This window comes from Hypanus sabinus, chromosome 4, assembly GCF_030144855.1.
Source record: "Hypanus sabinus isolate sHypSab1 chromosome 4, sHypSab1.hap1, whole genome shotgun sequence".
NCBI classification, from domain to species: domain Eukaryota; kingdom Metazoa; phylum Chordata; class Chondrichthyes; order Myliobatiformes; family Dasyatidae; genus Hypanus; species Hypanus sabinus.
The window spans coordinates 175759583-175876736 of NC_082709.1; the positions used below are offsets into that span (position 1 = coordinate 175759583).

Here is a 117154-nt window from a genome sequence, read left to right on the forward strand (position 1 = left end):
AATTCAAAATAGACTTATTCCTTTTACAATGGATAATCAACTTTTATATAACTGGTTTCAAAAAGGGATCAGACATATAGGTGACTGTTTTGAAGGAGGTATATTGATATTGTTTGATCAATTAAAAATAAATATAAAATATCAAATAATACTCTTTTCTGTTATTTTCAATTAAAGGCCTATTTAAGAGATAAACTGGGTCAAACAATGCTAATGCCAAAACCTAATGAAATAGAACCTTTAATTCAAAAAGGAAAAATTAAAAAATTTTCATCTTGTATGTATAGTTTGATTCAAAAACAATTAAACCAAGAATTCATAAGTCAAGACAAAAATGGGAAACTGATTTGAATATTAAAATTGATGAAAAAAATTGTTTAAGACTATGTCTTGATAATACAACAAATACAATAACTGTCCGACTTAGATTAGTACAATACAATTTTTTACATCAATTGTATATAACACCACAAAAAATAGATTAAACCCAAATTTACCTGGCCAATGTTTCCGATGTAATCAAGAAATTGGTACTTTTTTACACTCTACTTGGTCTTGTTTTAAAATTCAACCTTTTTGGATAAATCTAAGACTTTTACTGGAACAAATTATTGGAATACAAGTTCCACATAGCCCAATATTATTTTTATTAGGCAATATTGATGGGATAATACTGAAACCTAAATTGAATAAATATCAGAAAAAATTTATAAAAATTGCATTGGCAGTAGCCAAAAAAGCTATTGTAGTTACTTGGAAATCAGATTCATACTTAACTATGGACCGTTGGAATAATGAAATATATAGCTGCATTCCACTTGAAAAAATTACGTATAATTTAAGAAATGAATATGATATATTTTTGAAAATTTGGCACCCCTATCTACAAAAGATAGGATTAAATATATAGGTCCTTTGAAGATAAAATTATTAGTTATTTGGGGAAAAAATAAAGATATGTACTAAAGTTATTTTGAACTCCATGGTGCATGTGGGGATCCTCCGATATCCAGGCAATTCTTCTTTCTTTCTTTTTTTTAGACAGGGATGTTAAGGGGGAAGGGTTAAGGGGAGGGGGAGGGCTAACAATAATTTTCATTACTCTATTATTCTATTCATTTTATGTAATTCTCTTAAAAATTTAATAAAAGATATATTTTAAAAAAACCTGATAGAGGAGGGGGGAAAAAGCTGTTTCTGAAACATTGAGTGTACATCTTCTGGCTCGTCTACCTCCTCCCTGATGGCGAGACATGAAAAGAGGGCATGTCCTGGGTGGCGAGGGTCTTTAATAATGGGTGCAGCCTTCTTGAGGCTTTGCCTTTTGAAGATATCCTTACAACCCTCTGCAGTGACCCTTCCAGATCAGTGATAAACCCAGTTAGAAAGCTGTTCATGGTCCACCTATATAACTTTGCTGGCATCTTCAGTGACGTACAAGATGTCCTCAAACTCAAATGTAATGAAATACAGCCATTGTGTGCCTTCTTTGTAATTGCATCAATATGTTGGGCCCAAGAACCCAGGAACTTGAAGTCATACTTTCTCATTGCAAACCCCAGGATCAGAATTTCTTCTTCTTGACATCCACAATCAATTTCTCAGTATACACTCATCTCACTTTATTCCCTGATCATTCCCATCAACTCCTTAGTATTCTGCCACTCACTCACACATGGGCAATTTACAGGTGGTCAGATATCTGACCAACCCTTTTGTCTTTTGGGATTTGGGAAGACTGTGCAGGCACAGTGAGAAGGTGCAAACTCCATACAAGGAACACTGGAGGTCAGGATTGAAGCAAAGTTGCCAGAGATGAGAGGCAGCAGCTCTACGATTGGTTCTGTTGTGGCACCCACAGCTTCGCGGTAAAACTCCACGTTCTATGTACGAGCTGCTTTAGGGAAGCAGAGATTCATTCCCTTGGGCAAACCCAGTTACACGTGCAGATTAATCTAATTCTGTCCCTGGCCGAAATGTTTGACTTCTTCAGATTTCCCAGCCCATTCAATTATCTGAAACCTGTGAACTAGGTTCATGTCTGGCAGGGTAATTCACAAAATGTCCTTCGACTGTGTTCCCACCCAGACTTACTACCATCACCTTTTAGGTTTTCTTCTTCACCCTCCACCCCACTTCTTATTCTGGTTTCTTCCCCCCTTCCTTTCCAGTCCTGATGGAGGGCATTGGCCCGAAATGTCGACTCTTTATTCTATTACACTGACATATTTAAAGGGGCCAGTGAAGTGTTTCAAAGTTCAAAGTACAAAGTATGTATACATTATACAAACTGGAGTAGTCTCCTTACAGGCAGCCACAAAACAAAGAAACCCTAAAGACCAATTTAAAAAAAACCTTCAAACACCCAACATGCAGAAAGGAAAATCGTGCAAACAATAAAAGTAAGCAAATAGCATTCAGAACAAAACAGAAACAAAAGCTTGCAGAGGGATCTGGACCACTTGGAAAAATGGCAGATGGGAGTTTAATACAGACAAGTGTGATGTATTGCACTTTGGAAGGAAAAACCAAGGTAGAACATACAATGTAAATGGTAGGGCACTGAGTGCAGAAGAACAGAGGAATCTGGGAATACAGATACACAATTCCCTAAAAGTAGCGTCACAGGTGGATGGGGTTGTAAAGAGAACTTTTGGTACATTGGCCTTTATAAATCAAAGTATTGAGTATAAGAGTTGTAATGTTATAATGAGGTTGTATAAAGCATTGGTGAGGCCGAATTTGGAGTATTGTGTGTAGTTTTGGTCACCGAATTACAGGAAGGATATTAATAAGGTTGAAAGAGTGTAGAGGAGGATTACAAGGATGTTGCTGGGACTTGATAAACTGAGTTACAGAGAACAGTTGAATAGGTTAGGACTTTATTCCCTGGAGTGTAGAAGAATGAGGGGAGACTTGATAGAGGTATATAAAATTATGATGGATATAGATAGAGTGAATGCAAGCAGGCTTTTCCCACTGAGGCTAGGGGAGAAAAAAAACTCAGAGGACATGGGTTAAGGGGGAAAAGTTTAAAGGGGACATTGGGGGGCTTCTTCACACAGAGAGTGTTGGGAGTGTGGAATGAGCTGCTAGATGAAGTGGTAAATGCGGGCTCACTTTTACATTTAAGAAACACTTGTACAGGTACATGGATGAGAGGTGTATGGAGAGATATGGGCCAGGTGCAGGTCAGTGGGACTAGGCAGAAAAATGGTTTGGTACAGCCAAGAAGGGCCAAAAGGCCTGTTTCTGTGCTGTAATGTTCTGTGGTTCTATGGAATCCACAGAAACGTAGCCATAGCTCAATGCAGGGCCAAGTAAACTTCATGGAGCAGTGAGCAGAACTGACCTGACCCTTGCCTCTGGTCCTGGTGCTTAAATTAATCAAACCTTGGTTGAGGTGGACTGTCCTCTATTCTGCCTCCCACCCACTCACTTTGACCCTTGACTCAACCTCACCTCTCCATTGTCTGCAGTGATCGTTTGCCATAAATGGTACCAGTAAAAAAAAGTGTTTATTAATAAAGTATTTAGCTAAATTGTTTGCTGCTGATAAGTAGTTGCTGGGCTTCACCACACCATCTTAAACCGGATGCTACAATAACTATGCAGAGCACCTTCCTATTTCTCTCTGCAACTAAACACTTTCAGATTGATGGGCTTCCTGTAGGCAAAACAAAAACTCAACTGGTTGTCAAATGCAACTTTGGTTTAAAAGCCTACAAAAATATAGCACAAAAGGTTAAACACAGAAAATCTACAGCACAGAACAGGCCATTCAGCTCACAAAGCTGCGCTGTACAGGTCCTTACCTTAGAAATTACCTAGAGTTACCCATAGCCCTCTCTTTTTCTAAGCTCCATGTACCTTTCCAGGTGTTAGGGAAAGTAATACAATTCAGTTGTGACTATGTAGAGATTTCAACACACTTATGCAATCATTGTGGGCACCTTCTTTCTGTCTGCTGACTGATAACAGGGCAAGGAAAGATTAATAAAACTTGAGATTCTGCAGATGTTGCAAATCCAGAGCAACACACACAAAATGCTGGAAGAACTCAGCAGGTCAGGCAGCATCTATGGAGAGGAATCAAGAATAGTTTCACGCTGTGACCCTTTATTGGGACTTGAAGGGCCCAGGTCTAAAATGTCACCACTTTGTTTTAAAAAAATAAGGTGGGATACTTTCTTAACTACCATGCTGACGAGGACTCACAATGGGTTTGACACAGTTCAATCTGTTTGACACAGTTCAATCTATTTTATAAAAACAAAACACTTTGTACTTAAAGCAAATGTATTTATTTGTAAACATCCCATCTGCCCAATTATTCCAATCTGTACAAATATGAACAATATGTACAGCAGACAGATAATAATTTAATTTTACTGATATTACACTTCTAGAGAAACAGCTCAAAATGTTCTAACATTACATAGGATGAATACACTCCGACGAGACATCATAAATCAGAAATTTGGTACTTTCACATCAACATAAATAATCTACGTTTAGCTCAAGTAACCAGTATTTCAGGCCAGGAAGCAAAGTTATATGGAATCAGACTGACTGTAACTTACATTTTACTCCTGCAATCAACAAAATGACTGGTCTTATACTTCTGAATACACAATTATTGATTTGACAATATAGCCACGTGTCTTTTATTCACAAACAAATGTCCACTCCAAAAGTCAAATTGATAGGCAGGAGTATTTGGGCACAAACAATACTATATTCAGACTTGATTTTTATACCATTCTATCTAATAGTTGTCTCTGAGAGTTGATCTTCATTCTGTATTATGAAGTGCAATAACCATTCTCATAATCAACAGCTCTTCATGAGGTGATGGCACTTTGCAGTGCACTCCCTTACTGCACAAGTAAACCAGCCAGAAAGAGAAACATACCACTGGTATCCAAATCTAACTCTGACATTAGAAGGATAAACTTAAGTGGAATTGGTCATGCCTGATTAATAATGAAATAAACGAAGAGTCAGTTAACTTAGAAAACATAAATGCACTTCTAAGAATTGCCATACAATATTATGTGTTTTACGACATATGATTAGTGCATGGGTATAGGTAGCTACGTTGCGGAAGATATGCAGAAAGATAAAGTGCAAGCAAGACTGTTGCTAATTATCTTTATAACCATTGTGATGCAGTTTGTTAAGAGAATGCTTACAGTATGTCACGAAGCAGATAAAAGTTTCAAAGTTAAAAAAAAACTGATCCTGGTAAGTGGTTGAATTAACTTGAGAAACAGCTACTGTTTGCAATTCAGTTTCCCTGCTTAAGTCTTGAATATGTCACAATTCACACGCTGGGCTCTGCTAGAAGGGACTATTTTAAATATTGTAGCAGGCCACTCTAATAACACCACAAATAACTACAATTTTGCAACAATATGCAAATAAAGTATAACAGCAAGAACATGGTAGACACCAAGATGACAAGATAGACGACGAAAAAAAAATCAGTGCCAACTGCTGGCGCTACATTGTCGTGTGTGCCATTACCACTGCTGCTTACTCAGCTGATCTACCTGTCCTCATTCAATACCTTTGCAGTTTAAAGTAAACGGTTACAGCAGAAAATAATGCAAAAGCATTGATACAGTACAAATTTCCCATAGTCTTTCTGCCTATCAACACACATACGGTTATGCATTTGGGAATTTTATCTTTTCCACAAGTTATACTGCAGTCCAGTATCCCCATTATAACTCAGTAGTGTGGTCATTCTCTGTATGAGGAATCCAAATGCAAAGAAATGTATAAAGTTCAAAATTTCACTTCGAATGGCTGGCAGTATAGTCTGGCCGTCTAGTTTGAATGATTTTTGGTTTGGGTCGATTCTTCCCATCTTCCTCCTCCTGTTCTTGCTCCAGCTCAGGGTCACTTTCACAGACATGAACAACAACACTTGGCGTGGTATCAGTGCCAGCATGCAATTCATATTTCTCCCCTGTAAGGAATACATAAAGAGCAGATCTTAAAAGACAAAGTGCCTTATTTCTTTTCAACTTGAATTTAGATTATACCTATAGTATATCCCAATGTGTTTTAACAGGTCTAACTTGAATTAAATTCTGCTTGAATTAAAACTTGGAACTTCGTTCTCCTGCCCTTTGCAAGACATAGGTTCCAAAATTGAAAATATTTGGTGGTCACCAACTATTTTTAAATTTAAACTGATCTTCCTCTTCTTTTCAATCTTCACACATTTTGCATTATAGTACTAAGTAATTTCGGCTTTATCCAGCAGTTTTGAGTATTCTTTATACATTTGTATTCTAATCTACACCTGGGAAATTAAGACCAGAAGAGAAGGGAACAAAATTAGGCTGCTCAGCCCTTCAAGTCTGCCCTGCCATTTGATCATGCCCGATTTATTCTCTCTCACACAACCTCATTCACATACCTTTGACACCCTTACGAAACAAGAATCTTTCAACTTCTGTTTTATTAATACCTAATGACTCACAATACTCCAAGTGCAGTCTGACCAATGCCTTATACCTTTGTTTTTACATTCCAGTCCTGCAGAAATGAAATGTCCACATTGCACTTGCCTTCCTTGCCACTGGCTCAACCGACAAGTTAATCCTTAGGGAACCCTGCAGAAGGACTCTCAATTCCCTTTGCACCTCATTTCTGTATTTACCCTGTTTGGAAAATAGTCTACACCGTTATTCCTTCTACCAAAGTGCATGACCGTACACTTCCCTACACTGTATTCCATCTGCCGCTACTGGACATGTTTCCTCATCATGCTTCTTGTGAATAAATAGGGAAAGAGACTTGGGACTGGTTAGTAATTGATGAGGGCTCACCAGAGCTTGTTGTCTGGGAGGGGAAATCAGATAATCCAAGCAGCAGTATGAATTTTTATTCCATCAATCTCGACTCATCTCCTTTCTACTTTTAAGGTTCTCTTAAATCTCTCTCCATTTCCCCTTAACTGTTTCCAGACCAGAACCAATTGTATCCTGTCTGGATCAACTAGAACCTCAAATATTACTAATGATCTAGCCCAGCCATCTCACCTTGTAAGAATGTTCCTCTGTGACAAAGCATTCCCCTTTGCACAAGCACAGGAAACTGGCTCTACTGAAAAAGTCCTATATATTTGCATTTTACACAAAGGAAACACTTGCAAAAAAATTCAGACTATAAATAGAAATATTTGATATACTGTACACCTGCTTATTACAAGCCAATTTAAAACACCATCATGATTGTAGAAAATCTTTAAATTGGAACATCACAATAGAAAATACTTAATGAGAGAAGGAAGCTTCATTTTTGACAATCACTACAATGTTTCATTGAAATTACCTGGTCCGAGTTTGGAAATTGCATACAACAAGTCATAGTTTATAACTGGAGTGGCATCTTCTGCTTGCTTCCATCCAACGGGTGGAGACGCTGGTGGGGAAATGAGGAACTGCTTTTCTGGATGAGGTGGAGCTAGGTGTGGGCTACCTTTACTGAAAGCTTTGTTCTGGATCTGAAAAACAAACTACCTGTTTAAAAATGCAGCCTTTATACATAAAAATAAATTATACTGTATTTATCTTAAAAAGTGTAGAGCTCCAACTTAATATATTGAAAAATGTACCCAAGGGCTCAAAGTGCCTTAAATAAACTGAAGTAAAATGGGTGTTTATTAATTACAGAGGTTTAGGTTAAAATTTCTATTCCATCGCCATGCTGGTTGTCAGACAGTCTGGTCTGCATAATAAGATGCAAACAGCAGAACATTGATGTGATGTATAAAAGACCCCGTTAACCATAATGCTGGCATTTTCTCAGATGGAAATGTATCGCTAAGTCATGATAGAAAAACAGCGGATTCCGGTTAATTGGGACACATTGGGACCAGAGCATTTAGGTCCAATTAAGCAGCTGCCCTATTAGCTGATGTTTCATGGAAATAGTTAAAAAGGTATATTACAAAATACGCTATCAATTATCTGAGTAACAAATTATGTATTTAAATGAAATACATAACAAATTAGAGCACAACAAATACTACTGCAGTACTATAAAACTGTATTAGTTCCTAATAGTTATCGATGGAGGAATTCATCCAGTGTATGCTGCTGTGTTCTTTTGATTGACTATAAATGAATAAAGTTAGCACAGGTAATGGATAATGGACCACAATGCTTTTGATGATTGCAACCCCCAAATCTTCACTTTCATTGCAGCATTCAAAATGATTGTCGATACCATCAAATTATTTGCAGTCCCTAACTTAAAGTGGTTTCATTTTCACTCCTGGCCATTTCTCCGAGCCTGAATGCTTAAAACCACAGTGAGCAAAACAGTTCTGAATTGTCTTACTGCTTATTTCTCCCTAACTATCAGTGACAAAATCACTGCTTTTTGAACACAAACACACAAATGACACTATTTGAAAACTGCCCATTCCAAACACGGTGTAGTGTCTAACAGCCACACAAGTGCCCATGACTGACGCCAACTGGAAACTGCTTGGCAACAGTCTCCTGTCCTAATTATGCAACATAGTGTCCCAAATAAGCAGCTGTGCCGATTAACTGATGGCCCAAATAACCAGGGTCCACGGTACATTGTCAATCCTTCACCAATCACTGGGTCCACCTCCCTGATAGCAATGTGGGTCTACCCACATCTCAGAGACAGCAGTGGTTCAAGAAGGCAGCTGACCAACTACTTTCTCCAGGGCAATTTGCAATGGGCAGTTAAATGCTGGTTCAGCCTGCAAAGGCCAGATCCCTTGAATGAAAAAAGAAAGCCGAGTGGCACGTTCGTTGATACTGAATAATCCATTGCTGCTTCAAATATCATTACGTTCAATCACTAGGCAGGAAATCTATCCATTTACTTGCAGGCTCCATGCCTTTCATGTCTATTTACCACTCACTTCACTCTGACCGATCTTCCTCACTGCTCTTTCGCTGCAGTTCTACTTGAAGTGCCTCATAATCTGTCCAAAGAAGTTCATTGTATTTCTCTTTAATTCCACAACTTCCTTGGCTCTACACCCAAAAAGACTGTCTCCTTCCCCAAGGCTAAAGATACACATGTACCAAAGAGTAATTGTGCAGAAAATTGTGCGCAATAAGCATGCTTTAGTGCTGACTTGACAGTAATTAACAGTTAGCCACTCTAGCTAGTCTATAAAATTCATTATAAGGGTCTCAGAAATCCTTCTAAACTCTACCAACTCTAGGAAGGCTCATTATCATCATTAGGTGCTGTGTTATATGACACAGCAATCATTATTTTTGACCATGATTGTTCTTGGCAAGTTTTCTACAGAAGTGATTTGCCATTGCCTTCTTCTGGGGTAGTCTTTACAAGATGGGTGACCCCAGCCATTGTCAATACTCTTCGAGACTGTCTGCCTGGTGTCAGTTGCATAACCAGCACTTGTGATAGGCATCAGCTACTTATACAACCATCTACCACCTGCTCCCATGACTTCACGTGACCCTGATCAGGGTGCTACACCTTGCCCAAGGGTGACCTGCAGGCTAAGCGTGCCTTATACCCCCGTTTGGTAGAGACACATCTCTACCTCACCACCCAAACAGGAAAGCAATTGTAACCAAAAACTGCACCTCCATTTCAGTTAACCTCCAAATGCAACTTAATTGCAACCTAAATATAGCTTAATTTAGAACAGTGCCCTCAATAAAGTACAAGGGAATGGAGGTTCGTCTGATGAATTTTATCAATTACATTGTTAAAAAATCATGACTGCAGAAAGGAGTACCTGTGCAAAGTACAGTTTCATTTTCTTCCCATTAAATTCAGTTTCGTGAAGTTGAATTCTGGCCTCTGTTGCAGCAATGGGATTGCTGAAGTTGATTCGAACTCGCCTGAAGCTCTTAAAAAACTGGAAAGTCACATTCTTGTCATAGACCCTGAATAACGTCTCAAAGTCATCCTGCAGAAAGATATAGTCAAAGATCAGTTTGCAAGAACTTGATGGAAAACTGTGCAACTTGAAATTTACTTTTAAAACTACTGGGTCCATTTTGGTACTAAGTTCCTCTCACAGAAATCTGAAGGTGAAGTAGGTTTTTAAACAAAAGTGTTGCACAATTGCAAGACCGACTCAATCATTCCACAGATGCTGGAAATCCAGAAAAAAACACACACACAGACACAAAATGTTAGAGGACTTAGCAGGTCAGGCAGCATCCATGAAGAATAAACACATTGACATTTTGTGCCAAGACCCTTCATTAGGACTCAGTTGTGTGCATGTTACTCTGATTTATTCAAATAGAGATTGAATCTTCTTACTGCCCTGCTTGCTCCCGCCTATGTTTGGTGCAGTTTTTGCTGGCTGTTTCCAAAAAGACCATATAAATCTTATAGGGAAAGGGGGAGAACAAGGTTGCATTGATAGATCCATTTAATGTCATTCTGTACCATTGTTCTAATTGTGTCCAATATAGAAGTACACAGAAATCAGAGACACTTCAAGATTTGGCTAGGACAGAACTCCATTTGAGCAGATATAGCTGGCATTCCCCTCTGTGGGGGTGGAGAGACTGGCCCATGGCCAGGGACTCTAATGACACCCAATGATCAACTCCCAAGCTCAACTGGTGGCTTTGGCTATTGATGAAAGCAGCACCATGACGAGGGTGAAAATTGAGGAAGTGAGGCCGGGAGTCAAAACACTGATTGTCAAGAGACTGTGCCATCAAAGAAGTTCATTAAAAAGGCAATGACCCAAGTATTTTCAGGGTAAAATATTTAGCATCTGTATCAATTGTTAGTATCAAGTCTTAGTACCTTGAAGGCAAAAATAGAACAATGTGATGCATACACAAGTGCTGTTCCCTTCCTGGATTATGATGTATTACATCTCCAGGAGGGGGAAAAATTAAATTCATCTAATTAAAACACTGTTAAGGATAATATTCAAAAAGTGTCATTAAAGTTTATTAAAACAAGTAATTCTACTTTATCAGGCAAAAGTTGATAACAATTGTATTGGGATTCATGACTAAGATCTTGATCAAAGCAGTAGGTCTCAAATAATGTTTTTAGAAACTTTTAGAGGGAATATTAAACCCTAGAAGTCAAGAGACTTGAGGCATTGTTGCTGTAGTAAACCTAATGGGGATGTCTCAAGAAGTTTATGGAATTAAAGGGGAGTGGATGTGAAGGGATTCAAACACAATGTCGATAATTTTATTGAAAAGGGGAACGTGAAAGGAGACAATGCATTTTGGTAAATATCTGGATTAACATAAGCTGTGGTCTGGGCAAGAACTCAGGGTGGACTGTGGAGGGACACCAAGGAGGGTGGTGGATTAACTGGGGAAGGGGATGCACAAATACAATACAAAAGTAGCCAGAGTAGGAGTGGCCCAATATTCTGATGCTTACTATTTTTTTAAAAAAAAGTTGCTGGCCAGAACATCTTCAGTAAATATCAGAGATTCATGTCAATTCTGGATCATCTCTTTTTGCAAGGGATATTAACCAATTGTGAATGCCATAATTGGGGCCAACTCAACCCAAATTAAACCTTTGTTTGCTGCCATTAAACCTGTTAGTGCAGTGGTTAGCACATTACAGTGTCAGTGACTGACCATAAGGAGTTTGTATGTTCTCCCTATGACCAAGCAGATTTCCTCCCACATCCCAGACCTTCCTGTTAGGTAGGTTAGTTGGTCATTGTAAATTGTCCTGTGTTAAATAGGTAGGTTGCTGGGCACTGCAGCTCATTGGACTGGAAGGGTAGCATCTCTGATAAATAAAAATTAATCTGCTGTGTCTTGAAAGTACTGATTTAGCAAATTTTTTTTAAAATTAGAGATAAAATATAACAGAAATATAAGCTACTAAGTCGCAATTCAGTCTATTCTGCCCATTCATTTTATAAGCAATCACGGAGGTCTCAAAACTCAGCATCCAAGACTCATGGAGTTAAATACTTCCTCACTAAACCAACCCTAAGCTTCAATGGCAACAACAATTAAGCCACATTTCTGACCCTGTATCCTGCATTACATCAACACAGTGACCAGACACCTCCCTACTACAACAAACACAAGACCATAAGATATAGGAGCAGAAATCGGCCATTTGGCCCATTGAGTCTGCTCCATCATTTCATCATTGCTGATCCGTTTTCCCTCTCCGCTCCCATCTCCTGCCCTCCCCCACATATCCCTCCAGGCCCTGACTATCAGGAATCTATCGACCTCTGCTTTAAATATGTAAATACTTGGCCTCCACAGCAACCTATGACAACAAATTCGGGATAAGGAAATTCCTCATCACTATTCTGAAAGGGCACTGCTTTGTTCTGAGGCTGTGCCCTCTGGTTAAAGACTCCCCCCACTATACAAAATGTCCTATAGGGAAAAAAATAACATTTTTTTTTAAATTTAGAGATATAGCATGGGGCAGGCCCTTCCAGTCCAACATGCAACGATGCTCATTGACTCATCTATTTAACACTAACCTAACCACAGGAGACTTTACAATGACCTGTGACCTACAATGACCTACTAACAGGTATATCTTTGGAATGTGTGAGGAATCCCACATACTTACAGACAGCACTGGAGTTGAACACCCAGAGTTGTAATAGGATTGTGCTAACTACTGTGGTGTCCTCTTCTTCTTACATTACCAAATGGGATCTGCAGGAATATATAGTTGGGTCAATGGTTTGAAGAGAAGACAAAACAAAAAATCATTTGTGCATCCAAACTGCAAATCCACTCCCAGGCAAAATGGTGAATGGAACTTTTCTCTTTGGCTCAGAATCCAAATTTAGATGACTTCCTTTAAGTACTGTTTTATCCCCCCAAAAATCTGTAGTTTGTTAAAAGCTTGGCTGTAAACGAGCAGCAGCAGCAGCAACATTGTGCCAAAAAAAATTTAAACCACATACTTCCCTGTAACTGGTATGACATTAGCAAAATTGTGCATGTACTGCAGCTCAGTTTATACAGTACAATAGCTGACAGCGTTAGCTGTTAATATCGCCAGTTCCTATTTGGGAAACTTATCTAAAAGATGTGGTGGCACTGGGAGGGGGCCCAGAAAAGGTTTACTAGAATGATTTTGGAAATGAAAGGGTTAATGTATGAGGAGCATTTTATGGGCTTGTTTTGGTTGGAGTTTAGAAGAATAAGGTGAGATCTCAATGAGACCTGTCAAATATTGGAAGGCCTAGATACAGTGGATGTGCAGACGATGTTTTCTGTAGTGGGAGGGTCTCATATTAGACAGCAAAGCCTAAGAACAAAGGGACGTTCATTTAAAACGGAGATGAGGAGGAATTTCATCAGCCAGAGGGTTGGGAATCTGTGGAATTCACTGCTGCAGAAGGCTGCAGAGGCAAAGTCATTGGGTATATTTAAAGCAGTGGTTGATAAATTTTGGATTAATCAGGGCATCAAAATTTACAGGATAGCAGGAGAATGGGGTTGAGAGGGATGATAAATCAGCTATGATAGAACGGCAGAGCAGACTCAATGGCTGAATGGCCTAATTCTTTTCCCACCTGTATGTATTATGGTCTGAATGCTCCTGCTCCAATTTATCCCATGTCCATTGTGGCACAGATTCAAAGGCAAATAGCAAAACAACTTCAGGAAATGTGCACACACACAAGTTTTTGCCATGACTTCAGATCTCTCATCTCATTAGAGATCAGAACACTGGAAGATAATCATCAAATAGCATTGATTAGTCTTGCTGCCAGCACTGGTTTGCATCACAAACCGGAATGGATTAATGGAACCTGGTGTGGTTTTTTGCTGCTGCAGCCCACCCACTTCAAGGTTTAACATATTGTGTGGTCAGAGATGGTCTTCTCCACACCAACGTTATAACATGTGACTGTCCGAGTTACTGTCACCTTGTCAGCTTAAACCAGTGTGGCCATTCTCCTCTGACCCCTTTCATTAACAAGGCATTTTCACCCACAGAACTGCCACTTTCTGGCCATTTTTTTGTTTACCGCCCATTCTCTGTAAACTCTTTCTTTTTACAATATTTTTATTCAGAAGAAAAACAAAACAAGATTTATAGAGTGCAACACATATACATCTCAACATAAATTGTGTACATTCATATATTGTAATAAAATTGATCAAAATGTTATAGCATATCACATAAAGGTATACCACTCTGTAATCAAAAATTTAAGGATAGGTCATACATCATAAAAGAAATATTTTATATAAAAAAGTCAACCCCCTACCAACTACCAAAGAAAAAAGTTGATGGATGATAATGGATAATTAGAAAAAAAAACATTCTCTTAAGAGAAGATAAAAATATACATAAAAGTCTGTGCACTGTTAAACTTTATAAATTGGGAAAGTAATTTAGGAAAAGTCCCCAGATATCATAAAAAGATTGTTTCGAATTTAAGACTGAGCAGCGGATCTTTTCTAAATTTAAATGGAAGGAGTCTACCCCTCCTACACATCTTCAATGGCTACATGATATTCTCTGTAAACTCTAGGGACTGCTGTGTGTGAAAATCCCTGGAGATCAGAAGTCTCTGAGATACTCAAACCACTCCACTTGCCACCAACAATCATTCCACAGTCAAAGTCACTTAGCTTACATTTGTTCCCCATTCTGATATTTGGTGTGGACAACTAAATTCTTGACCATGCTTGAGTTGCTGCCACACGATTGGCTGATTAGATATTTGCATTAACAAGCAGGTATATAGGTGTAACTAATAAAGCATCTAGGAGCAATATGGAGGGGGGGGGGGAGAGAAGAGAGAACACACCTGTGTTCCATCTTCATCTAGAGTACCACGAGACTGGAGTGTAGCGATCAGCACAACGCTTTACAGCATTCACTGGAAGACTAAGGTTTGATTACTGTTACCATCGGCAAGGAATTTGCACGAGTGGATTTTCTCCAGGAGTTCTGGTTTCCTCTCACACTCTAAAGGCACGTGGGTTAAGGCTAGTGAGTTGTGGGTGTGTCATGAAGATGGAAGCCCAGCAACTTAGTTTTGCTGTTTAAAATATACTCTATTTGACTAGGCTTTAGCTCAGCTATCATGATATCGGATGAAAGGTCTTGGCCCGAAATATCGATCCTTTACCACAAAATGCTGGAGGAACTCAGCAGGTCAGGCAGCATGTAGAGAAAGGGATACAGAATCGACAGAATCTCGTGTGTTTCTGATATCAACTCCTTTAGTTTGGTATTGAAATTTGACTTCCATTGTCCTTGTGAAGGACAATCCCACACTTTCTCCCGGTTTCAACATGGAATCGGTTTAAAATTCAGTTTTGGTGTAGTGATTGGTATTTGTGATTAGCAGAAACCTAGTGAATGATATTCCTGTAATGGTAAGTGACCCTAAAAGCTTGTTACACCTATATACCTGCTTGTAAATATAATTAGTGGAATGGTTTGAATGGCCTAATTCTGCTCCTACGTTTTATGGACTTAGAATGTAGTACAAAAATACCAGAACATTTTGGGAACTCAAAGCATCCTTATGTAGTTTGTAGCCAAAGTATTGTTCTGAAGTTGAATTGCTGCTGGACTGTCAGAAATACAAAAGATATTTTCATCACAATGAGGCTACACAAAAAGAACAAGATCATAAGATATAGGAGCAGAAGTAGGCTATTTAGCCCATCAAGTCCACTCCACCATTCAATCATGGGCTGATCCAATTCTTCCAGTCATCCTCCACTCCCCTGCCTTCTCCCCAAACCCTTTCATGCCGTGGCTAATCAAGAGCCCATCTATCTCTGCCCTTAAATGCACCCAATGACTTGGCCTCCATGGTTGCTTTGGAACAAATTTAGATTGGTAAATCCAGATTTACCACCCACTGACTAAAATAATTTCTCCACACCTCTGCTCTAAATGGACGTCCTTCAATCCTGAAGTCATGCCCTCATCTTAAAATCCCCTACCATGGGAAATAACTTTGCCGTGTCTAATCTGTTCAGGCCGCTTAACATTCAGAATGTTTCTATGAGATCCCCCTCATTCTCCTGAACTCCAAGGAATACAGCCCAAGAGCTGCCAGACATTCCTCAACCGGATGATACCAAGTTAATCTGGCATAGCACGAGGGGTAAATATCAGCCACGTTCCTCAAGGTTGTTATAGGAGGAGGGGAGGTGGTGGGGACAAGTTCCGACTACCTAATGGCGTGCATCTCAAATTTCCTCTGAGAACCAAGTCCAGCTCCAGGCCTTCCCATGTGACTTACCTACTGAGCCATTTCTACTCAGAGGAGGAGGAGCAAAGGTAGGCTACTGCTGCCTTAAAACTAGCAGCTTTGGGCTGATGGGGCTCATCAACTGTGGTTGGCAGCTCACCTTGAAAAAAAAAGCTGATCTCAAACCTCTGCTTCCTTGCGGTTATACCCACTCATGGGGAAGGCTTCAGGAGTAAACCACAAGGAAAAAATCTGGAGCTTTAGTCCCTAAGACAGTCCTACATTAAATTCACGGCTGACTGGAAACTCCTGTCGGTGCCAAATTGTATAGGTCTCTGCCATTCATATGTATTCATCATCTGCATAGGCAACAGCATCCTCTCCATATCATAGCCTTGGCTTGGGCATCAGGTAAACAGCCAGGGTACAACACCCATGGTTGACTCCGACTAACAAAGGGCCCTAGAAATATTAGCCAGCGCACAGGGGAGTTGGTCTGACCTTTCTCCGGTCCTGTACTTTGCAGCAAGTCAAACAGAAAAAGGCACAAGATTTCCGTTTGTGTCTGCACTAACTTCTGAACAAAGTCTGTCAGAAAAATGTCATGTGAAGGTAAACAGCTTGTGCAAATAAGAACAGCTGACTCAGGAGGTCATTACAAGTCCAATCTGTCAGAAAACCAGCACACCTCAAGCATAATTTCAACAAAGAAATGTCGCAACCTCTTTCCCCCACTGCTGACACTGCACTCTGGGTATTAGGATGGTAATAAGACCTAAACACACAAGTGATTACATCTGTCATTCATCCAGGCTAATAGAGGTTTAAACATCTCGTCAATACAAATGCATATAAAGCTTCTTGATGTTACTCTACACACTTGAGGCAATGCCCACTGTTATTTTTATATATCAAATGGATGTCAAACCAAGTGTGAAACAATGTAATGGCAAATAGTATAAAGAGATTAGCTTTATTTCTTACATGTTCATTGAAACCAAGTGAAATGCTTCATCTTTTTCAAATTAAACCAGCAAGGACAGCCCACAAGTATCACCATGCTTTTCAACGCTAGCAAGCCCGAAACTCACGAGGAGGAGCAGGCACTCAGCTGATGTGAGGAAGACCCTAACCAGGATCAACCCCTGTAAAGCTGCGGTGTCTGAAAAACATACCTGGCCAGGTACTGAGGGATCTGACAGAGATCTTCAGCACCTCTGGAACAGTCCCTATCCCGTAGGCCTCAAGGCAGCCACCATCATCTTGGTACCCAAGAGGGTAATGGTAATCTGCTTTTAATGACAACTGTTCTGTGACACTGACCTCAACAATAATGAAGTGCTTTGAGCAGCCAGCAATGGACCCTTTCCAGTTCACTTATCGCTCAAATTGGTCCATTGCCAATGTTATAACCTCTGGCCTCCACTCCATCCTGTCCCACCCTGGCAAATGGTACCTCATACACCAGGATGCTGTTCATAGACTTCAGCTCAGTGTTTAGTGCAATCATCCCTCTGAAGCTGGTGAGCAAACTGTCCTGATTGGGTCTCGGTACCTCTCTCTGTAACTGGATCCTGGATTTCTTGACAGAGAAACTGCCGTCAGTCTGTCTTGGCAGAAGCACATCTAGCCCCATCACACTGAGCACACAGGGTTACGTGCTAAGCTCACAGACAGTCATGCTGCTGATGGAAGACTGCATTGCTAGCTCCAAATCAAACTGAATCAAGTTTGCTGATGGCACAACAGTGGCATCAACATCAACAACAGTGTAACGAGAGACGGAGCAGCTGCCTGTAGAATGGTGCAATCACAACTTGAGGCTCGATGTGGACAAAACCAAAGACACGACTGTGGACTTTAAGGTGGTGCAGGTTGACCACTGTGCATACACAGCTAGTAGCACCAAGTTTTTGGGAGTGCACAATAACAGATGATCTCACCTGGTCCCTCAACACCACCTTTTTAGTCAAGAAAGCAGAGACAAGTCTCCACTGCAAGGAGATCGAAATGAACGAGCTTCTTTGCCCCCATTATAACCACTTTTTAAAAGGAGTAGCATTGAGAGTGTTCTGACGGCTGCAACAATCCGCATGACGCTGAAAAGGATTGTGAGAACTGCTGAGAGGATTATCAGGTATTCTTTTCCACCCATTTGAGATATTTATCAGGAGCGCTGCATATGCAGGGCCCATAGCATTGTAAAGGATCCCTCTGACCCATTCCACAATCTCTTTGACCGCAACCACCAGGCAGGAGATACCGTAGCACTAGCATAAGAACTATTAGGATGGGAAATATTTCTTCCCTCAGGGTGAGGGATTACTGAACTCCCTGCTGCCATCGAGGTTTCATTTATGGAGCACAAATGGTGTTACACTGCTTACTTTTAAAGTTTGTCATAAATGCACCTTAAGTTAAGTGTTAATCTTCCAGAATGTATATTATTATTTAATTTATTTGTGGTAATATTACTTGGTGTTGTGTGTGAGTTATACACCTTGTGATGTGCATCTCAGTTTAGAACTCCATTGTTTCATCTGGTGGGTGTCATGCACAGTTGGAAGACAATAAACTGGAACTATCTCTAACCCAGGCATGGGCAAACTACGGCCCACGGGCCATATGCGGCCCATTAAGCTTTTTAATCCGGCCCGCAGAACTTGATGAAATTATATTAATAAACCTTGTTAACGCTTTCCCCCCCGCAATTCTGGTGTTTTCCCAATAGATGACGCACTCTATATACATTTGTGGCGACCCATTTCCTGGCACATTCCAACCAGCTCACAATTAGCCAGCATTCCAGCTAAGGGAGATAGCCTGCGGGGATTTGCGAGCACAGAGCTTTGAAGCCTCTGCGCCACGGGGAGCAGGTTGAGGGAGGCTTAAAAGTGAGGCTGGGGATTTCGAATAAAGTTTTTTTCTTCAACTGCAGTTACCAACTCCGTGTCGTAATTTTAGCGCTGCATGTAGCACACCGCTACACATTGACCTTTGTTGAGGTGCAGCGTATTACTCCACATTTGCGCTTTACTCTTTGTTCGGCTCGACCTATTTGTGTGAACAGGCGTTCAATGTCATGAACATCAACAAAGCCAGCCACAGATCCAAGTTAACTGACCAACACCTCAGATCCATCCTGAGAATCGCCACAATGAAACTAAATCCAGACTTTGATGCGCTGGCTAAAAAGGGAGACCAACAACACTGTTCCCACTGAAATTAAAAATAAGTTTCTTCGTTGTGTTATGTAAAAAATGCATTTGAAAATATTTTTTTCAATAAGCCTTACATGTTACATGTCATTTCTGTTAAGTGATGGACATGAGTAGTGCGCAGGTGCACGTACGTTCTCAAAATAAAAAATGCGCTCCAGATCAAATAATGCGCTCCGCATACTGGCGCGCTGTCAGGGTTCTGTCCTTGTGCTGGTCGTTGTTGAGTTTTGGCACAGGGGACAATTGAATAAGAAGGAGCAGGACAAGTAGACCTGCATCTCCTACCGTTTTTGAAATAAAGACAGGCAGGAGGAGAGTGATGATGATAATATCTTGAAGGATAACAGAATTTTCAGTACTTTAAAATAATAACTGTTACTATTAAAAAAAGCTGTATTTTATTCATTTAATTTTCAGTGTTTTAAAAGTCATTTCAATAAATAGCTAACTACCATGGGACTTCAAAGACAGATATTTTGTTGTAATGCATTTGTTCATTTTCAATTGAAATTAAAGCACATGTTTTCTACATATTCCATGATATTTTATTTTCTCTTATGAGGTGTATTTCCAAAACACTCCGTCCATCTGCTCCTGGTCCGGCCCCCCTGTCAAATTTTAGAACCCTTTGTGACCCACAAGTCAAAAAGTTTGCCCACCCCTGCTCTAACCTTTGGAATGTGGGAGGAACATCTGGAGGAAACTGACACAGGAAGAACATATAAATCCTTACAGTCAGCAGTAGGAATTGGCGACAGTAGTGCTGTAAAGTGATACGCTAACCACTCTGCTATTGTGCTGCTCATACGGAAACTAAATAATAAAAAATTATTCTCACAATAACCAGGTCAGAGAATATTTAGTGAATATAATCTCTCCCTACCACTAAGATGGGTTGGCAACCATTACCACTGAAAGAGCCATATGGACCCATTTCCCACAGAAAAGAAAACACTGGGAGCCACAAAACCCGTTTGACATTTAAAATGAAGTAACACTGCATACAATGTTTTTTTTTGCCTTTATGCTATGTATAAACAACTATAATGTGTTACATTTATGAAATTGATGAACTCCTGCAGAGAAAATGAAATTACATTTCTGTATGCAACAAAAACATTTTGAACTCCGAAAAAAAGACGTTGGGTTGAAGGTTACTCCATAGTTAGCCTACCTTTGATCGAAAAATTAAAAGAAATCGTGCACTGGCGGGTGTCAAGGATTGGCAGTGGTGACGTATATTAATAGCGATAAAAAAACACGTTGTGGCGGTGTGCTACACGCAGCGCTAAGATAACGACACTGCAGTCAAAGATAGCTTTATTCGAACTAAACAGCCTTGCTTCAAAGCCTCCCTCAACCCGCCCCCCGTGGGCGCGAATGCTCCAAAAGACACGTACTCACAAACCCCCGTAGGCTATCTCCCTTAGCCGGAACGGTGGCTAATTGTGAGCCAGTTCGGATGTGCCAGGAAATGGTGTCGCCACAACGTTTTAGTTAGATTGTACAAGATCACCGTAATCTTCAAATTTCGAATTACATTTCAAAAACTAACAAACCATGGGGAGCCGCAGCACAGAGATGAAAGAGTCGTATGCGGCTCCGGAGTCGCGGGTTGCCAACCCCTGCACTAAGACTATGTTAAATATCTAGACCATTATTTTTATAGAAATATGTAGGCTGATCTGATTGACAATTTAATATGGAATCATGGAAGGTTATTTACTTCAATGAACAAAAGAAGTTATACTCCTTGTGTTGTGCACCGATGAACACTGGTGCACCTCAGGGGTGTGTGCATAGCCCACTGCTCAACTCACTCTACACACGACTGTGTAGCTAGGCATAGCTCAAATACCATCTAGAAATTTGCCAATGATACAACCATTGTTGATAGTATCTCAGATGGTGACGAGAGGGCGTACAGGAGTGAGATATGCCAACTAGTGGAGTGGTGCTGCAGCAACAACCTGGCACTCAACGTCAGTAAGACGAAAGAGCTGATTGTGAACTCAGGAAGGGTAAGACGAAGGAACACACACCAATCCTCAGAGGGATCAGAAGTGGAGACAGTGCGCAGTTTCAAGTTCGGAGGATCTAACCTGGTCCCAACATGCAGATATAAAAAAGGCAAGACAGTGGCTATCCTTCATTAGGAGCTTGATGAGATTTGGTATGTCAACAAATACACTCAAAAACTTCTATAGATGTACCGTGGACAGCATTCTGACAGGCTGCATCACTGTCTGGTATGGGGGTGGGGGCTACTGCACAAAACTGAAAGAAGCTGTAGAAGGTTATAAATCTAGTCAGCTCCATCTTGGGCACTAGCCTGCAAAGTACTCAGGACACCTTTAGGGAGCGGTGTCTCAGAAAGGCAGCGTCTATTATTAAGGACCTCCAGCACCCAGGACATGCCCTTTTCTCATTGTTATCATCAGGTAGGAGGTACAGAAGCCTGAAGGCACACACTCAGTGATTCAGGAACAGCTTCTTCCCCTCTGTCATCCAAATGGATACTGAACCCTTGAACACTACCTCACTTTTTAAAAAATATATAGTATTTCTATTTTTTTGCATGATTAATTTTTATTCGATATGTATACGGCAATTGATTTATTATTATTTTAGTTTGTTTTGTTTTCTGCTAGATTATGTATTGCATTGAACTGCTGCTGCTAAGTTAACAAATTTCACATCACACGCTACTGATAATAAACCTGATTCTGAAACTAGTTTTAAAAACTTTGAGTAATAAATTGGTGCTGTTCGCAATAAACTAATTATCATCCTATGCAAATCAACAAAAGCTAACTTACATGTATAACACAAAATTATCGAAACATAGAAAACCTCCAGGATAATACAGGCCCTTTGGCCCACAAAGTTGTGCCGAACATGTCCCTACCTTAGAAATTACTATGCTTACCCAAAGTTCTCTATTTTTCTAAGTCCAGACATCTTACCAAAGCTATATGCAGTAAAGGTGAGACTCTAAGATAGAGTGAACAGGTCTGGTCTCATAAGAATCAGCAGGATAAAGCCATTCATTCAGTTTTTCACTCCTTCTCTGCCATTCAATATCACAGCCAAATCCTTATCTCAATGATACTTTGCTGCATTAGCACAAGATCCTTCCATTCCCTTAAATATCTCTACCCCTCTTTGCATCTTTCTCTCCCCTCCCCCCTTGTATCTTTCTGTCCTTGCCTTCCCCCCCCATAACATTCGCCCTGTATCCCTCCTCCCCTCTCTTGCTAGCTTACTCAGTAACTGAGTTTGAACTGTCCACCAACTTAAAAGATTTCAAAGATTTCCCATTCTTTTGGGTAAAAACATCTCTGCTCATTTCAGATGGCCCCTTATTTTGATCCTACAGAACTTGCTTCCAGGTATCCCTTCAGAGAAATATCACCTACATCTACCCTGTCTAGGACCACAAGAATTTAGTATGTTTCAAAGAGGTCACCTTCTATTCCTCCAAACTAGAATTAATGAGCCCATGTTGGTAAATATTCCCTCAAAGGTCAAAAAGTGTTGTCATAAATGGTGTTTTCAATTCTTTTTTTTACATATTACTCATTGTTTGCTTAATATTACATCTTTTGAGGTTGCTGCTCAATCTACTTAGGCATCTCATCTCATACTTTCACAATTTGCTTAGTTTCAAAGATTTGCTTTATTTGTTAAAACATAAAGTTGAATACATTGTTTGCATCAAATCAGCGAAGTCATGCTGGGTGTCCCACTGGTGTTGCTACGCTTCTGGCGTCAACATAGCCTGCCCACAACTTCACTAATCCCAACGTGTACGTCTTTGGAACGTAGGAGGAACTCTGAGCACTCAGAGGAAACACGTGCAGTCGCGGGGAGAACGTAGAAAATTCTTGCAGTCAGCAGTGGGAACTGAACACCGATTAGCAATTGTGGCAACTACTACGCCACCCAAATAGAAAGAAACTAGTATCTGGTTGGATTAAATTAACTCACCAACTCAAGTGCTTGGAATATGGATGAAAACTGAGAGGAAACCTACTCCGTCACAGAGAGAATGTGCCAATTTCACACAAGTATCGCTGGAGATCAGGACTGAACCTGGGTCAATGGAGTCATGAAACAGATAATCAATGGTCCGCACCATTGTGCCTTACATGATGGCACATTTGAGGCAGGACTAAACTTTTCTTTGGAGTGGTGGAGGTCCAGTGCAAATCTGAGAGAGGTTTATGTGATTATGAGAGGCACAAATACAGTAGACAGGGAGCATCTTTATCCCGAGGGTACATATGTCTAATACAGGAGGGCAGGAATTGAAGGCGAGAGGGGATGTGAGGGGCAAGTTGTTTCTCCTCCCCCCACAGAGTGGTGGATGTCTGGAATGCACTGCCTGGCATGCTGGTAGAGGCTTTTAAGAGACGTTTAGATCGGCACATATATATGAGGAAGATGGAGGGATATGGACATCATACATGTAGGAGGGATTAGTTTTTTTTGGGATTTTTAATTTAAGTTTTAGCTGATTCAGCATAACATTATGGGCCGAAATCCTGTTCCTGTGCTGTACTGTTCAATGTTCTAAATTATGACATCCTGACACCAGCCACTTTCTGAAATGATTAACAGACACCTATTGGCACAAATATACATACATTTAAAAATGATATTTTATTATTTTTTCTCTGCTCCCTCCAACAGGAGTTACACTATTGCTTGTTTCTGATAAACTGATTATTGTCAGTGTCCCTACACTGCACTATAATTTCCCATTAACATTCTAAAATTCCCCTGAAGAGAAACCCCCCCCCCACTCCTTTTCCACCACTACACCTACCCAGATTTCAGTGAAACCTCTGCAACACAAAAGCCACCTCTTTCCCCCAGCATTGGTCCCAAAAAACAAAAACAATTTTCCCATCAATCTTTGACTTCAGCATTAAAATTCTGACGCTATGCTACTTTGCAAGTGGCTTAAGCAGAGATCCCATGATAATTAAGTGATTTCTCTTTTTAAAAAAAAAGTTGAGAAGTTGTTCATTTTACTTCAGCAGGACTTTACTCCATGTCTGTGGTTTCCCCACAGCACACACAAATATACAAATCTTCAAAGTGCACTGCAGATGCTGTGGTCAAATCAAGACATACAAGAAAGCTGGATGAACTCAGCAGGTTCGGGCAGCATCCGTTGAAAGAAGCAGTCAACGTTTCGGGTCGAGACTCAGTCCTGATGAAGGGTCTCGACCTGAAACATTGACTGCTTCTTTCAACGAATGCTGCCCGACCTGCTGAGTTCATCCAGCTTTTTTGTACGTCTTGATATATACATCTTCTACTGCTGCGGTGTTGGCCAGCACTGGGCAAACACAGTCTTGAGGCTATATAGTTCCCCATCATTACGAGATTCCTTGTCATTCCCAAGTCAAATCGTCTACTACATCATGGTGAGGTCGTCATTCACTCACCCCTCCTGCAACCTCTGTCCACTTACGTTATAAGAACCCTGTATGCACTGGACAAGTGCAACAGGGTTCTCATCTTTTGTATCCCCATACCATTCACTTAGTCAAATCTCTTCTATCATTCCTGACCACCCAGTTCTACTGCACTTTATCCAAGGGGTTGATCAGTCTCTTGGAACAAAGTGCTCTGACTGCTTCCTCCCTCCCTTGTGCATTATGGCATCCAGATTTCTAACTGAGCCGAGTTACTCGAGTTGTAGGTATTCCTTGCAGTTGTAAGCACATGAATTATAATAATTTCCATCAGCTCCCAGTTACTGCAGCTAAAACATCTCGCCTGCCTCCCAACACCTTAGCTCTTTAAATATCTAGTCAGCTTGTTGCCCCCATCTCACAGAATGTCTTTACTCAAAGTTCAAAGTAAATTTAGTATCAAAGAACATCTCACCATGAGATATTTTGCATTCACATGAATCAAAATACAAAATTTATTAAAAACTATACATAAAGACTGACTAACAATATGCAGAAGACAAGTTGCGCAAAAAAAAATACTGAGAACAAGTTATCGGGCTTTGAAAGTGAGTCTGTAGATTGTTGAATCAATTCAGAGTGGAGGTGAATGAAGTTATCCAGGCTGGTACGGGTGCTTGATGGTTGTAGAGTAATAATTGTTCCTGAACCTGGTGGTGTGGGACTCAAGACCACTATAAGTCCTTCCCAGTGGAAGCAGTGAGAAGAGAGCATGGCCTGGATGCTCAACAAATACATGCTGTGTAAATACTGCTCTCTCCCTCTCTAAAGGATATTTGTGATCAAGGGCATACGACAAAAGCTCCATCAGGTTGATTCAATTTTTGGTTGCAATCGGGGGACGGGGAGGGAGGTTCATCCCATGAGGAACGATGGGCGCACACTCACAAGTTCAGCAGAATTAGAGGTCATTGCACAGAAACACTCCCAATTTTTTTTTTGAGAACTTGAAAGAGTAGATGAAATGATGGTTTTTTCCTCCAGCTGGTGGTTTTGAACCAGGAGTTGCAGTCTCAGAATACTGGATCAGTTTTTAGAAACAGAAAACCTACAGCATAATATAGGCCCTTCAGCCCACAATACTGTGCTGAACATGTATTTATTTTAGAAATTACCTAGGGTTACCCATAGCCCTTTATTTTTCTAAACTTTTCTCTTGAAGTTGGGGGGGAAAATTGGCTGTACCCAAAAGGATATTGAGCTACCCATGAGTGCTGTGGAGGTTTAGTCACTGTGTATATATGTCCTTTCTTATAAAAACAGTATAATTTATGCTCAATTTACATTGCCTTTTGAATACTGTTGAGTACATGATGTGGCTGCAAATAAGCTTTCCATTGTACCTATACATACATGTTGTGGACAACAGACAATAGACAATAGGTGCAGAAACAGACCATTCGGCCCCTCGAGTCTGCACCGCCATTCTGAGATCATGGCTGATCATTCACTATCAATACCCAGTCCCTGCCTTGTCCCCATATCCCTTGATTCCCCTATCCATCAGATATCTATCTAGCTCCTTCTTGAAAGCTATTGTCCTTGAAAGGACATTAAACTCAACCGTGACTAGACAGTTAGACAGTTATCGGGGGGGGGGGGGGGGGCGGGGGAAGGGGGGTTGTTACTGGATATTAAGAAAATTCAGGGGAATTGGTTAGTGTAACAAAGCACATTGAAATAAAAGATTAGCCACGGTCTTACTGACATAGGCACAGGGCCTGTATGGCCTGATCTTTTAATGTTATCTTGCCCATCACTATTAAATGAATATTACTTAGATTGGTGGTGTTGTGGATGGCATAGACTGACTAAGAATACATCAGGATACAGATCCATTGCAGATAGGATTCAAAGATTTAAAGTACATTTATTATCAAAGAATTTATGCAGAATACAACCCTGTGATATGTCTTCCCACGGACAGGCAAAATACAGAGAAAATCCTGGAATGCATTTAAAGAAAAACATCAAACCATTCCCCCGATCTGCAAAAAAAGCCAAGAAACACAGAATATAAAACAAATCGAAAGAACCCAGGCATATTCAGTTCAATTCAATTTATGGGCTGAGTGCGGGCCAGTGGGACTAGGTGGGTGTAAGCGTCGGCATGGACTAGAAGGGCCGAGATGGCCTGTTTCTGTGCGGTAATTGTTATATGGTTAATTCAATCTACCTCTGTCATTTGTTATCTGCAGACCGCCCTGGACGGCAGATGGAGTTTAACCTGGCCAAATGAGAAGGTTGCACCTTGCTAGGTCAAATGCAAAGAGACTGTACACTATTACGGGCAAGATCATTATCAGTGTTGATCAACAGACTGAACTTGGGGTCCAAGGTCATAGCTCCCTGAAAGTGGCTCCACAGGTATTTGACAGGGTGGTTAAGGCAGCACAGAGCATGCTTGCCTTTATTCGTTGAGTATTTGAGATCAAAAGTTAGGATGATAAATTGCAGCTTATAAAACTCTAGTTAGGCCGTATCTGTAGTATTGCATACAGTTTTGGTCATCCCATTACAAAGTTTGGAGAGGGTGCAGAAAAGGCTTACCAGGTTGCCTGGATTGGAAGGCATGTCTAGTAACAGTTTGGACGAACTTGGGTTGCTTTCTCTGGAGGTGTGGAGGCTGAGGGGAGACCTGATAGCGGTTTATAGGATTATGAGAAGCATAGATAGAGTAGACAGAGATTACCTTTTTATTTCCCTCCCCCCCCACCCCCAGGGGATGAAATGCCAAATACCGGACTATATTTATTTAAGGTGAGGGGGAGTAATTTCAAAGGAGATGTGAGGAACAGGCTTTTACAGAGTGGTGGGGGTAGTAGCAGAGGCAGAAATGGACTTTAAAGAGATGATTAGATGGACATATGAATGAGAGAAATGGAAGAATATGGATGTGTAGGCTGAAGGGATTCATTGTCTTTCGATTACTAATTAATTGGTTTGGCACAACAGTAGGCTGAAGGGCCTGTTCTTGTGCTGTACTCCATGTTTTAGGAATGATTTACCCAGCGTGTACACAAGTAAATAAAGTTGGTTATTTCCTAATGGACATTTTGGCCTAAGTTCCAATTGTCAGATTTAGTCATGATAACTTTTAACTTCACTTTCAAATGGAAAATATTCCTTTCACAAGTACAAAATAATAAAATCTGTTCACATTTCTGATGTATCAAAATCAACATCAATACACACTACAAAATAGATGCAACACATGAAATTAAAAGTCAAACTGTAACAAGGTTAAACCAGCATTAAGTTATACCCCTCAGGATATTTTCAATGTAAAATAATTTTTAAGCCAATGTACATAAATCTTCAAACTAATTTTAGATTTACTGAGGGAATCTATTCATAATTTTTTTAACTGGCAAATATCTTCAGCTACATTAACAATTCCAGTACTGATGGTTTTACTTTGAATGGCTGATTTAATGAAGCAAACCTTTTCCCCGGGAGCCTCAAGGTGCAGCTACACCAGTCTGTGAAATATTCAAATATTCACAATTTTAAACAGGATATTCCTATTTTCTTGACATCTCCTCGCAAATAGTTAATATTCCAACAATCACTATTCTGCACTTGTAGTATAGCCTCATTTCCACGATCAGTACATGACCTGAACCCAACGGACAGTTTACAATCCATTATAACCTTGTGCCTGAATTTCACAAAAAGATACTACTTTGTTTGCACATAATAAACACCACCAACAGCATCAAGACAAAAATCTGCCATCTTCGTGCACAATCCCATCTTTTCCCTAAAATGGACTAAACTCACAGTAACACAAGAATTTTGCAACAGAGGATCAAATTGTCCTTCATTCCACATCAGTGATGTGCGGAGAATTAAGAAATCAATGCAAGATATTCCTAACATCAGTTTCCAACAGGAGTACACACTGAATTAGCGCGTGGCGTACAAGTTAAATTCCAAACATTCTCACTGCCACTTGCATCTATCAGGTCCAGTTCCGGATCAGCATGATAAGTTGAAACTGGACTGTCAACGCCGAGCTGTTTTCTTGAAATATAGTTAAGCCCACTCCTTACCCGTAAATCACCATCTGTAAAAACTTCATTGTCAGGCAAACAAGCAATCAGAATCCTGTTGCACTTAAGGCTCTGCAGATGCATGGTTTCGCTGGTCACAGCTTGAATAACTGCAAAGGAGTTTCAAGGCTGCTGATCCAATGTGATCGTTATGACTTACAAGCTGCCGTGCACTGCTCTGGCTTATATAGAATTGAGTGATTACTCTCCGAAGATTTCCAGTGTGAGACAGCAAATTCTTGAACAAAACCAGCAAGTTCCAACTGGGACAAAATGAACTTCGAATGGAAAGTAGTGACATCAGCACATGGTCAGATATCTATGCTAATCAGCTTGGCTTTGCACGGGAAGATGGAAAAAACAGCTGATGCTGCCCGGCAGCTGTGTTATCATTGGTTCTGCACATAGTTTCCATCAGCAGTAATTCCATTTAACACCCACTTGATTTCAATGGCTTGCCTGAGATGGAAAATTTTACACTGTGAAAGGAACTGTTAAATAGTAACAGAACTGACTCATTAAACTGTGTGAAGATATTAGGGAATGATAGAGGAGGTAAAAAGGAACCCTTTGATCTCCTCTGCTCCCCCTTGCCATTCACACCACCACTTGAATTTAGCCACCTCTACCAAAACCGAAAATAAGCCGTTACCAACATTGCCTGTTCCATTTATAAATTTCACAGAATTGATTGGCCAAAACAAAATCACGCAAAGGCACTATTATGTTACTGTTAGTGCGCAGCGACGGCGATCTGCTGCATTTGAAGGTGTCAGCAGATCCCAACTATTCTGCCAGCTCCAAGTCATGTTTCAGCCAAGGAATATTAAACTCTTTTTTGGTGCCTTTGGGTGGAGGCCAGTAACATCATGAAGAAACCCACCCACCTTGCTCACCATCTGCTTGTCCTACTTCCAGCGGAGACGAGAACCCAGGTAGCATCCATACCAGGACCACTAGACTCAACCAGAAATGTTAACTGCTCCTTTCTCTCCACTGATACTTCTTGACCGAGGGCAGAAGTGGCACGGTAGCGTTGTGGTTAGCACGACATTTTACAGGGGCCAGGGTTCAATTCCTGCCGTTGTCTCTAAGGAGTTTGTATCTTTTCCCCATGACTGTGTGGGTTTCCTCCCAGTCTAAAGACATTACAATTGGTAGTTGGTAGATTAATTTGTTATTGCAAACTTGGCCAAGATGAATTTGGGGGATTTGCTGGGAGGGCAGCTTCAAGAGCTGGAAGGGCCTATTTCATGCTATAGCAATGAAATTAAAATATTGCTTTCCCCAAGCAATATGGCTGATCAGCACCTTCACTTACTAACTCACCCCTCCATATACCCCACCACCACTACTTCATAATTTCCTGTCAGTCACCTATATACTGACACTCCTGTGCCTAGCATCACTTTATGGATATACAATCAACGCATACAAGCTATCTTATGTATTTATTATTTATTGTTTTTTATTATTGTGTTCTTTATCTGTTTTTTTTTGGTGAACTGCATCTAGAGTAATAACTATTTTGTTCTCCTTTACACTTGCATACTGGAAACGACATAAAATAATCCTGAACCTCATTTCAAAGTCTCCAAGCACAAAACAAGCAAAGGGCACGTGGGAAGGGGAAGGTGATGAGGGAGAATTACAACTGGAACTAAGCAAGCTTACTGACACAGACAGAAGTGACTCCAAATGATGAAATCGGGATCAAAGTTGCAAACTGTTGGAGCTCTGTGGGTCAATAAGTGTCCGTGGAGACAAAGAAATGGTTGACATTCCAGGTTGAGGACAGAGTGTGGAGGGAAGATGGCCAGTACAAGGTGACGAGAGGGAGTGGGGGTGGGTGGGTGGTGAGGCAGACTGGTGTTGGTGACTGGTGGAATCAGGAATGGAGGGGGTGAATGATGAGCACATTTATTGATCAAGGTTGGTGGGTGAGAGGTGTAAACAAATAAGGGAAAATATGGGGCAGATGTTGCCAGGTGGGAAGAAGTGAAGAGGCGGGGGTGTGAGATTGTAAGGTGGCAAGTGGAGACAGATAGAAAAGTGATGATCTGCAGTTGGGAGAGTGGAAAGGAAGGGTAGGACAAGGAATAAGCAACCCACGTGGGTGAGTAGGTGGGAACCAGATGGGGGAGGGTGACAAATCTAGTCGGTGTTAGAAAAATGGAATTGGCAGTGTATTATTATCATATGTACAATGAAAAGTTTATACTGCATACTGTTCATATAGATCAGATCATCACACAGTAGATCAAAGTAAAACAATAACAATGCAGAATAAAATTTAACAGCTACAGAGATAGTGCAATGCAAGTAAACAATCAGGTACAACATCCCAGTGAGGCAGATAGTGATGCCAAGTGTCCACGTGATCATACTAGGGAAACCTTTAATAGCTCTACTGGGGTGGGGTAGAAGCTATCCTTATGCATGATGGTACTTGTTTTCAGGCTTTTGTATTTTCTGCCCAATGGAAGGTGGTAAAGGATGAGGAGTCTGGAAAGAAATGACAAATGAAAAATGGAATTTCTAGTGGAGGAGAGGGAGAAAAGTACTAGGTGGGATGGCCAACTTCAACAACTTTGCACAAATCAACATTGTCTGTAAAGCTACAATGTGCCTACTAGGTGCAGTCCCTTACAGTTACTATGGAGTTTAGTTGGATCAGTATGGTTTAGTTGGAAGCCCAGAATCAGCCCAAAGACAAGTCAGAGCGGGAGTGAGAGAAGGATAGAAAACAAACTTTAGGGAGCTGGAAGGGTCAACTCTCGCGAGCTGGGCAGAAGCGCTCAGCGAAATGACAAGCCAATCTTCAATTGCAGTAGATAACCAGGCAAGGGCCCTATGGAATTGAGAATACCAGATATTCACCACCTTCCGTGAGTAGTGCCTATAACCGCACTAATGGAATCATCACAATATTGTCACCCAAGAAGTTGACAAATATTCGCCACCAAATCAACAGATGCTGCGTGACCTGCCAAATTCCTCCAGCAGCAGGTTTTTTACCCGAGTCCAGTATCTGCAGTCTTCTCGTCTCCACTGACGCCATCATGCTCCTAAAAAGGACTTTATTTGCATTAATAAGATTGCTCCTCATTCCTATAAACACTAAAGTGCTTCTAGTTCATTTAACTGCTTGTGACAAGACAGACCTCTCAGCCTGGAATTAGCCCACCAGAGCCATTTTGGATTACTTCCAATATGCCAGGTACCTTCCAACAAATTGCTGCACTTGTCTGCCAGCTAACATTTTGCAATTCATGTACAAGAACACCTATGTGTCTCTGTACTGTGTGCGCGCCCTTAAATCCCGGTGAAGTTGTCGGGTGTCGTCATGACAAGCTTTTTGTACCGATCTTTTTGGTGATTGCTCATCATACGGCATGTCTTGGGCATCAGAAACCTGATCATCCCATCCCTCTTCAGGTTTTTTTTTGAGGTCAAGTTGACTCTCAACCCAGGCATGGATGGAGAGCGTGCAAGGGAGCTGGCTGGATTCGAACTCGGGACCTCTCGCCCCGAACCTCCAGCACTGATACCACTATGCCACCAGTCTACAATTGCTCTCCATTTACATAACAGATAGCTGTTTGATTCCTTTCAAAAGTGAACCATTGTGGTTGTTGAAAATCAGAAAGGAAACCCAAGATGATCCTGATCAGGAAGAATAAAGGTCGCTCTTTGACTTAACATCCTCCAAGATGACCACAACCTTGTAGTGGTTTGGAGTTTGCATGCCTTAATGACACAAAGAGTTATGCAGTAAGGGCTTTTTGCTTTGGCTCTTGGTAGGCTCACTAAGTCAAACAGGTCAAGGGTTGAGGTACAGACAAAGAGTGGTCCACCAGTCTTCGAGTCCACCAGGTTCGAGTGTTCAACTTAGGGCTAAAAACCCTGATTGTTAAAACAAATTATGGAAACAACAAGAAAGAATCCTTCTACATCTCAGTGCGATGGTATTTCTGAGTCTCCACCAGGGCTTGCACGGCTGACAGTTGTGAAAACTGAGAAGTTGTTACTGGTACAATGAAGGAAGCCCTGAACACGACTAAGACCAATGGAGGACCTTCATTACTGCCCTAAACCTCATTAGCACAACAGGGAAGTAAGTTTAACTTAACACAAGTGCCAAATTAGATCTGTCAGGCTAAATAAACAAAGTTCAGAGACATGCCATGCAATTTATTGTTTTGAGGCAGCAGTACAGTGCAATACACAAACTATAAATTACAATATATTAAAAATAAAATTAAGTATTGCAAAACTAGAGCAAAAACATTGAGGTAGAGTTCATGGTTCACTGTCTTCTTCCCCTTTCCCACCTTCTTATTTTGGTTTTCCCATGTCCCTTCCTTTTCAGTGTTGAGAAAGGGTCTTGGCCCCAAGTTCAAACACTTATTCATTTCCATTAATGCCTCCTGACTTGTTGAGATCCTCCTACATTCTGAGTACATTGCTCTGGATTTCTAGTAACTGCAAAATCTTGTGTTTTTTGTCCCTTCAGAAATCTGATGGTGAAGGAGAAGGTGTTCCTAAAACTTGTGTCTTTAAGGACTTGTACCTCCTCCCTGATTGCATGGGATAATGGCTACTCCCCGGTACACCACTTCGAAAGGCAGGCTAAACCAGGTGAGGGCTGCTGGAGGCCTCATACCCTGGTACGACAGACACAACTTCTTCCCTTCCACCATCAGATTTCTGAACAATCAGGTGGCATTAATGGAAACAAATAAACATTGGCATTTGGGCTGAGACCCTTTATCATGACTGGAAAGGAAGAGTGAAAAAACAAAATAAGGTTCGCTGGGGAGTGGGGGAGGCAAAAAGAAAGGGGAAAATGACCATGAACCCTAGCATGTGAAGCCAGCTCTAGCAGACTGGGCAAATGGAATTCAGTGAGATCCCCAGTTTGTGATGCTTGTTCATACCACTGGACCTGGATTTTTGAAGTCGAGAGAGTGGAATTGCCCCAGTTGAAAGGCTTTTCCACTTTAAAAACTCGCCCACACAGGTTTCCTGTCATCGTGAGACACGACAGACAACCAGCACCTCCTCCCTGACGGTAGCAATGAGAAGATGGCTTGTCTTGGGTGGTGGGGGGTCCTTAATGGTGGATGCCTCATTTGAGGCAATCACCTTTTAAAGACTTCCTCTAAGCTGTGGAGGCTGGCATCCATGACAGAACTGGCTGAGCTTGCAATCTTCTGCAGCTTTTTCCAATCCTTTGCAGTGGTGTCTCCGTACCAAATGGTGTTGCAAATCAGTCGGAATGCTCTCCATGGAATAGGATGGCCTGCCACTTTAATAAAGGCAGCATCGTCAATATAAACACTGGCTAGATTTGAAGGAATTAAATACAGCAATCACATTGGTATGCAGGGCATATACTTGTGGGGAGAGATAAAAAAAAACACGAAATTGATCTTGTCATGTTTCACAAATCAAGAAGGAAATGTAAATACACAGAGGAACAAACTCAAAAATATGCACGACCTTGCCAGTAGACAAGCTTCTATTTGACTCACTTCAATAAAAATATGGAGCTGTATGTTAGTCATACTTCCTGGTGGTGATAATTTCCCAAATATGATACTTCAAGTAACAAACGCTGTTCTAAAGATATCACTGACTTTTGTGGCAGATCCTGCTTTGAAAGTTATTGGAAAAGAGTATCCAGTAATGCTTTCCCATGAAATCCTCTGATCACTGACCCATCAACGGCAGGTTGGTGTGGTCTTTCACTGATTCTATTGTGCTTATTATTCTATTATGGAATTAATGGGCATCCTTGCAAGAAAACAAACCTCAGGGTTGTGTACGGTGACATGTACTTTGATAATAAATTTGCTTTGAACGCCCACTTTTTGTAGAGAAACCAGCGGCTTTGTTCCCAGAATCTCTACAAGACGTTTGTACGTTCTCCCCATGGGTTTCCTCTGGACGCTCATTTCCTCACACAGACCGAAGACGTACCAGTGGGTTAACTGGTCATTGTAAACTGTCCTGTGATTAGGCTGGGATTGAATTGGGGGTTTGTTAGGCTGTGCAGCTCGAAGGGCCAGACAGGCCTATTCTGTGCCCTTCAGAGGAACTCTACTCCCACATGCCTCAGTGCTGTTGCTTGTTCCTCAGAACGACAAATATAGTACATCAAGAGTAACATACACAAAATGCTGGAGGAACCCAGGTTAGGCAACATGCTAGGAGGGTTCTGATGAAGGCTCTCAGCCTGAAACATCGGCCGTTCATTCCTCTCCATAGATCAGGGGCCCCCAACCTGGGGTCCGTGGTCCCCTAGAATTTGAGAACCCTGTCACAGATGCTGCTTAACATGTTGAGTTCCTCCAACATTCTGTCTCGGTTACTCTGGATTGTCAGCATCTGCAGAATCTTGTGTTGATCGAAACATGATTTTATAAAACAAAAATGGATTTTGCTTAGATGGACCCATTCTGCCTGGAGCTCTTTCCGTTCTTCAGCATACAGCTGGTCTGGTAACTACACAGCACCACAACTTAGCAAATAATATGGCTTCGAGACTAATTGGCTTGATGACTTCTTTCAACATTTACCAATTCAGTGCTGTGCTGTTGCCTGCTCTGTGGTAAACTCCTGATTATCACCGCCACTTTTTTTTAAGAGAAACATTCAATGCCCATTTGTAATTTAATTCCTTATTTGATAAGATGCAAGACCACCTGCAGGTTTCATTCAGCTTCAACAGGGCTGAAAATACATGATGTGAGTGAAAACAGAAGGATTTCGTGACTTCGATATTTGGCAGGGGCACTGGTGAGACCACGCGAAGTGAGATATGTTCATTTCTCCCCCTACTGTTTACTGATTTTGTGAAGGATTATGGTGTTATGCTAACTGAATAGGAAAATGATGGTTGCCATCGCTGGCAACCCAGACAGAGTAATAAGATTACTATTCTGTCTAGAACTCAAACTCCAATCCACCACTTCCACTGGCAGCTTCTTCCACACTCCCACTGTCCTGTGAGGGAAGAAGTTACCCCTCGTGCTTCCCTTAAATATTTCATCTTCCACTCTTAACCCATGACCTTTAGTTCTTGTCTCACCCAACTTCAGAGGAAAAAATCCTGCTTGCGCTTACCCTAGCTATCCCTCATAATTTTGAATAGCTCTATCAAATCTTCCCTCAATCTTCTACAGTCCAAGAAATAAAGTCCTAGCCCAGGGGTGGGCAAACTTTTTGACTTGTGGGCCACAAAGGGTTCTAAAATTTGACGGGGGGCCGGACCAGGAGCAGATGGACGGAGTGTTTTGGTAATACACCTCATAAGAGAAAATAAAATATCATGGGATATGTAGAAAACATGTGCTTTAATTTCAATTGAAAATGAACAAATGCATTACAACAAAATATCTGTCTTTGAAGTCCCATGGTAGTTAGCTATTTATTGAAATGACTTTTAAAACACTGAAAATTAAATGAATAAAATAGCTTTTTTTAATAGTAACAGTTATTATTTTAAAGCACTGAAAATTCTGTTATCCTTCAAGATATTATCATCATCACTCTCCTCCTGCCTGTCTTTATTTCAAAAACGGTAGGAGATGCAGGTCTACTTGTCCTGCTCCTTCTTATTCAATTGTCCCCTGTGCCAAAACTCAACAACGACCAGCACAAGGACAGAACCCTGACAGCGCGCCAGTATGCGGAGCGCGTTATTTGATCTGGAGCGCATTTTTTATTTTGAGAACGTACGTGCACCTGCGCACTACTCATGTCCATCACTTAACAGAAATGACATGTAACATGTAAGGCTTATTGAAAAAAATATTTTCAAATGCATTTTTTACATAACACAACGAAGAAACTTTTTTAATTTCAGTGGGAACAGTGTTGTTGGTCTCCCTTTTTAGCCAGCGCATCAAAGTCTGGATTTAGTTTTGTTGTGGCGATTCTCAGGATGGATCTGAGGTGTTGGTCAGTTAACTTGGATCTGTGGCTGGCTTTGTTGATGTTCATGACGCTGAACGCCTGTTCACACAAATAGGTCGAGCCGAACAAAGAGAAAAAGCGCAAATGTGGAGTAATACGCTGCACCTCAACAAAGGTCAATGTATATAGAGTGCGTCATCTATTGGGAAAACGCCAGAATTGCGGGGGAAAAACGATAACAAGGTTTATTAATATAATTTCATCAAGTTCTGCGGGCCGGATTAAAAAGCTTAACGGGCCGCATATGGCCCCCGGGCCGTAGTTTGCCCATGCCTGTCCTAGCCTATTGAACCTTTCCCTGTAACTTAGGTCCACAAGCCCCAGCAACATCCTATGTGGTCTTTCAATCTTATTGATATCTTTGGCCATCTAGTCCATACGGACTGTTATTCTGCAATAGCCCTCCATAACCCTCCCATCCATGTACTTATCCAAATTTCTCTTAAATGTTGTAATCAAACCCACATCTACCACTTTCGCTGCTGATTCCACACATTGAGTGAAGAAGTTCCTCCCTCATGTTCCCTTTAAATGAGTTATCATTCAGCATTGAGCTGGGCAATGGCAAGATGGCTTTAAAACAAAACACTAGAAATTCAATGGACCAGGTAACTCTGTGGAGGCAAATGAAGTTGCTGGTTCAGGTCAAGACCCTGCATTGGATGTACATAGTGCTCCAGATTCCATTATCTGCAGTCTCTTGTCACCATGGTAACACCTGTTCCACATTTATGCATGGTTAATATCCCCATCTACAGCAGAGGCAAATAAACCCCAACTTAGGCTTGCTAGTTCATGGATCAGGGCAATCCTCATCTTCCGTCTTGTTGGTGACATCTAGATGGATTCCAAAATGCTTCATACTTACCTAGTTTTGACCTAGGAGGCCAAATATGCTGGTTTAGACCCTGAACAGTTCAACGGGTCACACAATTGGATCAGAACAAGCTCAGCCCACAAACCTGGCACAGAACCTCTAACATATCAAAGTCACTCAACTGTTAGAATTGCCTGTTAAACACTATTATGTGTTTTGAGTGAATAGTTTTCTAAATAGTGTCAGTTGAGTGTTTGTCTTCAAAAAAAGAGTGATTTTTGTTGCTGATAGTTGCCGAGAAATAAATTTCATGACATATGCTGGTGATATTAAATCCGATTCTGATTCTGAAGACAATTCCAAACTCTTTTGCTCACTGCGATTTCAAGCATTCAGGCCTTTAGATACCAGAAATAGATGGGAATAATTTTACTACTTCAAGTTAAGCATGACAAAGAATTTGAAGGTATTAACAATCATCATGAATGTTACAATTAAAAGGATATGGAGGATCCAATTGCCGATAGCATTGCATGGAGGCTGAAAATTATCTACACTAGATGTTTGCGCTGATTTTGTTCACTTTACAGTCAGAAGAATGCGACGTAGATGAATTCTTCCATTTACGAGTATTAGGAACTAAAACAGCTTTATACTGTATCAGTAATGGTAGTGTTACAATTTGTTCGGCATTTCATTTAAATACATAATTTATTACCGTTTGTCTTTATGCCTCAACTGTTTCCAAGGAAAACTAACTGGGGTAGCTGCTTAATTGGGCCAAAATGTACCAGTCCCAATCTGTCCCAATTAACTTAAGTCCAGAGTATCTGCAAATGGCATCAAAGGATCTGGATCAATGCTGGATAAATGGAATGGATATACAAATCAACCATGATGTAACTCCATAAGCTAAATGACAGAACCTGTTCAAAAAGCTCAATATTCTGGTAATGTAGAACTTCTCTGGGTACATCTACTCAGCATGTTTATCCTAATATTCAACCTGAAAAAGTTAACAGTGATTCACTTTGGAGGATTGAATTTGAAGGTGAAATACAGGGTTAATGCCAGACTTTAAGGAAAAGAGGAATCTTGAGGTCAACAAGATGCCATGCAAGTTGACAACGTTGTTAAGAAGGGCTTGAGGTGTGCTTCCTTCATTAGTCGGGGGACTGAGTTCAAAAGCTGCAAAGTAATGTTGCAATTCTATAAAACTGGTTGGACCACACTTGGAATATTCTGTTCAGTTCTGTTCGCCTCATTGTAGGAAAGATATGGAAGCTTTAGAGAGGGTACAGAGGAGATTAACCAGGATGCTGCCTGGATTAAAAAACTTGTCTTATTAGGATAGGTTGAATGAGGTATGCTTATCTCTTTGGAGCAGAGGATGATGAGAGGTCATTATCAAAGGTGCACAAGACGAGAGCACAGATTGAGTAGATAGTCAGACTCCCCATTCCTCAGAGCAGAAGTAGCTAATTCAAGAGCATAATTTTATAGTGATTGGAGGAAAGTATGGGGAGGATGTCAGAAGCAAGTGTTTTTTTTTTTAAAACTGAGCGGTGGATGTCTGAAGCATTTTGCCAGAGAGGCAGATACATTTAGGACATATAAGAAACTTTTAGACAGGATCAAGAATGGTTGGAAAATGGAGGTCTGCAAGAAGGGGTTACATTGATCTTAAAGTTAAGGTTGGCACAACACCATGGACCAAACGGTTTGTACTGTAATGTAATGTTTTATGTTCTAACAGTTGCTCCATAGTAGAGAGAGTGGGAAGGAAATAAGTGGATATGTTGATGGAATATTTGAACAAACAAGGTTAACCAGGCAGCATTTGGTCTGTAAACTTGGACATCCAACACACTTGACTTGTGTTTGGAACACAAGTCAAAACTGGTTGACCAACCCAGAAAGCAACTCTAGCACAGAAATGGAAAAGGTCTCCTTTCTGTAATACAACCATGTCTACACTGCAAAGGTTGTTCAGCAGTTGAGAACTCGTTTGGGAGATCCAGGGCCCTGAAAAATGCCTTACAATGTGTGTGCTCTCTTCCTTAACCATTGGATAGTTAAGGAAAAACATTACATAGACATGGACAGGAATTTTTCTGTAATCTTATAGGAGGGGGATAAAATCATGAAGTCATGGATAAGGTGGATTTAGCACTGCCTTTTGCCCAGAATGAAAGTCTAAAACTGAAGTGCATACATTTAACGTGAGACTGGAAGGATTTAAAAAGCGACCGGACCAGTGGTGGGGGGGCAACTTTTTCTACAGTGGGTGGTGGGTGCATGCAACAAAACTGGCAGAAGTTATGGAGGCAGGTAGAATTACAATGTTTTAATGGGTGCATGGATAGAAAATGGTTTAGAACAGGGGTTCCCAACCATTTTTTAAAAAATTATTAACACCATGGATTCCTACCATTAACTGATGGGTCCATGGACCCCGTGTTGGCAATGCCTGCTAGAGGAATATAGATGGAATGCAAGCAAATGGGATCTGCTCAGATAGACACCTTGGATGTCATGAATGAGTTGGACTGACAAGCCTGTTTCTATGCTGTATATCTGCTCCTGGAAATGAGGTTCACAATCCATTAAAAAACACACATAATTTATCTTTGGAAACCTGATTTGTTGAAAGAAACAGTTGTCACATTCACATTCTGATTCTGAATTTGCACACATTGTCCCACTATCAACAAAAGAAAAATAGGGGTACAAAACTGAAACAATTACTGCCTCTTTCCATGCTAAATGCTGATGCGAGAGTGAGAGAAGCCACTATGAAAGTGAAAGACCAGCTCCTACATTTCTGCCCTTCATTTATAAGCACAATTTTCCTACAGGATTATCGCTAGAGACATTATATATTATGGAAAAATCCAATCTGTTTACAGATATCTACACAGCCAAGTTTTACATTTTCTTTGTTCAGTTGTCAACTCTTTAGAAAGGGTGTTAACTGATAAAGATGGTTAACTTCAGATGAGATTTAAGTGGTGTGTAGCAGAGAGGGAGGGGAGTTCTGGTGTGATGACATAGAACTAAACTGATCTGTGATTTGTACTTTGACACTCTTACTGATCAATGCAAATCTGTCAAGAGATGGTACAAAGACCAGTCTATTAATAATTGGCTTTCAACCAGACTGATACAATACCATTTTCCACTCCTCGTGTTAGCTACTACTGTAAATGGGTTTACATTAACCCAGAGAAGGCCATTAAAAAAAAATCAACATAAAATAATAGGTCAAACATAAAATCATGTTAAACTAATGGTGGCAAGGAAACTGCATCTGGAAGGAGTCACTTCTGCTGTTAAATGATGAAAGGATATTTCCAAATAAAAATCTAACGCACAAGTAATACTACATTTATAGTATCAAATATCCTTTCCAAAAATAATTTTTGACAAAGGAACGCGTATCTGGGTGATTTATGGAAAGAGTGGAATCACAATGTTGACCTGGGTGTTATGATTATATTCACTGATAGTAATGCACAATTGAGAAAATGGAAAAAGTTTCCAAAGGCTCAGAACAAAAAGGAGTTGACTGATGAGAGCTACCAAAACATTCAAATTTTAAACTACTGAGAATTACTTTGATAATGTTGCAAGTTATCTTACAGACAATATATGCAGGTTACTTTCCAATTTCCCATATCCAATGGAAACAAAAGCACAAGAGAAATCCCAGCAAACCTAGTAAAGGCGCAAGTTAAACTGATGAAAACTCACTCTTTTTGCAAAAATATTCTGATGAAGCACCATTTCTCTCCTCGCAGAAACTGCCTGACATTAGCATTTCCAGTACAGTGGATTCCAACTGATTGGGATACATCACGACCAGTACATTTTAGCCCAATTAGGCGGCTTCCCTTGTTAGTCAAAGTTTCATGGAAATAGTTGACACAGGAGGCAAACTGAGTAACAAACACGAGGAAATCTGCAGATGCTGGAAATTCAAACAACACACACAAAATGCTGGTGGAACACAGCAGGCCAGGCAGCATCTATAAGAAGAAGCACTGTCGACATTTTGGGCCGAGACCCTTCGTCAGGACTAACCGAAAGGAAAGATAGTAAGAGATTTGAAAGTAGTGGGGGGGAGGGGGAGGGGGAAATGGGAAATGATAGGAGAAGACCGGAGAGGGTGGGGTGAAGCTAAGAGCTGGAAAAGCGATTGGCAAAAGTGATACAGAGCTGGAGAAGGGAAAGGATCATGGAACAGGAGGCCTCGGGAGAAATAAAGGGAGAGTGGGCAGCACCAGAGGGAGATGGAGAATAGGCAGAGAGAGAGAGAGAAAAAAAACAAACTAAATATGTCAGGAATGGGGTAAGAAGGGGAGGAGGGGCATTAACAGAAGTTAGAGAAGTCAATGTTCATGCCATCAGGTTGGAGGCTACCCAGCCGGTTGTTCCTCCAACCTGATTTTGGATTCATCTTGACAGTAGAGGAGGCCATGGATAGACATATCAGAATGGTAATGGGACGTGGAATTAAAATGTGTGGCCACTGGGAGATCCTGCTTACTCTGGCGGACCGAGCGTAGGTGTTCAGTGAAATGGTCTCCCAGTCTGCGTCGGGTCTCACCAATATATAAAAGGCCACACCCGGAGCACCGGACACAGTATACCACACCAGCCGACTCACAGGTGAAGTGTCGCCTCACCTGGAAGGACTGTCTGGGGCCCTGAATGGTGGTGAGGGAGGAAGTGTAAGGGCAGGTGTGGCACTTGTTCCAGGTGAGACGACACTTCACCTGTGAGTCGGCTGGTGTGGTATACTGCGTCTGGTGCTCCGGGCGTGGCCTTTTATATATTGGTGAGACCCGACGCAGACTGGGAGACCATTTCGCTGAACACCTACGCTCAGTCCGCCAAAGATAGCAGGATCTCCCAGTGGCCACACATTTTAATTCCACGTCCCATTACCATTCTGATATGTCTATCCATGGCCTCCTCTACTGTCAAAATGAATCCAAAGTCAGGTTGGAGGAACAACCGGCTGGGTAGCCTCCAACCTGATGGCATGAACATTGACTTCTCTAACTTCTGTTAATGCCCCTCCTTCCCTTCTTACCCCAACCCTGACATATTTAGTTGTTTGTTTTTTTTTCTCTCTCTCTGCCCATCACTCTGCCTGTTCTCCATCTCCCTCTGGTGCTTCCCCCTCCCCCTTTCTTTCTCCTGAGGCCTCCCGTCCCATGATCCTTTCCCTTCTCCAGCTCTGTATCACTTTCACCAATCACCTTTCCAGCTCTTAGCTTCATCCCACCCCCTCCAGTCTACTCCTATCATTTCCCTTTTCCCCCTCCCCCCACTACTTTCAAATCTCTTACTATCTTTCCTTTTGGTTAGTCCTGACGAAGGGTCTCTGCCCGAAACATCAACAGTGCTTCTCCCTGTAGAAACTGAGTAACAAATTGTTTTAAAATATAGAATAAATTACAGCACTACCAGTACTAAAGTACTATAAAACTGTTTTAGTTCCTGATAATTAGGTGAGGAATTCATCCAATGTATGCTAACATGTTCTTATTATTGACTGTAAACAAATAAAATCAGTGCAGATATTTAGTGCAGATAATGGACTCTCTTCAAAGTGCTTTCATGCTCCAAATCCACATTTTTGTTGTAACATTTAAAATGATTTTCGATACCTTCAAATTGTTTCATTTTCACTCCCAGCTTCTTCTGGAATATCAAAGCCAGAATCTTGAAACCAGTGAGCAAGACAGTTTTGAATTGTCTTACCATTATTTCTCACCACTGACAAAAATAATTGTTCGTTGAACATAAACACATACAAATGACGCCATTTAAAATCTGTTCACTCTGAGCACAGTGTAGTCTAACATCCACACAAATGCACACCAGTGGTGTTAGTAAGAAACTGTTTGGCAACAATCTCCTGTCCCAATTATGTGACATAATGTCCCAAATAAATGAAGGGAATCATGACCATTTTCTTGATTAGTTTTTGTTTGTTGAGTTGCCCCAAATAAGAAACTGCCCAATTAATCAATGGTTCAATAAACCAGAATCCACCGTATTTGTTGGCTCATTTTGTGTTTTACTTTCAAGACCCATTTTCTAATTTTATTTCTAGACTCATTAATTTATTGAATAACACCATTAATAAAATAAGATAAAAGATAATGTCCCCAATTTCCCTGGAGAAAATGGCAATGAATGGGAACTACTGCACAAAGTGGATCAATAAAGGAACAGTGGAAAATTCCCACAGGAGGGTGGAACAAAAGTGTGAATGTATTGGAATTGGTTTATTGTTGTCACGTGTACCAAGATACAATGAAAAGCTTGTCTTGCATATTGTTCATACAGTTCAGATCATTACACAGTGCATTGAATTTGAATAAGGCAAAACAACAATTATGTGTAAAAGGTACCAAATAATTTCAGTGCAGATAAACTAGAAAGTGCAAGGTCATAACAAGGAAGGTTGTAAAGCTAAGCGTTCTTTGTGACATACATGTAGTCCATTCAAGACTCTGACAACAGAGGGATAGAAGTTGTCCTTGAAAATGTTTGTACATGCTTTCATCTCCTGCACAATGGGAGACAGAAGAAGAATATTTCTGGAGTGAATGAGGTCTTTGATTATGCTGGCTACTTTATTGAGACAAAGTAAGGTATAGAGATGAATGACATAGATAGTCCATGGGGGGGGGGGGGGGGGGAGGAGAGAGAAAGAGGCTGGTCTCTGTGATGTGCTAAGCTGTGCCCATAACCTTCTGCAGTTTCTTTCAGTCACGCACTGTTGTCATACCAAGCCATGATCCATTGAGACAGGACGTTTTCTATAGTGGATTGATAAGAACTAGTAAGGGTTGATTGCCAAATTTCCTTAGCTTTCTGATTAAGTAGAGGCTCTGGGAAGCCTTCTTGGTCTTGACATCAACATGGATGGAACAGAACAGGCTTTTAGTGATGTTCACAAATAGGAACAAAGCTCTCAGGTTGTGTTTGTTCACGTAGACTTCAGAGTGCTGTGGAACTGTACTAATATAGGAAAGCAGTATTCTTCTATACTTTGAACTTGTGCCTTGCAGCCGGTGGAAAAGCTTAAGGAAAACAAGATGGTGGATTATTGACCTGGATTACACAGGTTACCTGCTCTTGTAAATCACAGCATTTATGGTTGGTCCAAATACATTTCTGGTCAATGGTGACCCTCCATATCAATAGTGCACTTGAAGACCAAGATCACGTTTATTTATCATCAGCTGACTATGCATATATACCAAATGAAACAACGATCTGCCAGACCATAGTGCACCCACAAAATACATAGCACTTAAAATAGTACCATAAATAAGTTATTAAAATAAACCTCAAAAATGTATGTAGTGCACAGCACAAATGAACAGTAAACAGTTCGCTGTCATAGCGATGACAGTAATGAATAGTGGCAGGATATTCATTAGTCTCACAGCCTGAGGGAAGAAGCAGTCGTGGTCCTGATGTTCTTGTACCCCCTTCCTGACAGTACTGGGTCAAAGAGATGGTGAGATGACAATGAAAATGCCATTGCATTTGATGTGAGAGATTGACTCATTCCTTATTGGAAATGGTCGATGTATTGTGAGAAAATTACTCACCAATGATTATTGAAGAATTGTTGCAGCAAGGTTTTAATGTAGACACAAGACTGTTTTATCTGAGCTAAGAACACAATTGGATTTTGCACACTTGATCTTATTAGACCAAAAGATACAAGAGCAGAACTAGGCCATTTGGCCCATCTGCTCCACCATTTAGTCTTGGCTAATCAATTTTTCCTCAGCCTCAATTTCCCTTGCATCGCTTCATGCCCTGAACAATGACAAATCTATCAACCACTGAAAATACATGAAGACATGGCCTCCACTGAATGGCCTAATTCTACCCCATGTCTTATGGAAGGAAGTTCATTGGTAATCCAGTTGATTACCTTTAGTCCAAGTCAATTCCTGGATCTCGGTCGGCATTTATCTTATGGGACTCATATAACTGTGTTCTGGGGTTGGGAAGATTCCTAACAAGTACAATGTTCTTGCTTGTTATACTTGAGCTCAAACGTCCTCAGGATTTCCTAACACCACATTCAGGTAATTGGGCACTCTGGTAGTGGAGCGGTTAGTGCGATGCTATTACAGCTCAGGGGAAATCGTAGTTTGGAGTTCAATTCCGATGTTATCTGTAGGAGATCTCTATGCCCTCCCCACGGAATGCTCCACACGGCTTTCTCCATGTGCTCCTGTCTCCTTCACAAAATCTAAAGATGTACCAGTTAGTAGGTTAATTAGTCATTGTAAATTGTCTTGTAATTAGGGTTAGGGAAAAAAAAATCTAGGGTTAATTAGGGAAAAAAAAATCGGGAGTTTACTGGGTGGCGTGGCCCAAAGGGCTAATTCTGTGCTGTATCTCAATAAATAAATGTTGCCTTGATGACAAGAGCAGCCATTCTCTCCTTCTGAAATTGCAGTCACAATCATATTTAGACCAAGGATAGATTGTGGCCTGGACCACCACGACAGACCCAAAATTAAACACTGACAAATGCAGATACTGTAATGGGTAAGAAAGTGCTACCCAAAAGCAATGGGACAATCCCACCCTCCCGTGACTTTTCTGAGATAAAAGCTAATTTGATTGATTGAATGGGTTTGGTCCATTTCTTGTGAACAAATCTAATCTGGGAAATTCTCCATTCTGTTGGGTATCTGATGTACTGGTGGCTTGAGGCAATGTTGGTACTAAAGCACAAGTCTCCAACACCAAAGCTAGAGTTACATTATGTTGCTCAACAAAGCAAAAACCGTTTTGTGATTAAACATGTGAAAACCCAAATGACTGATGATAGGTTTCTGTAACATTGGGACTCTAGGACAAGGCCCAGATGGATCATCCACTCAGCTCTTCTAGCTAAATGTAAGTGTTTACACACAAGCCAAAGCCATCATTTATGGTAATTGCTCAACATTAATTGCCTTCAAAGTGATAGCAGCAAGATTTTTTCCCTAAACCTTTGCAAATTCCTGTGGTGATATTTCCATAGTGCTGACTCATTATTTAAAGCCACTGGAACTGAAGAAAAAGCTATACCATCAAATCTAAATGTTCAGCAATTTGGGAGATGACTTTGATACTCCCATGCACTTGCTGCCCTTGTTCTTCTGGATTGCAGAGGTTACATAATTGGTAACTGGTTTATCATTGTCCTAAGTATCAAGACACAGTGAAAAGCTTTAGCTTAAATGACATCCAGGAAAACCATTCCAAACATCAAGGTAGAAAACAAAACTGTATAGAATATAGTGTCATAATTACAAAGTGCAGGAGCCATTAAGTTTAGTATACAAAAGGTCTATTCAAGAGTATTATAGAGAGATAGAAGCTGTCCTTGAGCCTGGGATTTTGGATGTGCTCTCAAGCCCAATGCAGGTAGTAGAATGACCAGGGTAGGAGTCCTTGATAAAGTTGGTTGCCATGCAAGGAGAACTAAGTGAGAGGCTAAAGATATTTCTGATGCCTCCTCCTTCTGTTAGATTAATTGTACACTTACCATTTATGACTATAGGTCTGACCACAAACCAATGACCCAGTTATCCATGTTGTTTGATATGCTATCTTTCATTGCAAGGTAAAGAGACAAGTCAGGAGAAACATTAATCTCAGCTTTTCCAAAAAAAAAACTATCAATATAGACAATATATATTTAAAATATCAAAAACCCACCAAACATCAGAATAGACAACTGGAATCAAAGGAATGCAATTTGCAAATCATGATGATAACTTGCTGAAATCCCTATGATTTTAACAACTGCTATTTCTGCACAAAAGGAAAAGTTTGAAAAGACCAACTTCAGATGGGAATGACAATGGAAACTAGTATTGTTCAAATATGCTTCTTGTTTAGAACCTCAGATTAAATGAAACAAGTCTGGAAATTTAATGGCCTGTGAAATAGACATGGACACTTCACAACTAAGTTCAGGATTTACTGAAGTCCCAAGCTACAGATATAGAAATTAAAGAAATACATCGAAATATCACTTTCGCTTGTCCCATCTCTGGTTTATCCTCTCCAGAAATTCTTCATGTCCATCTCAAGAGACAGGTGCAATCTTCCTATCATCATGTGCCATATTGTATGATGTAGGCGACCTTGGCTTTTGACCAAGCTTGTTTTCAGCAAATTTTTCTAAAGAAGTGGTTTGTCATCGCCTCTTTCTGGCAATGTCTTTACAAAACTGGTAACCCCAGCTATATTCAACACTCTTCAAAGACTGCTTGGCATCAGTGGTTGCCCTACTTCAAGGAAAACAGTGGACCATAGAAGGGTTTAAAAAAAAGGGGTGAGGGTTAACCAGAATGGGGAATGGAAAGACGGTGGGAAGAAAAAGAAATGGAGAAATCAATGTTCCTCTCCTATTAGAAGTCCACTGCCCCCTCCCATTAGATTCCTCCTTCTTCCACACTTTACCTCTTCATCAAATCATTTCCCAACTTCTTACTTCATCTTCACCTCCTACACCCCTTTCCTCTCAGTTGGTCTCACCTATCGCTGGCCAGCTTGCACTCTTTCCCCTCCTCCCACCACCTTATTGTGACTACTACCCCCTTCATTTCCAGTCCTGATGAAGGGCCTCAGCCTGAAATGTCAATTGTCTGTTCCTTTCTATAGATGCTGCCTGACCTACTGAGTTTTCCAGCATTTTGTGTTCCTCAAGAATTCCAGCATCTGCAGAATCTTTTGCGCTTGTGTTACAAAGTTTGTTTGTTGGCTATGAAACTTGGCACACTGTGGCAATAAAAGCACTTTCTCATTTCAACCATTCATGTTTACTTGTCTTGCCTCATATTTACAGAAAATACTGAACTGTACAACATGTTCACCAGCACATGGCTGGAGTAATGATTAAAAAATGATGCATTAAAGCCAAACAGCAAAGTCTGGTGAAATCTAGTCATCAACTGCCCATTAGCCTCTCCGTGTGCATAGACAGGGCACAATTTCCAACTCGCTGTGTACATAGTTTGATAAGCTATTGATGCTCAATGTCATTAAAAAGGCACAAGATCCTTTGCAGATGTTCCACGCTCTTCTTATTTTGCCCGGATTCACTCCAGTTGTAGAGAGAGTTGTATTTGACAATAGCAGGCGAAGAACCAGGCAGAGTGGATAACAAACCAAAAAGAAATTAGTTTGGAGAGATTTTCCCCAAGGCTGGTAAATGAATAGTGCTTCATTACAGCACCATTCACATTTGCAATACATTGATGAGTTTTATTACAGCTGTGAAATTTTGATACTAGAAACCCACAGAAAATACTGAAAAGGATTTGTTAATAAAAAAAACTACTTTTTCATTAAAAAATGACTCCAGTAGAATTTCTGAGGATAAAAACAAAGGAAACGTATCACAATGAAGCCATGCAACTAAATCAACAAGCCCATCAACTCATTTCAAGGACACCTGGCAGCCATTCAGTTCAGATAGAAAGTTTAATATAACTCATTGGTGAAGTTATATTTAGAATTGTGTGCGCAACTCTGGGCATCCAAATCTAAATACATTGGTACATAGGTAGTTCCAGAGAGGAACTTTACCCGGGACTATTAATGTTACAAGGGATCGATTACACCAGCTATATAATCTGATAAACCTACATAAGGCATAGGAGCAGAACTAGGCCATTCAGCCCAACGTGTGAAGGCTGATTTATTATCCCTCTAAGCCCCATTCTTATGCCTGCTCCCCCATAACTTTTGATGTCCTGATTAAACAAGAACATATCAACCACTGCTTTAAAGATAATCAATGACTTGGCCTCCACAGCCATCTGTGGCAGTGAATTGAACAGATTCATACCATCTAAAGAAATTCCACATCTCTATTCCAAGTGCATGCCCCTCCATATGAGGCTGTGGCTGCTGGTCCAAGACTCCCTCACCATAGGAAACATCCTTGCAATACCCACTTTATTTGTGTTTTTTAAAATGGAATTAATGGTCTGAAACCAGAGGGTAAAAATATACATAATAGGCAAGCTTCATGCTAGACAAAATTTTCTCCATTCACTCTCCTAGATCTGCACCAATGGCAGAGTTGATAAGGTTCAGCAAGAATCTGCCTGAATAGCAGATATTAATTTTTTTTTTACATTAGTCCATAATAAAGTCCAATTTCAGTCCTGTTGATAATAGAAAATCAATGCATTTATTGACAAAGATTAATAAACAAAGTAATGACTATTCTAGGAATTTCACACTACCCAACCTTTATTTTCATCAAGCAAATCATAACGATATTTTAGTACTGTGATAATTGAGATTTCTTAAAGCCAAAGGCAGTGACAAGAACAATACCAATAAAAGCACAGCTAGCCAGCTTAGATTTCTTCCACTGAGAGAGAGAGAAGTTTACCTCCTAGTTATTGAAATCAGAACTCCATCCAGTAACATATTACTTTGCATCAGTACCTTGGCACTATCAATCAGAGGATCTGTCCAGGGACCAGCACGGAAGTGCCATCAAGCTGCAGCACAACAGCACCTCTACTTTCCTAGATGTTTGCACACATTTGGTAGACAATCTAAACTTTGATGAACTTCTATAGATGCATCGTGGCGCATGTACAGCCAGCTAGTGGTGAACTGGCAAGTTTAAATCCGGCCAGCTCCATGCACGCTTTCCAACAGTGCTCGGTTGAGCATCATGCTAGCAACCTGGTCTTGTTAAACAAAAAAGGAAATGCTATGGAAATGGAAAAATTGCTGCCCAATGGGCAACAAGGTGTGTAAAGGAATAAGTGTTGAGTATCCTGACTGGTTGCATCACGGCCTGGTATGGAAACACCAATGTCCAAGAACAGAAATGCCTATAAAGAGCAGGCTATCACAAGCAAAGCTCTCCCCACCACTGAGCACATCGACAAGGGGCAGCACCATAAGAAAGCAATTGCCATCATCAAGGACACCCACAATCCATGCTATATTCTCTTCTCACTGCTACCACCAGGAACGAGATACAAGAGCTTTAGGTCCGACAACACCAGGTTCAGGAATAGTCATTACCCTACGACCATCAAGCTACTACTAAACCAACGTGAACATCTTCACTCACCTCAACTGTGAACTAATTCCACAACTTATGGACATACTTTCTAGGATTCAACAACTCATGTTCTCAGTATTATTTTTTGTGGTACAACTTTTGCATATTGGCTGTCATCCTTTGTGTAGTTTTCCATTGATTCTGTTATATTTTTCAGTTCTGTTGCAAATGCCTGAAAAAATGAATCTCAAGGTAGTATATGGTGACATAAATGTACTTTGCTAATAAATTTACTTTGAACTTTCAGTGCAAAAAAAAGTTGTAGCTCACTTAACAATGATTACATCTACTTCACACAGCACTATGTGGGATAGTTTTAAGAAATGGGATTTAAAAATACTGGTCAGATCCATAACAGAGGCACTACTGAATTCCAAAAGACAGCATGAATGAACTAAATCTTAAAAAAAAGTACACCATTAATTTTCAAAATAAAAGGAAGTCTTCAAAAGTTAAGTTCCAAACAAAAAGCTCTAGAAAATAAATGCATAATGACATTTACTTTGAAAGTGTGAGTAAAGCTGCATCTTTTTTGCCACGGGCTATTTTAAAGGATAGTCAGATGAAAATCTTATGGATGAGTTAGTGTTCCTTTAAATATTAACTTCTAACAGTACTGCTTTCAGCCACACACGGCACCTTAAAATCTCATTAAACAAATTTCATTCTCTGATTATTTTAAGCCATCGGCATCATAAGTGATCTATTATGGGGAAAAATGGTAATGTTCTCTGTAACGCAAACAGCAAATGCAGGATTTAAAGTGGTTTTATGATGTTAACAGTGTTTTCCATTCACAAAACAAGAATCTGACTAATAGTGCTGGGGCTGGAAAACTATTCAGCTCTACAAGCACTTTTTCCTGCTTCTCGGTAAGAGAGTTCACTTCTGTAGGAAAATCAAGGCATAACTATGACCAAACAGATTAGCTCATGCTCAACAATGAAAGTGTGTGACCCAATATGCCTCAAAATACTTGCATACTGGAAAAAGAAAAACAACTTTTGTGAAGGTGTTGGATTCTGATGTTTTTAATCCAAGGTTCTTTCAGAAGTCAGGAAAGAGGCACAAAACTTGTTGCTTCACGATTGTTTTACGTGTTAATAGAACAAAGAAAAATCAAAAATAAACAGTGATTGAGGGCTAGTAAGTGGAGAGGCAAAATAAAGATGGTACAGCCTTCTAAGAAAAATTCATTCAAATTTTCAGATAAGCGTCAGCCAATCAGAAAGCCCCTATTGAAATAATGCAGCAGCAGAGAAACTTCCAGAGTTTTCCAGAATCACATAAGTGTAACCACTAGGAGACACACTGAACAACTGCCTATACACACTGTGGCCACTAGGAAACATACAAAACAGGCAAGTTTCTAAGTAATTATACAAAACTTGAAACTTTATAAAGTTTATAAAGGGCCTCACTTGGAGTATTGTGGAAGACACCCAAAGTGCTGGAGGAACTCAGCAGGCCAGGCAGCATCTATGGAAAAGAGTACAGTCAATGTTTTGGGCCAAGTCCCTTCTGCAGGACCCTAATGGTCTCAGCCTGAAACATCAACTGTATTCCGAGGGGTCTCGGCCCGAAACGTTGACTGCTCTTTTCTACGGATGCTGCCTGACCTGCTGAGTTCCTCCAGCATGTTGTACGTGTTGCTTTGACCCCAGCATCTGCAGTGTACTTCATGTTTCCTTTCCATAGATGCTGCCTGGGCTGCCGAGTTCCTCCAGCACTGTGTGTGTGTGTTGCTTGGATTTACAGCATCTGCAGATTTTCTCGTTTGTAATTGGAGTATTGAGAGCAGACTTGGGCCCCTTATCTTAGAAAGGACATACTGAAACTACAGAGGGTTCAAAGGAGGTTCATGAAAATGACTCCAGGATCGAATGGTTTGTCATTTGATAGCTCTGTACCTGTATTTGCTGGAATGCAGAAAAATGAGGGGTGACCTCATTGAAATCTATCGAGTGGTGAAAGGCCTCGACAGAGTGGATGTGGAGAGGACGTTTCTATGGTGGGGGGGGGGGGGGGTGTGGTCTAAAACCAGAGGGCACAGCCTCAGAACAGAGGGGCATCCTTTTTAGAACAGAGCTGAAGAGGAGTTCTTTAGCTAAAGGATGGAGAATCTGTGGAATTCTTTGCCAGAGGCAGATTTACAGGTCAAGTCTTATTCATATTTAAGGAAGAGGATAGATTCTTGATTGAACATAGAATAGTACAGCACAGTCCAGGCCCTTCAGCCCACAATGTTGTGCCAACCGTTAAACCCTGCCTCCCATATAACACCCCCCCCCCACCTTAAATTCCTCCATATACCTGTCTAGTAGTCTCTTAAATTTCACTAGTGTGTCTGCCTCCACCACTGACTCAGGCAGTGCATTTCACACACCAACCACTCTCTGAGTAAAAAACCTTCCTCTAATATCCCCCTTGAACTTCCCTCCCCTTACCTTAAAGCCATGACCTCTTGTATTGAGCAGTGGTGCCCTGGGGAAGATGTGCTGGCTGTCCACTCTGTCTATTCCTCTTAATATCTTGTATACAAAATCTTTGTATCTTTGTATATTGGTCAGGACATGAAGGGATACAGGGAGAAGGCAGGCAATTGGGGCTGAGGGGAAAATTGAATCAGCCATGATGAAATGGCAGAGCAGATTTGATGGGTCAAATGGCCTAATTCTGCTCCTATGTCTCATGGTCTTATAAAATACAAGCAATTACTTGTTAAACTTCAAAGAAATTACTAATTAAACTACCTAATCCAACAAAGGCATTTTATTCTTACTGGAGCCAGGTGGAAGTACAACATGGAAATAGGTTCTTCAGCTCATTGAGTTTGTGCAACTATTAACCACTCATTTTTATTAATTCTATATTAATTTTTTAATTGTCTCATTATTCATTTAGAGACAAGTGTGGAACAGGCCCTTCAAGTTGCACCACCCAGTGACCCCCGACAACCCCGATTTTAACCATATCTCATTGAAGCCTTTTGAATGTTGAACCCTAGACACGGTAGATGTGAAAAGGATGCTTCCCATGGTGGGGAGGAGTCTAGAACAAGAGGGCACAGCCTCAGGATAGAGGGGCGTCCATTTAAAATAGTTGTGGGGAAATTTCTTTAGCAAGAGGGTGGTGAATTTGTTACCACAGGCAGCTGTGGAGGCTAGGTCATTGGGTGTGTTTAAGGCAGAGCTTAATAGGTTCTTGATTGGACATGGCATCAAAGGTTACAGGGAGAAGGCTCGGAAATGGGGTTGAGGCGGGGAAAAGGATCAACTATGCTTGAATGGTGAAACAGACTCGAAGAGCTAAATGGCCTAATTCTCCTGCTCTGTCTTATGGTCCAACTCTAACCTAATCACAGGGCAACTTGCAATGACAAATTAACCTACCCCATATGCCTTTGAATTGTGGGAGGAATCCAGAACACCCAGAGAAACCCACCCATCCAAGGGGACAATGCACAGAAACTTTTTACAGAGGATGCCAAATTTGAGCTCTGAAGCTCCCAGCTACAACAGCTTTGCACTGACCACTATGTTGCCATGACAGCATAGCGATTAATAATCGATAATTATCAATGATCAACCACTGCACTGATCAATTATCCCTAGGTTCATTCAGTCACCCAAACGCTAGTGGTAAATGATCTACACAGGAAGATCATGCAAACTCCACAATTACAACATTCGAGGTCAGGAGCAAACCCAGTTGTCCAGGGTAGTGAGACACTGGCTCCACCCAGCTGAAGTACTGTAGCTCCCTATTACAAATCCAGGATCTGACAACTCAGTGTCCAATGCCAATGTGATAGCTTTGAACTTTGATAAGACAATATGGCTGAAATGCTCGATTAGCAAAGCATAAGCACGTACAATTCCATAACAATATGTAATCAACCTTAACTGGCGTCTGATGTGGTTGAGTAAACCAAAATCAGTTTCAGGGCAACTGCTGATGAGCAATAAATAATACTTTTGCCAACAATATCATATCCGGAGGGGGAAAAAAGAAAACTTGCCAACCACTTGATTCTAAGGAGGCTGTCAATCGTAAGATCTGTTGGAAGTAGACCCATGGCAGGCTAGTTTAAAGTAACTGTGATTGTACCACAGATAAGTGTAGGAAAAAATTAGGAACCACTGTCCATTTCCAAGCACGAAATAATCTAACACAATTTCTGAAAATATTTGTCAGTTTATGCACTGGAAATTTATCACCGCTGGCTTTAACCTTTCAAACAGAAACCTTAATTGCATTATTGAAAATTGTGTCAGATGTATTAAAGATTGAAGAAAACAGTTTCACCACTTGGGCTCCCTTCTCCTCACCTACCTAACAATTCCCCTGGTGCACGTCCTCCTCCTCTCCTCCCATGGTCCACTCTCCTATCAGATTCTTTCTTCTCTAGCTCTTTAACTTTACACCCATTACCAACCAGCTTCTTACTTCATTTACCCTCCCCCAGCCATCTGGCTTCACCTCACCTTCCAGCTTGTACTCCTTCCCCTCCACCCACCTTCTAATTCTGGATTCTTTCCCCTTTTTTTCCCAGTCCTGATGAAGGGTCTCAGCCCAAAACACCGAATGTTTACTCTTTTCCATAGATGTGGCCTGACTTGCCGAGTTCCTCCAGCATTTGGGTGCGTTGGTGTGTTAACTAGGAAACCCACGCAGTCATGGGTAGAACGTACAAGTTTCTTCAACAAGTATTGAATCATGAACTTCACCCCCCCCCCCTTTTGCAATTTCAAAATTGTTTGCTCATTCTTCTCAGTTTGGCAAATGCTGATCCAGCTGAAAATATTAACAGTTGTTATTTTCATAGGTTCTGTCTGACCTGGTCAGTGTTTAAGTATTTTCTGCTTTTATTCCAGATTTTCAGACCTTCAGATTTTCCTTTTTACATTTCTAGTTCTAAATGTTGCAAATTTACAATTTTTAAACTTGTCTGCAGTCATATTTTTCCACAAACTGGAGGAGACTGCAGTTGTCCAACAAACAGTCTCCCACAGTGCAAGGTTTGTTATAACAAGAGCAGTATCAGCAGTTAAAGATGAGAGTAGATGTGCAAATTTCAATTCACAACAGTGCCTGTGTGCATAATGAAACTACGGGTGAGTAATGTACTGGATTAAAGAGTACAGGTACTGCTTGTTCTAATTTCCAAACAAACTCTGATGCTCCCCATTTACATGTAGTGTAAGAAAGTATCCTGAGAAAGACAGTTAATCATTCCAATTAAATGGAGACACAAGAGATTAACAAGATTAGCTTTATGTTTCAACGTATACGTGACAAATTTAGTGAAACATCATTTTGCATCAGCGACCAACACAGTCCGAGGATTGTGCTGGGGACAGCCTGCAAGTCACCACGCTCCTAGCGTCAAGATACCATGCCTGCAACTTGCCAACCCTAACTGGACGTCTTTGGAATGCAGGACGAAACTGAAGCACTTGGAAGGGAGAATGTACAAATTCCTTACAGACAACAGTATGAAGTGAAATTTGATCGGAGATTGCTGGCGCTGTAAAGTGATGCACTAACGACTTGCGCTGCTAGACTACAGATGCTGGAATCTGGAGCAACACAAAAGGCTCCGGAGGAACTCTGTGGGTCAGGTAGCATCTATGGAATGAAAAAGATAGTCTGAAATCTGGACCTGAAATTTTGACTGTCCATTTTGACTGTCAGCTGGCACTTGACACGTTGAGTTCCTCCAACATCTTTTGCATTGATTATTGCCTTTATCTATGATTGGATTCTGAGCATGCTGGCCGAGAACATGAAGGATGCACCTTTTATACAGCAGGTACTTTTATACAGCAAAGGATGCACTTACTGGAAATGCAAAACGTTGCAGTGATCACTGATAAATATGCTACCATTTAAAAACATTTATGGGATGAGGCACAACTACTATATAAAAATATCACTTCAGAAAGTGAATAATTTCCTTTGGGGAGATGTATCAAAAATGAAGACTTGATGGGGAAAAGATCTTGAGCTTTTCTCCCCTCTACAGTCAGTGATGAACTGAAAGAATCATTTGTTTTCCTATGGTGAAAATGTTGATAAAAATTACCTTACAAGGACTTGAAATATTTCTGAAAGACTGGGCCTTCAGCCCTCAGAAATACACTGAATTTAAAAAAAGTAAATGGATGTGGTCTGCAGGTTATACAAGGTGTTGTTCCTGAGAGCTGCTCATAAATTGATCTTTCCCCAAGTCAGAAACCTCCACTTTCTAAAGCAGGGGCTCCCAACCTTTTTTTATGTCATGGACCAATGCCATTAAGCAAGGATCCCAGGTTGGGTATCCCAGTTATAATGAAGCCCATTTCATATTGCTATGCCTACATTTGTGACGATTGTTTCAACTCATTAAACACCTGTAATTAAACTGATGAAAGACATACTCTATCTAGTTATTAATGGATACCATAAAACATTACTACCACTTGAAACAACTTACGTAAATTAATGGGAGAAGTTGCACAAAGTCCAAGTCATTTTAGAATATAAAAGCAAGGAAATAATGCTGAGGTTTTAGAAGACACGAATCAGGCCGCACTTTGAGTATTGTCAACAGCTTGGGCCCAATGTCTCAGAAAGGATGTGTTGTCATTGGCGAAAGTCTAGAGGTTCACAAAGATGATTCCAGGAATGAAGGAGTTAACTAGAATTAGAGGGAACAGCCTCAAAATTGAGGGGTGACCTTTTAGAACAGAGGTAAGGAGGACTAGTTTTCTCACCAGAGTGTAGTGAATCTGTGGAATGTTCTTCCTGTAGTGGAGGCCAAGTCCATAGGTATATTTGAAGTTGATTGTTTCCTGCTCAGTCAGGGCATCACAAGATATGATGAGAAGGCAGGTCAATAGGGTTGAGTAGGATCCAGGATCAGCCATGATGGAATAGTGGAGCAGACTTGAGGGGCTGAATGGTCAAATTCTGCTCCTTTGTCTGGTCTTACATGGTCTTGTGTCTTCCATAACCCGGGATGCTCCAACACTGTGAAATCCTGCGACACAAGACTATTGGCAGGATAATCAGGTCGCTTTTGGGACCAGTCCATGTAAAGACCATTATCTACTTAAGAAACTAATAGCCAAGGATTCTGAATGACAGCTCCAAACAGCTGCTGCACAAGCTGTGGAAACTTTGACCAGAGAGTGAGGGAGAGTTTAGATAAGAGCAACTGATTGTTCAGAGTGCAGGCATAGGGCAAGTTACTCTCCAAAAAAAGTACAGGCCCAAATGAGAGCAATCTTATTACGCAGCAGAAAATATGGGTTCAGGGAAAGTGGCAAAAGGCAATAAGATTCACCTGAATACATACACGACGCTGGAAGAACTCTGCAGGTCAGGCAGCATCTGTGAGAAAAGAGTAGCCAACGTTTCAGGCCGAGACCCTTCATCAGTAATGGGGGGGGGGGGGTAGGGCCTAGAGGGGTCAGGTGGAGAACCAATCAGAGGAAGGATAAAGCAGGGAGGGGATAAGCATGAAAGAACTGTAGAGATAAAGGAGCAGAAAGTTGAAAGGGGAGAGGGGCAGAGAGGGACCTAGGATGGGTGGAGGGGGAGGGAATTACTGGAAATTGGAGAATTCAATGTTCATACCACCAGGTTGGAGGCTACCCAGACGGTAGATGAGGTGTTGCTCCTCCAACCTGAGTTTGGCCTCATCATGGCAGTAGAGGAGGCCATGTATGGACATATCTAGATGGGAATGAGAGGCAGAGTTGAAGTGGGTGGCAACCAGGAGGTCCTGTCTATTGTGACGGACGGAGCGGAGGTGCTCGACGAAGCGGTCCCCCAATTTGCATTGGGTCTCGCCGATGTAGAGGAGGCCGCATCGGATGCGATAGACGACTCCAGCAGACTCGTAGGTGAAGTGTTGCCTCACCTGGAAGGACTGTCTGGGGCCCGGAATGGTGGTAAGGGGGGAGGTGTGGGGACAGGTGTAGCATTTGCGTTTACAGGGATAAGTGCCGGGTGGGAGTTCTGTGGGGAGGGACGTGTGGACCAGGTAGTCACTGAGGGAACGATCCCTGCGAAAAGCTGAGAGGGGTAGGGAGGGAAAGATGTGCTGGATGGTGGGGTCCTGCTGAAGGTGGTGGAAGTTGCGGAGGATAATGTGTTGGATCCGGAGGTTGGTGGGGTGGTAGGTGAGGACAAGGGGAACCCTGTCCCTGTTGTGGTGACGGGAGGATGGGTTAAGTGCTGAAGTGCGGGAGGTGGAGGAGATGCGGGTGAGGGCATCTTGGATGATGAGATTCACCTACAAGTTCCAACAAAAGTTGGAAGTAAATTTATTATTGAAGTACTACTACCCTGAGATTCATTTTCTTGTGGGCATTTCACAATAAATACAAATAAACAATAGATTCAATGAAAAGCTACACACAAAGACAACCAACCAACGCCCAAAAGACAACAAATTGGGCAAATACAAAAAGAATAACAAAACAATGATAGATAATTTAAAAAAAATTGAGAATACGAGTTGTAGTCCTCAAAAGTGAGGCCATAGGTTGCAGGATTAGTTTAGTGTTGGGTGAGTGAAATAATGCACTCTTGCTCAGGAGCCCAATGGTTGAGGGGTAATAACTGTTCCTGAATCTGGTGGTGTGGTACAAGGCTTCTGTATTTCCTTCCCAATGGTATCAGTGAGAAGACAGCATGGCTTGGATGGCGACAAATAGATTTAATCTCAGCTTTCTGGCATCCCCTTCCTAAATGTAACCTCAAAGTCCAACCAGCACTTCGGGTATGGGCAGTGCCTGGAATACCACAGTTCTTCCCATTTCCTGAAAGATGGAAGAAACAACATTGCATGGAATATTAAACATGGTCAAATTTGAAACTGATTTCTTGCTCTGCCACACAGCTAGACAAAAGGAAAATCATTTGGTTTCTTTTTAAGACTCAGAGTACTACAGCACAGAAATAGACTGTCTGTGTCTGTGTCACACTATCAATATGTCTAGTCCCAATATGTACATGGACCACAGCCCTCCATTCAATTCCCATATGTACTGATCAAATTTTTTTTATATGTTCAAATTGGACCCATATCCCACTTTCTTTGGCATTTCATTCCAGTCTCACCACTCTCAGAGTGAAGTTTGCCTTCATGTTCTTCTCAAACATTTCATGACCACTAGTTCCTAGTCTCACCCAACCTTAGTGGAGGTGCTTGCATCTACCCTATCTTTACCCCTCGATTTTGTATAGCTCGATCAAATCTCCCCCTCATTTTCTATGCTCTCAGGAATAAAGTCACAACCTATTCATTATAGGGCAAGGTCCTCAAGTTCTGGTAACATCCTTGGAAATTTCCTTTGCATTCTTTCATCTTTCACTAACATCTTTCCCATAGGAAGGAGACCAGAAGTGCTCACTGTTTTTTTTGGAAAAAAAGGCGTGGCATACTCCCCAGATCCCTAACATCAACACCTCATTGACTGGGATGCTGTGTTATTTCATAATCCTCATTACAAAGGCCATAAAACAAACTGACTGTGACCGTGCCAAAGAACTGTAACACAATCAAAATTTTCCCTATGATCTCATGACTCCCCACCACCAACTACCAATTTATGGTTGTAAAACTTGGAATTTTTGCCGAGCAAATAAAAATGAAGCCCACTTCCCTTTCCCGGTTGCTTTGTGGGACTTTCCAAGTACAATTCTTGGCCAACAACATCAATAGGTGCATCAAAATATACACCAGCGGCTTCAAGAGCCAGGATGCGCTCCAAGGAACAGAAATGCTAACTGACTCAGCTCTATAAGGGGGCATTACACAATATATCAAACACAAGATGCTGGAGGAACTCAACAGGTCAGGCAGCATCTATGGAGAAGAGTAAACAGTTGATGTTTTGGCCTGAGACCATTCTTCAGGACTGAGAGGGAAGAGGGAAAGAATTCCAAATTAAAACATACGGGGAGGAAAGAAGGCCAGCTGGAAGGTGAAAGGTGAAGCCAGGTAAGTGGGAAAGGTTGAGGGCTGGAAAAGAAAAAAAAATCTGATAGGACAGGAGAGTGGGCAACAGGAGACACAGAAGGAGGAAACCCTAGGGGAGGTAACAGAAGTAACCCGCTGCAGCCTGTAAGGAGAGTACATTCCCCGGGTGACCTCGTGGGTTTCCTCTGGCTTATCTAGCTTCCTTCCCCAGTTCAAAGACGTAGCTGTTGGTAGGTTAAATGGTCATTGTAAACTGTCCCATGATTAGGCTTGGGGGATTGCTGGTCAATACAGCTTGAAGGGCATCTCAATGAAATTAAACAGGTCAGAGTCAGAAAGGGTAAACTTTGTTCACTGGAAGGAGAAATCTATGTCCATACCATCAGGTTGGAGGCTACCCGATTGCTCCTCCACCCCGAGGGTGGCCTCATCTTGGCTCAAGAGGCGGCCATAGACCGACATGTTGGAACACGAATCAGAATTAAAATGTTTGGGTAATGTGTTCTCTGAATGATGGAGCAGTCTCGCTGCCCAAGAGGGAGCCAACAATGCAGCTGCATTCAACAAACCACTAACACATTCCGTGAGCTGATACATTGACCTTTTCTCCCAGTTGCTTGTTTTTTCCTCCAATGGAGAAAAATAGCTATTAACACATCAGGCAGGAGGTAATCAGCAGGTCGGGAAGGAACAAACAGAAATAATTTGTCCAAGCCAAGAGCTTGATCCCACTGAACAAGCTGCATTCAAGGAAATATCAAACACCAACCACACCTCCCCCCCCCCGCCCCCACCCACACTTTATAATTTCGGAGATACAGCATGGTAACATGCCCTTCTATCCTAATGAGCCCACGCAATTATACCCACTTGACCAATTCACCTACTAACCTGGAGTCACTGGGATGTGGTATGAAACCAGAGCACACGGTAACTAGGAGAACAGAAACTTCTTACAGACAGTGGCGGAACTGAATCTGGGTTATGCTGCTGTTATAACATTACGCTAACTGCTATGGCACATTGCCCCCCATTATACATAGAATCATCAAAACAAAAATTTAAAACTTTACACAATCAAATAGCAATCAAATCATTGCCTATTTTGTGGGAACCAAACAAATGTCTATTTTTTTTTTAAGTGCTTAGCATTCAGTACAAAGTAACAGAGTAGAAATGTTTAAATGCTTCTGTTCCTGAAAAAAATATTCGCATGTCAGAAATCAACAGGGGCAGCTGTGACAGGAAAACGAGCAGATGGGCTAGCAAAGGGTGGATGGGTGTGGAGGGAGAAGAAAAGGGAGTGAACAGGGCCACCAGCCAACCTTACTTACTTGGTGACTGAACACGTCCACTTAGTGCTCCCGGCTCTGCTTCATCCATGCAGCATCTGGGGGAGCATGGATAAATAGAAGGCACACAGAAATGTGCTATTCCCACCCAGAAGATGCTTGCAATCTCTAGAGCAGACTGCAAGCCCATCCACACCCATCCCTCTGGTCTCTCACAAACTCAGTCATAAGTCAGATGTTGAGTTGAGGAAGACCTGCATTCTGAACTTTTAGCACCGAACTCCCTGTGATACTGACACAACGGGTCAGAATCACACTTGGGTTCAACAACACTGACATGTCATGAAATTACTTGTTTTACAATAGCTGTATAGTACAATACAAAAAAAAGTTACTTGTTACAATAAGAAATATGAAAATAGAGCAAAAACAAAATAGTAAGGAAATGTTCATGGGCCATTCCGAATTCTGATGGCAGAGAGGAAGAAGCTATTCCTAAAACATTGAGAGGTTCACCTCAAGCTCCTGTACCTCGCCCCTAATGGTAGTAATAAGAGGGCATGTCCTGGGTGGTGGGGATCACTTCCCACAGTCGATATGATCTTTGTGCCCCTGATGGCTCTGCCTGAAGCAAGTGAAGACAAATAAGACTTGACTCGTAAAAGAATATTCAACAGTCTGCTACAGTTCCTCAGTTAACTATCACAGGAGAATGAGAGAAAAAGTTAGAACAAGTAAACACTGCATTATGCATCCATACCCAAGCACTGAAAATCTGCAAGATCACTTCTAGTTTTCAATCAAGAAAAAACCCTATGCAACAAAACCCATAAAGAAAAGCAACTTCTGTAATGTAGATCCACTCTCTGTCAATGAAGTGTCAGTCACATCTGAGGAAAGCCTGCCCAAGCTAATGTAGGTTGACACCTATGACAGCAAATTTAGGAGACTTGTCACATACCAGATGTAGCAAGCAACTCAATTCAAAAGACAGGTTTTGACCCAATAAACCCAAGATAGGGAGTTCAAATTCCACTAGAGGGGCAGTCGAATTACACTCTTAAATAAATTGGAATTTAGAAATAAAGCAAGAACAGTTTATCGTGTCCTTCAACTATAGGCAGTCCCTGGGTTAAGTACGAGTTCCATTCCTGAGTCCATCTTTAAATTGGATTTGTATGTAAGTCGGAACAAGAACATCAGGTATTATTTAGCGTCAGTTAGTCAAACATTTGTCTTCGTATATAGTATATATTTTACCTTTCTATGCATATAAAACACTTAAGAAACATACGTATTCCAATAATTAAACCACTGCGCTGCTTAGTAATAGTTGTAGCTTTCATCAGGGCAGGGCCTTTCACATGCTCCATTATTCTCACTTTATCTGTTATCGTTTAAAATTGTTCCGATCGTTGACCGACCATAGCCTAACGCTTTTCCAATGACCGATGGCATTTCACCTCTTTCCAAACGCTTTATTATTTCCACTTTATTTTCAATCGTGATTGCTTCCTGTCAATGGAACATAAACACTGCAGGCGGTGGGTCCCGAGGTCCGCTGGGTCCTAAGAACCACCGCACTGAATTCCCCGGGTCTGAAAGTCCATCGCACTGAGACAGATTAAATGGGACAAGTGGGGGCTGTGCTGTGCTTGGGTATTTGATCCTCCACAATATTCCACGTGGGAATTTAAACTGGTGGTGGCAGTGGTTTTTTACAAGGTCGAGTTGCAAGCTTGACATCAACCCGGCACGGATGGTACAGGAGTCGCTGGATCAACATCAACCCGGCAAGGGAGAGGTCTGTCAGTGGATCGAACTCGGAAACATCCGTTCTCGAGCCCGGCGCTGATCTCACCGCGACACAAGCCGACCGGAATGGGGGTGGGGGTGGAAAAATTTAAGCCAAATACAAAGTTAAACACTCACAGTGTCAACGGCAACAATTTAAAATGACGGACAGCTTCACAATCTGACTTAAAATGGCCGACGGCATTCTCCTTCCTCTGTTCGCAAGTACGAGTTGTCCGTAAGTCAGACGGTCGTAACTCGGGAACTACCTGTATTCAGTTCTTGAACCAACCCACACAATTCTAAATCCCTACAGTTTAGCAACATTATGACTACTTACATCACTTTACATTAAAATTGTTCTAATTGTGTCTAGTAAAATTGCATATGATTTTCTTGCAAATGTTACTTATCTGAATCTATGAGCTTTGTGAAGCTGTTGGCAAGTTAGTTTTTCCAACGCACTTGTGCATATGCCAATAGTCAATTTTGACTAATAAAACTTTCACATGCAGATTAGAAAAGGCAAGCAAAAAGATGTTATTAGGGCTCATAGATTTTCATAAACTTTTGAACCAAGGATATTTTTTAAAAAGCAGATGGAAACTTTCTTGGTTGAATTACACAACAAAAATTCAAACCACAAAAGAGTCATTAAGTAAAGAGTTTGGGAATGTATATATACAGTATTTGCACATAGGCCAGTGGAAAAAGGGTGTGCCTTTCATTACTGTAAAGGGTGTTTGAATCATGTACTAGGGGAAAAAGTTACAGATCAAATTTGTCACCAATAATTCAAATAATTGTAAACATTACTACTTGGAGCAACCTCACTGCATAAAGTTGAAATAATTTTAAGTTGAAAGGATTAGCTTTATTTGTCACGTATCTCAAAAGAACGAAATGCGCCATTTGCATCAACAGTTTCAATGTGCTGGGCAGTCTTCGTGTCAACTTACCATGCACATAACTTACAAACCCGAACCTGGATGTCTTTGGAACACGAGATGAAATCAAAATGGCTGGAGGAAACACATGCAGGTATAGAAGAATGTACAAACTCCTCACAGGAAGCATCAATAATTGAACCCCTACCGCTGGTGCTGTAATAATGTTATACTAACTGCTGTCCCCGTGGTGCCCTATGCATATTGTAATGTGTCACTTTTAAATTTAAACTTAATGAATCACTATTTTTGTGCTACAAATGCACAGGACATGTTCTTGCTCTCACAGCAGGTTTTGCCTGCGGAACAAAAATTTGGATTAAATTGCCAGACTGATTTGTAACTCTTGGTGTCTGGGCGAGGTTGTGCATCTCAGTTACTCAGGGGCATCATGGTAGCGTAGTGGTTAACACAACACTTCACAGTACAGGTAACCTGGGTTCAATTCCCACTACTGCCTGCAAGGAATGTTGCACATTCTCCCTGTGACCCTGTGGGTTTCCTCTGGGTGCTCCGGTTTCCTCCCACATCCAAAGGCATATTGGTTGGTAGGTTAATTGGTGATTATAAATCGGCCCATGATTGCTGGGTGGCATGGCTCAGAATGTGGAATTGGTCTTTCCAGCCCTAACTCAATAAACAGGTTACAGCAGTTGCAAAAGTGGATTCAGTGAACAAGTGAATGCAATAATCACAATTGCATTTTAAATATAAAAAACAAAACCTGTAATAGGACATCAACAAGTTGTTTTGATGCTAATATACCCTCAGTGGCCTCTGTTTGGTATGCGAGTGGAACCGGTGTGGTCTTCTACTGCTGTAGCCCACCCACTTCAAGGTTCAACATTTTGTGTGTTCACAGATAAACTTCTGCACACTACAGTTGTTACACCGCAGTTAGTTGAGTTACTGTCGCCTTCCTGGAATCTTGATCAAGTTGAGCCACTCTCCTTTGATCTCTCACATTAACAAACAAAAAAAAAATCTGCAGATGCTGGATATCTAAGCAACACACAAAACGCTGGAGGAACTCAGCAGGCCAGGCAGCATCTAAGGAAAAGAGTACAGTCGCCATTTTGGGCTGAGACTCAAAGGTCATGTTTAGGTCACAGATGCTGCCTGGTCTGCTGAATTCCTCCAGCATTGTGTGTGCCTTTCTCATTAACAAGGTTTTTGCCACCAGAACTGCTGCTCACTGGATGTTTTTTTTGTAACATGGTACACTCTCTGTAAACTGTGTGGAGTCTGTTGTGTGAATATCATAGGAGATCAGCAGCTTCTGAGATACTCAAACCACCCCATCTGGCACCAACAATCATTCCACAGTCAAAGGCACTGAAAAAAAATCACACTTCTTCCTCATTCTAACGTTACATCAGAACAACTGAACCCCTTGACTATGCCTACATGCGTTCATGTACTGAGTTGCTGCCACATGATTGGTTAATAAGATATTTGCATTACTTGTGTGTATAGATTTACCTAATGCAGTGACCAGTGTATATTTGGCAGTGTAGATACTGCAGGAGAGGGCATATAAAGCAGGGTTGTGCACAATAACATCACAAACAGCAGTACAATATAACCAGACATTTTATTAAAAGATATTTAAGAGATAAATGTTCAGTTGTCTGCGCCAGGATTTTCTATTCAAAGGATTGATTACAGGCAATGTCCATCACGCTGACAGAATTAGGACAACTTGGCCTAGATTTGCTCTCTTCCACAGAACCGTTCTTCTGATTTAGTTAGTTCCTTATAAGCATAGACAGGGAAGGACAAAGGATTTGCTTTTTTAAAAGTAGAGAAACAGCACAGTAACAAGCCCTCCCAGCAAGCGAGGCCGCACTACCCAACCTACCAACCCAAACATCTTTGGAATGTGGGAGGGAACCAGGGCACACAGAGGAAGCCTATGCAGTGTTGGGGAGAACGCACAAACTCCTTACAGACAGCAGCAGGAATTGAACTCAGGTTGCTCGTGCTGCAATAGTGTTATGCTAACCGCAATACAACAGTGTCATCCTCAGAGACCGTGCCGTATGACTCTGAGCAAGCCAGAGGTGGGTATCTGACTGTGAGCGACTCTTTTTTGATGCCACAGTTTCTGCCATCTAGAGCAGGGTTCCCAATCTGAGATCCATAGACCCTTGCTTTATTGGTCCATGCATAAAAGTTGGGAACTCCTGACCTAGAGCATGCAAGGCAGGTGTGTTCTGAAATAATTGTTGCACGAGTACATTGACACTCATGAAGCTCTGCACTCTAACCTCGAGGTAGCCCATGTGGTTGGCATCCCACCCATGTGGCCCATTCCAGGTCACACAGCACCCTGACTGGGAAATATCACTCAGTTCCTTCATCATGCAGACTAAATCTTGTAACTACTTAACCAATAGCTGCCTGATACCAACTTCACAGCAGCCTACCCCACCTTAGTAGTTAGTTTGGTATTTCTTATTTATTATTCTATTTTATTATTTCTTATTTTCAGTGACATACCTGTCCTAGCATGAAAAGTCAGCTCCAGAGGATTGAGTGGATGAGATCTACAGTGAGATCCAATGGCCAGGAAAATGGTTCTGTAACACTCTGTGGAGAGCAAAGGTCATGACAAGGCACAGAGGACACCATGGTCATCTACCACAACCAAGGAAGACCCCAGTTTGTGACAACTGCTCGTACAAGTAGTCTCAGTCTTGAGGTCAAGAGAGTAGAACTGCCCCAGTGCAATGTCTTTTCCACTTTAGACACTCTCCCACACAGGTTTTTCTATCATCGTTGTACATGATAGACAACCACCGTTTGCTCTTCCAACCCAACTACACCCATGTGACCAATTAGGAAATGCACACGGTGATGGGAAGAACATACCAAGGTCCCTGGTGTGGTAATGGCACTAGATTACTGAGCTGCTCCTAGGACAATTAGGGATGGGAACAATCTGTTCAAGTTACAGATGCGTAATGGAAACCTTTTCCTGTGCCCAGGCTATGACACACATGAATAGCAGGTTTTCTTGCAGTTATGCACATAACCAAAAAAAAAATAAAGCAATAATTGCTAATGCTGCAATAGGGAGCAACATGCAAAGTGCTGGAGGAACTCACACGGGTCAGGCAGCACATACAGAGGGTGATCAAAAGCTGACATTTCAAGTCGAAACCATTCATCCGGGTCCACATGAATAGTCTTGACTCAAAACACTGGCTGTCCATTTCCCTCTGTAGATCCCTGACCTGCTGAGTTCCTCCAGCACTAAGAACATTACATTTGTAAGATTACTGTCTTTCTTTAAGAATTGCAAGATTAATACATCATCACAAATTAACGTTGCTGGTATTTTAAATTATCTGTTCTTTACACAAATATAATTATGTGATCATTCTGTACAGCATTCTAAATAATTATTATAAATGTGATACAAATGTTATTAAAAGTTTGATTCCATTATAAAAAGATTTCTCCAAAATCCAACATTTTTGCTAATATGTCGATCTCAACTATTGACATAGTCGATCTAAACTATGTCGACCATAACTATTTATGCAGCAATTATGGTCTGCTGAATTTTCAAGAATTGATGTGAATTAAAAATAACAGAAATGACCTTCATTCTATACTTGCAAGTGCAATATGCTGTTATTCTGCCAAAAACCAGAAACTGGAAGCTTTTCCTCTATTTTCTCATTCTTCCTTTTCTTTTTCCATTCTGGCTCCCCTTGTACCCTGTCACTTCCCTCTGGTGCCCCTTCTTCCATGGTCAGCTCATCTCCCATCAGATCCTTCTTCAGCCCTTCACCCGCCAGCTTCTCACTTCACCCCTCCCCCACCCACCTCACCTGTTTTCACCGATCACATTCTAGCCTGTTCTCCTCTCTCCCCCCCCCCCCACCCCCCCACTTTTTATTCTGGCTTCATCCCATTTGCTTTCCAAGGGTCTCGGCCTGAAATGTGGACTTTTTGTAGGTGCTGAATGACCTGCTGAGTTCCTTCTGCATTTTGTGTTATGCTGGGTTCAGCATCTACAGAAAGTCTCCTGTTTCAAAAATACTATTTTTGCATATTTCCAATTGATGGGGTAAAATGGGAAACAAGATTTAATGTCACTTAACCCGTATATCATTTAACTGCAATGGAAAATCACCCTTGCAGCCAGCACAGTACTGCAACTGGTACAGCTGATGTGCTGTCTGAGCAGTTGGCACATTCCCTCTGTGACCAAATTGAGGATTCCTCTCAAATTGCAAAGATGTGTGGGTTGGTAAGTTACTTGGGAACTGTACATTACTGCTGTGGGGGGAGAATAATGTGCAGATAGTGTAAATGTTCTTAGTTGGTATTAACTTGGGTCAAAGGCCCTTTTTTGAGCTGCACATCCACATTTCTACAGATGTACTGCGGATGGCATTCTAACTGGCTCTATCACCGCTTGGTATGGGTGTGTGTGTGTGTGTGGGGGGGGGGGGGTTGTAGGAGAGAAAAAGGGCATGACACAGGACCGAAATAAGCTGCAGAACGCTGTAACATCAGTCAGCGCCATCCTGGGCACTAGGACATTTTCAAGTAACTATGCGTCAAAAAAGCTCCATTAATCATTAAGGAACCAACCCCCACAATCACCCAGGACATGCTACCATCAGGGAGCAGGTGCAGAAGCCTGAAGGCACACTCAGCGATTCAGGAACAGCTTCTTCCCCTCAGCCGTCAGGTTTCCAAATGGACATTGAACCCATAAATGCTACCTCACTAACAAGAGAAAATCTGCAGAGGCTGGAAATCCTAGCAGTATGCCACATGCCACTCACACTCATGATGCTTGAGGAACTCAGCATGCCAGGCAGCATCCATGGGGAAAAAAAAAGTAGAGTCAACATTTCCGCTCGAAACATTGATTGACTTTTCTAGTTTTCCCATTGATGCTGCCTGGCCTGCTGAGTTCCTCCAAAGTTTTGTGAATGCTACCTCACTACTCTACCCACCCCCTCCCGCCTTTACACTACTTAAGTTTCAAAAAATATATATACTTCAGCAATTTAGTTTTTATTATGTACTGCATAATAAATCTCAAGAGATGCGCTAGTGATATTAAACCTGATTTGGACCATATGCAGAGCAGTGAATCTGGTCTCAAAAACAACATGGTTTAAGGTTAAAAACTTCGAACAATATGTTGCCACAGCGGTTAGAGTGACACGATTACAGATTAGGGCATTGCAGTTTAATTCAGGCACTGTCTTTAAGGAGTTTGTACGCTCTCCTTGTGACCACATGGGTTTCCTCCCACACAGGAGAAAGACGAATCCGTCAGTAGGTTAATTGGTGTTGTAGATTGTCCTGTGATTAGGCCATTTTAAATAGGTGGACTGCTGAGTGGTAGGTCATTGGGCTGGAAAGGCTGGTTCCTTGTTCCACCTCTAACAAAATAAACTATGGTATCCATTATATAGAACAGCTTTTTTTTTTAAAAAGTGACCATTTCCAAACGCACCAGCTCATTACCACCTGAAGTTTGCATTACCTTATGGAGATAATGTAACCATATGGAAGGTGGTCTATCTTGCCACATTGGACTTTAATGGAACAATTATTATTTTATTGCAGAGTAGCCTTATCCAAATGTCACTGCACATTTATTATCGTGTTAAGACCTTTAGGCCAGACACTGTTAAGACCTTTAGGCCAGACAGTGTGACTCCCTGGGTCACACTGAATCAACACCAGTCAGGAATATAGAACAGACACTCTCATAGAGGTACCCTCACAAATGCTGTAGAATCCAAACGACCGCAAGACACAGAAGCAGAAAGAGGCCATTCGGCCCCATCTAGGTGGTTCTAGAATTCCATCACGACTGATTTATTATCCGTCTCAACCCCACTCCCCTGCCTTCTCCCTGTAACTTTTGATGTCCTGACTAATATAGACCCTCACCTCAGCTTTAAAAATGCCCAAAGACTTGGTCTCCACAGCTGTCGGCTGCAATGAATTCCAAAGATCCACAGCCCTCCAGCTGAAGAAATTCCCCTTCATCTCTGTTCTAAGCAGATGTCCCTCTATGCTGAGCCGTGCCCTCCGGTCCCCACTACATGAAACATCCTCTCGATATCCACTATCTAGGTCTTTCAAATATTCAACAGGTTTCAATGAAATTCCCTTCATTCTTCTAAATTCCTGGGAAAACAGGCCCAGAACCATCAAACATCTCATTCATTAACCATTTCATTCCCATAATCTTTCTCATGAAAGATCTCTGGACTTTCTCCAATGCCAGCACATCTTTTCTTTGATAAGGGGCCAAAAACTACTGGTACTCCATGTGTGGTCTGACCAGTGCATATAAAACATCAGCAATGTATCCTTGCACTTATATTCTAGTCCTCTCAAATTGAATACTAACATTACATTTGCCTTCTTTACCACTGACTCAACTTGTAAATTAACCATTAGGAAATCCTGCACAAAAGTTCCCAAGACCCTTTGCACCTGATTTCTAAATCATCTGTATCTGTATCCAGTGCTCCCGATGTGGCCATTTATATATTGGGGAGACCCGCCGCAGACTGGGAGACAGTTTCGCCGAACACTGGGGCTCAGTCCTCCAGCAGTGTTGGAATCTCCCTGCGGCCACACCCTTCAATTCCACAGACCACTCCCACTCCATGTCTGTCCATGGCCTCCTCTACCGTCAAGATGAGGCCACACGCAGGTCGATGGAGCAATACCTTATCTCCCGCCTAGGTAGCCTCCTACCTGCCGGCATGAACATCCAATTCACAGACATCTGTTGATACTCCTGCCCCCCCCCCCTTACCCCCATCCCTATTATTTCAGTCTGGTTCTCTTTCTCTCTTTTTTTCCCCCTCAATACATCTCCCCCCAGCCCTACCTTTCTTTCTCTTATTTCCTATAATTCTCCACCTTCCCCCTAGCCCATTTCCCTCCAACCTATCACTTCCCAGCTCTCTGCTTTATCCCCTCCCCCCACTTCTTATCCCCCCTCGACCATCCCATGTTACTTCAGTCCTGATGAAGGGTTTCGGCCCGAAACGTCGTCACTACCTCCTCTCATAGATGCTGTCTGGCCTGCTGAGTTCTGCCAGCATTTTGTGTTTTTATTTATTTCTAGCATCTGCAGATTCACTCGTGTTGCTTCTAAATCTTCTCCCTGTTTAGAAAATAGTCCATGCCTTTATCCTTCTACCAAAGTGAATGACTGTACACTTCCCTACACTACATTTCTTCTGATACCCGATGCTGTTGCTGAAAATTTAGCCGCAGTATTGCAGAATTGCTGACTCACACCATTTCTAACCAAACATTGCTTTAAAAAAAATGACTACAAGCTTAACTTGTGCTCAGTTCACTATAATTATGAAACAGAATCTGATTTACTACAAGCTTAAATATGCCATATTTCTCCTTTCCTGTTAACTCTGTTTCCACTTTTGTGAAATTGCCAACTTGTTGCAGTAACAGTTCATAACCAACCACAAAAGGTAGCTCTTCATGTGTAGCTCCAAAGGGAATCAGATACCTACTCCCATTTAGGACCACAGCTGAAATCCACAGTGCTTCTCATTTTGCACTACTTAATTTTTAAAAAATATTTCTTTTTGTAATTTATAGTTTTATTTTGTACTGCTGTCGCAGAACAAGTTATTTCACAATATATGCCAGTGAGATTAAACCAGACTCTGATTCTGAGCATAATTCATTAGGCAGCAGGTACCAGTCCTGAATAAAGGACGACATCTGGTGGCTAAATAATGATTAGCTTTATTTGCCACGTACATCGAAACATACAGAGAAATGTGTTGCTTACATTGGGGAAATGCAGGGGTAGGTCACCCAGAGCCACCATACATCCGAGGGCAACAGAGCATGTCCACAACTTGCTAACCTTAGCTCAAGCATTTTTTGGAATGTGGGGCACAAGAGATTAAAGAGACACAAGATTATGAACGTGAGCTTTATTTGTCACATGCACATTAAGTCACTGAAAGATAGAGTAATGCATCATTTTGCACTGACTAGCAAAGACAGACTATTGTGTGGGGACAGTCCACAAGTGCCAGCATAGCACCCTCACAACTCACTAGCCCTAACCATGCATCTTTGGAATGTGGGAGGAAACCGGAGCACCTGGAGGAAATCCATGCAGTCCATGGAGTACGCACAAACTCCTTACAGGCAGCAGCAGGAATCGAACCACAAGCTTGAGGCCAACACTAAAGCACTGCACTAACCGCTGAGCCATAGCAGTACTTCAAGGAAGCACAGGGAAAAGAGATGGCTTTATATCCCAAGAAGGCATTGATAAGAATTTAAAATAAAAGACCCAATTCCAAGTAAATCACAATTTCAGTTTAATCGTTGCAAGTTGAGAATAGGTTGCCATAGGTATTGCAGTTTCTAGTCAACTTTGGTCAAAAGTAGAGCACATCATATTATTGAGGCAATACTTGGCTTGAGGTTGCTGGTATTTTAATTTCATTTAGAGACAGCGCAGAGTAGGCCCTCCTAGGCTTTTAAGCTGCACTGTCTAGCAACACACTGATTCAACACGAGCCTTATCATGGGACAATTTATAATGACCAACTAACCTACTAATCGGTACGTCTTTTGATTGTGGGAGGAAGCCAGAGCACTCTGAGGAAACCGATGTGCGCACAGGTCTGAAAGTACAAAGTTGCTTAGAGGACACTGGACTTGAACTCCGATGCCCTAAGCTGCAACAGCCTCACACTAACTGCTACACAACTGTGGCATGCATCTTGCCAGGATGCTGAGGATGTTCTACAAGTCTGTGGTGGCCAGTGCTATCATGTTTGCTGTTGTGTGCTGGGGCAGCAGGCTGAGGGTAGCAGACACCAACAGAATCAACAAACTCATTCATAAGGCCAGTGATGTTGTGGGGGTGGAACTGGACTCTCTGACGGTGGTGTCTGAAAAGAGGAAGCTGTCCAAGTTGCATGCCATCTTGGACAATGACTCCCATCCACTCCATAATGTTCTGGTTAGGCACAGGAGTACATTCAGCCAGAGACTCATTCCACAGAGATGTAACACTGAGCGTCATAGGAAGCCATTCCTGCCAGTGGCCATCAAACTTTACAACTCCTCCCTCGGAGTGTCAGACACCCTGAGCCAATAGGCTGGTCCTGGACTTGGAATGATTAACTTATTATTACTTAATTATTTATGGTTTTATATTGCTGTATTTCTTCACTATTCTTGGTGCGGCTGTAATGAAACCCAATTTCCCTCAGGATCAATAAAGTTTATCTGTCTGTCTGGAACTTATCTTGGAGGAAAAAAGGCATAGCTGTTTTTCCAAGAGGATGATATCCAAAGATTTTTTTAATGTATAAAGTGCTCCAGTTAAGCAACTGTGCCGCTTGCCCACACTCGACTTACAAAACTGTCAAGCTGCTGGGTTTATTTGAGATTCGCTGATTGGCTCATTTTTGTTTTAACATACACTAAGAGGTCAATCATTTCAACCATCTCCATCAACCGTGCAGCTGGGTAGAAGCTCTCTAGAATATTTAATGGCACACATGGGCTACTGGGGAGCTCAGCAGTTTGGGCAGCATCTGTGGAGGGGATCGGAGGGCCTGCATTTTGAGCAGAGACTCTTCTTCAGGGCTGGGAGGGAGGCAGAAAGTGGCTGGAGTGCAAGGGTGGGAGTTGAAGAGAGTGAAGGGAAAGGTCGGTGGATTGGGTAGGGAATGGGTGAAGGGCTGAGAGGTGATGGTGGTGAGAGCAAAGAAGAAAACAGCCTTCTCCCTTTACTTTTACACCCAAATTATGTACACCTCCACATAACCAACAGTCACATCAAATTCAAAGGTCTGAAGAATGTGCATATACCTGCTTCTATGAATAGAACTACACTCAGCAGTCACTTCATTAGCTGCAGGAGTGGAACCCAATGTTGTCTTCTGCTGCTCTAACCCTTCCACTTCAAGGTTCAACATGTTGTGTGTTCAGAGATGTACTTCTGCACACCACTGTTGTAACACACAACTATTTGAGTTCCTGTCAGCTTGAACCAGTTAGGCCATTCTCCTCTGAGCTCTCATTTACAAGCGTTTTCATCCCCAGAACTGCTGCTCACTGGATGTTTCTTATCGTTTTCTCACCATTCTCGGTAAGCTCTGGAGACAGTTGTGTGTGAAAATCCCAGCAGTTTGGCAGTTTCTGAGATACACAAACCACCCGCTTTGGCAACAATCATTAACAGGTCAAAGTATTTAGATCATATTTCTTCCCCATTCTGATGTTTGGTCAGACAAAAAAAAACCTCCTGACTATGGCTGCATGCTTTTATACATTGAGTTGTTGCCATCTGATTGGTGGATTAGATATTTGCATTTACAGTTGTTGTACCCAATAAAGAGCCCACTGAGTGTAGCTTCCGTTCTCTTCCTCTCCAATCTCACACTCAGGCTTGTGTTTGATGTTGTTCATTACAGTACTATGGAAGAGTAGCCACTATTCTGTGATTTTTGTACATTTTCCGACTTACAGCAGAATTAGGCTATTCAGCCTTCAAGCCTGCTCCACAAATCCATCATGTCTAATGTGTTATTGTAGCGATGTGCTACACGCAGCGCTAAAATTACGACACGGAGTCGGTAACTGCAGTCGAAGGAAAAAACTTTATTCGAAATCCTCAGCCTCACTTTTAAGCCTCCCTCAACCTGCCCCCCGTGGCGCAGAGGCTCCAGAGCTCTGTGCTCGCAAACCCCCGTAGGCTATCTAATTGTGAGCTGGTTCGGATGTGCCAGGAAATGGGTCGCCACATTATCTCTCAACTCCATCCTTTTGCCTTCCCACTGCAATCGTTGACACCCTTACTAACCAAGAAACTGTCAAACTGCACTTCAAATATATACAATGAACTGGCACTCTGTGGCAATGAGCAAAGCCAACCTCTGGATGTCTGTGAAAACAGATACAGCCCATCACGATGTCACATTCAGAAGTCCAATTGAAAGGCTACCCATTTTCACCAAATCATTTCCAATGATAGCTGTAAACTTTTCTAAGCACAAATAGATTTTATTTCTAGTACCAATGAAGGATTATAATGGTTAAATTGCCATTTCTTTATAGAGACACTGACAAAGTTTTCGTTCAGATGTTTAACACCTTTTAAGTATAAGAATATGACCTCACCCCATCTCCACCAAGACCCAGGGAAACCAAACTAGAAGGAAAAGCTATACTGTATGCAAATAGAGCAGATTTTTGTTTAACATTGCAATAGAAATTAGTGCCAAATCTCAGAGTTCTCATGATCAAGAAAAAAAAACAAATCAGAATCAGGATTAAACAATGTTAATCATGTTAACCATTAGATACTCGATTACAGAAACCCATGCTAAACCTACTGCATTCTTCCTGCATTTCCACCAACTCTCCAGCAAGCTACCATTCACTTGCACACCAGGAACAATGATATGTGGAGAGTTAACTTTCCAACCTGCACATCTTCAGTCTGTGAACAGACACCTGAGCAGCCAAAACAGGGAGAGAGTGTAAAGTTCACACTGTAAGGAGAGTTCAGGACTGATCAGTGTTGGCAGTGCACATGAGGCCATGACTCTACCAGATGTGCCAGTCTGTTCTCTCCAGACTGGCAGGAAAACATTTAGAATCAGAGTCACAGAACATTGCAGCACAGAAACAGGCCCTTTGGCCCATCTAGACTGTACCAAGCTATTAATCTGCCCTGCCCCATCAACCTGCACTCAGATCATATCCCTCCATACCTCTCCCATCCATGTACCAATCCAAACGCCTCAAAAATTGAAATCAAACCTGCATTGACCACTTCTTTTGGCAGCTCATTTCATAATCTGACTACAGCCTGAGCTCCTCAGCTTTCCTTTAACATTTCACCTTTTACCTCTAGTTGTTGTCTCACCCAACCTCAGTGGAGAAAGCCTGCTTGCATTTACCCCATCAATACCCTTCAATCTTGTATAACTATCAAATCTTCTCTCATTCTTCGATGCTCCAGGGAGAAGTCCCAACCTATTCGACTTTTCCTTATAACTCAGATCCTCATGCCCTGGCACCATTGTTGTTAACTTTCTCTGCACTCTTCAATCTTATTGACATCTTTCCTTTAGACAGGCAAACAAAACTGCACACAATACTCCAAATTAGGCCTCACGAACATCTTGTACAACTTCAACATAACTCCCAACTCCTGTACTCAAAACATTGATTTAATAAGGCCAATGTACCAAAAGCCTTTTTCTTCTTTAAAATAACCGATGATGCTACTTTCAAGGAATTGTATTCCCAGATTCCTGTGTTTTACCACACTCCGCAGTGCCCTGCTGCTCACCGTGCAGGTCCTTACCTAGTTTGTCCACCCAAAGTACATCACCTCACAAATGTTTGCATTAAATTCCATCAGCCATTTTCCCCAGCTGATCCAGATCCCTCTGCAAGCCATGATAGCCTTCCTTGTTGTCCAAAACACTCCCAATCTTGGTCTCATCTGCAAATTTGCTAATCCAGTTAACCACATCAACTATCACTCTCTGGCTTCTTCCTCAAAGCCAATTTGCTACCTTAACACCTGAATCTTCTTGACCAACACCCCCCCCCCCCTCACCCCACCATGCGGGACCTTATCAAAGGCCTTACTAGAGTCCATGAAGACAACATACACAGACTTGCCATCATCAACTTTCCTGATAACTTCCTCAAGAAACTAGGATTGGTTAGACATGAGCTAACATGTACAAAGCCATGTTGACTATCCCTAAATCAGTCCCTAACTATCCAAATACTCTAAGGAAATGGATATACAAGTACTTTCCAATAGCTTACCCATTATTGCTGTTGGGCTCACTGGTTTATAACTTCCCAGGTTATTCTTAGAGCCCTTCAATCGAACAATATTAGCAATCCTCCAATCTTCTGGCATCTCATCTGAGCCCAAGGACATTGTAAATATCTCTGCTGGTATCTATGCAATTTCTGCATTAGCCTCCCACAGGGTCTAGGAGAACACCTTGTCAGATGCTGGAGGCTTATCCACCCTAATTTTCCTTAAGACAGCATGCACCCCCTCATCTGTAATCTGTACAGGATCCATGACCTCACTACTGTTGTTTTGCCTCACTTCTTATAGACTGTGTAAATTCCAAGTAAATACAGATGCAGAAGATCTAACTAAGACCACAGAAGGCAGTCCAAATCCAATCCAGTTCAAAGCCCATTGCCTTCAGTAAGATTTAATATAAACTGGAATTTGGACCTCTGGGTTACTTCTGATTGTCCAGCATCAGTACTAGTTGAAACTCCTCAGGAATGACTGAGGGGGAACTTTTTCACTCAAAGGGTGTTGTGAGTGTGGAACGAGCTGCCAGAAGTGGTGAGTGTGGGTTCAACTGCAACATTTAACAGATGATTGGATAAATACATGGATGAGAGGGGTATGGATGTGGGTCGATGAGACTCGGCAGAATAAGAGTCCAACATGGACAAGTTGAATCAAAGGACCTATTTCTGTGCTGTAACATTCCATGACTAAAGCAATTGGCCCATGGAAGTTTGATTAATATTAGTGACATTACAGCAACCACATCAATTCTATTGTTTACTAAACCTCCAAAAAACATGTAACTAGTTGCTATTTGGAAATAGGTACCTTCATGCACATCACTGAACGGCAGCCAGAACAAGTAATCCGGTCATCACACCAAAAAAGAAACAAAAGGACAACTTGACCAGCATTAAATTTAAATTTAATTTTTCCTTGCAACATGAGCTGATGAACTACTTCAGGTCGGTACAGACCTGAACTGATTTTCTCTGACCTTCAGGGGAAAGACAACTGTAGCAGGACATTTCAAAACAGTGCTGTCATTAGGTTTATTTAGTATATTAGCTTTTAAATAAAAGTTTTAAGTCAACAGGCTGTTGAGCTCCATGCTTCTTACATAATATCCTTAATTCATTTCATATCGCAGGCATTGCCAGCAACAGATCATCACTAGTGGCATTCACTTCTCATTGCCAGAGCAGGAGATCAGTATGATATCTGCAACTGCCAAAAATTCCTCCTTACAAAACTCTTCTCTCGTTAACAACTAGATGAAGTTGATGGAGTTATCAACTAGATGGGCGCCAGAGTAGCGTATCAGTTAGTGCTATGCTATTACAGCTCGGGGCAGAGTTCAGAGTTCAATTCTGGCATCCACGGTAAGGAGCCTGTATATACTCCTCATGGAATGCCTGGACTTCCTCCTGGTGCTCTGGTTTCTTCCCACATTCTAAAAGGATTTAGGATGGTAAATTGCAGGCATTCTATGTGGGTGCTGGACTCTTGTGGACTACCCTCAGCATATCCTTGGACCGTGTTGATTATTGATGTGATGCAAACAAAGCATTTCACTGCGTGCTCTGATGTACACTTAATATAGTTAATCTAGTTCCAAATTTAAGAGGCTTATAGAAACCAATGGGGGGGGGGGGGGATAAATTAGCCATAATCAAATGGCAGAACAGACTCAATGGGCCGAATTGCCTAATTCTGTCCCTATGCATCAATGGCCTTAGAAAGGCAACTCAAGCCCTGCAACCCCCACCCAGATAGAGGCAGTTTGCCATTTGGTGTGCTAACATTCCTGATATTAGGACATTAAGAAGTCACCCAGTAAAACCCTAGCCAAAAATATTAACTCCCTTCTCCCCCACCATTAACTACCCCAAAACAATGACATGGCTGCAGTGGAACACTGCACATTTTCAAATATCACTGCATTTAGAATTATCTAACGCACTTAGAACCAAATCACTTCACTTCAAAGTCTGTTTTTGTCTCTAGGATTTCATCTCAAATCTTCAAGAAAATTACCTCATGTAAACCAGATGTAAAATTCTTTCATTTAATTAAAAAAAAATGAAAGTGAGCCCCACCCCCCAAGGGGTTGGATGAGACGAACTCAAGGTCGTAGGTTAAGGGTGAAACCCGAAGGGGAAGTTTTTCCATGCAGAGTGGCACGAGTGTGAAACGAGCTGCCAGTGGAAGTGGTGGATGTGGGTTTGATTGCAATATTTGAGAGATGTTTCCGTAAAGTACAGAACAGAAGGAATACAAGGGCTTTGATCCAAGTGAGGGTCGATGGAACTAGGGAGAACAACAACTCAACACATACACATTAAGTGTTCAATCTTTGTTGGTCATGCACAGGCATGCAGGTTTCTTTTTTTGTTTACACAAATCAAAACTTGCAGAAAAACAAGCTTATTGTGCATAGTACCAGTCCTATAGTGACGTTGCTTCTGCTGTAGACAGTGGTGTGTGGAAACGTACTGATTTGCAGGGCCTCAAAGTAGTGTTAATTTTGAATTTGCTACACCATGAAGATGATCAAGCATCATGTGCTGTCGATATTGGTTTTTAAACTTGCTACTCTCAGTACTGAGATTGCTGGAGAGATGTCAGCAGAAACTAACCTTGAAAGACTTTGGTTCTGAAAGTCAACAGGATTTAATCCTATAAAATATGGAGCATGGTTCAATGTCAAAGATAAAACCAAATCTACACAGTTCCTAAAATTGAAACAGAACTCTTAAAAAGAAACTTATTTCACACAAAAACTATATTAAAGTATTAAAGAGTGAGAGGCTTTCTTTTTAAATCTATTGTATGGAGATTATGTTTATCAGAAACAGGTCAATACACCTTCATTTCACAATATTCCTGCTGATAAAATGTTGCAGCATCGGTAGCAGAGAGGTGACCCAATAAATATAACACGAGAGACATGGCCACAATCGCCATGAGGAATTGTTGGAGATGGACTGGGTACATAAGAGAAGCCTACTCCATCAAGACAGCACTTCACTAGACTGCTGAAGGGCAGAGGAAATGTTTCAAACCAAAGACAACTTGGCTCTGTACAACGGAGGCAGAAGTAAAGACCCTGAACCGCACTTGGGACACAATAGAGATGGTCAAGGATAGACAGATGGAGGACCTTGTCTGCTGCCCTAAATGCCAATGGTGTAATGGGCAATAAGCAAAAGAAAAACAGAGTAAATCGTCCCTCGAGCTTGTCTTCTCAAGTGTAATAGCTGAGCAGTATTGCAATGCCAGCCTGGGTTCCGTATCAATTGATGGTTTAAGAAAAACTGCAATTTGACAAACTTTCCTTTTGGGGTGGGGGGTGGGAAAAGGAGGCGGGTAGAGGAGAATTCGAGATAAGCACTTATTTCAGGGCTACTGGGGGTGGTACAGTAGCAGAGCAGTTAGCACAACTGCTTTACAGCAGCAATCACCGATCACTTGCTGTAATCATGTGGGTTTTCTCTGGTTCCCTCTCACAGATATGGTTAGGGTTAGAGAGTTATGGGCATGCAATACTGCTGCCAGAAGTATGACGACACTTGTAGGCTGCCCTAGCCTCAATCATTTGATACAAATGGCACATTTCACTGTATATTTCATTTTACCTGTGATAAACAAAGCTCATCTTTATAACACCCCTGCTCCAAATTTTCTGACTCCTTGTTCTAGACATCATGAAATAGTTCTCCATCTTCCTCAATAAATTAGCACTCATCTTAAAAATTCCACTGTGGAATTGTGGAAAACAATTAATTTCTATGCAGAGTTGTCATATTGAATAAACCATACGCATGACACGGTAGCGTAATTGTTAGCATAATTCCATCACAACACCAATGACCTGGGTTCAATTCCTGCTGCTATCTGCAAGGAGTTTGTATATTCTCCCTATGAATGGCTCGGTTTCCACCGGGCTTTTTCCAACATTCCAACGACATATGGGTTAGTTGGTTATTGGCCACATGTGTGTACTTGCAGGGCATGTTTTGTTAGGCTGGAAGGACCAACTTCTGTGAACAAAGGCATTTACCTGCCAAAATACACCTTTGAAGGGGTCATGAATAGGATGGCGATCTTTCTCTTTATGACACATAAATACTGGCACTTGCTTCAGTGTAACAAACACAAAATGCTGGAAGAACTCAGCAAGTCAGGCCGCGTCTACGGAGAAGACTAAACTGTCAATGTTGTGAGCAATACCCTTCTTGGCCTGAAATAAAGAATCAACCTTGTGGATTGAAACCTTCAGCGTTTCAGGCTCAGAAGAGTATTGGTCCAGAAACATCATTTTTGATGTTTCCCCCCCCCATAAATGCTACCTGTCCCACTGAACTCCTGAAGCATTTTGAGCGTGTTGCTCTGGATCTTCAGTGTCTATAGAATCCCTTTTAATTACTTATTTCAGTGTAATGATCTGCCCACATGGTCAGGAAAAGGCCAGGACAGCAAGCAGGAACGCACCCCCACCACCCAGGACATGCTCTCTTCTCACTACTGCTATCAGGAAGTATGCACAAGTGCCTCAGGATTCACACCACTAGGGTATCCCCCTCAAGCAAGCGTCAATCAGGCTTTTGAATCAAAGAGGACTACTTCACTCACCCCATCATTGACAGGTTCCCACAACCAATGGACTCATTTCCCAGGACTCACCGTCTCACATTCTCAATATTAATTGCTCATCTACTTCATTATCATTTCTTTTTCATATTTGCACAATTTATTGCCTTTTGCACACTGCTTGAACACTCAGCTGCTGCAGTCTTACACTGATACTATTATGATTAAGATTCTATTATGGATTTATTGAGTATGTCCAAAAAAGTGAACATCACGATTGTATATGGTAAAATACATGTACTGGGGTGATAAAAATTTACTTTGAACTTTGATACAAAAACATTCCACAGGTAAGAACTAGGATTATTTGTTGCTTTCTCAGGAGTAGAGTGTAATTCTAATGTAGTTGTCATGGTTTTAGTGAAGCAGTGTTGCAATAGATCATTTAAAATTCTAACAAACAAGAACTTCCAACATTTTCCTGTGTATGAATAATATGACTGTTTTCTCTGAAATGCCAATTTTTTGGCTATAAAAAGGCAGGTCTGCTTGAAGCAATTAATTTGACTTTCACAAAACAGTGGTCATTTGTGTTACCTCCCTAATGGGGTGGGGGGGGGGGTGGGGAGAAGAGGACAGGAAGAAAACAAGTATTTAACTGTATGTACAAAAATTCTGTTTTCATAAACATGGACTGGAATCACATGTGCTCCCATCCCAGGGCCTGAAGGAAACAAAAAAAAAATCGACATTGATACAGAGTCCCATTTCAAGTAAATCTGTCCCCCCCCCCCCCCCAGAGGAAACTGCCTGCCGACATAGGCACAAAAGAAGGGATGAAATGTGCCTCAGCTCAGAGAGGACTGGGAGAATCAAATTTCAAGCCCTCAATCCATTCCAAAATGTTTCACAATCAAATTAGTACTTTTTCCATTACATAAATGCCCTCATGTATTACAGCAGTACAAGTGCAAACTCAAGAAAATCCCACCACCAGCAAGGTGGCAAAAGACAAGATAACCCATTTTTGATCATGTTTGACAGCTATTTGCTAACTAGAGCCTTTGGACAACATCCCAACTCTTCTGTTAAGGATCCCACTTCTGAATCAGCACCTAGAATCAAACCCCTTAATTGCTCTGTTCGGTTTTTGGGGCGAGACAGATTTATGTCTGGGTCCGACCAAATGCCGAATATTATCCTTTGCCTCTCTTCTGGCTAGACGCTTGATCCTCCTCAGATGGAGAGATGTTGCCCCACCCACTCATGCTCAATGGTTTAACGACATCATGGCCTGTTTGGACCTCGAAAAAATTCATTATTCAGTTCTCAATTCGGATCTAAAGTTCCATAAGGTCTGGGGACCTTTTATCGAGTACTTTCATAACCTTCCTCTTGACTAGGGTTTTTTTTCTTTTCGGTCCCTTGCTTTCAGCTCCTTTTTTTTCTGGTAGAAGGCATTATTACTCTCTGTTGCTGAGTGTATTCACAGTCTGGGAGCTTGGCTGTCCTGACTTATACTCTCTATATTGTGTTGTGGTTGGTCTGGAGTTGCTGTTGTTTTTTCTTGTGTTGTGGGGCTTGGGGAGGACACTAAGCTTACTTGTCTTTAATTTAGGTGCTTTTTTTTGCTAAATTCTCTTCCTTTGAAGCATATTGTTATTGTATGCTTAATTTTGCACTGTTTTAATGTTCCTCATTGGGATTTGGGGTTTTTAATTTGTAAAATGTTTTGAAAAACTAATAAAAATTTTTTTTTAAAGAAAAGGATCCCATGCCCGCACAGGAACTTTAATGCAACCACCAAATGCACAGCAACTTGACTTCAGTGAGGTACCAGCCAGGGTTATGCACTCTTCTCTCAGGAATCAACAGACTACAGACAGAGCACGTTGATGACCCTTGAAATTCTGGAGCAATTCCCAGAACAACTCATCCACATTCTATGGAAAAGGAATTAAGCAGCTGAAATGATTACTGGAAGATGGCATCAGCAAACGATGATGGGTGGCATCCTATGGACAGCTCACAAAACTACGTTCACTTTCTTTCAAATGTTGGAGCCTGTGATCCAAGTTTTTTTAATTAATTTTTTATGAATTTCTACAGTGCGACAAAAAAAAACAGTATTGCCTACTACCTAATCTATAATATTTTTACACATCAAAAAAACCCATAAATCTTAACCATAAGAATCTGTTCATAAGGGATTCAAATGCAAAAGAAAAAAAGGGAGGGATGCACCCTTAATCTAAATGGGAATTATGAAAATATTCAAGGTCCCCACACCTTTTGGAATTTTAGGGTTCAATTCTCAAGTCAGTTAATTCAACTTCTCGATGTGCTCGCCACTGCCTTTTACAGTTCGAGGTGATACACAGGGCTCATATGTCTAAAACTAAGTTATCGCTGTTCTATCCTGATATTAGGCCCTGTTGCGATAAGTGTAAAAGGGGGCGAGGCTTCTCTTATTCATATGTATTGGGCTTGTCCTAGCTTGGAGAAATTCTGGAGATATATTTTTTAAACTTTATCTCATATACTTAATTGCTATTTGGAACCTAACCCTCCGATTCCTCTTTTCAGTACTTTGGGAGAAGTTGACCTGCATTTGACTCCGACTAAGCGTTGTATATTGCCTGTCACCTCTTTTGCCCAGACGTGCAGTCCTTCTTAGATGCAGAGATGCTGCCCCACCCACTCATGCTCAATGGCTCAGAGACATTATGTCCTCCTTAGACCTTGAAAAGATTCATTATTCACTTCTTATTTCGGACATGAAGTGATCGACATTTTGGAGGAGACTTTTTCATGCCAAATGAGTGAACTGACGCTTTGCTGTCTCAGAGGAAGTTTCAAGCACACTGTGCAGCCTTGAGGCCAAGAAGTCTGGAGCCCATGATGGACTCCATTTTGCACTGATCAACGTGCTGAGGAAGAGAGGAAACATTGAGGTGAGTGTGGAAGGCAAGGGGATGTTAAGTGCCATCTACCAGCCTCTCGCTTGCTGCTGCCAGAGGAAGGCCTCTGCCTGCGATGGTCTCTCTCTTGCTTGCTGATCCCGAAGGAAGATCCCTGCGTTCAGATGGTACCAACAACATAGGTAGGAAAAGGGAAGAGGTTCTGAAAACAGACTACAGGGAGCTAAGTAGGAAGTTGAGAAGCAGGACCTCAAAGACAGTCATCTTGGGATTACTGCCTGTGCCACATGATAGTGAGTACAGGAATAGAGTGAGGTGGAGGATAAATTTTTGGCTGAGGGATTGGAGCAGGAGTCAAGGATTCAGACTTCTGGATCATTGGGACCTCTTTTGGGGCCGGTGTGATCTGTACAAAAAGGACAGGTTGCACTTGAATCCAAGAGGAACCAAAATCCTGGCAGAGAGATTTGCTAAAGCTATTGGGGAGAGATTAAACTAGAATTACTGGGGGTTGAGAACTGAACTGAAGAGACAGAAAAAGGGGTGGTTGGCACACAAATAAAGAAAGCTTGGAGACAGTGCGAGAAGGAAGATAGGCAGGTGATAGAGAAGGGGTACGCTTAGACTGATGGTTTGAGATGTGTATTTTAATGCAAGAAGCATTATGAACAAAGCGGATGAGCTTTGTATACTACAACATACTTTGATAATAAATGTGCTTTGACTCTTGGAATGTACCTTCAAATATTCATCACAAGACCACAAGAGATAGGAGCAGAATTAGTCCATGTGGCCCATCAACTCTGTTCAGCCATTCGATCATTGTCAATTTCTCCTGCCTTAATCACATAACCTCTGACATCCTTACTAATCAAGTATCTATCAATCGTTTTAAGTATACTCGGTGACTTGGCCTCCACAGCCACCTGTGGTAATGAATTCCACAGATTCACCACCCTTTGGCTGAAGAAATTCTGAAACCTGAAGACCTAATTTGGCAGCCGTGCTTGGTGCTTTAATCAAAGGGTTACAACACAGGTCTGCAGTGCAGTAGAGATTGCTGCAATGTGGATGACACACTGGTCCTTTGGGGGATGTGGGGACAGCGAGTGCAAGATGTCACTCTATAATGCACAGCACAGCTTTAATGATTCCAGGGATGCTCTCCATTCCTGTACAATTCCATTCCAGGTGCCAGCAGAACCTCTTGGCTTCAATCCTAAATTCTTCTTTTCTGAACCAGTCTCTGTGACTCCACTTAGCTTGGAGCACTGTTCTAAAAACAAACATTTATTAGCCTGTACTGGAGTTGCTAATACTCCACTGTTCTCCAGGCACAAGCTGGATGTTGGTTCTCCTGGTACTGCTTCTGCTCATCAAATATGGGCAAATATTTGCTGGGTCATTTATAATTTCCTGAACTCACCAGTTTTGAACTTCATGTGCAAATCACTTTGGAACACATTACAAAATCGATACACACTTGCCACACAGTTTGGATGAACTGGTATCGAGGTACAGCAGGAGTTTAGGGAATCCAGGGAACAGTCTACAATCTATTACAGACTATTTGAGACAACACCCACAAAACACTGGAGGATCTCAGCAGCGCAGTCAGCGCCTACGGAGGGGAATAAATCGTCAACAGTTTTGGCTGAGACCCTTCATCAGGACTGGAAAAGGGGTCAGAAACCAGAATGAGATGGTGGGGGGGGGGGGGAAGAGGAGGAGAACAAGTGGCAGGCAAGAAGGAATGTGAGTAAATGGGGTGGGGGAGGGATGAAGGAAAAAGTTGGAAGGGTTAGTTAAAAGTAAAGGGCTGAAGGAATCCAATAGAAGAGAACAGTGGGACGTGGAAGAAAGGGAAAGAGGGGGATCCTATGGTGGTGATGGGCAGAAGAGAAGAGATGGGGTGAGAGGATAACCAGGACAAAGAATGGAAAAAGAGAAGTGGGAGGTGTGCTGGGTGGGGGGGGGGGTTGCAGGAGAGAATTGATATCCAAACTCCAAACTGAATTTGGCCTCAAAGTAGACTTTTTGAAGGGATTAACTAGTTATAATTATTTTATTATCAGCAAGAAAGCGAGAACATTGACTTTACAAAGTGAATACTTCAGATATTTGAAATAAAGTTACTTTGAAGTAATTATCAAACTACCATTAACATTAAATGACAACCATTAAATTTCCTTTAAGGAACTTGGGACCATGTCGCTCAGGTTCTGCCATCAGCTCAACACTTCTTTATGAGTTGGGCTTGCAAGTTCAACACCCGATTTAGTTACTGTTAATCCACAACAATTTAACCTACTGACCACCAAGTTTATCAAAGTTCCCCAATTCTCTTCCCAACTTCAAGGATGTTACTGAAATGGGCTGGAATAAAGATGAAATATTAATGGTCTTCAAAATGTATAACATAAAATGGGTAAATGCAAGTCTTGATTTCAACAGGGATGAGGGACAAATTCTTCAGCCAATCATGGCTTTAAACAGTCATGGGCTTAAATAAGGTTAAAAAAACAAGGTCAGGCTGTATCATATTGGCATACATACCTTAAACTTAAATAGTGGAGGGATAATACAATTGAGTTAAGATTTTAAGGTACAGTACCTTGCAAAAATCCAAGACATAGATTTAGCTAGGGTGCTGGTAGTGGTAAGTTACTTCTGGTAGTAACTTTATGTATTGCATTGCACTGCTGCCACAAAAAAATTATGACGTGAGTGATGATAAACCCGATTCTGATAAGGGTCTCTATTGTGAACTAAGCGTGGGAAGGCCGCAGCGAGAGGGGAATCATGGTTGGCAAAAGGGGAAGGGAGAGGGGAGGGAGTGGGAAGCACCAGAGACAGTCTGTGGTGATCAATAAACCAATAGTTTGGAATCAAATGACTGCCTGATTTCTCAGGGTTGAGTGAGGTTGCACCCACGCCACTCCCTATTCCTGACACTCCTTTACCAACTACGCCACACCCTACGTTTGGCACTCCGCCCTTGCTACTCCCAACATCCTTTGCTTGCCGCCAGATTTACAAGCTCGCTCTCCGCTCCTTGTTGACAAATACAGTACTGTACAAAAGTCTCTGGCACCCAACTATATACAAGATTTTTGCACAGTACTGTATCTGTTTCCCCAAGTGAGACAGAAGAGTTTAAAAAAAGAATTCAATCTTAAAATCAGAGCAAGGCTGTTTAAGAGTTGAACCAGTAAGCATGCTTGGGTACTGAAAATCTGCACCTCACTGCTCCATAAATCTATTAACAGTCATTCAATTAATCTGACTGAAACATGAGGACAAAAGGATTGTTAGATCATGAACAGATGTCAGAAAATTCATTCTTGGATTCTGGGCATCACTGCAAAACTAACATGTATTTCACAACTCTAATTGCCTTTGAGAAGGTAGAGGCGAACTGCCTCCTTGAACTGCTACACTGCTTCTTGTGAAGATGCTCCCGCTGTGTCGTTAGAGGTAGTTTCAGTTGTCCATTTCCAAAGCAGGGGAGTGTACACATTATACCAGAATCTGCAAATGGTGGTGCTCCCATGCATCTGTGTCTGATGTCCCTCTTGGTGATAAACAACCTGGTTTGGAAGCACTGATGGCATTGCATTCGTCCAGGCAATTAGACAATATTCCATCATGCTCCTTCCTTGTGCAAAGGACCTGGAGGTCAGGTGAATCACCCAGCCTTTGACCTGTTCTTGGAGTCATGGGATTAACATGACTGGCCCAGTTTTGTTTCTGGTCAAAGGTGACTATCAGGATGTTAATAGAGAGGATCCAGTCAATAGCAATATCATTGAACATTAATGGTATGCGATTAAACTCTGCTTTGTTGAACATGGTCTCTGCCTGTCACTCTTATAGCAAGAGTGTCACTTGCCAGTTTTTAGTCCATGCCCAAATGTCATCTTGATTTTAGGGAGCTTAATTTGTTATGGTATTGCAATGGAATTGAACACTGAGCAGTAATCAGTGAACTTGCCTCCTTAGGACACAGGGAGGGCCATTGATGGAAAGCCAACATTCTGCAGATGCTGCAAGTCTCAAGCAATGTAAACAAAATGCTGGAGGAACTCAAGTCAGGATGGAAATCAGTGCTGAAGGGTCTCGGCCCCAAACACTGATTCCACACATGTTGCCTGACTTACTAGAGTTCCTCCAGCATTGTTTCTGTGTTGAAAACTAGTAAATGATGATTGAGCCTGGGACACTAACCTGAGGAACTTCTGCTGCTCCAAGATTGGGATGGTTGCCCTTTGACAAATACAACCATCTATCGAGTATATGGAGCAAGGATGGTAAAATAAACTCATGTTCAATTTTGCAGCCATTAAACTTTGAGAGATTAGTAAACCAAGTGCAACTAATTGTGTGTGCGCAGTACATTTCCAGATTTAAAAAGATAACTGGCCTTCATCTTTACAATTTTTTTTGTTCCCAAGCAGAATTAATCTACCTTTCCTCATACCACCAGTGGGCAGCACAGCAGCACTGCGGCTAGCACAAAACTTTACTGGGCCGACTTTAAGATTATGGATTCAACCCCCGTTGCTGTCTGCAAGAAGTTTGCATGCTCTCTCCATGACCATGTGGGTTTCCTGCCACAATCCACTGATGTAGTTAACATTCCCACAGCTCACTAATCCTTTATTGTCACTAGAAGCATGGTGATACTTGGGGTTTGTCCTCAGTACAATCTTCGCATTTACATGTAGGTTTTAATGTACATGTAAATAAAGCTAATCTAATCTTTATCAAAAGGGAATTGACTTTCTTACTTCAGTTCATTAATATGTACTCAGTGGCCACTTATATTGAGTACACTGCTCGTTAATGCAAATATCTACTCAACCAATCATGTGGCAACAAGTAAGCATAGAAGCATGCAGACATGGTCAAGATGTTTGTTTGCTGTTCAGACCAAACATCAGAATGGTGAAGAAATGTGATCCAAGTGACTTTGACCACAGAATGATTGTTGGTACCAGGCTGTGGTTTTTGAGTATCTCAGAAACTGCTGATCCCCTAGGATTTTCACAAACAAGTCTCTAGAGTTTACAGAGAATGGTGCGAGCAGCAGAAACATACCGTGAGCACGACAGTTCTATGGGCGACAATGCCTTGGGGGCGGGGGGGGGGGGGTCAGGTCAGAGGAGAATGGCCAGACTGGTTACAGCTGAAAGGAAGGTGACAGTAACTCAAATAACCACATAATAAAACAACGGTGCACAGAAGACTATCTCTGAACACTCGTGTCAAAACAGGAGAACACAAACGTGCACTCAGTGGCCACTTAAATTAGGCCTTTCCCGAGGAAACTAGAACTAGGTTAGGGAGAAAGGTGAAATACACAAGGAGAACATGAGAAGGAACTTCTTCACTCAATGGGTGGGTGAGAGTGTGGAATGAGGAGCCAGAAGTGGTGGTTGCAGCTTCAATTTCAACATTTAAGAGAAAATTGGTTAAGTACATGGATGATGCGAGGCATATGGAGGGCTAAGGTCCAGGTATAACAGCAGAATAGCAGTTCACCACGTACTGGATCGACCAGTTTCTGTTCTGTCGTGCTCTACGACGATCTACAAAGTACTCAACCTCAATCGAGCAAAGGAGCTTTCACACATACACCGAATTTTAACTAGTGCAAAACACAAGAAAATGGGCAAAATAACATTTCCCATAGGATGTTGAACCTGAACAATAAACTGTCTACCTCCACACTTGCTGACTGTTTTCATCACTCTCTGCCTTTAGTCTTGACCTTTCTTAGGCCAACAATGCAAGATTGCAAAAAAACAGAAAATGTGAAGCAGTCAATAGATTAAAAAAAAGGCGAGGTAGGAAGAGTGTTGACTGAACCTAGTAGCATCCAATTTTTCTATAAGAGTGAAGCAAGATCTATGGGAGGAAATTTGCTTTACAACTACACATAGCCAATGTAAGCATTACAAATAAACTTTAATAGGCTCATCAATAACCTTTTTGATGATGACAAACAGCATATTGCCTATAAACTTTCCATCATTAAAATTTAACTAGCACTTACGACTTTGATGAGCTGAGCTTTACAAATTCCTGGTTTTATTCCTGGTTTATAGATTTGGTCTCGAAATAGAGATTGAAGGGGCCTTACTGACATAGTATGCCTGGCATCCATGCTTTTCTCCCCCCTTCGAGTACATGCAAGTCTGAATTGTGTGCTGTAGAATTTAAATAAATGAGTTGAGCAAACTTTAGAATTAGGATTATCACTGGCATCTGTTGTGCAGCAGCAGTAAAATGCTACATATAAAATACATTATAATTTATAAGTAAAAATTTAAAAATAAAGTAACTAAAATAAATAATAAAAAGTGCAAAAATAGTGAGCAACACAAACTGCTGGAGGAACTCAGAAGGCCAGACAACAGTCAACATTTCGGGTCGATACCCTTCTTCAGGATTGGAAGATGCAAAGTCTTCTTTTTAAAAAAAAAGAACAAAAATAGCTAGCGTTCATGGGTTCATTTTCTGTTCAGAAATCTGGTGGTGGAGGGAAGAAGCAACGCTTCCTCAGGCTCATGCACTTCCTTCCTGATAGTAGGAATGAGAAGAGGTCATGCCTCGGGTGGTGGGGATCCTTAATGATGGATGCCACCCTTTAGGGGCAGGGCTTTTTTGAAGATTGCCTCAATGGTGGAGAGGCTGATGCCCACGATGGAGCAAAATTGTCAAGTTTTTCAAAGGAAGTCAACTGCGGTAACAGCATTGTGGTTGTTATATCGGTGAAAGAACAGACAAAAGAGTCGAAAATCACCCTATCTTGCAACTGCATTCAGGTATGCTTCAATGATGTTTATCAAAGAATTTCCAATAAAGTGTAAAGGTACGCAAATCAAGTTGTAAAATTCAACCCAAGGAACAACTGCAGATTATGCATTTCCAGCTTTAGTGCTGACAGATATAGACCATCGGTGGCTTTTATGATGGCAACATAATTAAGCTTTTGGCATAACTGTAAAACACGCCAGTACAGACACAGTTTAAATAATATGGACAGTACCTGATTCTGTGGATTGGCAACCTACTAAAGTAGGTGTTCAAGTCACTGATGTAGGTATATGTACTAAATTTACCTTTCAACCGTCTGGCTCCTGAACCAACTTCATTCACCTCAACACTGAACTGACACCACAACCTACAGACTCACTGCCAAGGACTCAAAAATTCATGTTCTCAAGTCAGGAGTTTCAAACCTGGGGTCCACAGACCCCTTGCCTAATGGTATTTGGTCCCTAGAGCTCGAAAAAGATTGGGAACCCATATTACTCAGCATTATGTTTTTTGTGTATTTGCATAGTTCGCCTTCTTTCACATATTGGTTGCTTGTCAGTCTTTGCATGTAATAATGAGTCATTTCTTTTTTCTACCGTGACTGCCTCAATAACCTATCGACTTGCTTTCAACGACTCTTCAACTCATGTTCTCAATTTTATTATTAGCTTTTTGTATTTGCAGTGTCTTTTGCACATTGGTTGTCAGTCTGTGTGTAGTCTTTCATTAAGTCTATCGTACTTCTTTATTCTACTATGAATGCCTGTAAGAAAATTAATCTCAAGAGTTTATGGTGACATATAGGTACTTTGGTAATAAATTTACTTGGAACTTAAAAATTAGGAACTCATTTTATTTTTTAGCTAATATGGTCACTAATGAAATATTTTGGGCAAAGTGACCTGCGCAATAAGAAACCACTGAACCCTTAAACACACTACAGTTTTGCAGTTCTCATACTTAAAATACTTGGATGGAAAACTCCCCAAAGCACCTACAACAGTAACATTTGAAATGCCATACGAAGACGCAAATTCTGAAGGAACTCCTAAACAGAAAATTGATCTACACCAAAGGAATCCAGACAGGGAAAATTATTATCTTATCACCAATCAATGTGTACCTTCTTCTGCATATCATTTTGATTGCACAGGCTTCAGACTACATGACAATATTGACCACACTTATTCAATAAACATTACCAGATAGTCATTTGCTTCTTTGCATTCCAGTGCAACAAATAATCTGAGATACATTATCCCCGGACAGTTGGACATTTGCACTCAAACGTTAAAGAATGAGGGATAAAACAATTACTGTTTGTCAAATAAGGCCAATCCAAATGTCACTCCTCAAAGACAAACGATGCACTGCAAGCTCTCAATGCACTAGTGCAACTTCATTTAATTTCTCAAAAATTAAACAACTTAATTTTTAATCAAGGTTGGACGCAAAACGGTGACAAGCGTCGATAGGGCCGGGCCTCCCTCACCCTCCAGGGGCCTGGTACCAGAGCCGCACCGAGACACCCTCCAAACACCCACCCCTAACGAGAAGGAGCTTTACCCGGTACAGGGCGTCCACAAACACCCGCTCGTCCACGTTGCAAGCGATAGTGGAGGTGGGCAAGTCGTCGAGCTGCGAGCCCAGTTGCCCCTGCCGGCGCTGCCCGTCCGCTTGCAGCCCGCCGCTGCATTCACCGTCCGCCGCCGGATACACCTCGTTCTCCCTCTCCATGTCGTCCGCATTCACCGGGCTTCTCTTCTCGCACTCGCCGTTGTTCGCCACCGTCATTATTTTTCTTCCCCCCCTACACCCCACCCTCCCCGAGCAGAAGGACGGGCTCTGCGGACAGTTTGTCGCCACACTTCCCCCCAGTGCTCGCAACCACTCGTTCGCCGCCCGCCCGCCCGATACTTTGTTGCCAGGACACGACGCAACTCGCTACCACCTCTGACGTCAGCGCTGGCAACACGATACAAACATGTTGCCATTTTTAACCTGCCGTAAGCCAATCATTCGTCAGGCGGAGATGCTGGCAATTGGACTCTTCCACCATTCATTAAGTTCAAAGCTCCTCTGCGTAGAGTCTCAATCCGTCACCCTTATCCTGATGCATACAGCCTCTGATCCCACCGCAGTACCACCAGAAGTTCCGAGAGTAACACACACAAGGTCAGGCAGCATCTATGGAGGGGAAAAACAGTCGACGCTTCGGGCCGAGACACCAGGGCCTTGGCCTAAATCGTCGACTATTTATTCCCCTCCATAGCTGCTGAGTTCCTCCCGTATTTTGTGTGTGTTACCCTGAGTCTCCAGCACCTTTTGTGTTTAAGAAGCTCACAGACCTTATGACCCAGCAACTGCAGCTCTCTGGGACAAGCCCAAATGGCAAACAAAATTCCCACTCGTCCTGGACTTAGACTTGCTGACCCCTTACCCTGCAAATCATTCTACATCCCACCACCACCATTCTTTCTCAGAGCCCAAGTCAAAGTCAAATGGATTATCAAAGTACAGCATGATGCTAAATTAAACTAAACTGAACACTTCTGGACTCCTTGTTTGATCTTTGATATCGTATGTGTTGTTCATTCGCTGTTTGTGCAGTTTGTTCTTTATTTTGCGCTTTGGGTGTTTAATGTTTTCCTGAACATGTTCCATGTTTTGTGGCAGCCTGTGGGGGAGGGGGACACATCTCAGAGCTGTGTTCTGTATACACATTTTGCCAATAAACTAGAATATGTTACCATATACCATATTACCATATACCTTGAGATTCATTTACTTGCAGACATTACAAGAAAGTAAGGATATGCAATAGAATTTATGAAAAAATGTACATAAAGTCCAACAAATAACCATGTGCAAAAGAAGATAAATTTTGAAAATAAAAGAAAAATAGAATGAGTTACAGTCCCTGGAAGTGAGTTTGTAGGTAGTGGAATTCGTTCAGAGTAATGGTAATTAAAGTTATCCACAACAGTTCAGAAGCCTGCTGGTTGAAGGGCAATAACTGTTTCTGGTAGAATGGGACCGACTGCTTCTGTACCTCCTGCCGGATGATAATACAGACAAGAGACTATGCCCTGGATGGTGGGGGTCCTTGAGGAAAGATGTTGCTTTCCACGTAAATGAACTCCATGGTGCAGAGGGTTTTGCCTGGCCCAATTGGTCCATGCCAGTCATAATTCCCATCTAAACTACTCCCATTTGCTTGCAACAGGCCTATATTCCATTTAAAACTTTCCTATCCATGTTGCTGTTCAAGCTCCTTTTAAATGTTGTTAATATATCTTCTTCACTCACTTTCTCTGGCAGCTCCTTCCAGACACTGACCACTCTCTGAGTGGAAAAGTTGCCCCTCAGGTTCCTATTAAACCTCTTCTCTCTTCTCAAACTCATGACTTCTAGCTCTTGATTTCCAAATCCGAGAAAAAATATATCCATTGACCCTATCTATGACACATAATTTTTACATGGTTGGAAGATTACCCCTCATTATCCTGTGCTCCAGTGAAAACCCACCTGGGCATAACGCAGTCCCTCATCTCCCAGCAACATCCTCACAAATCTCCTCTGCACTCTTTCCATCTTAATGGCATTGTTCCAAAAGCAGCGTGATCAAAATGGAGCACAATCCCCACCAGCATCTTCTACAACTGCAACATAACTTACCAATTTCTATATCCAATGCTCAGACCGATGAAGGTCAGCATTCCAAAGACTTATTCATCACCCGATCTACTTGAGACACTACTTTTAGGGAACCATGTATTTGTACTCCTGGCTTCCCTGAGACGCAGTTTTTTCCCTCAGGATTTGAACACCCCAGTTAGAGAGGGATCAGGATACGTTGGGCTTGACCAGGGCAAGAACCTTTCAGGAGTGTGTGTAGGCCTCCGTTAGTCATGATAAACCATGGATTTGCACCTTGGAAAGTTTCCAGGGCGCAAGCCTGGGCAAGGTTTTTTTTAATGGAAGACTGGCAGTTGCCCAAGCTGCAAGTCTCCCCTCTCCACGCCACCAATGTTATCCAAGGGAAGGGCATTAGGACCCATACAGCTTGGCACCGGTGTCGTCACAGAGCAATGTGTGGTTAGGTGCCTTGCTCAAGGACACACACGCAGCCTCAGCCAAGGCTCGAACTAGCGACCCTCAGATCACTAGACGAACCCCTTTAAGGAGTAAACCTTATCCAAACTGATGCTTGGAGTAGGGTGGATTTACTGTAGGTTTGGACTTAATGGATACTTTATTTATTTATATTTATTTGGCGATACTGCGCAGAACAGGTCCTTCCGGCCCTTTGAGATGTGCCACCTAGCAACCCACCTATTTAACATCAGCCTAATCACAGGTCAATTTACATTGACCAACTAACTTAGCAACCAGTCCTTCTTTGGAATGTGGGAAGAAACTGAAGCAACTAAAGGAAACCTACGTGGGGCACCCACTGAAAACTGTATATTGATTTCAAGCATTCGGGGTTGGATGCAAAAATGGCCGGGAGTGAAGGTAAAATGATTTCACTACTTCAACAAGTTAGGAGCTATGAAGAACTTGCAGGTATCGACAATCATCTTGAATGTTACAATGAAAATGAAGATTTGGAGGATGCAATCGTTGAAAGCATTTTAGAAGGGCAGTCTAGGTGTCTGCACTGATTTTGTTCATTTATAATCAATCAAAAGAACATGGCAGCATACACTGGAGTACTTAATGTGCAGTATCACAAGAACCCCATGCACTTGTAGCAGGACTTCCTTATTCTTAAACTTCATTATCCTTGCAATAATTGCCAACATTCCAGTCTAATGAGCAAGACAGCATCCACACAAGAGAATAATCAGAATCAGGTTTATTATCACCAGTACGTGCCCTGAAATTTGTTAACTTGGCAGCAGCAGTTCAATGCAATACATAATATAGAAGGAAAAGATAATAATAAATAAATCAATTACATTGTACGCATGTTGAATAAATCAAATTTCGTACAAAAAACCCAAAAATAATATATATTAAAGAAGTGTGGTAGGGTTCAAGGGTTCAATGTCCATTTAGAAATTAAATGACAGAGGGGAAGAAGCTGTTCCTGAATTGCTGAGTGTGAGCCTTCAGGCTTCTGTACCTCCTACCCGATGGTAACTGTGAGAAAAGGAATGCCCTGGGTGCTGAGGATCCTCAATAATGGACGCTGCCTTTCTGAGACACCACTCCTTGAAGATGTCCTGGGTACTTTGTAGGCTAGTATCCAAGATGGAGCCAACTAAATTTACAACCATCTACAACTTCTTTTGGTGCTGTGCAGTAGACACCTTCCCCCCCCCCCCCCCACCGCCCTCCTACCAGACAGTGATGCAGCCTGTCATAATACATCTATAGAAGTTTCTGAGTGTATTTGTTGACATACTAAATCTCTTCAAACTCCTAATGAAGTATAGTCGCTGTTTTGCCTTCTCTATAACTACATTGATATGTTGGGACCAAGTTAGGTCCTCAGAGATCTTGACACCCAGGAGCTTGAAGCTGCTCACTCTCTCCACTTCTGATCCCTCTGAGGATTGGTATGTGTTCCTTCATCTTACCCTTCCTTAAGTCTACAATCAGCTCTTTTATCTTACTGACGTTGAGTGCCAGGTTGTTGCTGTGACACCACTCCACTAGTTGGCATATCTCACTCCTGTACGCCTTCTCGTCACCACCTGAGATTCTACCAACAATGGTTGTATCATTGGCAAATTATATATGGTATTTGAGCTCTGCCTAGTCACACAGTCATGGGTATATAGAGAGTAGAGCAGTGAGCTAATCACACACCTATGAGGTGCGCCAGTGTTGACCATCAGCGAGGAGGATATGCTATCACCAATCTGTACAGATTGTGACCTTGTTGGTGATAGCATAGTTCTTAGTTTGTTAGACTAGTAATTGAGATTTAAAGACAAAAATGCAGGGAGCTTGCAGCAGGCCAGGCAACCTTCAGGTAAAGAGAAATAGACTTAAGTTTTTAGGCCAAAGACCCTTTATATGAAGTAACAGTAATTCAAAATATTGACATTAATACCTGCAGGTATCAGAACAAATCCCAACCAAGTGGAATTTAAATCATTCAATAAAATAAATCACGTAACTTCAATTTAAAAAGCAATCATCTTAAAAAATTAATTTATTTTAAAAATCCATCTGGTTTACTCATGTCCTTTAAGGAAGGAAGATTGCCAGTGTTATTCATTATGGCATGTATCAGTCTATAAGAACGTGGCTCAGCAATTGGCCCAGTGGGAAATGGAATGCATTCTCGACTAGGAGAAAAGGGTTTCAATTGTTCCTTATGTGGAACAACATTATAAAAGAAGAAACCTTCAGTAAACAAAAATAGAGCTGCAGTAGCCTTGCACATCACTCTGTTCAAGTGTGGGGAAGATTAAGACTGGTCTTGCTGGTGCTTACTTCTCCTGGTGAAAGAAAACACTTGCAACTTAAAATCAACAAAATTTATTAATCTGAACAAAAAAAAATCCAAAATTGTGTAATCTGAGCTAAAAAAAATTGAAAATGTTGGAACTGAGCAGGTCAGTTGACATCTTGTAGAAGGAAATAGACAGCTGACACTTCAGGTCAAACCCCTCCGATTTTTTTTCATTATGTTGAGACACATTTTATTTCCAGAATTCAAAATGAACAACGTATGTTATGCTGTTAATACCTTATAAGCAGTATATAACTTCACTCACTTTAACTTTGAACTGATTTCACAACTCACTTTTAAGGAACTCTACAATTCATGTTCTCAGCATGTATTCATTGCACAATTTGTCTTCTTTTGCATTGGTTGTTGGTCAATCTTTGGTTATGCAGTTTTACACAAATTCTATCGTATTTCTTTGTTTTTCTGTGAATGCCAGCAAGTAAATTAACCCCATGGTTGCACATGGTGACATGTAAGTGTGGCCCTCCATTGGTTGAGATTGATAGCGTCCTAGCTAGCTACGTTGTTGGTTTAGCACCGTCTGTGGCTGATGAGGCCCAAGCGAGAGTGGCAGACTCTGCTGCAAAGGTCATATCAGTTAAATGGTCTCAGCCCTGCTGAAGCTGCAGCATTCCTTTCTATGGGCCCGCTTGCCTTCTTCCGCTACCAGGAATTTTTCCTCGCCTGACTGAAGGTCTCAAAACGGGGCAGTACAATATGGAGAGCAAGCTGCGGATTTCCCCTCTCCACGAAGCTGACGAATCCAAAGGAACGACATATACACAGTGTATGTTATAAATTTAGTTTGAGTATTATTTTGTGGTAGTACCCTTACACCTAAGCTTGAAGGATCAGAGTGCTGAGTACAAATACTTCAATGCACTGCTAAAGATGAAATACGCATTCACAAGTGCCACCTATCACATGGAGTTTAAAGCTGAGGCCCTTTCACCCACCCACTGGGTGGTAAAACTACTTTAAACCAGTGCACAGGTGATTTGCTCCCTGATGTCCTGATTAATAAATCCGACTACCTTTCCATTATCGCTTTGCAGTTTGAAAATGGTTTATATGTGTAAATTGGCTGCTACCTTTACTTTATACCAATGTTGTAACATGAACAAAGCCACTGGAGAGACACCGAAGATAGTGGATACAGAAGTGTTTTATTCAACAATATGAGACACTCTTGGAGGATGAAGTCTGTTCAACACAATACTACACAACAGTTTATACGATAAAGATCAAACGTAACAGCATGGCAATTCTAGAGTTGAAAATGTATCCACAATGCTTCCTTTGAATTACATATAATTTTCACAACCTTCTTCTCCACACCCACACTCCAGATATCCAACATGAATATTAATAAGCATTGTCTGGTTTTCAATTAATTGGTGTCCACAGCTCCAGGAAAACTATTGTTCTGGGCTGCATATTAAATTTAATCTACAATCTACATTAATGTCTGAAGAATGGCTGCTGTTGAATTTGGTTATTTGTTATATACCCTAACTCCAGAATACGCCCTAACAACATCAGTAGCATTATCCACTATCAAAAATTGCATTTAGAGACGTGAGTCTTTTTTAACTAGAAATTGTTATGTATGCATGTAGCACAAATGATCGCAGAATGAAGTTAAACTTTTTTACTGTGTCATGTTAGCCAAAGCAAATGTAGGCAAATGTCAATTCAATAACAGCATGCATGTGGGAGATGGCTTTAACTGGTGTGAGTGTGTGTGTGTGTGTGTGTGTGTGTGAGAGAGAGAGAGAGAGAGAGAGAGAGAGAGAGAGAGAGAAGGAGGCTCAATCGATTCAACACATGATCTGTCGGCTGCATGCGCACTTACCACATGCTCACAATCAATCCAATATGGAGTGGAAATCAACAGCAATAACACTAGTACAATTTATATATCTATCTCCCTCCATTGGTGCTGCCTGACGCACAGAGTTTTTCTAGCTCCTTTGTGTGTTGTATCATTTCTGTCATACCTTTGATGCAGTAAACGCCTCAAAGCTCTTCCGAGGAGGATTTAAAAAAAACTTTCTATGGAGACTTTAGGGCTGATGACTGCATACTTGGTTTTTAGGAGCGCTATAAAGGAGGATTTACAAAGAGGTTTAAGGAGGGAATTCTGAACTTTAGGCCTGATTACAAAAGATTCTGCTCCCATATCAATATTTCAAAAAATTACATTTGTTAAGAGAAGTTTGGATGTGGCTTTAAAATTAATTTGGCAGGTGCTGAGCAATTTGTGGAAAGGTACTTTGCATAGAGTCTATAATTCAATAGTTATTACTACTTCAAAGTAATTTCAGGAAGGTCTATCAGCAAAGTACATGATCATTTAGTAGAGTTCAGGCTAGAATATTTTATAAATACTGTACTGTTGTTAAGTCATATCACAAATGATAGTGTAGCAGTTAGCATAACACTATTGTAGAGGCACTGACCAGGGATTAATTCTTGTCGCAGTCTGTGAGGAGGTTGTGCATTCTCCCCATGACTGCATGGATTTCCTCTGGGTGAAAATTACAACTGAGAAGGTGCTCAGGAAACTTAATGGTCTGAGGGTGGATAAATCTCCTGGACCTTGGGTTCTAAAGGAAGTAGGTAGAGAGATTGTGGAGGCATTAACAATGATCTTTCAGGAATTGATACATTCTGGCATTGTACTGGATGACTGGAAAATTGCAAATGTTACTCCGCTATTTAAGAAGGGTGGGAGAAATCAGAAAGGAAATTATAGACCTGTTAACCTGATATCGGTGGTTGGGAAGTTCTTGGAATCGATTGTCAGGGATGAGATAACTCATCAGTTAATAACTCATCAGGGTGGTTGATAGGTTCGTGGCCTAAGGTAGAAGGAGATGAGTTCTTAACTTCAAACTTTCTGCATAATCACTCAAAGAGTTGAACAGCATGTGTTTGTAATGAGAGCTGTATGACTCAACTCCTTCTATCCTAGGCCACAAACTTATCAATCACCCATCTGTGGACACTTTCTGGAGGTCCAAGATCTGTATGCTCCACAACCGCTGGACTAAGTGTGTAAATGTAGGAGGGGACTATGTTGAAAAATAAATGCGCTAGGTTTTCTAAAATTGACTCCTTCTACCTTAGGCCATGAACTTATCAATCACCCCTTGTAGACAGGTTCTTGATTAGCCAGGGAATCAAAGGTTATGGGGAGAAGGCAGGGGAATGTGGATGACTGGAAAAATTGGATCAGCTCATGATTGAATGGCAGAGCAGACTCAATGGACTGAATGGTCTACTTCTGCTCCTATATCTTGGTACCCTGGTTATTTCTCAGCTTCCAAAGACATATGGGTTAGCAGGTAAATTGGACACATGAATGTAATTGGGCAGCATCGGCTTGGGTCAGAAGGGCCTGTTACTGTGTTGCATCTCTAAATAAATAAATATTTAACTCCTTTATCAGTGACACTACTTCTTTAGGAGTAAGAGAGGACTCGGCATGTCACTAAAGACTTGCAAGTTTTATAGATGTCTGGTGCACAGCATTCTGACTGGAAACATCTAAAAATAATTGCAGATACCGGTACATCTGTCTTGCCTGTAAAACCACCAGGCTTGGCATAATCTGCATTTGAAACAGGTTAGCTAAACGTGTGACAATTTCTGCTCTAAGCACTCAAAAAGAGTACTCATTTGAAATTTAAGGTGATAAACAAGGTTTATTTTTGAAATTTGTAGGTCTTAGTGGTTTGTGCCTAACTGAGCATTGACAAGTCAAATTATTCCAAAAATATCTTTCCAAATGCAAGGTGAAGAATTGATGAGAGGAGAGGGGATTGGGTGTGTGTATGTTGGGGACAGGTGTGGTGAGGGGTAAGGGGAAGACTATTAAAGCTCATCGGAATTCCTCCTTTTGTAGAGAATATTGCTTCTGAAATTGGGACAAAATTTTAGATACTTTATAATAATAGACAGTTTTGGAATATTTTGATAAGCTGAAGACATGAATGGTCCAGCCCCTGTGGTAACGATTAAATGTTACCTAGGTACTGTCTATATTTGCATTCAAGGTAGTAATTGAGGATATTAGGGGTGGAAACATGGATGTTACATCACAAGCCGGAATTATTGTTCTTGGCAATTGCAGATGCATAATGAAGCTGAGAGTAGATATGTAGCTGCATCCATGAATAACATTCAAGTACCTGGGCATAAGTCACCAAAATAAAACAATATGGCAGCAAGCACCATTAGCCCTGGGTGTCACCTCAGCTGTTATTGACACTTTTCAAATTTCTATCAATTTCAGTATTTTGATTTTGGATTTTTTGTTATCAGGACTCTCACCACCAGGTTCAGGAACAGTTAATAGCCCTCAACTAACAGGCTCTTGAATAAAAGGGGATACTTACACTCATCATTGAAATATTCCTGCAACCAATCCTGAGTCCTGACGAAGGGTCTCGTCCCGAAACGTTAACAGTGCTTCTTCCTATAGATGCTGCCTGGCCTGCTGTGTTCCACCAGCATTTTGTGTGTGTTGTTGTTTGAATTTCCAGCATCTGCAGATTTCCTCATGTTTGCTCTACAACCAATGATCTCACTTTAAGGACTCGTTATCTTATCTCATGTTCTTGCTATTTATTGCTGTTTATTTATAGTTGCATTTGCACAGTTTGTTGTCTTCTGCACACTGGTTGATCTTTCATTGATCCTGTTATAGTTACTACTCTATAGATTTGCTGAGTATGCCCACAGGAAAATTAATGTCAGTGTTGTATATGGTGACATAAATGTACTTCAATAATAAAATTTTACTTTAAACTTTAAAACTGAACTTTGATCTCTCTATACGAGGGCTGATTGATAAGTTCATGGTCTGAAGTAGAAGGAGTCAATTTTAGAAAACCTAGCACATTTATTTTTCCTACATTTACACACTTAGTCCAGCAGTCGTGGAGCATACGGATCCCTTCTTTGTAGAAGTCACCATCTTGGACCTCCAGGAGTGGTCCACAGCATGGGGTAATCGATAAGTTCGTGGCCTAAGGTAGAAGGAGATGAGTTATCAACTTCGAACTTTCTGCATTTTCATTCAAAGAGTTGAACTGCATATGCATGTAATGAGAGTTTCTTGGACCTCCAGGTGGTCCACAGCAGGGGTAATTGATAAGTTTGAGGCCTAAGGTAGAAAGTGATGGGATATACTGCTCTCTTTACATGCACGTGCAGTTCAACTCTTTGAGTGAAAGTAACTAACCTCTTTCTACCTTAGGCCACAAACTTATCAGTCACCCCTGCTGTGGACCACTTCTACAAAGAAGGGATCCATATGTTCCATGACCACTGGACTAAGTGTGTACATGTAGGAGGGGACTATGCTGAAAAATAAATGTGCTAGGTTTTCTAAAATTGACTCCTTCTACCTTAGGCCACAAATTTATCAATCACCCCTCATACTAATCCACTTCAAAGAAATCAGCTTTATTTGTAACATGTACATTGAAACATACAATGAAATGCATTGTTTGCATCAAACCAGATCAGTGAGGTTGCAAATGTCTTTTGCCAACATAGCATTTTCATAATTCGCTAATCCTAACCTGAACCGCTCATCCGCAAGAAAAACCAAATTTCATGACATAATATGAGTGATGATAAACCTGATTCTGATATGGGTTTCTATTGTGGATGGAGAGTAGGTAGGGGACAGGGTGAGGGGAATCTTGTTTGGGAAAAGGGGTAGGGAGGGGAGAGGAAGCACGAAACACCAGAGAGACATTCTGTAATAATCAATAAACCAATTGTTTGGAATCAAATAACCTTGCCTGGTGTCCCATTGTTGGGCGTGTCTGCACCTGTGCCACCCCTTGGAATTCCCTCTGTAACACCTGTCTCATACCCCTCCCGCAGCTCTCCACCCTCACCATTCCCAAATTCCTTTGTTCCCCCCAGACTTACAGACTTGCCCTCTGCTCCACATTGACAAATATGGTACTGTGCAATATCTTAGGCACCCGAGCTATATATAGCTAGGGTGCCTAGGACATTTTCACAGTACAGTAGAAACTCTTTACAGGCGGTAGTGGGAATTGACCCCCTATTGGTATTCAATGACACTGTAATGTAATAGCGAAAAACACCGTGCTACCTGCTGCTCCCTCGTTTATCATCCTAGTTCTAGAAAGTTAACCAATCATTGCAGTCATTATTATTATTATTAATATCTCTGACATAAGTTTTTTTTGATGCTGTGTATTCTCTCACAGCAGATCAGAATTTTTAAGCCTCTCTGTAATATATGGAGAGTTCACATAGTTCTTTAACTCCTATGATGCCCAACAGACGTCAACAGACCAAGAATTAGATAATTTGACAAAGAAATACTTTATTCAAGGAATTGATCCACAGATCAATACAGATTAAGCAAATGAGATGTACCAAGAAGTTCACCAAAGTGTGTGCTGAAATGCAGTTGAAGGAAATCTGTGCAGGTGATGTCTGGAGATTTTCTCCTATGGCTAGGTTGATTACAGACTTAAGAATGGGGATCAGGAAGTTGGTTACAGACCTAAAGATGGTGCTCACAGGTTGATCACAGACCTAAAATAGGGTTTAGGAGGTTGATCACAGACCTAAAATGGGGATCAGGAAGTTGATCACAGACCTAAGGTTGAAGCCCAGAGCTTAACCACTGACCTAAAGGTGAGTGGGGTGCAGAGTTTGACCACTGACCTAAAGGTGAGTGGGGTTCAGAGTTTGACCACTGACCTAAAGGTGAGTGGGGTTCAGAGTTTGACCACTGACCTAAGGACAGGGTTCCAGAGATTGACCACAAACTTAAGGGCATGGTTCAGGTTTTTTCCATTAGGTGGGTCCTGTCATTTATTGCTCTCGTCTTTTACAGACAGGCACCATTACATTTGCTCACCTCCTGGCCTTTGGCAGCATCTCCAACTGTAAGGAGGCTGACTCCAGGGCCTCCATAATTTTTGTCCTCACTTTTCCTTTTCCATCTTAAGTGCTTTCAACCCTTCATTTCCTGGGTCTATGATTCTCAGTGCACTGAAATGATCACTGGCAGATGATTTGATCAAAGGAGGCAGGATAATGACCAGGTCAATGGGGCAATCTGTTGCGACAAGTTTCAACACCACCAGAGACTTGCTTTGTAATCCTGATGTTTAAAGTTGGTTCCGGATGCTCGAAGAGGGGAGAGGGCAGGAGCCATAGGCTGAAGACCTGGGCAAGTGGAGACATGCCCAGAATGTGGTGTAATGCACAAAATGCTGGAGGAACTCAGCAGTTCAGGCAGCATCTGGGGAGTGAAACAGACAGTCAACGTTTCAGGTCAGGGCCTATCATCCGGACTGTCTTAATCAAGTCGTCAAGTCAAGTCACTTTTATTGTCATTTCGACCATAACTGCTGATACAGTACAAATGAGACGACGTTTTTTCAGGACCATGGTGTTACACGACACAGTACAAAAACTAGACTGAACTACGTAAAAAAAAACAACAGAGAAAGCTACACTAGACTACAGACCTACACTGGACTGCATAAAGTGCACAAAAACAGTGCAGGCATTACAATAAATAATAAACAGGACAATAGGGCAAGGTGTCAGTCCAGGCTTCGATTTGGCAAATTTGCCTTCAGTTGTCTCCTGGTACAGGGGTTCCCAACCTTTTATATGCCGTGGACCAATATAATTAAGCAAGGGGTCCATGAATCACAAGTTGGGTACCACTGTCCTAGAACAACTTGCATGATAGAGAAATAGAGGGCTAAGTATGAGGGAAAGGTTAGATTGATTTTTGAGTAGGTTACAAGGTTGGCACAACAACGTGGACTGAAGGCAAATTTGTGAAATGGGGGCCTAAAGATGTAAGGGGAGAGAGAAAAAAGGGGCCAGAAGCTACCAATGCAAGGAGGAGAGGATAGATTGTGGGAGGTGGAGGGAAAACCATTGGCTGAAGCAATGAAGGAAGAGTAAATAGTCAGGATCTCAGATGGAACCAAACTGGCAGGCTTGGAAATTGAGCCAGAAGCCACACAGGGCAGGATGGCAGTGAGAACAAGTACTGAGGGAGGGCATGTAGTTGTGGGAGTGAACCGTGGTCGAAGAGCAAGAGAGCAGCAGAAATTATAAGGGGACCATAAGAGAGGGTCTCACAGAACCCCTCAAAGTGGACAAACTTTGGAGAGACTTCACAAGTGGATTAGGTGAATCACTGCAGGTGCTGGAATCTGGTGAGGTAGAGCCTGCAGGGATTATTGCAGCCAAGGAGGTGGCAGGGGATAGAAGAGAGCCTATGGAGAAAAAAGACTCCACTGTCCTGAGTCTTTTTGGCAGTGAGTTAAGAAGGAGAATGAGGGGAGATCCTATAGAGATACACAAAATTATAAGGCGTATACATACGGGTCCCTCCCCCAGGTTGGGTGAGACTAGAACTAGGGTCATAGGTTAAGGTTTAAAGGTTAAATATTTAAGGGGAACCTAAGGGGGAATCTTCTTCACACAGAGGGCAGTGCAAGTGTGGAACAAGCTGCCAGCAGAAGTTGGAGATAGGGGTTCAGTTGTAACATTTAAAAGATGTTTTGGATAGGTTCAAGGATGGGTGGGGTTTGGATCTGGTCCAGGTGTGGGTCGATGGGAGTAGACAGAAAAATAGTTTGGCACAGACCAGGTGGGATAAGAGGACTGCTTCTGTGCTGTAGTACTCTATGACTCTAAGACAGAAGTGACAGTGAGGGTTGGGGCCTGGCTGGGACACATCTGGTGTTTGTCTTAAACAGGTGCGGTGGGGATTAGAGAGAGACTGAAGGGTCTAGGCCTTATGGGTTTGAATGCAAGTCTGAATGTGGGAAGTGGGCAAAGGATCAAAGATTTATGTACCTTACAGTGGTCCTGACACAGCAGTGTATTGTAATAGCTCTGTTGTCCCGCAAGATCCCAATGACAGGTGTCTCCTGGTATGGGGGTTCCCAACCTCTTATATGCCGTGGACCAATATCATTAAGCAAGCGGTCCATGAACCACAGGTTGGGTACCCCTGTCCTAGAACAACTTGGATGATAGAAAAATAGAAGGCGATGTATGAGGGAAAGGTTAGATTGATTTTTGAGTAGGTTACAAGGTTGGCATAACTGGACCGAACTACAATGTACTATACTGTACTTCAATGTTCTATGTTCTATTAACTTGCATGGTAAATGAAGCCGTCTAGTACACAACTGACACATTACCCACATCCACCTGGGACTACCTGTCCAAAGTTCCAGAATGAAGCAAACCCACTTGTCATGTTTCACCACAGGGAAACTGATTCTCAGTTGTGTAATTCTGTTAAATCCCAGGTTGATGCAATTAAATTTCCCAATACTTATCATAATTTATTTTTGTCCTTCTCAGCTTATCATTGACAGTTTTTGTTTCTTTGAGACAGACAGCAGCAAAGCACTAATTTCATGGACTTTTATTGTTCCCTTATTGACCCCATCCTTCCTTTGGAAACTGCCTCACTATTTTCATATTTATGTTAGTAATTATACAGTATAACTATATATTTATATTACTATTGACATGCTGCATTCCTCCAGTATTTTGTGTATATTGTTATTTATAAATAAACTTCATTTCTATTTCCACTCTTCTTCACTGAATTAATCTGTTCACTTTGTTCCCTAATTCTCTGTATGACTCGCCTTTGTGCTTCTTCTGTCAGCTTGGTTTCTAACTTAGTTAAAAACTCTTTCACAAGAGGGATCTGAGGGGGAACCTTCTTCCTTGAGAGGTTCGTGGGAGTGTGGAGCGAGCTGCCAGTGGAAGTGTTGGATGAGGGTTCAAGTGTAACACTTAAGAGAAGTTTGGATAGGTACATGGATGGGAGGGGTATGGAGGGCTGTGAGCCAGGTGCAGATGAATGGGACTAGGCGTAAAATGAGACTAGATGGGACAAAGGTCCTGCCTCTGTGCTGTATGACTTGAAGTTTCCTTTACTTCACTTCATTTTCCTTGCTACATTCACCAGTACCAGCAGTAACTTCAGCTTTGGAAACACAGGAGCTTCTGCTGAGGCTGTTAATGCAGAGCAGCACACACAAAATGATGGAGGAACTCAGCTCATCAGGCAGCATCTACGGAAGTGAATAAACAGTCGACAGTTCAGGCCGAGACTCTTCCTTAGGACTGGAAAGGAAGGAGGCTTCTCTAGTTTGGAAACCTTTTCGTCTGCCACCCCTCACCCCATGGGAGAGTTGGGGAGGGGGAGGTGGGAAGTATTTCCCAGTTTCATTCCAAATGAAGTTCATTATGTATGGCACTACATATCTCCAGCATTTTGAAATAACAGTATCCTGAAACAATAGACTCATCGCTAAAAGTATCCTGACAGAGTTATATAGGATTATAAGAGGCATAGATAGAGTGGACAGCCAGCACGTTATCCATGGGCAGCTGTGGCTAATACCAGATGACATCCTTTTTAAGGTGAGTGGATGAATGTTTAGTGGAGATATCCGAGGTAGGTTTTTACACAGACTGGTAGTGTCTAGAATGCACTGCTGGGAATGACGATAGAGGCAAATACTTTAGGGACACTTTAGTGATTCTTCATTCAGTACATGGGTGAATTAAAAATGGAGGTTTATGGGCTATAAAAGATGAAAGGATTAGATTGACTGTGAAGTGGGTAAAAAGGACAGCACAATATTGTGGGCTGAAGGGCCTATACTGTACTGCACTGTTCTATGTTCTACATTTGCCCACAGTGCGTTGCTTCAGAGAGGCTCGTAAGGATGTCATCCACCCTGGCCATTCTCTTTTCTGTCTTCTGCCTTCTGGGAACAGACGCAGGTGAGGGGTGGCAGACGTAAAGTCTTTCGAAGCTAGAGAAGTCTTCTGGCTTCTTCCTCCTTCTTTTCCTGACCTGTTGAAGAGTCTCAGCCCAAACTGTCTGTGAATGACTGTTGGTACTGTGTTTTGCACCTTGGCCCCAGAGTAACGTTGTTTTCACTTGGATGTATTCATGGGTATTCGTGCATGGCTGAATGACAAACTTGAACTTCTGGTGTGCATGACAATAAACTGATATAATCTCATCCAACATTATTTCACAGTAAATTCACATAACAGTCTATCAGAGGAAAGAGTACTACATGATTAGAAAGAGCCATGAGCACATTTCCAGGCAAGTTTTAAGATGCAAGAACTATATAGAGACGATGAAGAATTAATGAAGACATGACTACATGTAATTTAACAGACAAAAAGGACCAGAAATTCTTGAAGTTTATGCCAAAGTATTTACTTACTGATGTTGCTTTCAGCCGGATGAAGAAACAATGATCATTTCAGGGTTTTGGAAATATTGTTCTAAATTTTTGGCTGGTGGGGTAGAGAAACATTTCTGCCAAAGGAGGCGTCAGGCACTCCTTCTCTCCGCTGGCCTGCAGGTCATCCTTGGGCGAGGTGTAGCGCCTGCTTAGCCCCCTGATCACAGTCATGTGAAGCCATGGGAGCAGGTGGTGGATGGTCATATGAGCAGCTGGTGCATATCACAAGTGATGGCTATGCAACCACCACCACCAGGCAGACAGTCTCTGAAGAGTATTGATAATGGCTAGGTTACCCGTCTTGTAAAGTCACTGCCCAGAAGATAGGCAATTGCAAACCACTTCTGTAGAAAAATTTGCACACATCATACATAATGATGATATCCTAAACTTCACTAGATATTTCAAGAGGCAAACTGTAAAGCTGATGAACATTAAGATGAAGTGCAAACATTGAAGGGAGTGCAGAGAAGGCTCACCAGGATGTTGCCTAGATTAGAGGGCTTTAGTTATGGGGAGAGATTTGATAGGCTGTACTTGTTTTCCCTGGACTGAAGGAGGCTAACGGCTGGCCTGATAGAGTCAAACAAAATTCTAAGAGGCATAGTCAGAATCTTTATCCCATGGTAGTGACACATCAACAATAAAAGGACATTGATTTGAAGATGAGAGGAAGGAGTTTCACAGGGGGTCTGAGGGGCAAGTTTTGTGTTAACACAAAGAGTGGTTGATCTTTGAAACGTGCTGCCATTTAACAGACACATCAGCAGTCACTTAAATAGGTAAGGCATAGAAGAATACAGACCCAATGTGAGCAAATAGGATTAATGTAGATGGGCAAAAAGATTGTTCAAAGTTCAATATTCATTAGGATTTGGTATGTCACCAAAGACACTTGCAAATTTCTACAGATGTACTGTGGAGGCATTCTAACTGGCTGCATTACCGTCTGGCATGAGAGGTGGGGGTTACTGCACAGGATTGAAAGGATCAAAATAAGCTGCAAAAAGTTGCAAGCTCACTCCGCTCCATCATGGGCACGAGCTTCCCCAGCATCCAGGACGTCTTCAAGGAGTCACGCCTCAGAAGTTGGCATCCATCACTAAGGACCCTCATCACTCGGGTCACGCCCTCTTCTCATGCTACCATCAGGAAAGAGGTACAGGAGCCTGAAGGCACATACTCAACGATTCAGTTTCTTCCCCTCAGCCATCAGATTTCTGTGTGGACATTGAACCCATGAACATTACCTCACCACTTACTTTTCTCTCTTTTTGTCAGTGATATTAAACCTTGAGATTCGTCTTCTTGCAGACACTCACAAAACAAATATGGTAGGTGGGCGGGGGATATAATTCCCTTCTGGTTTATGTTCTGTCAAGCCAATCAGCATGCTTACTTTAAACAAGATAAGGATCTGAAGGCTTTATGTGTATGACCTTTTGCGGTCAGTATATTCTGTGGAAACAAATGCAAAAGTCAGCATCTTCAGCTGATATAGGGGCAGCATACTGCAGCAAACTGACCCCCATGCACACTCTGCAAAATTATTATCCCTTTGAATGGGCATTCAAATTTTCACAAGTCCAAAACCGCACCAAGGTGTTGATGTATATCTGATTTCATGTCGAGTGATTTATTAGCTAAAAGCCTCAGAACAAAGCATGCAAGCAATGTAGAATTGCATGTCTTTCTTAAAATAATGAGACTTTATGAATTTTAAGTTCAAAGTAAAATTTATTATCAGAGTACACACTGTACAGTATATGTCACCATTTACCACTCCAAGGTTCATTTTCCTGTGGGCACTCAGCAAATCTATGGTATAGTAATTATAACAACATCCAATCAAAGATCAAGTAGAGTGCAGAAGACAATAAATTGCAAGTGCAAATATAAATAAATAGTGATAAGTAATGAGAACACAAAATAACAAGATAAAGAATCTTTAAAGTGAGATTGTTGGTTGTGGGAACATTTCAATGGATGGGCAAGTGAGTGTCGTTATCCCCTTTTGTTCGGCAGCCTGATGGTTGAGGGGTAGTATCTGATTTTGAACCTGGTGGTGCGAGTCCTGAGGCACTTGTACCTTCTACATGATGACAGCACTGAGAAAAGAGCCTGGCCTGGATGGTGAGGATTTCAGATGATGAATGCTGGTTTTCTATGTCAGTGTTTCAAGTAGATGTGTTTAATGACTGAGTGGGCTTTACCTGTGATGTGCTGATCTGAATCCACTATCTTTTGTAGGGTTTTCCATTCAAAGGCATTGGTGTTTCTATACCAGGTTGTGACGCAGCCAGTCAATACACTCTCTACTGCACATTTACAGAAATTTGTCAAGGTGTTTGATGTCATCCCAAATCTCCACAGATTCCTGAGGAAGTAGAGGTGCTGTCGTGCATTCTTTGCAATTGCATTTACATGCTTGGTCCAGGTTAGGCCCTCTGAAATAGTAACACCTAGGAATTTAAAGTTGCTGACCCTCTCCACCTCTGATCCTCCAATGAGGACTGGCTCATGGACCTCTGGTTTCCCTTTCCTGAAGTCCATACTCAGTTCCTTTGTCTTGTTGACATTGAGTGAGAGGTTGTTGTTATTACTCCACTCAGCCAAATTTTCAGTCTCCTTCCTGTATGCTGATTCATCACCACCTTTGACATTGCCCACTACAGTGGCATCATCAGCAAACTTGAATATGGTTCTGGAGCTGTGCTTAGCTACACAGTCAGAGGAGTAAAGCGAGTAAAGCAGGGGTCTAAGCACATAGCTCTGTGGTGCACCTGTGCTGATGAAGATTGTGGAGGAGATATTTTTGCCAATCTGAACTGACTGGGTTTGACAGGAGAGGCAATTGCACAAGGAGGCATTGAGACCAAGGTCTTGGAGCTTATTGATTAGTTTTGAGGGGGTGATAGTATTGAATGCTGAGGTGTCGTCAATAAAGAGCATCCTGATGTATGCATCTTTGCTGTCCAGATGTTTTGGGGTTGTGTGAAGAGCTAATACGGCATCTGCTGTGGACCTGTTGCTCTGGTAGGCAAATTGGAGCAGATCTAAGTTGCTTCTCAGGCAGGAGCTGACATGTTTTATCACCAGCCTCTCAAAACACTTATCACCGTGGATGTACGTGCAACTGGGCAACAGTCATTCAGGCAGGTCACCATGCTCTTGGGCACTGGCATGATTGAAGCCTGCTTGAAGCAGGTGCATACCACACACTGCCAAAGTGAGAGGTTCAAGATCTCAGTGAACACACCAGCCAGTTGGTCAATACAGGTCTTTAGTATACAGCTAGGTACCCATCCTGTCCTTGGATTCACCTTCTTGAAGGCAGCCCGCACATCAGTTTCAGATACTGAGATCAAAGTAATGGGACATCATTTCATTTGGATTCACCCAGGCTTTTGTCATCAACAATTAATACCATCAGTTTACCATTGACTTGCTAAATGATTTAAAACCCATTTTGCTGTATTGTTGCTACTCATGAAAATACATTCCATGCACTTACCACCTTCTGTGTGAAAAAACTAACTCTGATATCACTCCCTATACTTTTCTTCAATCACATGAAAAATAAGTCTTCTGGAATTATTTATCACTGCACCGAGAAAAAAATTGTTGGCTGTCTACGCCATCTATGCCTCTTATCATCTCACACACCTCTTTCAAGTTGCCTGTCGTCCTCCTTTGCTTCAAAGAGAAGCTCACTCAACCTTACTGAATATTCAAAAATTTTGCTAGTTGGGATGTGCCACCATTGTAAATATGTAAAGTTACCTGACTATATTCAGAGTTCAAATTAAGAAAGTGATTATACTGAATGAAACTGCAATTTTCACTTATTGTTGACTTTGAATGTAAAATTTACAAAACATCACAAACACGAGAAAATCTGCAGACGCTGGAAACCCAAAGAAACACACACAAAATGCTGGGGGAGCTCAGCAAGTCAGGCATTCTGTGGAAAAGATATTTCGGGCTGAGACCCTTCATCGGGACTGGAAAGGACGAGAAGTCAGAGTAAGAAGGTGGGGGAGGGATGGAAGAAGTACAAGGTGGCAGGTGATACGTGAAACTGATAGGGGGAGGGGTGCTGGGAAGTCGATTGGTTAAAGAGATACGGGGCTGGAGAAGGGGGAATCTGATAGGGAGAGGATAGAAGACCATGGAAGAAAGGGAAGCAATAGGAGCACCAGATGGAGCTGACAGGCTGGTAAGAAGATGAGACGAGGGAGGAAAATGGAGAATGGTGGGAGGTGGGGTGGGGTGGGGTGGTGGGGGGGGAGATTACTGGAAGTTAGAGAAATCGATGTTCATACCATCGGGTTGGAGGCTGACTACCCAGACAGAATATAAGGTGTTGCTCCTCCAACTTGAGTGTGGTCTCATCCTGGCAGAGAGGAAGACATAGACCGACATGTCAGAATGTGAATGAAAGTAGAATTGAAATGGGAGGCCAAGAGGAGATCCTGCTGTTTATGGTGGATGGAGTGAAGTGGTCTCCCAAACTAAGCCAGGTCTCACCAAAATACAGGAGGCCACACTGGGAGCACTGGATACAGTAGTTGACTCCAACCAAGTCATAGGTGAAGCGCTGGCTCACTGAAGGATTGTTTGGGGCTCTGAATGGTAGTGAGGGAGCTGGTGAAGGAGTAGGTGTGGCACTTGTTCCACCTGCAAGGATAAGTACCAGGAGAGATCAATGGGGAGGGACAAGTTAACAAGGGAATCGTGTAGGGGGCAATCACTGAGGAAAGCGAAAAGTTGGAAAGATGTGCTTGGGGGTGGGATCCTGTTGGAAATGGTAGAAGTTATGGAGAATTATGTGCTGGATGTGGATGCTAGTGGGGATGTAGGTGAGGACAAGAGAAACCCAGTCCTTGGTGTACTGGCGGGAGAATGGGTGAGGCCGATGTGCATGAAATGGAAGAGATGTGGCTGATGGTGGAGGAAGAGAAGCCCCCTTTTGACATCATGTCATCAAGACGTGACAAAACATCATGTCAGGACAGTGATATTCTCCTGAACTCGCTTTCTCAGAAGTTTGCTGTGCGAATAAAGGTTTTTATATTTCCCAGTTACAGCTTCCATGTGGCTCAGTTTTAGTCAGCCACACAAAAGGAGTAAAGAAATAAAGAATAAAACATATAATATTGTTTAAATGTACATTTTTCAAGTCACCTTGTCCATGCTGACTGAAATGCCCATCTCTGCTAATCCTATTTATCACCGTTAGGCCTGGATTCCACAGGCCAGGGGTTCCCAGACTTTTTAAAGCCATAGACCCTTACCATTAACCAAGGGGTCCATGGGCCCCAGGTTGGGAACCCTGGCTCTAGGCTTTTTTTAAAAAAAAAACACAATTATCTGTCAAAATATCTTTTGTGATTGCATCTGTCTTCACCACATTCTCTTGTAGTTTGCTCTACCTACTTGTCACCCTCTGATTGGAAAAAAAATGCCCTTAGATTGCCTTCAAGTTTTCCCCTCTCACCTAAGCTTTTTGACTCCAATGTCCTGGGAAAAATATGATGACTATCTATGCCTCTCATAAGTTTCAGGAGGCAACGGCAAAGAAAGGACACCAGTGGTTTTACTTCGTTAAGACTTTGAGGAGATTTAGTATGACAACAAAGGCTTGCAAATTTCTATGGATCCACAGTGAAGGGTTGCTTCTCCCTGCAACGGAGGGTCACAAAGGACAGTGCAAACCATTCTGTCTGCTGCATCACTGCCTGTTATGGAAACTCCAATGCAGAGGAATGCAAGAAGATGCAGGGGGTTGTGGACTCAGCCATTTCTATCATTCCCACAATGCTCCCTGTTATTGAGGACATCTTGAAGATACAGCACCTCTAGAAGATAGTAAGCATCACCAAGGATCTGCACCATCCAGACCCTACATTACTACCATCAGGGAGGATGTAGATGGACTTGTGGCCCAGAGACCTATGCTCAACATTTCAGGATTACCTTTTCTTTTCTGTTACCTGATTTCTGAATGGTCCATGAACCCACGAACATTACCTCGCTATTTTTTTATGCACTTTTTTATTTTTTTTAAACTTAAGAGCAATTTTATGTCTTTGCTCAGTACTGCAGTGCAGTGCAAAGACATATAATACTTGATTTTGAGGTTGGCCACAACCCTAAGGCTGGAGGTTTTCAATGAGGATTTCATTCATATCCACTTGCTCCATGTGCAGGTTACCCTTCCAGCTCCTGAGGGGGCTTTTTCCTTCTTTAGCTAACTTCTTACATAAAAGGTTAATTCCTGGCCCGCCACTCTACATTCATTCCCAAGTATTCTCAGGTATGCCAACAAGCCTTAAGGGACTCGTTCAATACTATATATTTCCTTCTTTTCCCCGATTAAACCTTTACTTAACCAGGTTTTCCTAAATTTACCAGCTTTACCCCAAATTCCAATATTTATCATACTTACATCAAAGCATACAGTGAAATGTGCCGTTTGGGTTAAGTTCCAACACACTCAAGGACGTGCTGGGGATAGCCCGCAAGAGTTGCCACTCAATTCAGTATCAATGAAGTATTTATAACATGGTCGGCGAACAACACAGAACATAACAAGCCCCCGTTCTTCCCTTCCACGCACCCACGCACAAACTTCTCACTGAGCCTGAGCTTAATCCATCTCCCTTTTAAACCTTTTTTGCCCATTATGCCACTGGTGTTTCAGGGCTGCAATGAAGGTCCTCCATCTCTGATGGTGTTCAGGGTTTCCTCCATCATATCAGTAACTTCCTCTTGGTTTTCACTACTGCCAGTCCCGCAAGACCCAGATGGAGACTCAGGAATACCGTCACACACAGATGCAGAAGGATTCTTCATTGCCATTTCCGTAACAGTTTTGTTTGACCGGTCAGTGTTGTTAGCCCTGAGCTGAACCTCCCAAACTTGGAGGACCAGTGGACCACTCTTAGTTTGGCCTCTACCACTTCGTCACCTGTTCGGCATGAGGAACCCTACCAAGAGGCAAAGCATAAAACCCTGACTCCAGCCGGCATAGCTCTCTGGGTCATTGAGGTAAGCAAGCCTCCAAGCCATGATAAGGTTGTGGTCCTCTTGGAGGTCCCTTTTAAACACCTTCCGCTTATCAGGTCTTGGTTTTTCCCTGAGCAGCTGCTTCCAGCCTATCTCTCTGAAACATTTTCTGTCTCCGCACGTTGATGTCCACTGTGCACTAACCCAAATTCAACAATTTCAGATAACCTACC

The 117154-nt window shown here is 41.7% G+C and overlaps 1 protein-coding gene across 2 annotated transcripts; it reads right to left on the bottom strand.

Moving 5' to 3' along the window:
- Positions 1 to 4288: 4288 nt before the first annotated feature.
- Positions 4289 to 93972, bottom strand: LOC132393529 (calcipressin-1-like). 2 transcript variants are annotated; one of them, XM_059968909.1, is made up of 4 exons: positions 93675 to 93972; positions 9779 to 9952; positions 7351 to 7522; positions 4289 to 5977 (listed from the first exon to the last, which is right to left on the bottom strand). In XM_059968909.1, the coding sequence occupies exons 1-4, from the start codon at positions 93900 to 93902 to the stop codon at positions 5802 to 5804; spliced, it is 750 nt and encodes a 249-aa protein (XP_059824892.1). In that variant the 5' UTR covers positions 93903 to 93972; the 3' UTR covers positions 4289 to 5801. The 2 variants fall into 2 exon arrangements, with proteins under 2 accessions (XP_059824892.1, XP_059824893.1); XM_059968910.1 differs by lacking the exon at positions 93675 to 93972 and adding an exon at positions 28964 to 29198.
- Positions 93973 to 117154: the final 23182 nt, after the last annotated feature.

Excerpts from the sequence above, each read along its gene's own strand:
- LOC132393529 (XM_059968909.1), bottom strand. The coding sequence starts at position 93,902 with ATGACGGTGGCGAACAACGGCGAGTGCGAGAAGAGAAGCCCGGTGAAT. Across the intron at positions 9,953-93,674 it reads TTGTGGACGCCCTGTACCGG|GATGACTTTGAGACGTTATT; the intron begins GTAAAGCTCCTT and ends ATCTTTCTGCAG. Across the intron at positions 7,523-9,778 it reads TGAAACTGTACTTTGCACAG|ATCCAGAACAAAGCTTTCAG; the intron begins GTACTCCTTTCT and ends TTTGTTTTTCAG.